Source organism: Salvelinus sp. IW2-2015, linkage group LG3, assembly GCF_002910315.2.
Source record: "Salvelinus sp. IW2-2015 linkage group LG3, ASM291031v2, whole genome shotgun sequence".
Taxonomy (NCBI): Eukaryota; Metazoa; Chordata; class Actinopteri; order Salmoniformes; family Salmonidae; genus Salvelinus; species Salvelinus sp. IW2-2015.
The window spans coordinates 11,022,514-11,166,692 of NC_036840.1; the positions used below are offsets into that span (position 1 = coordinate 11,022,514).

Below are 144,179 nucleotides of genomic sequence, written 5' to 3' on the forward strand. Positions count from 1 at the left end.
TGCATCACTATGCAGCAGTGAGATCAACCCCAGCTATTTTAGAGCATGGAACAGTGGGCATTGTGTGTGTGTGGATAGTGCCCGGTGTGTGTATGGGTGGGAGGGTTTTGTGAGTGCTGCATACCTGTGTGCATGTGTGGGTGTGTATATCACACCACACATTTCTCTGTGTCATATGCCAAGAAATGGCCTGTCCCTGCACCCTCTGATTTTCTCACGTGTGCTGGACGCCACTAACTTGACTCAGATCTCTAAATAGAGAGATACAGTAGTTACCTAGAGAGTACCATCCTTCCTACCACCAGGCCCAAGACTACACTACACTGGAGTAAGTGGCGCAGTTGGCCATTACATTACCCAGAGTAATATCCACCTGTAATTAGGCCTGCACTACTGAGCTCAATGTGTTCTCATTTACAAGCCAGAGCCCCTGGCTGCATGGCTCCACTGAATCATAGTGTCAGACAGCTCCATAAAATGCTCAGTTAAACAATTATGTGCTTTTATAGCTGCCGCACCTGACCATGAGAATATCATAAGGCTTTGTTGTCTTTGAAACTGGTCTTGGGAGTATTATACACATTGTAAAAAATTATTTTGATTTTATCAACTGAAAAAAAACACGTTCTTTCAACACTCAACCGACTTTTCTGCTTTGGTTAAACGTAATAAATAACATAAATACAAACTAAATTATACTGTATATACAACAAATATTTTTCCATGTTGTACCAAGTAGATTTTTCACTTTGGAATGACTTAATCAAGATATTAAGTTGGTTCCATAAAATAAAATAATGACTCATAAAGACTTTCGTCACATAAAACTTCCACATTAGCTGGTTACAATACAGTAACCAAATGGTGATCTCATCAATGGATGGCTTTAGTATCACAGTACGTACAGTTGAAGTCGGAAGTTTCCATACACTTAGGTTGGAGTCATTAAAGCTCGTTTTTCAACCACTCCACTAATTTCTTGAAGACAAACTATAGTTTTGGCAAGTCGGTTAGGACATCTACTTTGTGCATGACACAAGTAATTTTTCCAACAATTGTTTACAGACAGATTATTTCACTTATAATTCACTATGTCACAATTCCAGTGGGTCAGAAGTTTACATACACTAAGTTGAGTGTGCCTTTATTAAACAGCTTGGAAAATTCCAGAAAATGATGTCATGGCTTTAGAAGCTTCTGATAGGCTAATTGACATCATTTGAGTCAATTGGAGGTGTACCTGTGGATGTATTTCAAGGCCTACCTTCAATCTCAGTTCCTCTTTGCTTGACATCATGGGAAAATCAAAAGAAATCAGCCAAGACCTCAGAAAAAAATTGTAGACCTCCACAAGTCTGGTTCATCCTTGGGAGCAATTTCCAAATGCCTGAAGGTACCACGTCCATCTGTACAAACAATAGTATGCAAGTATAAACACCATGGGACCACACATCCGTCATAACGCTCAGGAAGGAGATGCGTTCTGTCTCCTAGAGATGAACGCACTTTGGTGCGAAAAGTGTAAATCAATCCCAGAACAACAGCAAAGGACCTTGTGAAGATGCTGGAGGAAACATGTACAAAAGTATCTATATCCACAGTAAAATGAGTCCTATATTCGACATAACCTGATAGGCCGCTCAGCAAGGAAGAAGCAACTGCTCCAAAACCGCCATAAAAAGCCAAACTACGGTTTGCAACTGCACATGGGGACAAAGATTGTACTTTTTGGAGGAATGTCCTCTGGTCTGATAAAACAAAGGGCATTTGGCAGACCAGGTTGAACAGCACCTTCAATACTGGAGCACACTCTGGTCTGATGGCCATGATGACCATCATTATGTTTGGAGGAAAAGGGGGGAGGCTTGCAAGCCGAAGAACACCATCCCAACCATGAAGCACAGGGGTGGCAGCATCATGTTGTGGGGGTGCTTTGCTGCAGGAGGGACTGGTGCACTTCACAAACTAGATGGCATCATGACGAAGGGAAATTATGTGGATATATTGAAGCAACATCTCAAGACATCAGTCAGGAACTTAAAGCTTGGTCGCAAATGGGTCTTCCAAATGGACAATGACCCAAAGCATACTTCCAAAGTTGTGGCAAAATGCCGTAAGGACAACAAAGTCAAGGTATTGGAGTGGCCATCACAAAGGCCTGACCTCAATCCTATAGAATATTTGTTTGCAGAACTGAAAAGGCGTGCGCGAGCAAGGAGGCCTATAAACCTCACTCAGTTACACCAGCTCTGTCAGGAGGAATGCACCAAAATTCACCCAACTTATTTTGGGAAGCTTGTGGAAGGCTACCCAAAACGTTTGATCCAAGTTAAACAATTTAAAGGCAATGCTACCAAATACAAATTGAGTATTTGACCCACTGGGAATGTAATGAAAGAAATAAAAGCTGAAATAAATCATTCTCTCTACTATTATTCTGACATTTCGTGTTCTTAAAATAAAGTGTTGATCCTAACTGACTTAAGACAGGAAATTTTGACTAGGATAAAATTTCAGGAATTGTGAAAAACTGAGTTTAAATATATTTGGCTAAGGTGTATGTAAACTTCCGACTTCAACTGTACATCGATTAGACGCCGATGTCATTTAAGAATCAGTGCTGGTACAGAACATTCAATCATCAAAATTAGAAAAAATAGAACAGAACAGAACACATAGGATGAAATTCACTCTCACGGGTGGCCAAAAAGAACAATAAGAAAGCCACGCCCCCAACTATTCTGATAGACTTCTGTCGCTACGTTCCACCCAACGCTATGTAATGTGTGTGTAATCTTTATTTAACTAGGCAAGTCAGTTAAAACAAATTCTTATTTACAATGACGGCCTGCCCCGGGACTGTAGTGACACCTCTTGCACTGAGATGCAGTGTCTTAGACCGCTGTGCCACTCGGGAGCCCACATGTGAATGCATACAATGTTTAAAAGCTTTAATTTTTTTTTTGTATTTCTCCAGTATCTTTCCTGAAGGAGAAAGCCTCCACTTCTATGTAAAACATAATCAAATGAAAAGTAAATACTACAATATAGTACAGTCCTGAGTAACACAACAGTAAAAACTACAGTATAGTACAATCCTCATTAAAAATTTGTTCCAGACATTATTATGAGCCGTCCTCATATAAGTCTTCTACATATCAAAGTAAAGTGCCATTGTGCCACTTTATGTCTATATCAGGGCAGTGATTCAAGGGTTGAGGACACGGAAGGGCAGGGTCCACACGCACACACACACACACACACACACACATGATGATCATAATGTAGCCAATGTGTGTTAGGGAGGCGTATTAAGGGGCCCTATTTTAGAGAGCCATTCACATGAGGCAGCAGAAGCCATAAATCAATCATTCAAAATAAATCATAAACCGCTTTTTCCTGCACAACATCACTGCCACACGTTCACTCTCTGATTGGCTTCTCTTTTAAAGGTAAGTTATCCGATCGTCTCGGCTCAGTCTATGAAGGCAAATAATATTCTGAGAAATATGTGAGAGCAATTAAAGCAGATAGGTCTTTTGAATGTTTCAAGTATGTGTTATTTTTTGGTTAAGACCGTTGTCGATAGCAATCTGCCATGTAAAGTAGAATTTGGGTTGACATTGTTCAAATAGGAAATGTGTTCGCTTTCAGGGATTATTTCCTGTAAATTAACGATACAAATAGATTAAGTGTCAGTAGTTGCCAGCAGTGTGTATGGTTTGTGTTTACCTCATTGGGGCTAGTGTGTTAACGCTTAACCAGTCACACCTCATATCTTTGCGCATACTTACAATGAGTAATTCTTGTTATAAAATTGTATTTTAATGGTGTTTGACCTGCTTGGTTGTAAAATGGGGCATTGATTTTGAGTCCCCTCCCACCGTTACTCAGTGGCAGGAGAGGGCAATCTGAGACGTGTGTGTGTGAGCCTGGGTCCGTTCACACGCGTGTCTCTACTTTAGTGTAAGGAGCCAAGAGGGTTTATTTTAACACGCGGGGCTAATAAGGCTTCTCTACCAGTAGAACAGCATGTCACCGGAAAGGTCACAAGTTTGATCTTTCCTTGTAATGTCACAATGGTGACATTAAAGCAGACAGCCTTTTTACTCAATGGACCTCAGTTATTTGGTGGCCCGGTGCAGTATATACTGCAACAATGCCCTTGGTCGGTCAAAATGTCCCCTTGCACAGTAGCTCATGCTAGCACCAAAGGTGATAATGGCTCAAGGGTATAGCACCACACACTTGAGGGGAGAGGAGAAATCCTGAGAAAATGTAAGGAGAAAAAAAAAAAAAAAGGATCTTGAGTATTTAAACCTTTTTCTCCTTCATCGTTTTCTATCATCGGACAATTCCATCCAAGGACCCTGTTAACCCTGACAGTCAACCCCTGTTCTCTGGGTAATAAGAGAGCCAAGGTCAGCCTCTTTTATCTAAGTCAGGACATGAGGACCTTGTGGGGGACCTTGATTATCACCCAGATAATCACAACTGTTTTTTCCAATAACTTCTATGATAAGAGTGATTTTTTTTTTTTTTTTTTACTGTAGCCCATACTAATCACAAGTCTAATACATGTGTGATGTAACCTATTACGGTACATTATTTTCATAAGTGATAATTGTTCCTAGTACGACACATTGACTCTTACATCTCTGATACTTTCCATATGATGTCTAGTGTTGGGAATGTTCTGCCAATAAACCTCTGACCACAACTATGTTGGCTCCCCAGCAGTACTCATAAACCAGAACAGCCATGTCTGAGGGGTGAGTCTGTAACTGTCACACTCTGTGTCTTTCAATCAATCACCCAACTATGGCAATGTTGTCAATATGGGACAGAAAATAATGCCTTCTTTCGATTTGTTTGTTTGTTTGTTTGGTTTGCAATATGTTGAAACAGACCGGTAAGTCAGTTTTGGACATATTTTCCCCCCCCTCATACCCTTTGTTGTACCTCATATCTTAGAAATGCCCTTTTGTTCATTACTTTGCTTTGTTTTGCACAATCAAACCTTTGTAATGGTCATTTTGGTACTGTATACATATGCTATGCAGGCAGTTAGCATGTCATGCTTATGAATAGCCACACTGACATCTTGGCAACAGCTTGTGGGACTTAACATGTTAGACGTTATAATCTATCAGCAATTACTGAGTAAGTGTCGTGTCGCAAGGCCATTTGTCTCGGGCTAACTGATAATCATCCAAATGATCCCAAGACCACCGTCGCAGTATCAACACGGAAGGATTCATTTGGTATCAATAACGAGCCACATACACAGTAGAAATGAGCCCATTGCTCTCTAAGACTGTGCTTCAATGAAGTCTGGTGATTTGGTGGCGGAGCATTACATTCTATTACATTAGGAACCACAGCTCATCCTAATCAATAGAGACAGGCGGTTGTATGCTCTGTGGCTCCGCTGTAATAGAGACCACATATGACTATAGGCTAACATCATCAGTGACTGTAATGAATAAGCCTACCTACATATGAAGATGTGCTAACATGATTAGTGACTGTAATGAGCCTATAATATACCTGGTATGTCTCATCTCTCTTTCAGAAAAAGACAAAGTACTCAGCAACCCGCAGGTTACTGCTGAAGGTAGGTCGGTCTGGTGGGAGTTTCTTTCTGTATGGAAGTGAACAAGAAAATGTATTCATAGTACTGATAGCATACTGTATGTATGTTTAGCAGGCTGCATATGACTAGTACACATGTTCAGATGTAGGATCTTAATTTGACCTACAGTATATTGTCACAGTAAACAATCTGGATCCGGCCCACAAAGATGTCCAAACCGGCCTGCGAGCGGTTTGAGTACAAAAAAATATACGCTACCGTTCAAAAGTTTGGGTTCACTTAGAAATGTCCTTGTTTTTGAAAGAAAAGCTACTTGTTTGTCCATCAAAATAACATCAAATTGATCTGAAATACATTGTAGACATTGTTAATGTTGTAAATGACTATTGTAGCTGGAAATGGCTGATTTTTAATGGAATATCTACATAGGCGTACAGAGGCCCATTATCAGCAACCACCACTTCTGTGTTCCATTGGCACGTTGTGTTAGCTAATCCAGATGGATCATTTTAAAAGGCTCATTGATCATTAGAAAAGCCTATTGCAATTATGTTGGCACAGCTAAAAACTGTTGTTCTGATTAAAGAAGCAATAAAACTGGCCTTCTTTAGACTAGTTGAGTATCTGGCGCGTCAGCATTTGTGGGTTTGATTACAGGCTCAAAAAAAGATGCCTTTTCCAGCTACAATAGCCATTTACAACATTAACAATGTCTACACTGTATTTCTGATCAATTTGATGTTATTTTAATGGACAAAAACATGTGCTTTTCTTTCAAAAATAAGAACATTTCCAGGTGACCCCAAACTTTTGAACGGTAGTGTATATTATATATACTGAGCATACAAAAAAGAACAGCCTCAACTCATCGGGGCATGGACTCCACAAGGTGTCAAAAGCGTTCCACAAGGATGCTGGCCCATGTTAACTCCAATGCTTCCCACAGTTGGCTGGATGTCCTTTGGGTGGTGGACCGTTATTTATACACACAAGAAACTGTTGAGCGTGAAAAACCCTGCAGCGTTGCATTTCTTGACACACTCAAACCTGGCACCTACTACCATACCCCATTCAAAGGCACTTAAATATTTGTCTTGCCCATTCACCCTCTGAATGACACACAATCCATGTCTCAAGTGTCTCAAGGCTTAAATATCCTTATTTAACCTGTCTTCTCCCCTTCATCTACACTGATTGAAGTGACATCAATAAGGGATCATAGCTTTATTCTGGATTCACCTGGTCAGTCTATGTCATGGAAATATGTTTTTTTTGGGGGGGGGGTGGACAAATCCAATACAAAAACTATGGATAGAGGACAATTTTTTTTCACATTTTGACGGTGTGAAAATATAACACATTTTCAGTGAGGCCGCCCCGGACCTCATTGGAGACTGAATACGGGCAAAATTTGTTTGACACCCCTGCTTTAGTCCATAATGTTGCTTGATAGGTGGTTAGGCTATTACCTTGCCAAAAGTAGGCTAGATGAAAAGTGCAATACTGTTAATTTAATATAACTGTGCGCTAGAGTGGGTTTTCAGTGAATTTATGTAAATCACAAAATTCTCAGCACCAAAGAATTATCAAATGAAGATCCTACAACTGTACACACACAACAACAACAACAACAACATACAAGTGCCTAGAAAATCATGTTTGCCTAAACTAATTGCAATAATAAATACAAGTTCAAAAACACTTGAAAAAATACTATTTTGTACATCATTTAAACTATGAATTGTATTGTGTTATCATTAAGTTGTTCAGTCATGTTTCCTTACAGCAAAAACTACTGAAGAAAGCTGGGGTCTTGCTGGTCCAGGAGCAAAGCAACAAGGTGACAGAGAGGGAGAGCACCTTGAACGAGAGAGTACCACCGCTGAAACTCTCCGGCCTATCTGTGCAAGAGCTTCAGGTACGCTTACATAACGCTAAGGCCCAACGTTCAAGTACCTATATAGTGCACTTCTATTGTCCAGGGTGTATCTGGACACAGATGAGCAGTATTTCTGTTACATGTTTTTGAAATATGTATTTCAATTTGTATTTCACTGGCCTGAACTACAACTCAATGTATTTTGTAACAAGATACAGTACTTTTGAGATCTGTATTTTTATTTTGTAAAATACAAAATACTTTTCGATACCATTTTTTTTATAGTGGTTCACAATTTGTCGGCCCCCTTTCACCCTGCATTGGTATCAGAAGTCTGATGGCACTATGGTGTGATAAAAGTGTCTGGTAAATGACCAATATGTAAATGTAAAAATGAACACTTGCAGGGAGTTATTCTAATGATCTCCTCACCATGAAACAAGGCCAAAACGAATACCCAGTGTGCTTTGCAATTGTTTCTTTTTACATAAACATTTACATTTTGTTCATTTAGCAGACACTCTTCTCCAGAGTAACTTACAGTCAGTGCATTCAACTAAGGTAAATAAACAACCAAATATCAAATCAAAGTTTATTTGTCACGTGCGCCGAATACAACAGGTGTAGTAGACCTTACAGTGAAATGCTTACTTACAGGCTCTAACCAATAGTGCAAAAAGGGTATTAGGTGAACAATAGGTAAGTAAAGAAATAAAACAACAGTAAAAAGACAGGCTATATGCAGTAGCGAGGCTATAAAAGTAGCGAGGCTACATACAGACACTGGTTAGTCAGGCTGATTGAGGTAGTATGTACAGTATATGTAGATATGGTTAAAGTGACTATGCATATATGATGAACAGAGAGTAGCAGTAGCGTAAAAGAGGGGTTGGCGGGTGGTGGGTGGTGGGTGGCGGGTGGCGGGACACAATGCAGGTAGCCCAGTTAGCCAATGTGCGGGAGCAGTGGTTGGTCGGACCAAATATTGTACTTGCAAATGAATTTAGAAAATACCTAAAATAACTGTATTTTGATTAAATACAATACTTTGCAGAAGTATTTGCTCTTTTATTTTGATACATTGGTCTTTAGAGTATTTTTTAATTGTAGCAAGATAGTATATCTGCCCATCTCTGGCTCTGGTCAAAGGTAGTAGGAAATAAGGTGCTATTTGGGGCGCAGATAGTAGCCATCCAAGCTTACGTTGTCAGGATTTATTCCCTGGCGCGCTGTTGGTAAAGAACACCATCTCCTTTTTTGTTTAGACGTGTCAAAATAAATACAAATTGTAGCGCCCTTCTACCTGTCTCATTGATGAGTGAATGGAATTTTAAAGAGGTGGCTTTTGTAGTCTGTTTGATGCATCCTCCCACAGTACTTTTTCAACAGTCCTTGGTGGCTTATAGATGATTGAGTCTTTTTTCTTCACAGGAGCTCTGTAAGGAACTGCACAAGAAATGTGACACAGTGGACGAGGCACGATACGATATCGAAGCCAAAGTACTCAAGAATGAGAAAGAGGTCTGCTTTTTGTAATGTAAATGAAATGAGTTTACACTGTCAGACTCAGGACAGTTACCTGAAGTTACCTGACATCTATGAAAGTGCCTCAAAGTGTATTTCGTCGAAGATAACTATTTTTATACTGACTTCTATTGGTGACTTCAATATTCTGGAAGTTCCAAAAGTGCCACAAAATGCATTCTTTTTCAAATAAAAGCATTTTGATTTTCATTGAAATGCCAAGACCATAAATGGCAACATGCTTAGCTGATAAGGGTACAGGAGAGTGAACCTTTTTTCTGTATCTCAGCTCGCGGACCTGAATGCAAAGATCACCGAGCTGAAGGGGGGGAAGCGACCTAACCTCAAGAGGGTCAAGAAGTCTGCCGATGCTATGCTGGGGGCTCTGACTGAGGCCAAACTCAGCTCCAAGTCAGACTTTAAGTCCAACCTGAAGACAGTCAAGAAGGACAAGAAGGAAGAGGAGGTAAGACTAGGAAGTTTAGAATAAAAAACTCATGCAATGGCGTCAGGTAATGTTATAGTTTACAGGGCAGTTTCAGCTGGTATTGTATTTCCTTGGTACTTAGTACACAAACATGTGGTACCAATGGGTACTTAGTCCAAATAATTCAACACATTTGGTAAAGGTTTGATTCAAATGATACTGATCAAGATACAGAGTTCACTGGTCTTGTTGCCGTGTCCGAGTCGTGGTACTGTATGTGACCATGGTAACCAGGCCGTCATTGTAAATAAGATGTTTTTCTTAATTGACCTTCCCGGTAAAATAAAGGTTACTGTACATTCTCTTTGCAGAAAGCAGACCCGGGTGACTGGCGTAAGAATGTGGAGTCCATGTCTGGAATGGAGGGCAGGAAGAAGCTTTTCAATAGCTGAAACAGTTGAAATACACTGGCTCTGTAGAGATCTGTGGCTGCATTACCTGATTGTTTACTAATTCATATTTAGGATTTTCATGAAAATATATTTTTGCAGTGAGATTGTGTGTTTTCGGAGAAAAGTATGAAGTGTGATGGTATTTTACACTAAAGACTATGGGAACTATTTCGACTGTGGGAACTAATCAATATTTTTATTAAAAACGATTTAGTGTTGGCTACTTTGGATAATTATTTTTCAACGTCATGTTTGATTTAGATTCCTATAAAGAGAAAATAGTACAATGTGGAACAACGTAATATACTCATCATATTAGTTCATTTTGTAAATATTAAATTCCAGTTTGTTATTAAAACATCAATGATTCTGTTTTGGTTTAATATCTGTGTGTCTGCCAATATTGCTGATTAAAAAAAAATATGATGAAGTTAGTTGTCTTTCATGTTGTTTACCTTTGTCATATTGCAATATGCAAATATTAAAAACACATACAGCGTAGATGCTGTTTATAACATGGATAAGCCACTCAATGTGTAGTTTTGGCTTTTCAAGAGCAGTTCTCCTTTCAGCCTGTGGGTGACGCTATAGACAAGCAGTTGGACTGTTTAACCAAGGTTGCCCTTTTCAGTTCATTCCTATCACCACTAGGGTGTGTTAAAACATTACCCTTTCATTTAAAAGTTGACCTGTGGCTGGTTTGTGCTTACAAATGATACCTGGGAGGTATCACTCACTCTCTCTGGCCTTTGGTTATCAATGCCAAAGTCAACAATTAGCATGATGATCACAGTCTTCCCTGGGCCAAAGACTCCTTGCAAAGTAAGGAGACGTTTGAGTAGTTGTGTAGTTCAGGTGAATTACACCTTGAAGTCATTAAAGCGACCGAAACTGGTTGAATTCAGCAGACATAAACATAAGAGCTTTCTAAAATGGGTGCCATACTGCGACCAATATGCTGCTATAAATGACCTATAAAACCAGTCATAAGAGTGTCTAAGTCCATAGTACTGCATTGGAGAGGGGAGGCAATGTTTTGGCAGAGAAAGAGGTGGCTAGAGGAAGGGAAGGGCAGTATGGAACAACGCATCCTCTCTGCAGATCATACAGATGGTACAGAGGCACATATAGGTGTGTGACCTGCCATAGGGGCACAAAGGGTGGAGGAAGTCAAGCAGCATGCTTCAGCAAATATGCATTCATTTTTATATGGCAGTGACGGGCTGTTATTGTTTTTCTGTGATAAAGGACATAACCCTTTCCACAGCTCTCTTTGGCGTGAGACACGTTTGCCAGTGCTGATAGGAAAATGGTCAAGGCAAATGTGATCGGGGTAAACATTTGCAGTGTCTGACAGAGGCTCTAAAACGATCGACATGCTGTATGCAATGTGTTGTGGGAAACGGAGGCACTACATCAATTTTGTTTATATTTACAATACAGTACAATGTGATTCTTCAGGTAGCAGATACTCCTCTAATAAAGTTGTTTTTACGTTTTATGATTAGCAGATGGCCCAGTTTTGAACGAAAGCAGATGCGGGCCCCGTAGTAATATTAAACATCCCACACGATGTTATACGTGACCTTGCTGTGACTGGACTGCAGGAATGATTTCAATGGTTTGTTGTCTGTTGCTTTCCTGTATGTCACTGTTATTTACACTGAAACAATCAAGGAACAAGGCTTAAGATCCACTTTGAGTACATGTAAAGGGTTGGTATTAAAATCAGTTGCTCAACATGCAGTGGCCTGCAAAGCTTTGATTGGCTCATATAGCATCAGTAGGCAGCTTGGCCAGGCTTGTGAGATACAATAATTGGCTAGGCTACATTGAAGTGTGGGAAATCAACTTTGCTATAAAAGAAGTATGTTGTTCATTGCTCTCTCTTCCATGTCTGGCAATCGTTGACAGTGTAATATTTCCTTTCAGCAGTCGCCCTGTAAAATGCATGCATTCTATATCAGACTAGTGACATTTCCTTAAATGACAATAAACAAGGGTTACCCACTAGGGAGGTTGTTGAAGTCATTCTTTCAGAACTAACCAATGAAAGTACCCAGTCTTCCATTTATGGGCATCAGTCGGCATGGCAAGATCACTGGAGGGCCGTGGGGGAGATGCTCTTTAAGGCCCATTGAAAGTAGTGACCTGAACCACATGCTGAGGGAGAACAAACTCAGCAGATGTGTGGAGGAGTGGTCCACCTCCTGCCTTAGTGGGATGTTTTATTAGGCTTCCTATGGAGCATAGGCTGTTGGGCACGTGCCAGGGCCCATCACACTTGACAGTGTCTTTATGCTATGGGATTTAAGAATGCAGTGTTAGACGTCTCTGAAGCCTCCGCCTTGTCATGGTGATGGTTTCCCCACCTGCTCAGAATGGAGATGGCTCAGTTACTGTAAGGGGCTGTGCTGCTTAAAATGTGCAGCAAATTATGTACGCCATTTCATCACGAGTTAAGTAAGGGTGTTTTCACACTTGTTCCCTTTCAGTCAGTTTTTGTGAACTCAGTTCGCAACAAAAAAATGTGCAGTGTGAACACTCCAAAGGGACTTAGACCCAATAAAAAGAGCCCCGAAGCGAACCGAACTTGAGACTATCTCGAGAGGTGGTCTGAGTTCGGTTCGCTTGAATTCCGAGGTCCGGTTACTTTTTTTAGGACAATGTGAACGCAAAGCTCCCCCAGTTCGCGTTTCATTATTCCCTCACCACACGCTAGACTACTGCAACACCGTTTCCCCTGCCATAAACCCTTACATTGGTACCACAAAAGAGAGATGATGATGTGCAGGTTCGCGGAAAAAAACGTGTGCTGTTTGTGGATATTGATTAGCGATCGTCAAGGACGCACAGATATTCCAAAATTAGTTTTTGGTTCAGATTATTTGTTTGCAAAATATGTGATCTATAGGCTAAGAGAGATTCATAAATTGTTTATTGATTGTGGGGTTTGAATAGCGTGAGAAGACAATATTTGGTGAGAGTCACAACATAGCGTACAAAATCTATTCTAGCTCTTAAAGTACCCTACCTTGGCTGTACAACAGTATTATTTATTCTGCAGTTATTGTATTGCTTTTCTTCTGTTACCAATCACATTTACATGTTAATAATATCTTCTGATTGCAATTAGTAGGTCTCATATTTGAACTAAATGCAATCTATTAGCGTCCAAAATGTAAGTAGGTATATCTAGCTGTCCATAGCACATTCTGATTGGATAGCTTGTCCTGCACTTTGTAAAAACCCAGAGTGCATGTTTTTAAAAAGATCTTAGTTCCCTTCTAAACATAGCAATATGAATGCAAAGAGGACTCGGCCCACAAAATAGGTGAAGTGAACTGGCAAAAGAGTTGAGTACTCACTCAAACAGGGAGGAAAGTAGCCTTGTGGTTAGTGTTGGACTAGTAACCGAACGGTTGCAAGATCAAATCCCTGAGCTGACAAGGTAAAAATCTGTTGTTCTACCCCTGAACAAGGCAGTTAACCCACTGTTCCTAGGCCATCATAGAAAAGAAGAATTTGTTCTTAACTGGCTTGCCTAAAATAAGATGTATAAAAATGCAAGGGTAGTGTGTATACGAAGAAAACTGAGTTATTTTGCTTTTCTTTACCCCAGAATTCACTTTAAAGAAGACTGAGATTGGTTCTTTTAAAGTGGACTAAATGAAAACACCCTAATTTATTGGCAATTGAGGCATAATTTTTCAGTTTCATTATTAAACTCCACTGTAGCTTATGGGAACAAGTAACATTATTCAACCACGTTCCATGTTCAACGTTTTATATTCTCTGCCACGATTTGTCCAATTCGGCATGAAGGCTCAAGTTTACATTAGGTATAGAGCTGAAGATGTAAGTAAGATAGATTCTCTGTATGTGCTTTAGCCTTATAGCTGGGGATGACGGTGTCCCCCAGGGATGTGTTCTGGTGCACCTTGACATGTAGAAGAGGTGGAACCTGAGCCAGGTGGGTCACAGCTAGGCCTTCTAATCTCTCTGTGGGCCCGTAACACGCTACATGTAATTGATCATAATAAATCATTTGGCATAATGCAGAGTGGAAATTGGCCATGGAAGGAGGTCATTGGGGGATGGAGCAGGGATATGTTCAGTCCCATATACGAATTCATCATGCAGCTTAAAAAACGAGTATCCACAGAAGGGGCTTGGGTTTCACGAGACCTGTGGGGGATTTGGGAGATTAAGCACATGTATGGATGTTATGTTACCGTCATGCGTTCGTCAGTTTCATTTCGAATTTCGGGTTCAATAACAGTGTTCATTCATGAATGAAAATGTGACACATTTTTTCTCTCACATTTTTCAAGTACAGAGTGTTTCTGGTTCATCTACTATGCTGTCACTTGCCGTGCTTGTGTTGAGGCCAAGCACACCAAATCCACTACAACTTCGTAACAACCTTTCCATGATGTTTCATTAGTGTCAAACAGCTTTACAGCAGCGTATTTACAACAACATTGTGTTTTTACTAGGATTCACTTGCCACAATTCACTAAAACTGGGATCGCTGCTCTGGAGACAGATTTGTGAAGCTGACGTTCTCAGACTAATCTTTTCTTTGCCCATGGTCCGAGGAAGATCAAAGGTCAATTTTTTATTTGTTTTATTTAACCTTTATTTAACTAGGCAAGTCAGTTAAGAACAAATTCTTATTTTCAATGACGGCCTAGGAACAGTGGGTTAACTGCCTGTTCAATGTTGAGTCAACCATGAGATCAGAAGCTCTGGGAGTGTAGCCTTGATTGTGGCTACTGCTGGGCATCCATCCTCAGGTTGATCAAACACAGGGAGGAGAAAGCACAGCGTTAATCCACCCTGTCTTTGATGTCGGCCGTGGTGTTGGACGTTGTTTTTCTGCCGCGGTGCTGAAGGTCAACACAGCTGCTGATTGAGGCTGAATGCTTCTGATAGAGCAGCAGAGAGGGTTTGTAGCCAGCTTCAGCAAGGGTAACATTTTAACACTCACACTTGGTTATACTGTATATGGGTGTGTTTGTTTGTTCCGTAACACCTAGCGATCATGAGAGTGCTCAGGGAACTCCCTGATTGTTTTTTTTTTACCTGTCTAATAGACTGACACACAATTAAAATCAAATCAAATGGAACTGCATTGGTCGAGTACACGTATTTTTTGCGAAATGCTCATGTTCCTTGCTCCAACAGCGCAGTAATACCTAACAATACAAAACAATACACGGAAGTACCCAAAAATGTAAAGAAATGAATTAAGAAATATAGAAATATTAAAACGAGTGGTGTCAGAGTCTGGAATATAAATATATATGTACAGTGCCATCAGAAAGTATTCACACCCCTTGACTTTTTCCACATTTTGTTGTGTTACAAACTGGGATTAAAATATATTTGTCATTTTTTGTAAACGATCTAAACAAAGTATTCTGTAATGTCAAAGTAGAAGAAAAATTCTAACATTTGTAAAAATAAAAATAAAAAATGAAAAAATTGAAAAAATAAAACACAATTAAAAAATATAGTTTTTTATTTAACTAGGCAAGTCAGTTAAGAACAAATTCTTATTTATAATGACCGCCTATCAGGGAACAGTGTGTTAACTGCCTTGCTCAGGGGCAGAACAACAGATTGTTACCTTGTCAGACTCAGGGATTCAATCCGGCAACCTTTCGGATACTGGCCCAATGCTCTAACCACTAGGCTACCTGCCACCCCTAATATAACTTGAATAGATAAGAGTTCAACCCCCTGAGTCAATGCACATTAGAATCACTTTTGGCAGTGATTACAGCTACCATGCTGTGTTGTCATGTGTTGCTGCCTTGCTATGTTGTTGTCTTAGGTCTCTCTTTATGTAGTGTTGTGTTGTCCCTCTTGTTGTGATGTGTGTTTTGTCCTATATTTATATTGTATATATTTATTTATTGTAATCCCAGGCCCCTGTTCCCACAGGAGGCCTTTTGCGTTTTGGTAAACCGTCATTGTAAATAAGAATTTGTTCTTAACTGGCTTGACTAGGTAAATTAAATTAAATGTAAAAAGCTGTGTGTCTTTCTGGGTAAGTCTTTAAGAGCTTTGTTCACCTGTGTTGTATAATATTTGCACATTTTTTTTTTTTTTTAATTCTTCAAGCTGGTTATTGATCATTGCTAGACAGCCATGTTCAAGTCTTGCCATAGATTTTCAAGCCGATTTAAGTCAAAACTGTAACTAGGCCACTCAGGAACATTCAATGTCATCTTGGTAAGCAACTCCAGTGTATATTTGCCCTTGTGTTTTTGGTTATTGTCCTGCTGACAGGTGAATTTGTCTCCCAGTGTCTGTTGGAAAGCAGACTGAACCAGGTTTTCTGCTAGGATTTTGCCTGTGATTAGCTCTATTCCGTTTCTTTTTATCATATAAATATCCCTCGTTGGTGCCGATGACAAGCATACCCATAACATGATGCAGCCACCACCATGCTTGAAAATATAAAGATTGGTACTCAGTGATGCTCCAAACATAACGGTTTGTATTCAGGACATGAAGTTCTATTCTATGACAAATTTTTTTCAGTTTTACTTTAGTGCCTTATTGCAAACAGGACGCATGTTTTGGAATATTTTTATTCTGTACAAGCTTCCTTCTTCTCACTCTGTCAATTAGTTTGTATTGTGGAGTAACTACAATGTTGTTGATCCATCCTCAGTTTTCTCCTATCACAGCCATTAAGCTCTGTAACTGTTTTAACGCCCCATTAGCCTCATGGTGAATTCCCTGAGCGTTTTCCTTCCCCTCCGGCAACTGAGTTAGGAGGGACACCTGTGTCTTTGTAGTGACTGGGTGTATTGATACACCATCCAAAGTGTAATTAATAACTTCACCATGCTCAAAGGGATATTCAATCTCTGCTTGTTTTTATTTTTACCCATCTACCAATAGGAGCCCTTCTTTGAGGCATTGGAAATCCTCCCTGGTCTTTGTGGTTGAATCTGTGTTTGAAACTTACTTGACTTGTTAAGCAAATGTTTACTCCTGAACTTATTTAGGCTTGCCTTAACAAAGGGGTTGAATTCTTATTGACTCAAGACATTTATTTTTTTCATTTTTAATTAATTTGTAAAGATTTCTAAAAACATAATTCCACTTTGATATTATGGGGTATTGTGTTTAGGCCAGTGACAACATCTCAATTTAATCCATTTTAAATGCAGGCTGTGACACAACAAAATGTGGAAAAAGTCAAGGGGTGTAAATACTTTCTGAAGGCATTGTATCCTCCCTGGTCCCTCCCTGGTTCCTCTCTAGGTTTCTTCCTAGGTTTTGTCCTTTCTAGGGAGTTTTTCCTAGCCACTGTGCTTCTAAACCTGCATTGCTTCCTGTTTTGGGTTTTAGGCTGCGTTTCTGTACAGCACTTTGAGATATCAGCTGATGTACGAAGGGCTATATAAATAAATTTGATTTGTATGATGGTGTGTACAGACAGTTTGGACAGTATATGAATAGGAAAGGTGTGTACAGCAGTACTGTAGTTGTATAGGATGAGCCTTGACTAAAATACAGTATTTACATATATAGTGGGGAAAACAGTATGTAGACATTATTAAAGTGACCAGTGTTCAATTACTATGTACATAGGGCAGCAGTCTCTAAGGTGCAGGGTAGAGTAACCGTGTGGGAGGCCGGCTAGTGGTGACTATTTAACAGTCTAAAAGTCTGATATTTAACAGTCTCCCACCTCCTCATTGGTTTTTAGGAGCATATACCCACATGGGTGATTGAAAGATGAACAAGGTCCACACTCCAATCCAGCTGATTGCTGTAATGCATCTTAAAGTTCTTTGCCAACGCCATATAAAATCCACAGAAGAAGAAGACTGAACTAGGAGAAATTACTAGAAACTAACTAGGTTTCCACTTTTATCTGTGGATACATTTTTGGAGTAGAGAACACACGATTTTGTGTGACTCAAAATGGGTCGATATTCTACAAAGATCCAGCAACAACAAAAAAACTTTGACATTTCAGGTAAAATAACAACCCAATGTTTATATCTCAGGACAAATTAGCCAGCAACAGCAAGCTAGCTAGCTAAATGTCCATGTTTCATGTGTTTCGACCTGTCCCCAAATTAATATATTTGGTTCAGAGTTCGTTTTCATATTTCAACCTGCATGTCCTGAACGCGTCTGGTGTGGATGGACAAAAACAACATGCGCGCGTGTCACGTCACCTTATTTCCTTTATTTTGTCTTTGTTTAGTATGGTCAGGACGTGAGCTGGGTGGGCATTCTATGTTATGTGTTTCTATGTTGGGTTCTTTTCAATTAGCCTGATATGGTTCTCAATCAGGGTCAGGTGTTTTACGTTTCCTCTGATTGAGAACCATATTAAGGTAGGCTGTTCACACTGTTTGTTTGTGGGTGATTGTTCCTGTGTTAGTGTTTATGCCACACGGGACTGTTTCGTTTGTGAGTTTGTTCCTGTTCGTGCGTTCTTCGTTGTCTGTAAGTTCTCATGTTCAGGTCTGTTTACGTCGTTTATTGTTTTGTAGTTTGTTAAGAGTTTTTCGTGTTCGTCTTTCTTTAAATAAATCATGTCTTCATACCTCGCTGCATATTGGTCCGATCCTTGCTCCTCCTCTAACGTTTATTACGTTACAGCGCGATAGCGCACGCGGACACACTCGCGTGCCCGGTGTAGACACCATGTCAGGGGCCAAGCCAAATTTCTTCAGCCTCTTGAGGTTGAAGAGGGCTGTTGCGCCTTCTTCACTACACTGTCTGTCTGAATGGACCATTTCAGGTTGTCAGTGATGTGCACGCCAAGGAACTTGAAGCTTTTTACCATCTCCACCAGATTGTTGTTGACTTCTCTACTAATTGGGAAGCTGCCATTGGATATCTATTTCCTAGAAAGGAAGGGGTATATTTCACTGGGACCGAGCTCCTGCCATCAGGACCTCTGTACCAGGCGGTGTCAGGGGAAGGCCCTAAACTCCAGCCACATAGACTGTTCTCTCTGCTACCGCACTGCAAATGGTACGGATGCACCGCTTGCCGGGAACCAACAGGACCCTGAACGGCTTCTACACCCAAGTCATAAGACTGCTAAATGGTTAGTTAAAGAGTTAAAGAAATAGCTACCCAGACTATTTGCATTGACCCTTTTTGCGCAAACTTTTTTGAATCATCACATAGGCTGCTGCTACTGTTTATTATCTGTCACTTTATTCCTAGTCATATGTACATATCTACCTCAATTACCTCGTACCCCTGCACATCGACTTGGTACTGGTACCCCTTTTATATAGCCACGTTATCGTTACTCATTACTTTTATTATTGTGTTTTTACTTTTCGATTATTTCCCTATTTTCTTTCTCTCTGCATTGTTGGGAAAGGCCCGTAAGCATTTCACTTTTAGTCTACACCTGTTGTTTACGAAGAATGTGACGAATAAAATGTAATTTGATTAGATTTGGCCTAGCATAAACCACAGTGTATTGCTGAGGTAAACACCTGAGATCATGATGTAATTATGGAGTGAACATCAACAGTCTGCAGAGCTCCAGGTTATTATAACAACTATAAATATACCTTCGCTACATGATATTTTAAGCAATCAAATTATGCATGAGAGTGGTTTTGCATGAGAAGAGTGAAGGTTGGCGATTTGTGGGGCTGGGGATTTGTGAGTAAAGGAGAAGGGGAAATGTGCCGGTCTGAATTGTCTACCTTGACATTAAATACCTGGGACTTTATCTCGATTTACGCACAGAGCAAACAGACATTTCATATTTTGTGTTTGCTGGATTTATCTGATATGAGCAAGGTTGATTGGAATTCTGTTTATGCAGAACATGACAAAATATAACAAACACTTTGTCACACACACAAAGTGGCACTCACTCACACACACACACACTCACAACGTATTGCTTATACCATAAGTGTACGGATTATGACTTAACATGTGCAATAGAGAATTACTATGCATGTGTATTCTTCTGGTTCAATGGCCTCATTTGCTTAAATGCAGCCTTTGTCTATAATATCATTGTTTTAAGAGGAGAACAAAAGAGCAGAGATGCCCTTCTGCTATTTCCTAGTAATCTGCAGAACACTGGCTCTATTGTTTTATTATGGGGTGGCGGCTCCTTACCAATCCACTAACATTTAGACCAGGGTTGGAGAGACGTTTAATATTAGTTCAGATTGCGATCTGAGCCCGTAGTTATCAAGCGTCTCAGAGTAGGAAATGGCCCCAAAATGTGGTTCTACAGTACTTTTACGCATAGGAGTAAGAGCATGTTATCTACATTCCTGTGACAAAAGTACTCATATCTCAGGGTGTATTTATGAGAGCTTGAGAGGTGTCCTAACCGGCTAGGAGTTGCCAGAAGATGGATGCCTTGAGATGACCGCAAGCGCACACATTTAGGGAGAGGAGGGATGTTTTAAAAACGTTTAATAATGGCAATTTAATCAAAAGATACTGGTTAGATAGGGATGGTATACTTTGTGACTGACCTTGTCGATGATGCCATTTCTCCACCTACTGGACGATCGTGTGCTCTCACCGCAGAGATCAAAGTAATTGGCAATTAACACTTCTATGGCAACAGGAAAAATGCAACAGTGTAACAGCGATGATTTGCGTCCATCACAGACTACAGAGCAATCCGTCAAACCCTGATGGCACTTACGGCACCTTAAATCAATCGAAGGTTCATTGATTTTCCCACCACTCAACGCCAGATTATTCAAAAACAAGCTGCTTTCATGCAAATCGCTGGTTTTCCCGGAGTTGTTGAAGTCATTGACTGTACCCACATCAAAATCATTGCCCCACACATGGATGAGGACACGTTCATCAATGGAAAGCGGTACCACAGTATTAACACCCAAGCGGTTATTAATGCAGTCTATATGGTGCTTGATGTTGTAGCCAACTTTCCTGCGTCTACACATGACTCCAGAGTGCTCAATGAGTGGCCTCAATGTGCTGTTTGAGCACAATGTTGTTCCCCCTGGATGTCACCTGCTTGTTGACAAGGGGTACCCCCAGAGTAGATGGCTGCTGACCCCTTTCATACGACCTCTTCCCGGTGCTCAGCTCAAATTATATACATTTGTTGTAATGGACTTTAGGCCAAAACTTTTTTTTATTGGACTTTATCTGAGCATATTAAAAATATGAATCTACAGTTGAAGTCGGAAGTTTACATACACCTTAGCCAAATACGTTTAAACTCAGTTTTTCACAATTCCTGACATTTAATCCTAGTAAAAATTCCCAGTCTTAGGTCAGTTAGGATCACCCCTTTTAGTTAAGAATGTGAAATGTCAAAATAATTGTAGAGAGATTGATTTATTTCAGCTTTTATTTCTTTCATCACATTCCCAGTGGGTCAGAAGTTTACATACACTCAATTAGTATTTAGTAGCATTGCCTTTAAATTGTTTAACTTGGGTCAAACGTTTCGGGTAGCCTTCCACAAGATATTGGGAGAATTTTGGCCCATTCTTCCTGACAGAGCTGGTGTAACTGAGTCAGGTTTGTAGGCCTCCTTGCTCACACACGCTTTTTCAGTTCTGCCCACAAATTTTCTATAGGATGGAAGTCAGGGCTTTGTGATGGCCACTTCAATACCTTGACTTTGTTGTCCTTAAGCCATTTTGCCACAACTTTGGAAGTATGCTTGGGGTCATTGTCCATTTGGAAGACCCATTTGCGACCAACATTTAACTTCCTGACTGATGTCTTGAGATGTTGCTTCATTATATCCACATAATTTTCCACCCTCATGATGCCATCTATTTTGTAAAGTGCACAAGTCCCTCCTGCAGCAAAGCACCCCCACAACATGATGCTGCCACCCCCATGTTTCAAGGTTGGGATGGTGTTCTTCGGCTTGCAAGCCTCCCCCTTTTTCCTCCAAACATAACGATGGTCATTATGGCCAAACAGTTCTATTTTTGTTTCATCAGACCAGAGGACATTTCTCCAAAAAGTACGATCTTTGTCCCCATGTGCAGTTGCAAACAGTAGTCTGTCTTTTTTATGGCGGTTTTGGAGCAGTGGCTTCTTCCTTGCTGAGCGGCCTTACGGGTTATGTCGATATAGGACTCGTTTTACTGTGGATATAGATACTTTTGCACCTGTTTCGTCGAGCATCTTCACAAGGTCCTTTGTTGTTGTTCTGGGATTGATTTGCACTTTTCGCACCAAAGAACGTTCATCTCTAGGAGATAGAAAGCCTCTCCTTCCTGAGCGGTATGGTCCCATGGTGTTTATACTTGCGTACTATTGTTTGTACAGATGAACGTGGTACCTTCAGGCATTTGGAAATTGCTCCCAAGGATGAACCAGACTTGTGGAGGTCTACAATGTCTTTCTGGGGTCTTGGCTGATTTCTTTTGATTTTCCCATGATGTCAAGCAAAGAGGAACTGAGTTTGAAGGTAGGCCTTGAAATACATCCACAGGTATACCTCCAATTGACTCAAATTATGTCAATTAACCTATCAGAAGCTTCTAAAGCCATGACATCATTTTCTGGAATTTTCCAAGCTGTTTAAAGGCACAGTCAACTTAGTGTGTCACGTCCTGACCATAGTGCTTATGTGTTTTGCTTGTTTTAGTGTTGGTCAGGACGTGAGCTGGGTGGGCATTCTATGTTGTGTATCTAGTTTGTCTGTTTCTGTGTTCAGCCTAATATGGTTCTCAATCAGAGGTAGCTGTCAATCGTTGTCCCTGATTGAGAATCATATATAGGTGGCTTGTTTTGTGTTGGGATTTTGTGGGTGGTTGTTTTCTGTGTCAGTGTTTGTGCCACACGGGACTGTGACGGTTATTTTGTAATTGTATATTGTTTTCATGTTATTAAATCATGGAAACTTACCACGCTGTACATTGGTCCTCCGATCCTTCTCGCCTCTCCTCGTCTGATGAGGAGGACGAAATAGACTGCCATTACATAGTGAATGTAAACTTCTGACCCACTGGAAATGTGATACAGTGAATTAAAAATGAAATAATCTGTCTGTAAACAATTGTTGGAAAAATTACTTGTGTCATGCACAAAGTAGATGTCCTAACCGACTTGCCAAAACCATAGTTTGTTAACAAGAAATTGGTGGAGTGGTTTAAAAACGAGTTTTAATGACTGTATGTAAACTTCCAACTTCAACTGTATATAAAATTACAAGTAAATATGTTTTTATCAGAAGAGGAGGTGTGTCACAGCTCAAGGATGGTCTGCCGCATAATAATGGCTTGTGCAATAGACTGGTTGGTTGTTTAGCAGTAAAACAGACAACCCCATGTTGACAACATGTGAACATGTTCCTCTTCAATGTTTATTGAAAACATAAATACATTTGTACAATGAGCACTTGTTTCTCAAATACATGGTTACAGTTGTTGGTTAGCTAGCTAGCGAATTTTAACCATATTAGCATTGACATAAAATCTGTCAAAACACCTCAAAACAAGACATGGTATCAAGTACAAGATGAAACAAGTCACTTACGATTCCCCACAGTAAATTAGGTCACAGTCATACTTTTATCTCAATAACCTAGGAGTAATTCTGAGACGCTTGATTACTAAGGGCCCTGATCCGCACTGACCAAATGTGTACGTGTTTGGAGGCGGAACTCATCACAATAATTCCCAGCATGCTTGCAATTGTTTGTTTTTACATTTACATTTTGGTCAGTCAGCAGACGCTCTTATCCAGACCGACTTAGTCAGTGCATTCAACTAAGGTAAATAAACAACATATCACAGTCATAGCAAGAAAAAATAACATTCTGTAACCGTTACTGATGATGTTATTGTAAAATGGCGCCAACAGAGAGGGCCACCTGCTTCTAGTCCTCAGGAAACTTTGCAGTATTTTGTTTTTATATGTATTATTTATTACATTGTTAGCCCAGAAAATCTTAAGTGTTATTACATACAGCCGGGAAGAACTATCAGAGCGATGTCAATTTACCAGGAATACGACTTACCCGAGGCGGATCCTTTGTCCGAACCACCCAGGGCATTGGAGCTGAATCCAGAGGTTGACCCAAAACAACGTTGCCACAGAAGAGGTAGACGGAACGGCCTTCTGGTCAGACTTCGGAGGCGCACACACCACCCACCGCTTCCGAGTATATTACTCGCTAATGTCCAGTCTCTAGATAACAAGGTAGGCGAAATTAGGGCAAGAGTTGCTTTCCAGAGAGACATCAGGGATTGTAACATACTCTGTTTTACGGACACATGGCTCTCTCGGGATATGCTGTCAGAATCAGTACAGCCACCGTGATTCTTTGTGCGTCGCATCGACAGAAATAAACATCTCTCCGGGAAGAAGAAGGGCGGGGATGTATGTTTCATGATTAACGACTCATGGTGCAATTGTAACAACATATAGGAACTCAAGTCCTGTTTTTCACCTGACCTAAAATTCCTCACAATCAAATGCCGACCTTATTATCTCCCAAGAGAATTCTCGTCGGTTATTGTCACAGCCATGTATGTCCCCCCTCAAGCCGATACAACAACGGCCCTCAAGGAACTTCACTGGACTATGCTAACTGGAAACCATATATCCTGAGACGGCATTTATTGTAGCTGGGGATTTTAACAAAGCAAATTTGAGAACAAGGCTAAATTCTATCAGCATATTGATTGTAGGACGTGTGCTGGCAAAACTCTGGATCACTGCTACTCTAACCTCCGCGATGCATACAAGGCCCTTCCCCGCCCTCCCTTCGCCAAACCTGACCACGGCTCCATTTTGCTCCTCCCTTCCTATAGACAGAAACTCAAACAGGATGTACCCGTGACAAGGACTATTCAACGCTGGTATGACCTTCAAGATTGTTTTGATCACGCAGACTGGGACATGTTCCGGATGTCTCAGAGAATAATAACGATTTATATGCTGATTCTGTGAGTGTTTATAAGGAATTGCATAGGAGATGTTGTTCCCACTGTGACTATTAAAACCTACCCTAACCAGAAACCGTGGATAGATGGCGGCATTCGCGCAAAACTGAAAGCGCAAACCGCCGCATTTAACCATAGAAAGTTGACTGGGAATATGGCTGAATAGAAACAGTGTAGTTATTTCCTCCGCAAGGCAATCAAACAAGCAAAATGTCAGTTTAGAAACAAAGTGGAGTCGCAATTCAATGGCTCAGACACGAGACATATGTGGCAGGGACTACAGACAGTCACGGACTACAAAAAGAAAACCAGCTATGTCACGGACACCGACGTCTTGCTTCCAGACAAACTAAACATCTTCTTTGCCCGTTTGAGGATAATACAGTGCCACCGACGCGGCCCGCTACCAAGGACTGTGGGCTCTCCTTCTCCGTGGCCAACGTGAGTAAGACATTTAAACGTGTTAACCCTCGCAAGGCTGCCGGCCCAGACGGCATCCCTAGCCACGTCCTCAGAGCATGCGCAGACCAGCTAGCTGGTAAGTTTACGGACATATTAAATCTCTCCCTATCCCAGTCTGCTGTCCCCACATGCTTCAAGATGGCCACCATTGTTCCTGTACCCAAGAAGGCAAAGGTAACTGAACTAAATGACTATTGACTCATAGCACTCACTTCTGTCATCCTGAAATGCTTTGAGAGACTAGTCAAGGATCATAGTACCCTCCAAACTCATCATTAAGCTTGAGGCCCTGGGTCTCAACCCCGCACTGTGCATTTGGGTCCTGGACTTCCTGACGGGCCGCCCTCAGTTGGTGAAGATAGGAAACAACATCTCCACTTCGCTGATCCTCAACACTGGGGCCCCACAAGGGTGCATGCTCAGCCTCCTCCTGTACTTCTTGTTCGCCCATGACTGCATGGCCATGCATGCTTCCAACTCAATCATCAAGTTTGCAGACAACACAACAGTAATAGGCTTGATTACCAACAACGACGAGACAGCCTATACGGAGGCAGTGAGGGCACTCGGAGTGTGGTGTCAGGAAAACAACCTCTCACTCAATGTCAACAAAACAAAGAAGATGATCGTGGACTTCAGGAAACAGCATAGGGAGCACCCCCCTATCCACATCAACGGGAGAGCAGTGGAGAAGGTGGAAAGTTCCTCTGTGTACACATCACGGGCAAACTGAAATGGTTCACCCACACAGACAGTGTGGTGAAGAAGGCGCAACAGCACCTCATCAACCTCAGGAGGCTTAAGAAATGTGTCTTGTTACCTAAAACCCTCACAAACTTTTGCAGATGTACAATTGAGAGCATCCTGTCAGGCTGCATCACCGCCCGTAACCTCAGGGCTTTCCAGAGGGTGGTGCAGTCGGCACAACGCATTACCGGGAGCAAACTACCTGCCCTCCAGGACACCTACAGCTCCCGATTGTCACAGGAAGGCCAAAAATATTATCAAGGACAACAACCACCCGAGCCACTGCCTGTTCACCCCGCTACCATCCAGAAGGCGAGGTCAGTCCAGGTATATCAAAGCTGGGACAGAGACTGAAAGAAGCAATTTATCTCAAGGCCATCAGACTGTTAAACGGCCTTCACTAACACAATGAGGCTGCTGCCTACATTCAGACTTGAAATCATTGGCCACTAATAAATGGATCACTCGTCACTAATAATGGCACTTTAATAACGTTGACATATCTTGCATTTCTCATCTCATATGTATATACTGTATTTTATACCATCTAATGCCTATGTCGCTCGGTCATTGCTCATCCATATATTTATATGTGTATATTCTTATTCCATTCCTTTACTTAGATTGTGTGTATTAGGTAGTTGTTGTGGAATTGTTAGATTACTTGCTGCACTGTCGGAACTAGAAGCACAAGAATTTCGCTACACTCGCAATAACATCTGCTAACCATGTGTATGTGACCAATAAAATTTGATTTGATTTGAAGTGTTCTGTTGGTTTATTTAGTAGGTTATATTATTGTGAAGAGCATCACTGCCAGTTTAATGCTTTTGAAAAGTGAACATAAGTACAGTGCATTTGGAAAGTGATCAGACTACTTGACTTTCTCCACATTTTGTTACAGTACGTTACAGCCTTATTCTAAAAAAAAAAAAAAAAATGTTTTAATCTTCCGCAATCAACGCACAATATTCCAGAATGACAAAGAAAAGCAGGTTTTTATAAATGTTTGCACATTTATTAAAAATTATAAACAGAAATACCTTATTTACATAAGTATTCAGACCCTTTGCTATGTAACTCGAAAATTCAGCTCAGGTGCATCCTGTTTCGATTGATCATCCTTGAGATGTTTCCACAACTTGAGTGTAATCCACCTGTGGTATATTAAATTGATTGGACATGATTTGAAAAGGAACCTGTCTATATAAGGTCCCACTGTTGACAATGCATGTCAGAGCAAAAACCAAGCCATGAGGTCGAAGGAATTGTCCGTAGAGCTCCGAGACAGGATTGTAATTGAGGCACAGATCTGGGGATGGGTACTAAAACATTTCTGCAGCTTTGAAGGTCCCCAAGAACACAGTGGCCTCCATCATTCTTAAATAGAAGAAGTTTGGAACCACCCAGGTTTTTCCTAGAGCTGGCCGCCCTGCCAAACTGAGCAGTTGAGGAGAAGGGCCTTGTTCAGGGGGGTGACCAAGAATCCAATGGTCACTCTGACAGCGCTCCAGAGTTCCTCTGTAGAGATGAAAGAACCTTCCATAAGGACAACCATCTTTGTAGCACTCTACCAATTAGGCCTTTATGGTAGTGTCCAGATCAAAGCCACTCCTCAGTATAAGGCACATGGTCAGAGTGACCATTGGATGCTTGGTCACCCCCCTGAACAAGGCCCTTCTCCCCAACTGCTCAGTTTGGCAGGGCGGCCACTTGGAGTTTGCCAAAAGGCACCTTAAGACTCTCAGACCATGAGAAACAAGATCCTCTGGTCTGATGAAACCAAAATTGAACTCTTTGGCCTGAATGCCAAGCGTCACGTCTGGAGGAAACCTGGCACCATCCCTACGGTGAAGCGTGGTGGTGGCAGCATCATGCTGTGGGGATGTTTTTCAACGGCAGGGGACTAGTTAGGATCGAGGGAAAGATGAACTAAGTACAGAGAGATCCTTGATGAAAACCTGCTCCAGAGCGCTCAGGACCTCATACTGGGGCAAAGGACAACGACTCTAAGCACACAGCCAAGACAACACAGGAGTGGCTTCAGGACAGTGGCCCAGCCAGAACCTGGTCGAACATCTCTGGAGAGACCTGAAAATAGCTGTGCAGTGACACTCCCCATCCAAACTTATTTTTTCCCCCCTTTAATTAACTAGGCAAGTCAGTTAAGAACAAATTCTTATTTTCAATGACAACAGATTTTTACCTTTTCAGCTCGGGGATTTGATCTTGCAACCTTCCGGTTACTAGTCCAACACTTTAACCACTAGGCTACCTGCCGCCACTCAACCTGACTGAGCCTGAGAGGATCTGCAGAGAAGAATGGGAGAAATACAGGTGTGCCAAGCTTATAGCGTCATACCCAAGAAGACTTGCGGCTGTAATCGCTGCCAAAGGTGCTTCAACAAAGTACTGAGTAAAGGGTCTGAATACTTATGTAAATGTGATATTTCCATTTTTTATATATATATAAATTTGCAAACATTTCTAAAAAACTGTTTTTGCTTTGTCATTATGGGTTATTGTGTGTAGATATATGGGGGGACAATTTAATAATTTTCTGCTATAATGTAACAAAATGTGGAAAAAGTCAAGGGGTCTGAACACCGTCTGAATGCACTGTACACGTGACGGATGGGAACAATAATGAACATTATGTTGCAATCTTCAGTTGGCTCCTCTTTCCTATAATAAGAGGTTTGGAAAAGTATTCTTGTGCTTACCCTGAGAACATCTGGAAATGAAGTATTTTCAATGTCCAGAAAATATGTATTTTCACCTTTCATTTAGCACCTAAAATGCACCTGATGTCAACATCTGGAAAATACGCTTTTCAACTTAATTTTGCTCAAAATTTGTTGACAAAAAAAGGTCACAATGGACCAGAATGATAAGAATGACATCTCAACCAAATTAATCACACAAAAATGTAGGCTATTACATAACTGAATGAGTAAAAACGTTGTCTATACATTTTTAAAGGTGCACTGCAATACACGAATGTGTAAAAAATCGCACTTTATTACCTGGTTAATCCCAGCATGTATAAGAAGAATGGGGGATATTTTGAGTCCTTTCTAAATAGGTTTTACGCTAGTCTCTAAGTGTTTGTTTGAGCAAACGGCCCCCTTTTTCGCCAAGATTAACATTTCATATGATCTTTCCTGACAGAGGATTTTCTTTCAGAGGCCCCTTGAAGGATAACCAAAAAAAGGGTATTCTGCAAGTGAGTTTTGGCTGCTTCGATTTTTGGTGCTATTACTTTCAATGTCGGCATTTATTTCTTCCTTTTTTTACGAAGTGATGGACTGAGTTTTTGACTTTTGACATCGTGTATTTTTTTTCACTGACAAGTTTGGCCAGAGTGAATTTTGAAATACATAGGTTTGGTAGCTCTTGGACCAGACTACGGACAATGCATAGGGCTCTCCAGCTGTAAACATTATGAGAGATGTGTGCGATTATGTTTTGAAGGGAGGGGCTTACGCTTTGTAGTAGCCTATTATTGAATACTGTGGAGCAGACCGATCCGAAGGCCGATTCTATCTCTCTACATTGACTGGCCTGCTTCGTGGTTGTTTGCTAACCAGGTGAATCAACAATAGTTTACTTTGTGAACTCAATAGGTAAGTTTCGCGCCTCCGAAATTGTTTGTGTTGTTTATCCAACTTGGTGAAATGTGTGTAGCGCGCACGAACGTAGTGCTTATGTTGACAACTTGTGCAATGCTCTTTTGGGGCTATGCAATGCTGCAATTTATTATGTAATTTTAAAATGATCGATTTTTACAGCAAACTGCACAACCAGCAGATTCCTAATTACTTTTTCAAAAACGAAATTGAAACTATAAAGAATTAAAGAGTTCATGTAGATTATTTGTGCATGGCAATGAAATGTGGTTGTTATCGAGTATAATATGTTTTATTATATGGAAAATCACTTTACAAAACCTATTACCGATCTGGATGTGAATTCTGGAATGTCCCCTCAGTCCCTACCCGCCCCATGCCATAGATTCTTATCAGACAAATATGAGGCAGTCTCCAAACTCATGGAGAGGGATGGAAGCCAGATCTCTCTCCATTATAATAGACAATACATAGGCTGCATATTAATTGACAATTTCAGGTAATGTGGCATGTGATGATTTAATTATGCTTTTGATTGGTATTTGCCAGTGGGCTAACTTATATAAATAATTACGTTATGAATGCATTAGTTTTAACTTGATAATGCCTCAATGAAAAACAAACAAAACAACATCCTCCTTTACACAAAATAAAGAATTTTCCACTTAAAAGCATTTTCCTTTCATTTTCTGTCTACCCAAAATATATCCCAAAATATTTGTGGGGAGCCTTTGCCAGCACTGGACATTCTCCAACAGTAAACTATGGCCTTTGCGCTGTGGTGTGGGATGTTACTGTCTCTTGTAGATGAATACTAGCTGTCTTCAATTGCCTGAGCCAAGGGATGTCATGAAAGCAAAGGATCCGTCAGGTCCTCTCCACTGGAGGTCTAAATGACAGCCTTGGCCCACATCAGAGGTAGGCTTAACCATCTGCATTGGGTTGGCTAGAATCCTTATCCCTATGTAGATCTAGCTGATGCTACACAGCACCAGTTGAGCCCAGTTAAACCATGATTCATCTGAGTAATCAACTTGATATCTAAGTTTATCAAAGCAACAGGAAACGCTGATGTTATAACTGGCTCTCTCTCATCGGAGCGCGTTGTGGTACAGTAAACCATTGCAGTGAGATGCAATAACTCCAAATGAATCCACCCAACTAGTTTGAAGGAATCATGTCCTGTGCAATCCCACCATCACTTGAATCCCACCATCACTTGAATCCCACCATCACTTGGGCCAACCAGCCAACCACCTCTTTTTATTTCAACGTAGTTTATCTCAGCCTTCCGTTTGATCTCCGGTTGATTACAAAGCAGTTACTGTGAAGTGAGTGAACGGTAGAGAAGGGGGTTAGGGGGCTATGGAGCTGTAGAATTCTCCAAGCTAGACAGCACAGTAATTGTCCATGAAGCTGTATCTGATAACACTGCGGTGTTTGGAAAATATGAGGGGAATGCCTTATAAGGAACAGATTGAACCTGCTGACAGACGATTGGAATAGCCTTTGGAATGCATAACAGCCAGGCTTAGTTTTTTCGTCTCTTTCTGCCTCTTTCGTCTTCTTTTCTTTAGCGTATAAAGAGCCTGGGTAATGCGCTGTGCTGTGCGGAGAGAGAGAGGGAAGGGGGGTCTGAAGGTAATTCTGCACAGTGATAACAAGGGTTTGGCATGGGCTAGGGCCCGGGCAGGATGTAGGGAACACTGCCCTGGGTTTCCGGAGCCTGGTGTGCCCTGTGTAGTACAGGCTGTAGTTCCTCTGCTCTCTCTGCCCTTCATTTACAGACTGTTTCAGGATCAGTTCTTCCATAACCTTAATCATGACTCAAAAAGACATAAAGATGGCTTCAGACCAGTGGTGAAGGGAGGAGAATACACCCTCAAGGACCAGAGAAGGGAGTTTAGGCCTAGTTGGCCGAAGGTTGGACCTTTGGGATGGGACTTGGACATAGACTTGAGGCTTGACCCTGGAGCATGCGATAGATTGTGGCCAAGGGCAGGGCTTAAATGCAGCCTTTGGATTCACAAACAATATAGTAGATCCCCCTTAACTGTACTAGATAACTTTTCATTGCTCTCTGACTGAGCTGAGCTACTCGTGTTCAAGGTCCCCGCAGGTGTGAAAACACACATTCTACTCTGGAATCAATACCACTGTCTTCAGGGTTGAGAAGCTGATGAAGTTATTGAGGACGATGTGAATCCAGGCCCTCTCTCTTTCAAGGAGTGCCTGGAGACACTGTGGTTATGAGAAGAGGCTATTTGTTAGATGCAGTTAGTATTTGAGAGAAGGCTAGTTGAAGCATAATGTCTTTTAAAGGTGGCGTCCTCTTAGGACTCATGAGAAATAGCGCCGTTTTTTTTCTGTGTGTCTCTCTGGCTGCGTTTACAAAGGCAGCACAATTTTGACCAATCACATCAAATCTTTTCATATCAGATATTTTCAGAGCTGATCTGATTGGCCAAAAGACCAATTAGAGAAAAAAATATCAAAATTGGGTTGCCTGTGTAAATGCAGACCTAGAGTCCTGCAGTGCCTCTGTGATGCGAGGCAGAGGTTTAATCCACTGCAGTATTCAGTTCCAGAAGTTCTTAATATCTCTGCTGCAGCCTGCAAGCCTACAGTTACTATTACCACGACTGAGAGAAGCTGCCAACTAAACTGAAGTACGAAAAAGAGAACTCGCATCGGAAATTGTGTAACACAAACTATTCGTTTGTTCGTTTTTCCTCTTACCATTGTAATATATTCAATTTATGTTTGTCAAATGTTCTGCAAGGAGTTGAAAATTATTACATGTTGACATGTAAATCAAATCATACACAGTGTTCTTAGAGTTCGCCAGAGCCTATTTTCTGGTTTGTCTTATTATGGACAACTTAAAGTATGTCAAGCATGTTTTGCCTAGTTCAGTTTATTGCCACTTGGGTTGATTTTATGCAGATTTGCCGCCTCAAGATATATTTGTGGGATCGAGGAGCCATCTTTTATATGCTGTCAGTTACACAACAAAGATGTCTCTTCTTCATTTTTTGATCAAAAGAGTCAACATCATCAATGTCTCCAAGGGAGAAATCGAATTGGAGCACAAAGCTCAAATTTGTGTCCTCTCGACAACTGTTCCCGTGGAGTGTTCAGTTCATTTGAAGTGGAGGATGATTGACATGGAACTAAACCTCAAGTGATTCTGCCCTGGACTCTGGCCACAGCATACTCACTGTTATTTATTTTCTGCTTTGATAGCATGTAATTTGAATGCACTGTATCCAGAACCACACAGTAAGTTGTATAATATGGTAAAGTTGGAGCACATTTGGAAAATTTGAGGGGGGAAAAGGAATCTGCTTAACTCTTAACTGGTGACGATCAAAAAATGGGTCAAATGTGGCATTCCTAATTTGTGAAGTAAGAGCGGCCAGCTGAAACTGAAACTCTAGATTTAGTTTATTTAGGACCCAGCAAATATGCAATAAGTGGCTTACAGATGTTTTGTTAGTAATATATAAATCAAAAATTCCTCACTCTCCTTTTTAATCTTTCCTCTCATGGCATGAAATCCTCTCTGTAATTCAACTTTATATTCTGTTTGTTGGTCTTCATTACCCAGCCAGGTTGCAATGGAAAGGTTCTGCATTGCTTTAGAACCCGTGCCAAACCAGGCTCGTATGTCTCCTCAGTCCTTGGTATGGGGAGTCTGGCAGTAGTAGAACTCTTCTGGGGAACGAAGAGTCTGGATTTCTCCCTGGTGACGAAGAAGAACGCTGACACTCGTTCTTTTTTTGCTGTGGCTCAGATTAGAAGGCCTTTTAGATCAAACCTCTCCCACATTTCTTAGACTTTGAAGTGCTATCGTTCAAGGCCAGATTCCCTAATTGGTAGCATGGCAGACTGTGTTGATAATTGGCACATTTACCCATCGAATGCCAGTTGGCAGGCAGCGAGGCCTCCAGAACTCCACCAGCTGTATAAGGATATTTTCACATCCAACTCACTCACAACAAACTCTCTTTTTAGTAGATGGGCGATGGTACAGGATCCCTTGGCTTACTCAACCCAAGTCTTATAAGGTAAAAGTAAAAAATTTCACCCCAAGGTATAAACCTCAAGGCTGGGGGTAATCGTGGGAGCGTGAGTTCAGTTCACTACCCCGAGACTCATACACTACTACTTATGTCATCTTCCAAAGATGTGTTATGTTCAGTTCCCAAAACGACAGTGGGGCTGAAAGTGTGTAACATTGTTGAGCAGGACTTTTGCCCCTGGGCTTCTTTCCTCATCTGATAAAACAAGCACAGGAAATGTCTCTGCGAGCTGATTTGCTCTGTGTTTTCCTTTGGCGTTAGTAATAGGAACAGACATGCCTAGCGCTTCGACCAGTCCACCGGCACTAGTCTCTTCACCCCCCCCCCCCCCCTTTAACGCAGCTCATTCTCCTTCTCTCCTAGCCAAAAACTAAACAAACATAGCTGATCAAGCTGATCGTTCATCACCTTTTTAAACGTCCTATATTGTAGGTTACTGTGGGAATTACAGGTCATATAGGTAATATAGTGAGGTAAATCCCAACAGTGTGTGTGAAAGATGCTATTGAGTGGAGGACCAGTGAGGTCATGTGTTTGGAGATGGAGAGAGAGTCTATGAATAGCGACACAGGTATGCGGGAACAGATGTGTGTGTGTGTGCACTTAAAAAAATAAAACACCCTCAAATCTAGTTGTTTCAACTAATTATTATTAAATAACTGGTTACACAGCCTTTTTTTTGTTTACTCAACTTTTCGGTCAAAGTGTTACCTGAACTTAACATTTTTAGTTGGCCCAACATTAGAAAACATAGGCAAAAGTTCTGTCAACTTAAAATGATGTCTTTGCTCAATTTGTCTCATATACTCTTTCAACAAGAAATTATTATTGTTTTTGTAAATTATTACCTAAAAAAGGCTGATTTTAACTTTACAATGTTTTCAACTTACATATTTGACACACATGATTACGTTATGCACATTCATTTATACAGTAATTAGTATTCAACATGTCCTCACCTGGGACACAGGCGCGCACACACACACACACGTTTGTTCCCTCATGCCCGTGCCGCTATTCATAGACTCTCTCTCCATCTCCAAACACATGACCTCACTGGTTAAGGTTTGGCCCGGGGTAGGCCGTCATTGTAAATAAGAATTTGACTGACTTGCCCTAGTTAAATAAAGGTTAAATAAAAAATGTGAACTCACAATCTCTTGGTTCATGGCAGTACGAGCTTCCTGCTACGCCACCATGTCTGTGTTATCAGTTAATCTGACTATTCTCTCATTATTTGATTTGATTTATTTATTTAAGCCATGTTTGGTTTTTCTGTAAGGTTGTTGGTGGGGCATATTACTCTTGTTTTAATGTTATTCCTTAATCACAATGATAAATAAAATAGTTTTTCTTGAGTGTACTTTTAACAGATCTGAGGTTTACTTTTAAGTCCAATGTGTAGCGATACAGGTGAAATCAGTTATTGACACAGACATGGTGGAGTAGCAGGAAGATCAGAACGCTGTGAACTGTGTCGTTGTGAATTCAAATCCCAGGTGAGGAAATGTTGAATATTAATTACTGTATAAATGAACACGCACAATGTCGGTGTGTGTCGGAAATGTTGTATGTTAAAAGCAGTGTGTGTGTGTGTAACTAACTAGTTCCACAGCCCAAAAAATCATTTCTAGTTGAATGAACATTTTAGCAAACACATTATTTTAAGTTTACTGAATTTTTGCCTACATTTTCTTGTGTTGGAACCAGTTACTTAATAATAATTTGTGTGTGCATGCGTGCGTGTGTGGTACTGTATGGATGGTGGAGGTGGTGAGAGCAAAGGGGAGTGTGGTGATTTCATGATGAATGCTGGCTCTCATGGGACAGAGCAGCTGGAGGAATCAGGCTCTTAGGTAACAAGGGGATTTTACCATTCATATACAGCCATTGGATTTACCTCAGGCTCAGACACACAGAGTGGTACCTTTTTTTAATTTGAGAAACTGGAGGATTTGCATCGAGTTCTCCGATTGACATCAATGGATGATTTGTGTGTCTGTGAAACCTCGAGTTATGCAGGCGTAGGGTTCTGGAGGCAGGATGCTGCACTTTCTTGCTGACTCTCCGTACTGTGGGAGCACACGAGAGATGAGGATATTACTCATCTGTGTGTCACACAAGTCTAGGCTCTGGCTGGTATGACGCAGGATGCTGATGTGCTGCGCTAGTTGTAACACTACTCTACTTTGAGTAACACTTTATTGGGAGATCATCTAAGTCCGTATGTAGTTTACTCTTTWAAAAAAAATGGTGTAACAAACTTTGTCGCTTCATTATGTTGATTGGGCTGCTTCAGTTCAAAAGATGTGACTTTTGGAACTACGGTATCAATACAGTTAGACTGAGTTGGATCCTTCTGACCTGTCTGGATCAGGGCTACAGCTTTGGACAACGCTCCCTTGCACAGCACAGCAGCAATCCCGAAGCGATGACGGCTGCCATTTTTTCCTGTTGGAGCCAAATGTTATGTTTTAAAGGTGCAGACCTTCAAATTGTCTCCAGTAATGTTATCCACCTGAATTAGCCAGCCCGGTCTGTGTTCTGGCTGGTATTAGGAGCAGTAGTAATTGTTTTAAGAGTGTATTTATTGAGTGTACTCTCTCCCTTGTAATCAGAAGCATATTCCGGCATTGACATATAAGCCTCCCAGGGTTGCTCAGGAATGTATTACAAGCAACGAGAGGAGCGGAGCAGCGAGCAGATCTCCCCTTCCATTTCTTTTCCACTTCACATGTCATTGCTCCATACAGAGGAAGGCAATGAAATCTGATTAAAGCTGGAGATCAAATCATCGAAAATGGCTGACATGGAGGATCCATCCCCAATATAGCAGTTATTTTGTGTGTGTATGTGTGTGTGCGCATTACTGTGTGTGCGAGCATTACTGTGTGTTGTTTTTCTCTCTCTCTCTCTCTTTCTCCTGGCATCTAATAATGCCAAAGACTTATCCCCCACTTCAGAGAAAGGGGAATGTAAGTATCCCCCTCATCCATATACAGTACTGTGCGAGACCCGAGCCCAGCTTGAATTTGTTAGTTTTGGAATCATTTCAGTATCGGGTAATTCATAAATTCACTTCACTGTTGGGTAACATGAAGCTGGCAGGTGGACTAACTCAGTCCTAAATGGTGCCCTATTCCCTTAATAGTGCACTACTTTGGACCAGGGCCCCATAGGGCTCTGATCAAAAGTAGCGCACTATAGAGGAAATGGGGTGCCACTTGGGACGTAGCCACTGCCTTTTGAAAGGGGTTTTAATCAGAGCTCCTCTGCAGGCAGAGAGGCTGGAAAACGAGAATGTCTGACCTCATGAGAGACCTGCTCAAGGTGATTGGGAGAAACCATCAGTCATGTTATTGTTAAACAGCCCAGGTCTAGGGCAATGGGTCTGGTGCTAATGGCTGTTGAGGTGCTAGCCGGATTCATGCTGGGTTTCAACTCTCCTGCGTACACTTGTAGGAAGATAGCTGATGCATTGATTCAAGTATAGTGAAGTAGTTTTATTACTATTGAAAATCAACCCTTCTACCTAACAGGTCGGCCATCTTGAGTTAAAGATAAATTGATGAGTGGGCCTAATTATTTAATGGAACAAGACCCAATCTGTAGCATCAATAGTCTGACAGACCGAGAAAACCGGCTAACAAATTGAAATGCAAAAAGCAGTGGCAGTCAGTCAATTCCACACATGCCAAGATGAGGACACTATGTCAACAAAACAACAACTCTTAACAAGCAACTCGCTAACAAGTGTGATGCTAGGCTACCCAAAGACAATGGAGCAAATCTGCTAGGCTCCGCTGCTTATTTACGCAATGCACGGTTAGGCTAAACGAAGTGCTCATTAATGGAGCGTGAGCGCTTCTTAATTACAGGCCCGTTAGCGCTAATGGCTCTCCTCTCATCAGATAAATGCAGACGGGTCTTCACGAGGAGGAGCGTTCTGCTAGCTAGCTAAGACGAGACAAGGCTAACTCTGTCTGAGTGAGACGGGTCGAATAGATTGAACACATGCGATTGGGTGGGGTGGAGGTTCCGGGAGAGGAGTGTGGTGGTGGCGATGGAAGGGGTGTGGGCGTTGGGTGAGATGGGAGTAGATTAAAGGGTTGGTTTGGTGGATGGGTGTGAGGTAGTTGAGTAGGGTAGAGGGTTTGGATGAGGAGGGTAGAAGGGGGTGTGGTTGATGGGGTTGGAGATTTGGGATGGGTAGGGTTGGGTACTAGGGGTGAGGGTTAGAAGAGAGAGGGGGGCTGGGGGTGACAAGCTGGCAGGCCTCATTTAAGCCCTGCTTTAATGAACCCAGCAGCTGAGTAACAAAACACAGGAAAAAGTAGAACAATGATGGCTTTTTAGGGGGGAGGCCTGTGTCTATGTCTGCCCCGGGTTGGCAGGTTCTCTAGGACAGAGGAGAGGATGTCTGACTGGTCTGGGCCCTGAAGCTCTGTGCCACCCGTTTACTATGACAGACATGCGTGGGACCGCCTTGGATAATAAGCAGCCATTAGTTCAGGTTAAAGTTAATGACCAGTAATAGTACACCACCTCTGCCTGGCCCAGGGTTTGAGCCCATCCGAAATGAAATACCAGTCACTCAGGTTCAATACATAAACAGAGGGAAGAGACTGGAAGTGAATAAGGTGTGTGTGTGTGTGTGGCACAGGTGGATGGGTGTCATGTGAAAAGGAGATGGGTTTTCCTTCAGATCAGATTACTAGCAGAAAAGAAACCGGGGGAGTGTTTCGGATTTGTTCCCATTATACTTAAGTTTACAGAGTAATCTCATTTCCAGTTTTGCCATTAGCTAAAACTGAACGAACCCCTATAAAGTGAACCTGAGCACTCTCCTGAACTGACTACTTAATTATTTACAACTTCGTGGTTGTCTGAGATGTGTTATTCTAATAGATTTAGGAATTAGACGGTTTAAATAGCATGCATTAACCTATAAAGCTGAATTTTATCCTTCGTTTGGCAGTAAATGTCACCTCATGTTGAAGAGAGGAGTAGTGTTCTTACCTAGAGTTGTCAGTGATGTAACATTAGTAGTCACGTAAAACTACTTTATAGTCTGAAATTGTATAACTGAGGCAACGAGCCATTATACAAAAATACTTAAGGCACTCACGAGAAGACTAACCATGAGGCTTCCAAGACTGGACGAGACAGAGAAAAAAGAGTAGTGGGAGAGAGCGAGAGGAGACAGTGTTGCGAGAGAAACAGAGAGACGGGGCAGATGGGGAAAGAAAGATAGAAGGGAGAGAGAGAGAGAGACTGGGATAGAAAGAGTGAAGGAGGAAGAGAAAGAGACAGAGCGAGTGCTTTGTTATGTCTCCTAGAGCTCTAGTGTTTCCTGGAATGCCTGGCAGCAGAGTCAGAAGTCAGAGCCACGGGGAGAAGAAGAGAAGGAACGGCCTTCTGTCCTGACAGACAAGCACCGCTGAGTTGACATAATTTAGCAAACTGCCAACGCTCAAGAAGTTTCACTGACAAAAATGGCTATGCTACTGAGATCTATTGAGATTTTGTTTTGTTTGCGTGTGGAGGTTGCATGCGGATGGGGCCTATTGACAGACAGGACTAGGAGAAGATATATATATATATATATACCTGTGATTTATGGAGATCAATGGCTTCTGGCCCCCACTATCGCCTCGGGGGGGGCACACAGAGTTACAACCCCTCCCAGACAGACCGCTGGCCCTCTGCGACGCTAATAATAGCATCCAGCAGAAATATGCACAGAAACGAGATCTCCTATGGTGTAGCCTAGCCTCCTGGATAGGAGAACACTGAGGCACAAGAAGGGTTGTCTCCTCTCTCCTCTCTCCACTCAGACAGGAATGTATGGTCTTGAGGAGCTGAACCTCCACTATCGATTCCAATTATATCACACTCTCCTTACACTGAGCTAGCTGCAGGCTCCGAGTCTGAAGGAGCGCAATATTTACACTAGAGGCAAACGCACTGTGTAGGCGTTCATATGTATTACACACAGACAGACCTAGACATTGCGTCGTAAGCAAGGCATCTCTAGAACACCAAGAGGGTTGGAATAGGAGACTCCTGGTTTCTGTCTAAGATGGTGGTGTTGTTGATATGGCTCTTAAAAATGAAGTGGATGGTTTAGAATGGTCCAGTTCACTCGCGGATATATCGCAGAGGGATTTGGTTGTGGTGGTGGGAAGTAGACTTGACCAGAGGACAGCTTCGTTACATCCGTCACATCGCAGTTAAGACCATGGTTTTAGCAGTGCAATGAGAACCTCAACAGATAGGAGTTTACGGAAGAGAGGAGCTTGACTGATAAATTAGCCCTTGTCTCTGGTCACGGTTTCCACTCCCATTCCTATTCATCAGTCTGTACTGCTACTGAACACATCTCTTCGTGTTACACCTTGCCTTTAGCCCCAATGCAGTGACCCCCCCCCCCCCCSCCCMYMMAGATGTGCTCAGGCCTGCTGAGTGACGCTTGGATGCAAAGAGCAACAGACCTTGTCCTCTATCTCTTCCTCGTATTTCAAAAACAACAACAGCGCCGGCAGCCATCACAGCTAAAAGCTCCAAACTCCGTCACAACGAGCTCCATTATAATCAGTTATCTTGACAGTTTTTTTTTTTTTAAGTATTTGTTCACTAAACAAACCAAAATGTTTTCCCAAGGGGGTCTCGAAGTAGCCTAAATGCTGGACCTCTCCACCTTTCCCGTCCACTCAGAGTAATAGCCCTCGGGTGAGGTCATCGAGCTAGAATCTTAATCTTCTCTCTCTCTATCTCCCACCCCTCTCTCGCTCTCTCTCTCTCTTTCTCCTATCTCTTCCCAGGAATGCAACAGGCCCCTTATTTTGAAAGATCTCTTGTCACATAATAGCCTTGAATATCCTTGCGCAACGCTTCAGAAAGCACATTCCGCAGCCTGATTTACAGATTTGCGCGTGGCTAAAGGATCGGATTGATGAAAATGTATGCTCTGAGGCCGTGGTCATGGTACCAATTTTCTGTGGGGCAACACGGCCCCCTGGGTATACACAGACAGAAAAAAAGGCGATACACAAACATCTGTCAGTGTCTGTGTCATGTTCTGAGCAGGCCTCACAAGCTTCTCCTGGTGTGTAAGCGGTTGCGCCATGGCTTCGTTGCGGCTCGTGCTGCTTGTATGTTTCCATGTAAGGCATGACAGGAAGGCATTTCTCCAACTGTGATACAGACCAGGCACATAAATCAGTCAGATGTTTTCATTCATCTTTTTTTCCAGTAATTTTTTCTCTCGAAAGTATAGCCACATTTTTTTCCCTCTGGCAATCGAAGGGTCTCTCAATCTCCGCAAAACATAATTACGTTTTTTTAGGGGAAACTTGTCAGAAATGTTTTGGTGTACGATACTTGTTTTTTTTCTTTACAAGACACATCAGGAACTTCTCAGGGCTTTATGAGAAATACATTTGTATGTTCCAGAACATGTGTTCCAGGTGCCGTGACAGATACGGTGTCTGTCTGAGTCCATTCCCCACTGCTCTGGGTCATAATAATTATGTGGAGAAAATTGGGCAGCTCAGCCCAGATCCCCAGGGACCCTTAAAGAGGCTGTGTTTTAAATGCCTTGTTCTTGTCAAATCAAGAGGGGATTACAGCAGGAACACTGGTCTGTAGGCCTGGTGGCTAAGTGCCTGTCCTGTCTAGCTATATGATTCACTATGTGATTCACTATGTATGTACCATATGGGAGATTGAATATGAATAGGGGCCCAAACTATAATAAGCTGCTTACCAGGGGACATTCTAGCCTCTGTGGCTATGACGTTGCCATGCTATACATGTACTGTATAGGCCTGTGGTCCCCAAACTTTTCTGAGTCAAGATCACTTTCTGAGTCATAATGAAGACCGAGATCTACGCCTCAGAATTCTTTTAAAAATTTGACTTAAAAAACGTAGGCCTTAAAAAACGTGCAACGTTACAAACAGTTCTGTAGCAACGAGGTCTGTGCAGTAGGCTATAGGCCCAATACGTTATCAGTGCATGTAGGCTACGCTTGAATTGCCCCGCCAATGTTGTTCTTCTCAGACAATTTTCAAAGTATATTTCAAAACCCGAGGTATATGATCTTGTTGTATTACTTGAGGCACAGCTCAGTGGGTATAAATCATGTGCTTTCTTTATTTTACTGGACTGATTGTGTCTGGTTTTGTGGGTCAGTCTCAGCGGAGGGAGAGCATCTCAGTCGGACCGTCCCTCAGCTAAGACGGACCAAAAAGGGGCGACCGTATTCCAGCTGGCGGCGAAACTCGAGTCACACTGCATTATTTCTGCACCAATTCATGTTGTTACTCCTATGACCAGAGAAAGTGAAATATTCCTTGATTTTAAAAAAGACACAAGCTGCTAATAATAATAATAATATTAACAACAACGCAAGCCTATAGATACACTTTGCTACTCATTCATTGAAGCTGCATTGCTGGTTGCAGCGCAAGTGCGCATTTTATGGCATATAGCAGTGTTTTTATAAAAAAGTGTTGACAGTGCTGCTGAGTATGAACTTAAACATGAACTCACTCATAAAAACGAAAGCTCTTTGCTGTATTCGTTGACAGTCTCTCTCTAGTCATGGTTTTCGATGTTTTGAAATCACAGTATCAACTTACTTTGCTGTACGCTCAAGGAAGCTGCAGACAGACACGTGATCTGAGCAATCCGATTGGCTAGCGGTAGGCCTATAGGTGCGCTTGATTTGCTCTCTGGGCACGCGGAGTAAGCGGAGTTTGTACCTTCAGACACATTAAATGGTAAAGATGGGAACACTTCGCCTACCCGGCATGCAGGGCAGCTGAGACAAGTCCACCTACTGCCAACAGCGCGAGACAGAAAAATGTAGGAATGATTGGCTTTATCGTTATTTTTTTCTAGAAATGTTTGGCGATCGACTAGGAATGCCTCGGATCGACGGTTTGGTGGGGACTGTTACTCACTATGTTATCATGCGCCATACATGAGTAAGGGCCCCTACTATGGGGCCTCTAGTGACACACAGGTATATTTTGGTACAGGATGTGCTACCGTCCCGAGTGACCCCCAAACTGCAGACAGAGAGCAATACCAGAGTAGCAGATCCAGACCTTTTGGTTGTGCTGGCATCAGTAGTGCTTTGCTTTGAGTAAAACACATCATGTAGGTGTCAACACCCCAGCCCTGCTACTCTCCCTGGTCAGTGCACCTCAGATGAATGATCTGTTGAGGAGTGGTTCAGGGCCCGTTCGGAGGGCGTTTCTACTAAAAGACGGCAGGTGTCAAGATGGCGGGTTGTCACGAACGGGACGTGTCCCATAATGGCGCCCTATTCCCTACATAGCGCACTACTTTGGAAGAAGGTGCACTATATAGGTAATAGGGTGACATTTGGGACGCAGGCAGGATGACGGAAGAGGAAGCCTTTCTCCTGAAAAGGTGGGGTGAGAGAGTCATTCGTCAAAGTCTCCGGTCGTGAGTGAGTGTGTTTTCACTGAGTGAGTTTCCTGTCCACTAAATAGGATTCATTCAGTACCCCCCCCAACCCCTTCTGTCAAACTGCTGCAGAGTGGTTTCATACCCACGTCGGTATAGAAAGAATATGGAGACAGTGTACTGTATGTCCTAGTGGAATTACACGAGACAAAGGCTGTTGATATCCTGTGTGAAGAGCGCAGGTTGACATTTATTGTCATGAATCTTGTCCTGGAGACAGAACTGTGCGATTTCCGCTAGATAGGCCAGCTGCAAAGTCAAAATTGGCTATATTGTAAAAATTCTGGATTTATATTATTTTATTTTTGGTCTTAATTCAAGGATAGCAGTGTGGTTATGGTTAGGTTTCAGATCAGATGGTATGACTTTGTGGCTGTGCCAGCTAGTGACCACTCTACAGAGCTGCCTCCAGAACAATATTCATGATGAAAAACGCTAACCTGCGTCAAGAGCGGAGGCAGATATTTGTTGACGTTCTGGATATCTGGACTAGGGTCTTGATGTATAATTTCAAAGGTTACATGCTGAAAGTTAAAACCACTCCATGTTGACTAAATACGAGAGAAAAAAAGCTAAGTGAGCTTCCTTATTGCTTTGTTCTACTGTGGAGTTGAGTGTTTTTCCTCTTGGCCAGTCGTTTGGTTATCTTCTTTGATTGACAATAGTGGCAGGCATTTGTCAGAGACCAAATAGTCTGGGGGCTGATAAACAAACGGTTTCTAACTGCAGCGCAGGGCTGAGACCCCTCGGATTGAGACTGTTTAGGCAAGAGGAATGTAACCTACGGTACAACCCTTCCGGCTTTAGAGTGCAGAATGCAAGCACTTTCGTGAAAGAGGAAAATGTATATTTTTCTAAAAATGAACAAAGAAAGGTTAGGTATTTTCAACTCCCTACTGGCTTAAAATGGAGTCAGCCTTTACCACAGGTTCACACACGCTTGTACCATAGAGATCCAGCCAGACAAAAATAAAGAGTTGCACACAATGTGGTCCTTCTTGTCCTAGGGCAAGCCAGGCTAATACTATTCTGGGTTTACTTTGCACTGTCCCAGAGATGCCACCAGAGAGACGGCATCATCCGTCATGTTGCTTAGAGATACAGCCAGCCCTAACCAAACCTGGGTTCAAATAGTATTTTAAATCTTTCAAATAGTTTTAACTGTGCTTGATTGAGCTTGCCCGGGGCAGTGGAACCACTGTGGACTACCCCCAAAAGTGCAAACCACACCCCATCTGGCATACCAGGCAGACTTCAAGCAAACACTCAACGTACTTCAACAATTCCCAATACTATTTGAACCCTGGCCCTTTTTAACCCCGCTCTTTTGTGGTCAGTATGTTATGAGTGTGAGAGCTGCCTGTATCTCACTGCACAGCATGTTAGCTAGAAACATTTTTCTCTCTCCCAGTTATGTTACGGGAAAGGGAGCTTTTTTTTCTTCCATATTTGGTCATATGGAGTACAGCCAGTGAGCAGTAGCCTTTTGATGGTGTACAAAAAAACATCCCTATTTTGTGTGGGATTTGTTCTCCTTGGGCCGTGCTGCTCTGATACGGGCTGATTGTGAATCTGACGTTGAAAATGCACCATTAAGGCACAGCACAAGCCGTTTAAAACACAACGAGGACAGGGGAAAAGGCCTCATCTCATGTACTGAAGTTGCTCGTCGTTCTGAACCCAGCTGCGTCTTCACAATGTCATTTAGGGTTCACTGTATAAACTAATCCTAATGCAAATGACTCTCTTAAAACAGTGTTTATAGCAAGATAATGTTTTACTGACATCCTCCTTTGTCCACTCTTCTCAGCTGTTGGCAGTTATCTCATTTGGACTGAGTCTTGGGCTAGGGTTGACGGTTCAACCCATGATGATGGGAATTAACTATGGCGTGATGGGTGTATTGTCTTTGCTGACATAGGAAGGCCTCTCTGGGGGGGGGGGAGATGTGTGTGGGACCAGAACCATGTGTGGGACCAAACCGGAAGGGTAAAAATAGATTATTGCAATGACTGTTCTATTTAAAAACACCAGTAGAACATGCCATGCCGAAAACACCCGAGTTAATCACACTGGCATTGGGACATGTATCAAGGGGCAGAACTTGTCATCTCTTATCAGAATGATGAAATGTAAGGCATTCGGAGGCTTTTTTCCTTTCCAAAATGTGACTGTGAGTAATTTGACGAAAATGTTACATCACACACTACGTTTAGGAACTGAGATGTCAAGCGTATCAGGGAAAGAACCTTGTCTAGCACCACACTGATTGGACAGCAACATCCAGTAATACGTTGGATCAGTTTGTGCCTGTGATGATTACAGTGTGTCTCAGTGGTGGATTCTCAGCTGTGAGCTGTTCCAGATAACCTTAGGCTATAGCTAGCAGTCAGTCAGAATATGAATCACTGGGCAAGGAGATGTGTCAGGAATTGTGAACCATTGTCTGGGAATGCATGCAGGAGTCTCCTTTTCCATCCCCAAGTGGAGACTCAAAGTCTTAGACCTCTTATTTTTTTTTGCCCCAATACTTTCCCCTCACTCCTCTCAATCTTACAGCCAAAGTCAGCACAATAGCAATCTGTGGTGATTTGGGAGGGATCGTGTGTGATCATCAGACTAAGTCACTAATGATGGTGTGTCTTAAGAATTCAAGGATGCATGGCAGGCAGATTCTTACCCAGTCACTCACCCAGTTTAGTCAGTCCTTATACTGTCATTTCCAATGGGCTCTCAGCTCTCCACTATTCCATGAATAGTGCTTTAATTTGACGAATTCTTCCGTATTAGAGCTAACCGAAACCTCTCGCGGAATGAATTTCTTTTGGAGCGGAGAGAGCCCTAACATATGAAGCAGATGGTATTGAGATCGAGCCGAACAAATCTGAGCTCAGACGCTTTTGGCCACCTCATATCCTGCCCAAAGAAAGATGTGTCCCAGCTAAAGTCTTCTACTCTGACACCACGAGATCTGTCCTCAGGTCAGCTGAGTTGGCTGACATTCCCTTGGCATCAGTATGTAGGGGAGGAAGTATGTGCAGTCACACACACATGCACACAGCCATTACACTCCTCCTCCTCCTCACATTCTCCCAGTGTTCACGATGAGCACGTAGTCAGCAGCTGGTCTGATCATGCCTTTGTGGTCCAACAGCAGTGTCTGTACCATGACAGACGAGGAGAAGGGGGAAAGAGAGAGAGAGAGGGGGATAGGGAGAGAGAGGCAATGAGAAAGAGAGTCAGAAATTATGGCCTCCCCCATGCCAAAAACTCCAGTGAATTTATGTGGCCACATCCTGGCGTGGTTCACAGCCTGGGCTGGGCCAGAGGCAGTAAATGTGTTAATGGACCCGAGGCGGGGCCAGGGGCCCGACGTGTGAGAAGAGAGGCAGATCACGCTGAACGGGACCAAGGGAGGACAACCTCTTCCAAACACATCATTACAGGTGGCGATGGACAGGACACACGCACGTTGGCTGGCCGCACAGAGACACGCACAGACCAAGACAGACACGTACACACACACTCCCAGATGTTCTCAGAGATGGAACATTTCTCTGCCCTCTGCATTGCTATCCACATTTGGATACATACCCATACCCCTACAGGTATCCTTTTGGCGTTTGGTCAAACTCAAACTGCCCCTTGAGCACCTGCAAAGCATTAGTCAGTCAGTCAGTCAGTCTGCAGTCAGTCAGCATATAAAAGACCATGATATCAACTACAGTTAAACTCTGCTCTGTTTCTCTACTCTGTGTATGAGTAGACAGAGCGCAGACTGTGAGACAGTCCTGATGGCTCCTGTATAAACACTGCTGGGTGGGAATGGGGAATCCTGGCCTGTCACCTGACTGACAAGGATTGACTGTTACACTGTGCAGAGCTTAGTTTAGCTCCGGAGGGGACGATGTACAGTCTCATTACTGTACAGGCCATTAGCTGGTCTACTGCACCGTAACACAGACACAGACAGTCAACACACATACAAGTAGACACAGACCTGAACTAAGACCCGAGTCCACCATAAAACATCACACCAATAGGTTCTACTCCAGCAGGTCTGAGATCAGTGTAATATGATTTTGGCTCACCACCTAAATGACACTACACCGGGATCAGGAGGTGACACACCTACAGCGTTGACAGAGCCCTGACTCCGAGTCAGCCAGTCAGACGGAGTTGAGGTGCTCGGTTGGGGTGACCTAACCCAGGTGAATGTCAAAGTCATAGTCTAGAATGGTAGATTTCACTGTCTTGGCTCTCGCACCACACTCACTGACAGAACTGGGCCTCGAAACAGAAACAGCCCTTTGATCACTAGGTTTCATTGGAACTCATTAAGTGAATAGCACCCTGTGAGGGGAATGGCATGGAATGAAGTATTAATAGCTTTCTCCTTTTTCCACACAGATTTAAGACCCCCCTCCTCCTCAACGTGGAACAGGCCGAGGCTGGAGTGACCGACAGACTGACTGGTGCTCAGATTCTCTCTCTCTCTCTCCAGGTGAGAGTGCGCCTCCCGTTTCCTCCCTCGGGCAGCTTCTCGCTCACCCTTTCCCCCCCTTCCTCCCTCCCTCCCCATCCCTGTCTGTCAGTGCCAGAGCCAGACATGATTCATGTCTCCAACCGTAGGACAGGGAATCAGGGATAGTGTTGTTGCTGCCTGAATCTGTCGCTCAGACCATGCATGCCATTGTCAGGAATTTAATGGATTGGTTAGATTATATTACAATATGATGATGAAGAGGAGGATGGTGAACTCAAGATGGTGATGATCAAGCTGATGAGGAGGATTTATAATGGCAACGATTGTGATGAAGACCTTTATTGTACATGGCCATGCCAGGCTCTTACAGTAGCCTATGGATAGACTGACAGTGAGTAAGAGTGACAGCAGCCTACCTCTCCACCCCACCTGAGAGGCCCAGACAGGGGCCAGAGCAAAGAGCACATAGCTCACATTCCTCCAGCATCTCCTAATGAGTAAGCCCCAGCGAGGGAGAGGAGGTGAAGGATGGCCCTGGCCCTAGCCTCTCTCTCGCTCCCCTCCCCTCTCTGCTCCTGCCACACAATCCCTGGGTCTTGTGCCAGCCCAGCACTGACATGGCAGATACCTGGGATACCTCTATCTCCCAGCTCCCTCTCTCCAACCACACCTGGCCAACCCTCACACCTGGGTCACCATGGCAATGTGCACACTGCCTGCTCTTTACCTGCAGGTACAGGCAGAGCCAGGGAGCTGGGAGGGTGGGAGCCGGCCCACAATCCCCTTCTCTTCTTTTCTTCTCTTAAAGGGAAACAGGGAACAGAGCATTCCTTGGGATGCCAAAAGTAGAAGCCTTAGCCAGAGTCCCATAGCATGACCATGTTTACTTTCATGTCCCCGCTACAGTAAACTGTGCATGTTGGTGCTGTTTAAGGATATATTGGAATATATTCTAAGTAGACCAAGTTTGTGTAGGCATCAATATTTTCTTCATTCGTTCTGTCTTGTCTTTCTTTCGTTCTGCCTCTTTTTCTCGGGAGTTCATTTTAGTCCCATGCTCAAGTCGGTGGGTGGCAGTCCAAATATTGTGTTTTTTAATCAGTTTTGGACTCAGGCAATCTTTGGATAACATGGACTTAAAGCTGCTGTCGTATCCCCGTAGAACTCCCTCTCCCCTCCCGCTCTCGTTTTCTTCTGTTTATCTGGCGAAGAAGTGTCAGGGGGTGTAAGTTATCTGCTGACAGGCCTGCCAATGTTACATTTGACAACTTTTTTTTTCTTCTCAACAACTCAAAGTGCTTCGTCCTCTGGAAGAATCTTCTGGAGTTGTTTTTAAAATGGCATGTGAATGAGTAACTTAAAGCTCCTTTCAAGACGCTAAGCTAACATCGGAATGTAAAATGCTGCATTCCTCAAATAGTTTCCGAGGCATACTCTTGAGATGAACGTGTTTGTGCTAACGTGGTGAAGACAAAGTTATTCGGTTGTGTGTCACAGTAATGACTCATGGGAAAAAAAGAGGCCTCTATGTTCTATGGACTCACAGAGCAAAACAGTGCATCAACATTTCACTGCATATTAACATTGCAATGCCACTAAGAATGAAATGGTGCCACATTTTTTTCCAGCTCTCTCCTTGTGAATAGAGGACACATTGTTTGGGTGGTGTTAACACAAACCTGTCCTAAAATGATAGGGGGAAATAAAGCTAGCGTTGTCTGGATAACATCAACATGGCTTTTAATATAATGTTCCTTAAGCGCTGGGTAGTGTCAGCCAGAGAGTTGCGGCAGAGCATTAATTTGACTGGTAAATGTTTCATTATTGCCATTGTAGCTCTCAGGAGCTGGCAGACAGAGAGGGAACGAGAGAAAAAGTAATCGGTTTACAGTGGGGAGAGAGAGAGAGAGAGTTTACAGTGGGCGAGAGAGTAGAGTGAGCGTGGAAGAGAGAGAGAGAGACCATAGTTCAGAGGGAGAGAGAGAGCCCTTAATTTACAGTTGATAGAGAGGGACCGGAGAGAGAGCTAGTGAGTGGAGAGAGAGACCATAGTTTACAGTGAACAGGGAGAGGCAGGCTAAAATCGGTTCTGTTATGAAACACTCAGAGGGAAAGTCAGAAAGATGTAATTCCAGGAAGCTCCCTCTCTCTCTCTCTCTCCATTCTTCTGCTCTGCTCCGTGTATGTTAGCTTTGACGGAATATGGGTGGTCCCCTCAAGGAATAGGTACGACACTGACATCTCTCACAGGCAAACTCAAAATCCTGTTGAATATAATATCAAATTATTATCATTATTCTTAAATATTCCCCAAATCATAGTCATACTAATAGTGCGCTCTCAGCCCCAGTGCTGCTTTTAGGAAGTATGTGATTAAACTAACGCTGGGGATGGCTTTAGTGTTTTTGTTATTGCTCTCATTTTGTCTAATTACAGTTGTACGAATTGCCGAAATCCAAGTGCCAATTTTCTTCCTCCTGCTAATGGCGTAAGTGTATTTAAACATAGAGAGCAAATTATTGCTGTGTTGGAAATTATCTGTCCCGAAAACACACGGGCATCGTAGTTTGACTCTGATAGTCCTCTAGTTAAAATGAGAAGGAGGTGGGGTCTGTGAGAGGAGAGAGAGAGAAAGAGAGGGAAAGAAAGGGACAGAGGGACTAGCCCTTGGAGTGATGGGTTTTGTTTAAAGCATACCTCCCGTGTCCCTGTGTTTCCTGTAAGGGTATGTATGCGTGTTGGAGACCCTTTTTGGTCCTCTCACTATGTGAGGCTGCAGAGGGGCACAAAGCAGGGAGGCTACAGCATGATCTACAGCACAACTCAGGAAGCAAGCCTGAAGAACCCACCCTGCCTCTCTAAAACTGATCCCAGATCTGATCCTAGCCAACCACTGACAGCTCTACAAACAAAACAGGAAAAGTAGTAGAGATTTGGGAAGGAGAGAACAAGGGGTGGTGTGTGTGGGAGGGGAGACGTAGAGTTAAAGAAGGGAAAGACAGGGAGAAGGAGGAAGGGAGGGAGAGTGGGAGGGAGGGGAGGAGTAGAAGGGCGAAAGGAAGAGGTGTTTGCCTTTTCTGTTGACTGCTGAAGCCGGTGAAAGATTGTGCAGCAGCAGGAACTCTTTGTGTTGTAGCCGTGCTGGGATAAAGCAGTGGGAGAGAGGCTGGGAATGGTTTAAGAGGGAATACAGTATATTTAAAAGTCTTATCGTCACAACTGCTAAGGTACAGTACTGTAGCCTTTCACTCAATGCACTTTACTGGTAGCTGTAGCAGTAGGCTAGATTGTGGTTGTGTACAGTTGTGTTATTGTAAGAGAAGAGCGTAGGTTGATGATGACAGGCTAAGGATCTTCTGGGTGGTCCCGCTCCTCTCCTCGGTCACGTACCCAGGGTATTTTTTTAGTGAATAGCGTTAACGACATCCTGCGCGAAACATCTCTTCCTCCTCACACACTTTCTTCTCCTTTCTCCTCCTCCTTCATTCCTTCACTTTTCTCCTTTTTGTTTTTTGTTTTCATCGTGAAATGTGACTGTGTGTTTGGCTTGGAGAGATAGCAACGTTTTCGTAGTGCTGTACGGCTAGTATTGCTAGTGAATATCGTAGTAGGCACACAAACGTGCATCCCTGTATCGAGGTCGAGAGCAGGAAGGCATCGGGGTCGTATTCACTACGCATCAAGCAGAAGAAAACAAAATGAAACAGGGAGGGAGGGACTACCTACCAATAAGAAACGCCTATTTTAGTTTTTCTGTTGCGTGCCCTAATGAATATAACCCAGCATAGGATACAGAGGTTGGTGATAAGTGAACAGTTTATAAATAAACAAAGTTTATTTGTCACGTGCGCCGAATACAACAGGTGTAGACCTTACAGCGAAATGCTTACTTACAAGCCCTAACCAACAGTGCAATTTTTAAGTAAAAAATAGGTTTTTAGGTAAACAATAGATAAGTAAAGAAATTTAAAAAACTAAACTGACAGTGGAAATAACAGTAGCGAGGCTACAGTATATACAGGTGGTGCCAGTACAGAGTCAATGTGCGGAGGCACCGGTTAGTCGGGCTAATTGAGGTAATATGTACATGTAGGTATAGTTAAAGTGACTATGCTTAGATGATAAACAGAGTAGCAGCAGTGTAAAAGAGGGGTTGGCGGGTGGGGGGTGGCGGGACACAATTAAAATAGTCCGGGTAGCCAATGTGTGGGGGCACCGGGCTACTTGAGGTAATATGCACATGAATGTATAGTTAAAGTGACTATGCATAGATGATAGAGAGTAGCAGCAGCAGCGTAAAAGAGGGGTTGGGGGTGGGGGGTGGCGGGTGGCGGGATACAATGCAAATAGTCCTTGTAGCCATTTGATTACCTGTTCAGGAGTCTTATGGCTTGGGGGTAAAAGCTGTTGAGAAGCCTTTTGGTCCTAGACTTGGCTTTCCGGTACCACTTGCCATGCGGTAGCAGAGAGAACAGTCTATGAATGGGGTGGCTGGGGTCTTTGACAATTTTTAGGGTCTTCCTCTGACACCGCCTGGTGTAGAGGTCCTGGGTGGCAGGCAGCTTAGCCCCAGTGATGTACTGAGCCGTACGCACTACCCTCTGCAGTGCCTTGCGGTCAGAGGCCGAGGAATTACCGTACCAGGCAGTGATGCAACCAGTCAGGATGCTCTCGATGGTGCAGCTGTATATCTTTTTGTGGATCTGAGGACCCATGCCAAATCTTTTCAGTCTCTTGAGGGGGAATAGGTTTTGTCGTGCCCTCTTCACAACTGTCTTGGTGTGTTTGGACCATGATAGTTTGTTGGTGATGTGGACACCAAGGAACTTGAAGCTCTCAACCTGCCCCACCACAGCCCCGTTGATGAGAATGGCGGCATGCTCGGTCCTCCTTTTCCTGTAGTCCACAATCATCTCCTTTGTCTTGATTACGTTGAGGGAGTGGTTGTTATTCTGGCACCACCCGGCCAGGTCTCTGACCTCCTCCCTATAGGCTGTCTTGTCGGTGATCAGGCCTACCACTGTTGTGTCGTCTGCAAACTTAATGATGGTGTTGGAGTCGTGCCTGGCCATGCAGTCGTGGGTGAACAGGGAGTACAGGAGGGGACAAGGCACGCACCCCTGAGGGGCTCCAGTGTCGAGGATCAGCGTGGCAGATGTGTTGCTACCTACCCTCACCACCTGGGGGCGGCCTGTTAGGAAGTCCAGGATCCAGTTGCAGAGGGAGGTGTTTAGTCCCAGGATCCTTAGCTTAGTGATGAGCTTTGAGGGCACTATGGTGTTGAACGCTGAGCTGTAGTCAATGAATAGCATTCTCACGTAGGTGTTTCTTTTGTCCTGGTGGAAAAGGGCAGTGTGGAGTGCAATAGAGATTGCATCATCTGTGGATCTGTGGTATGCAAATTGGAGTGGGTCTAGGGTTTCTGGGATAATGGTGTTAATGTGAGCCATGACCAGCCTTTCAAAGCACTTCATGGCTACGGACGTGAGGGCTACGGGTCGGTAGTCATTTAGGCAGGTTACCTTAGTGTTCTTGGGCACAGAGACTATGGTGGTCTGCTATGTAAACTACAACACTGTTGATGATGATGTCATCCTGCAGGGCGTAACCATGGATGACGACTTTGACCGGCGCCGAGAGCTCAGGAGGCAGAAGAGGGAGGAGATGCGCCTGGAGGCTGAGCGGTAAGACTGGCCTGCTCGTCTTCCTCTTGTTCCCGTCTCCTCTCGTTACTTTTCCTCCTCTTCGTCTTCCTCCTGCTCCTCTCTCGTCTCCAACCTTTACTCCCGCTCTTCTTCCCTCTCCTCCTACATCCCTTCTTCCTCCTCCTCTTCCTACTCATCCTCCTCTGAACCTCAGACCTCTTCCATGTCCATCAACAACTACACACACACTTACATATTTACGATATTGTTGTCTTATCTCATTGGAGTTTATCAGTATAAACTGGGTGGTTCAAGCCCTGATTGCTGATTGGCGGACAGCCATGGTATATCAGACCGTATACTATGGGTATGACAAAACATTTTATTTTTACTGTTCTGATTACGTTGGTAACCAGTTTATAATAGCAATATGGCACCTCGGGGGTTTGTGATATATGGCCAATATTCCACGGCTAAGGGCTGTGTCCAGTAAGAACAGCCATAAGCTGTGGTATATTAGCCATATACCACACCTCCTTGGGCCTTATTGCTTAAACATACCACTCTGAACATGACGTCATAACGGTAAGTGTGCAGCCAGAGGGAGTCACAGGTACACGTGTTGTCCAGCGGGGGTGTTGATGACACAGCGAGTGCTGTGATCATATGACCTCAGTGCTCTTCAGAGCCCAGTTGAAGTCAGTTAAAGGGCTTTGAGCTGGGCTCAGGTTGTTACAGGTCCCTGTGATCTCCATGCCAAGTTGGAACCAGAGAGCCAACCCTTAAATAGTTTGGACTCTCCTCAGGGCTTTAAAAACATCACTCAGCAAATATTGGCTTCCTCCTCCTCATGCAGGCAGTAATCTACCACTGATCTGATGACCTGTGTTGTGTTCTCTCTCTCTGACTCAATAAGTTCTGCTTTGTCTCTCATCGTGTCAGTGGTAGAATGTACTGTTGACCTCATATAAAAAGCCTCTGTGCATCCTCAAGTCAAATGAGTTACATACTGTAACAAGCCCAGACATTTCAAATGAGCTCATCTCAAATGGATCACCTCAACCATGTCTCATTTTACGGAGCAAGGATACAGGATACCAGGTTGAAAAGCTGAATCATGTTGGTTACAACTGGGGTTGGAGTGAAAACCTACAGGAGGGTAGCTCTCCAGGAACAGGGTTGGAGAACCCTGCAGTAGGCTACTTAACTCCAGGAGCTTAGTTTGCCCAGCCTGTCTGGGTAACTTCATCACTTATCCCAATTATACTTACAAACAACAGTCATTTAACCTGGCCACACACATCATAAAACATGAAAATGCATCATGGGCAATAGGATATGCAAATGTGTATCTCTGGAGGTCCAATCCCTTACTGAGCGATATGGCAGTGACATTTACTGAAGATATGATAAGAGCTCTCTGCAGACCGGAGCTACTGAACAAGTCTGTAAGGCCACACACTATGTTAGTGTATGTTTGGCAAGATACAAAAATGTCAGTGCTCACCCTTAAAATGTGTTGACAATACAACAGAACAGATTAACCGGAATGACATTTACTTTCACGGGTGGCCAAACAGAACTATCTAAAAGTTACGCCCCTACTAAGCCACACCTCAAGTCTTCTGATCTGACCTGGTGGATCATAGTTCGTAAACCCAACTGGCTGGGCAAAAAATAACCCAACGTGTGTTCTGTCCACTATTTAACCTAGCATTTTCTTTTCTTTTTCTTTTTTTTTTAAAGAAAAACTTTATCTATGACACTGTCCTCTTGAATTGTAAATACTGTAATGTGGCTAGAAACAGAAAATACTTCTTCCCAGTCAACTGAATCAGTGAATATAATCATCTCATACATTTAATTGTGATGTGTGATTATGTTGTACAACAAATGTAAACCTCTGTAGCAATGTTGGCATCTATTGTTGTACCTTTAGGCGTGTACCTACGCCTCATTGCTCCAGCTCTACACCAGTTGATTGAACGATAACTTAATGCGGTCGTTATATATCTCACAACAGGTCATAAAACCCGTGTTTTATATTATTTATATTATCCCACAGTGTTTATATTATATGGAGAATATGGAATTTGGTCGAAAATACAGACCGTATGAGAGAGTAAGAGTAGTAAGCTATAGGCATGGTGGGAGTTTGTTCATGTCTGTTTATTTAGTTGGAGTCGTTTCAGTTGGCGGGACCATGCACGATTTTCAACCCACTCATGTTATTGATAAAAGATTCAATCGCTATATTTTGCAAATATGCTGTAACAATCAATATTTCCATGTCTCTCCTTATCTAACAAGTCAAAAACACATGTTCTCTTGTTGGACCAATCCAGTCAACCGTCACCAAATATGATGTAAAAAGAAAACAGATATGCGCACACACTCACACACACACACACACACACAGAGGACTGAGAGCACTCCAGTCTATACAATAAGATCTGCAGTCAGGGCTGCCAAACACTTTTACATTATAAGTGTTTACTAGTAGAGATCACAAGGAGCTGTTTCCTAGTCGCTAGGCCCTGGAGGAGGACTACATGGCTGGGCTAATGTGTGTGTGTGTGTGTGTGCGCATCACAGAAGGTTGGTGGCACCTTAATTGGTGAGGACCGGCTCGTGGTAATGACTGGAGTAGAATGGTATCCAACACATGGTCTCCAGGTGTTTTGATGAAATTCCATTTGCTCCGTTCCAGCCATTATTATGAGCCGTCCTCCCCTCAGCAGCCTCCACTGGTATGCATGCATGCTTGGGTTACTGTATAGCCCGTGTACATGCAATCTGGAGGTCTGAAAGTCCTGGAGGGGTTCAGCCAGATTGGACCGTCATCAGGTGGTGAAGGCTTGACAAGCTCCATTCGCCTCCTTTAGCCCAGTGAGCCAAGATTCTTGTCTGCTCTGTGTGCCTGTGTGTGTGTGTGTGCGTAGAGAGAGAGAGAGGCCTAGGAGTTCCCCAGCACTCGGGGCTCTGCATTGTGTCAGATCCAGTCTAGAACAAAACAATCTGTCTTGTTGACAGAGAGGTGAAGCTCCAGCCCTAATCACCAGCAGGCCAGATACTACCAGGCCAAGGTGAACTCCGCTTCACTATCTACTGTGTAGTTCTCCTGGGTGTGTTTATTACTCTGTACATACTGGAATGAAAGTTTGATGGAATTAGTCAATCAAATGAATGTAAAGGCATCCACACTGCTCCCCTAAAGAATGTGGTATAGAAACCAGTGTTTGTGTTTCTGGTCACTGTGTCCCCAGGGTTTGCCTGACTGGGCCTTTTGTATTGCGCTCTGTGACAAATGACATACAATGATACAGCTGGGATCTCAAGCTGTCTGGTTGGTGGCCTGCACAGTGGAGTTCACATACTGCCCTCTGCCCTCTGTGACTGACCAGGGCTTTGCTATGACAATGTAACGCAGACACACACACTGGAATGTTTTGAGTGCTGTTTTTATTTGTCCCCTTTAAAAAATTATATTTTGTTGGAATGTTCCCAAACCTTAAAACTTATGGCTGCAATCCCACTACCGGGGTCGATATGACAACAGCCAGTGATAATGCAGGGCGCCAAATTCAAACAACAGAAATCTCATAATTAAAATTCCTCAGACATTCATGTGTCTTATATCATTTTAAAGGTAATCTTGTTGTTAATCCCACCAAAGTGTCCGATTTTCAAATATGCTTTTCAGCGAAAGCACTACAAACGATTATGTTAGGTCACCACAAAACCACAATAAGCACACCCATTTTTCCAGCGAAAGATAGCTTTCACAAAAAAACTGAAATAGAGATAAAATTAATCACTAACCTTTGATTATCTTCATCAGATGACACTCATAGGACTTCATGTTACACAATACATGCATGTTTTGTTTGATAAAGTTCATATTTATATAAAAAAATCTGAGTTTACATTGGCACGTTAGATTCACTAGTTGCAAAAACATCAAGTGATTTTGCATAGCCACATCGTTTCAACAGAAATACTCATCATAAATGTAGATGATAATACAAGTTATACACATGGAATTATAGATATACCTCTCCTTAATGCAACCGCTGTGTCAGATTTCAAAAAAACTTTACGGAAAAATAAACCATGCAATATTCTGAGACGGAGCTCAGAACAATAGCCAAATTAGCCGCCATGTTGGACTCGACAGAAACCAGAAAATACATGATAAATGTTTCCTTACCTTTGATGAACTTCATCAGAATGCAGTCCTAGGAATCCCAGGTCCACAATAAATGCTTGATGTTCGTTATTTATGTCCAATTAGCTACTTTCAAATTGTTTACCAAACGCCCTAACCAAAGTCTCAAAGCGCGTCCACTATAACGTGACGAAGTGTCCAAAAGTTACGTTACAGTCAGTAGAAACATGTCAAACGATGTACTGAATCAATCTTTAGAATGTTGTTAACATACATCTTGAATAACGTTCCAACCGGAGAATTACATCGACTTCAATTGAGCGATGGAACGGAGCTCCCTCTCACATGAGAGAGAGAGATAGAGAGATTGAAAGAGAGAGAGAGCGCACAGGGAAAGGGGGGGCCAGTTCAATGCGTGGGCACCTCATGGAAGTGATTACTCATTCCTGTCTCCTTTGGCCCCCCTTCACATTAGAGTCATCAGACAAAGTTCTATTGACTGTTGACATCTAGTGGAAGCCGTAGGAAGTGAAAACCCATCCATATCTCTCTGTATTTTCAATGAGAGCTTGGTTGAAAATTTGGCACCCCCAGAAAATATCCAAACAGGAAGTGGAGCTTCTCAGGTTTTTGCCTGCCATATGAGTTCTGTTATACTCACAGACATAATTCAAACCGTTTTAGAAACTTCAGAGTGTTTTCTATCCAATACTACTAATAATATGCATATATTAGCAACTATGACATAGGAGCAGGCCGTTTACTCTGGGCACCTCTGTGCCCCTTTCATCCAAGCTACTCAATACTGCCCCTTCAGCCATAAGAAGTTAGTGTTCTGTCATGTCACATGCCTTTTTTTTCTGGTGACAGAGCCCAATGCAGTTTACTTCATTTATATCACATTTCATAGCCTAGGCAACATGCAAAACAGTTCTGTGCAGGCCAGTGTTTGTCAGTCTGCTGCCCTTTGAGAAGCGAAGCTACCATTTTGCCCCCATCTCCTCCACATCTGTGTGTAGGCCAGATCTCCAGGGAGGCCAGGAAGAAGCCAGGAAATAACACCCATCCTCAGTGAATGGACCGTTCCAAACATGCCCTCCCCAACCGGCAGCCTGCACCATAAACTCTCACTGGGCCTGCTTGTGTCTGTATCTGTTAGGGCCTCTGTCCAGCTCCGAATGTTTGGGGTGGACTACAGTACAGTAGGAGCAGTCTGGTTCCCTCTCATTTTGGTGCTCCTGTGACCCACCCACTCCATTTTTGGGAGAGTTTTTTGTTGTTGTTGCCCCACAATGTATATAAACCGAACGAATGTGTCTAGACATGAGCCATAATGTCAAGCTGTAACTCAAAAGGAACCCACGCCCCAAGCGGGAATCTCACCATGGGAGGCACTGTACTTGTCCTTACTCAGGTGATCAGAAATAGGGGCAGCAGCTATAGAGGTGGGTGATGAGCAGGTTAAAAGGTATGTAGGTCTAGCACTGATAACAAGATAGAGGTCTCTAGAATGTCTGTAGACTTCAGGATAGGGGCTATGGCGTTGCTGTCTCTCGCTCTCTCTCTCTCTGGGCCTAGAGGAGAAAGTGAAGGACGGGGCGAAGCGTGGGAATGGGCCAGCCGTTCTGGCAGGAAATCACGCCCCCCCCCCCTTCCCTGTGTGCTCTCTCTCTCTTTCAATCTCTCTATCTCTATCTCACTCTCTCCGTTTTAGTCCAGTAGAGGTGAAGAAGTATTTTCTCATGGGCTTTCCGAAGTTGTTTTCACGGACATTGCTGAGATATTTTGCCGTAAAGAAAATATTTGGAAATATTTTCCCCTAATGTGTTTGGTGACTGAACCTAGTGTGACTGGACATTTTCTACTTACTCAAGTAGTCAGGAACTGAATGCAACATTAGGCTTAAATCAACTTTATTGTACACATTGTAAAAACGGACAACAGCAACAAATTCTGTTAGGATTTAAAACAAATGCAGAAGTGTTTACTGTTAAATTCCACACACTTGCAGTAAAACGATTCCCTTCATCCTCCAGCTGCAGAATTTACTCCACAAGGACAACATGTTCATGTAATGGCCGACATAAGTTATACATGTCATTGCAAGGGAAGCTGGCTAGCCAAAGTTTGCAATGCACTTTATTAACTGTCAGTCAACGTAGTTGTACTGTAAATACTCCTCGAGTAAGGCCACCCTTTAATAATGGCTCGAGAGAGAGCGAGGGAGAGAGAGACCTACCTGAATGTGATTGCTGTGGCTGGACTCTCAGGCTCCTACTGTATAGGACGATGTATTATCTTGAACATAGGATAAGACCTCTCCCTATATTCTCTATCTGATGGCAGGAGAGGCCGTACTAAAGTGGTAGGTGGTCTATAAGGAATTAGGATATTGCATTGGGGCCTTCATTGGCGCAACAGTCTAGAGCCAAGAACGCCAAGCGTTTGATTGACAAGAATGCTAACGAAGCTGTTTGTTGGATTTTCATAAGGCATCGTCTACCCTGAGATCCTGTGATTCTAACTGCGCTGTGCCACTAAGGACTGGTCGGATCCATTTTTAGACGCTGTTGTCTCAGTTTCCCATGACATTTAGGCTGTTTCTGGGACTATACTATTCTCCAGAGGTTAAGTCAGTCTTTGCTACTCTGTTTTCTACAAACTGCACTTGGTAATATAGCCAGTCATCTATGTGCATAATGTTAAGGGTGACGAGCGATATAGACTGTTAGAATAGAGATTCTAGTGAAAGAGAGAGTGTGTGTGTGTGTGTTTCTCAATATACATACTTCCGTGCTCCAAGTCCGCAAATTGGAGCAGTCTGAGTATGAGCGCGGAGGGCAGTTCTCAGATGCGTACTTTGTTTGTACACGTTTTGAAGCATGCGTCGATGCGAGCTTCAGCCAAAATATTCCCAGGATTGTTGATGTAAGATGACACAACCAGGTAAAAAACGAAGACACATTTCTTGGAAACAATGGCGGATTGGGTTATAAACTGAAGTGAGAGAAAATGATTACATTTTTTGGGAGTAACACCCACGCTCTCTCTCTCTCTCTCTCCTTCGGTCCCTCTCACTTACAGTGCATGGGAGTGTATGTAAGTTTGAGTGCCAGGGAGAGTATGCTAATGGTATGCACCTCTCTACAATTTGATACACATTTACAATCCCATCAGACTAGAATCTCTATTCTAACAGTCTATATCGCTCTTCATCCTTCACATTATGCACATAGATGACTGGCTATATCCCCAAGTGCAGTTTTGTAAAACAGCGTAGCAAAGAGTGACTCAACAACCCACTGTGGAGCCAGGACCAGCCAATCAGAATGAGTTTTCCCCTGCAAAGGGCCTTTATTACAGATTGTGTTGTGTGACAAAAGTGCACATTTTAGAGTGGCCTTTTATTGTCCGCAGCACAAGTGGCACCTGTGTAATGATCATGCTATTTAATCAGCTTCTTGATATGCCACACCTGTCAGGTGGATGGATTATCTTGACAAATTGTATCTTGTTTTTTCTGTATTGGTCAAAGGTAATGCAGTATTAGGGGAGTGCACAGCGCTTCTCAAAATTACATTATCGTTGGTTACGTTATCGTTGGTGAACGAACTCGGAGCATGAAGCATGGTAGTATGCATATTGAGAAACACCCTGTGTGTGTGTGTGTGTGTGTGTGTGTATATATATATGTATATATATATGAGATGGAGAGAGAGAGAATACAGTATCATGATGTCACTGTCCCCCCAGGTTTAGCTTGGGCGTGAGCAGAGTTCTGTGTTCAATTATAACAACATTCCTCAGTCAGTTGACCCAGCAGGAGAGCTTGCTGTTCGCAAGCTGTAAAGTCTCCCATAAAACCACTCTGCTTAACATGTTAACTGCACATGCTTCAGTAACATGCAATACGCACTGCCAAACGGCCATATGGTGTTTGCTTAGCTTAGCCGATGCCTGACACGGACTTTGAAGATCACACAGAGGCAGACAGACTGGAGCTCTTCTCACAAACAAAACAGAGGCGGGAGAAGATAAGAAGTTGGTTCAGTCCTTTAGGGGAGAGGCTTTCCCAATGTTTTATGAAGTTGAAGAGGAATCTAAATAGAATGGACTGGTACCTATCTGTGGGCTAGAGACTTTCCTGTCAGACTGTCAAACTGCAGGGCGTTGAGATCAGTGATCTGGCCTTAGTATAGTTCTCGGCTGGCCAGCATAGTACAGGCAAAACGCACTCACACACAAACACTATACACACTACGGCCCTTCACACACTACAGCTCCCCACCACTCCACCCCTCCACTGGGCCGAGCCGGGGCTGAGGCAGGCGTAGGCCAGCGGCCATGTTACTGTCGGGGTCCTCTCATCGCTGGCCAAGCCACATCTCCAGACACTGTTTTCATCAGGCTGTGAAAAGTGAAACCTCAGCAGCAGCACCAGTGGCCTGAGCTCAGCAGAGCAGAGCAGAGCAGAGCAGAACAGAACAGGGTAGAATGTGAGTCAAGTAAAAGACACTGTGAGTCTTTTGTATTGCACAGTAAATAACTGGAGAATTATCTGGAGAACAATGACTTACTTGGCTCTCTCTCTCCTCTCTCTTTCTCCCTGCCTCAGGATGGCCTTCCAGGGTAGTAATGAGGATGAGGAGGAGGCTGCGAGGGAGCGTAGACGCAGGGCGCGTCAGGAGAGGATGAGAGGGATGGGAGGCGAGGAGCCCGGTGACAGCGTGGTGATGACCAACAGCCATAGGTAAGACCTGAAGACTTGTGTTAGCTCCCAAACATAATGTCTAGGCTTTAGCTCAGGGGCTAACAGTATTGTGGTGCGTAGGAGATTGTGGTTTGAACCCAGTTTAATGGATGTGTGTGTAACACGGTTGTTATAGTAAACTGAAACGAAAACTAATCATCAAAAAACTATTAAGTAAACTGAAATAAAATAATTAACAAATCTGTTTGAAAAACTATACTGAATAACGGAAACTATTATCTTTGACTCCAAAACTAATCGAATCAAATCAAAAGTTCAGTTTGCCAAGAGCAGCACAGCAGATATTTGGCGCGTTTGACTGGTAAGGCTAAAGCGACAGTAGACGAAAGTCAAGGAGGGAAGCCGGGGGGAGTTGCATCTGCGACAGCCGAAAGTCGGACACTGACGTGGTTTTCTAACAGCAAGGCTCAGATCAACATGGCAGTGTTGCCATTGTTTACAAAAGGCTTTCTTTACAATGCCGAAATGAACATGTACAGTGAGGGGAAAAAGTATTTGATCCCCTGCTGATTTTGTACGTTTGCCCACTGACAAATAAATTATCAGTCTATAATTTTAATGGTAGGTTTATTTGAACAGTGAGAGACAGAATAACAACAAAAATAATCCAGAAAAACGCATGTCAAAAATGTTATAAATTGATTTGCATTTTAATGAGGGAAATAAGTATTTGACCCCTCTCAATCAGAAAGATTTCTGGCTCCCAGGTGTCTTTCATACAGGTAACGAGCTGAGATTAGAGCACACTCTTAAAGGGATGCTCCTAATCTCAGTTTCTTACCTGTATAAAAGACACCTGTCCACAGAAGCAGTCAATCAATCAGATTCCAAACTCTCCACCATGGCCAAGACCAAAAGGCTCTCCAAGGATGTCAGGGACAAGATTGTAGATCTACACAAGGCTGGAATGGGCTACAAGACCATTGCCAAGCAGCTGGTGAGAAGGTGACAACAGTTGGTGCGATTATTCGCAAATGGAAGAAACACAAAAGAACTGTCAATCTCCCTCGGCCTGGGGCTCCATGCAAGATCTCACCTAGTGGAGTTGCAATGATCATGAGAATGGTGAGGAATCACCCAGAACTACACAGGAGGATCTTGTCAATGATCTCAAGGCAGCTGGGACCATAGCCACCAAGAAACAATTGGTAACACACTACGCCGTGAAGGACTGAAATCCTGCAGCGCCCGCAAGGTCCCCCTGCTCAAGAAAGCACATATACATGCCCGTCTGAAGTTTGCCAATGAACATCTGAATGATTCAGAGGACAACTGGGTGAACGTGTTGTGGTCAGATGAGACCAAAATGGAGCTCTTTGGCATCAACTCAACTTGCCGTGTTTGGAGGAGGAGGAATGCTGCCTATGACCCCAAGAAACCATCCCCACCGTCAAACATGGAGGTGGAAACGTTATGCTTTGGGGTGTTTTTCTGCTAAGGGGACAGGACAACTTCACCGCATCAAAGGGACGATGGACGGGGCCATGTACCGTCAAATCTTGGGTGAAAACCTCCTTCCTCAGCCAGGGTATTGAAAATGGGTCGTGGATGGGTATTCCAGCATGACAATGACCCAAAACACACGGCCAAGGCAACAAAGGAGTGGCTCAAGAAAAAGCACATTAAGGTCCTGGAGTGGCCTAGCCAGTCTCCAGACCTAATCCCATAGAAAATCTGTGGAGGGAGCTGAAGGTTCGAGTTGCCAAACGTCAGTCTCGAAACATTAATGACTTGAGAAGATCTGCAAAGAGGAGTGGGACAAAATCCCTCCTGAGATGTGTGCAAACCTGGTGGCCAACTACAAGACATCTGACCTCTGTGATTGCAAAACATGACTTAGTACTTGGTGGCAAAACCCTTGTTGGCAGAGGGGTCAAATACTTATTTCCCTCATTAAAATGCAAATCAATTTATAACATTTTGACATGCGTTTTTCTGGTTTTTTTGTTGATATTCTGTCTCTCACTGTTCAAATAAACCTACACATTAAAATATACAGACTGATCATTTCTTTGTCAGTGGGCAAACGTACAAAATCAGCAGGGGATCAAATACTTTTTCCCCTCACTGTACCTAACCCAATATCACACACCAAACGAATAAAATCCTAATATAATATGTGTGTACACGTAGCACAGTCAATAATGGAGAGAGACCCTGAAATATCACATGTATTGTATATATCAACTGTGCATAAATCACGGCAAATTGGTTCCTGTTTCAGTCATGTTTGCGTGGGTCAAACAGAAACACCCTAATGATTGGTTGACAATAGAGCCTCCAACGATGCAGACGATGGCCGCAGGACGAAGTCGATGAGGAGCAACTGCAGAAACATCATGCAAACACGCGTTGAAAGATTTGACAAAAGTCATCTGCTCGAGCGCGTCATTTGAGACGACACGATGCAAGACTTTGCTCTCATACGGTCACACAGAGTAATCTGCACATGTGCATGGGTACGGCTTCACGTTGCTTCAACGTGGTAGCTACGGGACCAGAATCTTGCACTTCAAAGTTCCTGGTTGTGGGGAAATTGACCCACTACTACTGTTTACTTTGTACATCTACGTCATCTCGCTGAGTCTACCTTTTTAAATCTAACCTATGACCTGACCCATCACCTTATGCATTATTGCACCACAGTGGCAAGAAATGACGTCCCAAAAAAACACACACTAAACACATAAATGGCTCCTAGCCTCCCACAAATAGGCTTCTTTCTGTCCCTTTAAACTAAAACTGAAAATAAATGACATGAAAAAAGAAAAGAAAAAGTAAAATCAAACTTGAACTAAATAAAAACTAGTAGTGGATCTGAAAACTTACTGAAAACAACTGAATTTCAAATAAAAATCTTAAATCTAATAACAAAACTATAACAACCTTGGTGTGTAGCCCTGATCTAGGAATGCAGCTCCGGCCATCCTGGAGGAAGGCCACGGAAGCTCCAGGTTTCCTGTCAGCTGTCCTATCCTTTCCTATCCTCTTCTGTTCTTTTTTCATAGTATACTCTCTCAATGGAATAGGTGCACTGTGGGTCCCTATCATACTGTAGGCTCGTACCCTTTCTAAAGTGTTGAAGAAGCACAAGTCTTACAGTAGAGTATCGCAGACATAGACTTACATAGTTTAACAGAGACCCTCTTCTTTTGTCTACCAATCAGTCATAAATAGCTCACCCTGCTGTCCGCCCCCATACCATGTCCAGTTGAGGTCAGTACAGCAGTGACACTGGAAGTAGTGGGCTGTTCTGCTCTCCACCAGTACAGAAGCACTGTTGTAGTGGAGAATGGTTTCTCTCTGTGAGATCACAGCCATATCCTGTGGTTATTGAACAAGTCCGGGATTGTCTCGACCTGTGATCGGACGTAACCCGACCCGTTGTTGATTGTGTTTGGTTCTGTCTAACATTTGCCAAGCGGTGTCGTCAGCCTGTATTCAACTCTGTCGGTATGTGTGAGGTGGTTGGAGGGTTGGATGCAGACCCACGTACGGTATTGTTGGATGCCCTGTCAGCTTTCTATGAGGCTGGGCAAAGGAGGTAGCTAGTCGCTAGTGCAACGTGGACTGGATACGTTTCTGGGAGAGAAAAGCCGCCATGAACTTTCGTGTAGGCCTAAGTTACGCTGTTGGACCTAACCTGTGGATAAAAGAACAACCTCAAGCAAGGAAGCCAGAAGACTCTGTTGAGGTAAACTGATTAGACGTGTGAACTGGAATGGAGCTGAAATGCTATTTCCCCTGTCGTTGATGTCCATGTGAGCCGAGTAGAAATCCATATTCGTGGTGTCCAGATATTGGGGAATGTCCAGCAGAGTGGTGGTAGTTTAACTTCAGAAGCAGTGACCACATAGCGAACTCAGTGGTTAACTGTTTTTGTCCCTCTGTGTGGTAGTGATTGCTGTGTAATTGACTGTGGCATGTCTCTCTCTCTCTCTCTCTCTCGCAGTGTGACAGAGACTGTGTCTGTGTCCTCCTCCTCTATGACCTCCTCGGTGGAGGAGACGATGATGAGCAGGCCCTGCTGGAGCGCATGGCCAAACGAGAGGAGCGCAGCAGAAAAGATTGATGGAAGCTCTGGAGCGAAGGAAGGATCAGAACCCCGGCAATGACGGTAACCACGGCAGCGGGGAAAATACTGTGGAGAGAGGTCCGTCGGCCGCAGGGCCGTTACCAGGACAACGAAGAAGAGGTGGAAGAGCGGAACTGCCGAAAGGAGGAGGAGGGGAGGCTGCTCCGGAGGAGGAAGAACCTGAGCAGGGAGAAGAAGAAGCGGAGGAAGAGAAGAAACCGAGACGGTCCTATATGAGAGAACAGGTCAGTCTATTCTTCTTTTAGGACATTTCTTGTCCATTTTCATTTTATTTTCCATCGGCATGTTTTCATTCATAAAATGTACCTTATTTATCCATAGGAATCCATTGACGAAAAAACTCGAAACGAGGTATGATCATGGATATATTGATTGGGATGGTGGCTGGAGTTTGCTGATTACTTATCTGATTTTGATAAAACATGACACTCCCATTCCTTCTCATAGGAAGATGCAGAAGAGCAAGCAGTGGTTTTTAAATGAGGTGAGGAATCAGAGGCAGAGGTTGAAGAAAATGCTGAATTAAGTGGATAACGTAGAGGAAGAGGTAGAGAACCAGCATCAGTTAGAGGTAGAGGGCAGGACAGTGACACTGAACAATGAGACTGAGGAAGACTGTGGGATGTCAACCATCCAGAACGGCTTGGATGTGGTAAGACTTTAACATAGAGGTGTGAAATGGGAGCATGAACATCTCTGAATAACTCAAATGTCTCCGAAATAATTCTCAGAAATCGTAGCGTATAGTAACTCTAAAGACCACGCATAGTGTCTTTGTCAATCAAGCAGAGTAGCGGTGTAGCCTAAATTAATATTTCCCAGACATTGAAGTTCTCCAGACGCTAAGTGTGGTCTTGCATCCACGGTAATAGAGCTACATCTCATAAGGTGTGGTTGAGGTCACGGTCATGTGGTTATCTTTAACGTGGTTTAATGCCATGCCATCCACGGAGTGGTCACAATACGGTCACTGTGTGTTCAGCTGCATGTTTGCCTCTGTGGGGAAGAGGTTGTGTGTGAAACCTGTGTTTTGCATCTGTTGTCATGTCTACTCACTTTCCGCCACCCCCTGTTTTGCTTTCAGATGTGTGTCCCCAAATGACACCCTATTCCCTATATAGTGCACTACTTTGAAGACTTGTGCCAAAAGTAGTCCAGTGGGGAATAGGGTGTCATTTTGGACAAAGCCAGGGTCACAGAGTGGAGTCACTGGTCTGGTTGGAATGGTGTGATGTCACATAGAAGCACCCACGCACAGACACAAGCATTCCTTCATTCCCAGAGTTCAGTGTGCTCAGCGTGTGTTCTGTGCCTGCAGGTGAATGAAAAGCAGAATGGAGGTCTGCACGAGGAGACTCCTCAAAAACACAAAAAAACTGAAAGGACCCTGAGGTAGGAGCCAGAGACTTATGTGCGCTAATGGTATAATGCTACACGCAACACATGCATGTGTACACACACATACAAACACACACGCATTCTGTGGTCTTAGCATTCGGGCTCCTGAGTGGCTCAGCGGTCTGTATCTCAGTGCTAGAGGCGTCACTACAGACACCCTGGTTCAAATCCAGGCTGTATCACAACCGGCCGTGATTGGGAGTCCCATAGGGCGGTGCACATACAGTGGGGCAAAAAAGTATTTCGTCAGCCACCAATTGTGCAAATTCTCCCACTTAAAAAGATGAGAGAGGCCTGTAATTTTCATCATAGGTACACTTCAACTATGACAGACAAAATGAGAAGACAAAAATCCAGAAAATCACATTGTAGGATTTTTAATGAATTTATTTGCAAATTATGATGGAAAATAAGTATTTGGTCACCTACAAACAAGCAAGATTTCTGGCTCTCACAGACCTGTAACTTCTTCTTTAAGAGGCTCCTCTGTCCTCCACTCTTTACCTGTATTAATGGCACCTGTTTGAACTTGTTATCAGTATAAAAGACACCTGTCCACAACCTCAAACAGTCACACTCCAAACTCCACTATGGCCAAGACCAAAGAGAACTTGCACAATTGGTGGCTGACTAAATACTTTTTTGCCCCACTGTACGTCCCAGCTTCGTCCGGATTTGGCCGGTGTAGGCCGTCATTGTAAATAAGAATTTGTTCTTAACTGACTTGCCTAGTTAAAAAATAATAATAATTCATTGATTCAAAACCTAGGGGGAGGAGAGAGGTGGGAGAGTATTGCCCAAGGTGTCTGTAATGTAATTGAAAGGCATATTTATCCCAGCGCACACAAACACACTGTTGTTTAGCCTGATTGGTTTCTAGAGCAGAACTGCTGTATTTGACACGGGTCATGTAATCCTAGCTCCCCAGAGGGAAGCACTGGAGTGAAACCTTAGACACACTATTACCTTAGACCTTAGACAGCGCCAGAGTGTCTGTGTAGGCTTGTGTGTGTGGCTGTCTTTCTACCTGTGTGACGACATTAACCTGTCTTCCTGTGCGTGTCCCATAGCCGCGGCAGCGTGCGTTCCCCGGAGGCGGGGGCGGAGGAGCAGGACGACACGGCGCGCCTGGAGGCGGAGCTTAAGCTGGAGGAGCTGAAGCGCCGCCGTGACGATGCGGAGAGCGAGGAGTTCGAGAGGATGAGACAGAAGCAGCAGGAGGCTGAGCAGGAGCTGGAGGAGCTGAAGAAGAAGAGGGAGGAGAGGAGGAAGATCATAGAAGAGGAGGAGAGACAGAAGAAACAGGAGGAGGCCGAGAAGAAGGCCAGAGAGGAGGTAGGGGTTCTCTCTGTCTCTCTGTCTCTCTGTCTCTGTCTGTGTCTCTGTGTCTCTGTGTCTCTGTCTGTCTCTCTGCCTCTCTGCCTCTCTGCCTCTCTCTCTCTCTCTCTCTCTCTCTCGCTCTCTGCCTCTCTCCTTCACTCTTCTGCACTCTCTCACTCTCTGCCTCTCTCCTTCACTCTTCTGCACTCTCTCCTTCACTCTTCTGCACTCTCTCCTTCACTCTTCTGCACTCTCTCTCTCACTCTCTCTCTCTCCCTTCCTCTCTCTCTCTCCCTTCCTTCTTCTCCTCATCTCAAGACTGTACACTTGATTTAGTCATCACACCTGTTGAAGATAACAGCTATACGTCATATTCCTGCCTGCTTCACCATGACATGATCTTACTATACTGCATCCTTATCGGCGCACTCCTATTTGAATCCCAATAATAATTCCTTTACAGGCCATCATTCTTCTTCCCCTGCTATATGACCTCACCTTCACATATCTAAGCTATGATAGTCAGTCCATAATTTGCGTGTACATACTTGCACTTGACACCGCGCCATTCGCCGTCCAATCACCTAGTCTATTGTACTCTACTCTGTCTTATGCTGACAGGGTTTCTCTGGTCCCATCTGAAATGGCACCGTATGAAGTGGACTCATTTTGTTCAGGGCTCTGCGGATATGGCTCTGGTCCAAAGTAGTGCACTATATAGGGAATAGGATGACGTTTCAGACACAACTTCTGTCATTTCCCGACAGGTCTCTGTGCTGTGCTTGGCTTTGAACGTGGGGTCGTCTCATGTTGTGGTGCATAAGAGACTGTTTTGTGTCAGGGTGGGAGAAGCCTGGATATAGGTGAACATCAAATAGAAGCCTGGATATAGGTGGATGTCAAATAGAAGCCTGGATATAGGTGAACATCAAATAGAAGCCTGGATATAGGTGGATGTCAAATAGAAGCCTGGATATAGGTGAACATCAAATAGAAGCCGGGATATAGGTGGATATCAAATAGAAGCCTGGATATAGGTGAACATCAAATAGAAGCCTGGATATAGGTGGACATCAAATAGAAGCCTGGACATCAATATAAATAGTGTTACCTACTGCACCTACTGTACAGTACCAATAAGAACAGACTGTAATATAGTAAAATAAACTGTTAAGTATTTTCACTAGAGAAGTGGTGCGTTCAAGTTAGAGGAGTATACCCGCGCTTAGTTATTGTTTGCGTGCGTACATGCGTGTGTGACCGTTTAATAACTGAGAGTTCTGCTGTGTTCCGCATCTCTCAGGAGGAGAAGAGGAGGATGAAGGAGGAGATAGAGAGGAGGAGGGCGGAGGCGGCCGAGAAGAGACAGCAGATGGGGGTGGAGACCGTCGACGCAGAGGCCAAACCCTTCAAATGCTTCAGTCCCAGAGGATCCTCCCTCAAGGTCAGTCGACAACTTTTGACCTTTGACCTCTCAGTCACCTCCATCTATGATGTCTGTCTATGACCAGGTTCGAAAACTATCACATAGCTTTAACCTATTCAGCCCTTTCATAAATCTAGCAAGTACACTGCAGGGATCCAAAAGCTACAACAGATGTAACAGTTGCCTCCCATATAGTAGCGTGTACTTCTTAGTCTTTTTCGTGGCATAATCTCTACCTTATCCTAATTCACCTCATTGTAGGTGACAGGACCGTTTTACTGGGAACGTTATGGCGTCATTGTTGTTGACAATAAGTGTCTCTGTTCTGTTGTCTTCTGTCTGTGTGGGTTTGTCTGTTGTCTTGCTACTGCGTTAAAGGCATGGAAACTGGAAACGCCCCAACTTATCACTTTAAAGATAGTATTTGTCATGGAGTAGTGTGTTCTATCAATTTATGTGAATAAACGCTCCAGTGTTGCTGAAATAAACTCCCATGCAGTGAGTGTCCATGGGGGTTTTCACTTTTCTGCCAGTGGAGAAAATCTAATTACTCCAAGTTTAGCAAATATCCATCTCACTGAAACCTGCCCTGAAATAGTCTTACTTTGTGTGTTAGTGGTTTAATTTTTTTTTTTTTTTTTAAGGTAATCTAATTCCATTTGTTGTTGTTTGTGGTCTGGTCTGTTGGCAAATGTTAACATCCTTCCATTCCCCTCCGCAGCTTTACTTTGTCATCATGTTCACCGTAGGTACAGCTGATGGTAGAAGTTGCCCGTAGGTCACAGATCTAGGATCAGATTACCCTTCCCCATATCTAAACCTGAACCATTAGGAGGGAGGACCGTAAACCCAGACCCTAGATCAGTGTCTATGGGCAAACGTTGTTCTACTCATAGCGAATGCGTGTGCACTGCGTTATTGTGAGGTTATACTCATTCCAGTGTCTGTGCTAATGTTATTGTTTTGCATTGGAGTGAGTTGTGTACCTGTTTGATTCAGACTTACACACTAGCCGTTTTAACAGTAGTTGTATTTATTTCCGTTGATTCCTCCAGTGTGTTGTTCCTGTAGTTCAAGTCACAGTACTGTAATTGGGCCAAAATGACCTGTAGTTCCAGTGTATCGGGAACACATGAGTAGACACTCGGATCCTCTTGCACTAGTCCAGAGTAGTTACGTTAGGATACAACGTTCCGGAAGCTGCAAATGGTAGTCAACACAGTTAGCTAGATAAAGAGAGCTGCTCCCTTCAAAAACTCTGAGGATGCAGGAAACCGATTAGGTTAATAGGATTAGTGTACCCGCGTTGGAATGGTGCTGCTGCAGCCGGAGAATGGGTTATTTCCTGTCGAGAGGAGTATTTTAGGAACACCCACATTTCGGTAGCAGAGCCGAGCTAGAGACCAAGCAGGTTCCTTTTTTATTTAATTATTTTAGAGGGAGCGGGGATGGATGGTTGCTTTTTTTTCTTTTCAGGATCGCACCCCCCCCCCCCCCCCCCCCTCTTAGCCCTGTTGTCGTATATCATAAACAGCAGTCAGAGCGAGGTTCCCACAGCGCAGGGCCTGAAAAAGGGCTGCGCTGCTCTGCTCTCTGCTTTTCCTGGCTGGGTGACAGTAGCTGTAGCTAGTGCTATGGAGAACAGAACAGTCAGTCACATTGTGTCTCGCTGGGCTAGGAAAAGCCCAGTCTAAACAGGGATGTAATGGGTCTGCTAAAAAAGGGAAAGGTAGAACAGGAGAAAGGGGGAGAGGGTGCTGTTGGGTTTGGATGGTGCGTGTGATGTGGGAGTGCTGTGTGTATTTGGTAGGGGTTGTTTTTGTGTGTGTGTGGCTACTGCCTAATAAATGTTTGATGCAAAGTTCACTGATCTTTCAACAGATTGGTGAAAGGGCAGAGTTTCTGAGCAAGTCGGCACAGAAAAGGTGAACAGTCGTTTCCATTCATTGTTTGACTCACATCTGGTGCTTTCGGTGTGAAGTCATACAGTTCAGTAATACAATGACCCTTTGGCTAATTCTGTTGTTGTTATATGTTCTGAGCAGCACGGTGAAGACGACTCACTCTCCTGTCGTCTCTAAGATTGGCAACAGACTGGAGCAGTACACCTCTGTTGCCCAGGTCAGAGGTTACACATCAACACAAATCACCTGACTAGTACTGTTACTAATGAGCCCTATGAGAACAAAATGTCGAAAAGATGTACGAAAATGATATTTTTTTTGTTGAAAAAACTTTGAAAAGACATCTTGTGTTGACTGGGATTATATAACTGTTACCATTGTTGATGATCATATCTAGAACATACAGTATATTTCAATACTACTCTGAATCTAAAAGCTACAGTACATGCTTTAGATAATGGTAATGATACTATACTACATTAATTTTGATTTATAAGCCAAGAGAGTTATCATCTATATTCTTGGTAGCTGTCTATTTACCACCACAAACCGATGCTGGCACTAAGACCGCACTCAATGAGCTGTATACGGCCATAAGCAAACAGGAAACGCTCATCCAGAGTTGGCGCTCCTAGTGGCCAGGGACATTAATGCAGGGAAACGTAAATCAATTTTACCTAATTTCTACCAGCATGTTAAATGTGCAACCAGAGGGGAAAAAACTCGAGACCACCTTTACTCCATACACAGAGATGCGTACAAAGCTCTCCCTCGCCCTCCATTTGGCAAATTTGACCATAATTCTATCCTCCCGATTCCTGCTTACAAGCAAATACTAAAGCAGGAAGCACCTGTGACTCGGTCAATAAGAAAGTGGTCAGATGAAGCAGATGCTAAGCTACAGGACTGTTTTGCTAACACAAACTGGAATATGTTCCGCGATTCTTCCGATGGCATTGAGGAGTACACCACAACAGTCATTGGCTTCATCAATAAGTGCATCGAGGACGTCATCCCAACAGTGATTGTACGTACATACCCCAACCAGAAGCTATGGATTACAGGCAACATCCGCACTGAGCTAAAGGTTAGAGCTGCCACTTTCAAGGAACGGGACTCTAACCCGGAAGCTTATAAGAAATCCCGCTATGCCCTCCGACAAACCATCAAACAGGCAAAGCGTCAATATGGGACTAAGATCGAATCGTACTACACCGGCTCTGACGCTCATCGGATGTGGCAGGGCTTGCAAACTATTACAGATTACAAAGGGAAGCACAGCCGCATGCTGCCCAGTGACACGAGCCTACCAGACAAGCTAAATTACTTCTATGCTCGCTTCAAGGCAAGTAAGACTGAAACATGCATGAGAGAATCAGTGTGATCACGGTCTCCATAGCCGATGTGAGTAAGACCTTTAAACAGGTCAACATTCATAAGGCCGCAGGGCCAGAAGGATTACCAGGGCGTGTACCGCGAGTATGCGCTGACCAACTGGCAAGTGTCTTCACTGACATTTTCAACCTCTCCCTGTCTGAGTCTGTAATACCAACATGTTTCAAGCAGACCACCATAGTCCCTGTGCCCAAGAACACTAAGGTAACCTGCCTAAATGACTACCGACCCGTAGCACTCACGTCCGTAGCCATGAAGTGCTTTGAAAGGCTGGTAAATGGCTCACATCAACACCATTATCCCAGAAACCCTAGACCCACTCCAATTTGCAAACCGCCCCAACAGATCCACAGATGACGCAATCTCTATTGCACTCCACACTGCCCTTTCCAACCTAGACAAAAGGAACACCTATGTGAGAATGCTATTCATTGACTACAGCTCAGCGTTCAACACCATAGAGCCCTCAAGGCTCATCACTAAGCGAAGGACCCTGGGAATAAACACCTCCCTCTGCAACTGGATCCTGGACTTCCTGACAGGCCGCCCCGAGTTGGTAAGGGTAGATAATAACACATCTGCCACGCTGATCCTCAACACGGAGCCCCTCAGGGGTGCATACTCAGCCCCCTCCTGTACTCCCTGTTTACTCATGACTGCATGGCTAGGCACGACTCCAACACCATCATTAAGTTTGCCGATGACACAACAGTGGTAGGCCTGATCACCGACAACGATGAGACAGCCTATAGGGAGGAGGTCAGAGACCTGGCCGTGTGGTGCCAGAATAACAACCAGTCCCTCAACGTGATCAACACAAAGGAGATGATTGTGGACTACAGGAAAAGGAGGACCGAGCACGCCCCCATTCTCATCGACGGGGCTGTAGTGGGGCAGGTTGAGAGCTTCAAGTTCCTTGGTGTCCACATCACCAACAAACTATCATGGCGCAAACACACCAAGACAGTTGTGAAGAGGGCACACAAAGCCTATTCCCCCTCAGGGGACTGAAAAGATTTGGAATGGGTCCTCAGATCCACAAAAAGTTATACAGCTGCACCATCGAGAGTATCCTGACTGGTTGCATCACTGCCTGGTATGGCAGCTGCTCAGCTTCCGACAGCAAGACACTACAGAGATAAGTGCGTACGGCCCAGTACGTCACTGGGGCCAAGCTTCCTGCCATCCAGGACCTCTATACGAGGCGGTGTCAGAGGAAGGCCCTAAAAATTGTCAAAGACTCCAGCCACGCCAGTCATAGACTGTTTTTTCTGCTACCGCACGGCAAGCGGTACCGGAGTGCCAAGTCTAGGTCCAAAAGGCTTCTTAGCAACTTCTACCCACAAAGCCATAAGACTCCTGAACAGCTAATCAAATGGCTACCCAGACTATTTGCATTCCCCCCCCCCCCCCCCCACTCTTTTACTCTGCTGCTACTCTCTGTTTATTTTTACCTCTATTACCTCGACTAACCTTCGCCCCCTCACATTGATTGATTCTGTACCGGTACCCCCTGTATACAGCCTTGCTACTGTTATTTACTGCTGCCTTTAATTATTTTGTATCTTTATTTCCTATTTTTTACTTAACACTTATTTTTTCTTAAACGGCATTGTTGGTTAGGGCTTGTAAGTATACAATTTGATTTGATTTGTATGGCTTCTTCCTCACGGCCATTTTAAACAAAGTCACAAAAAGAAATCCAGATATAAAAACACAAGACATTTCTCTTCTCTCCTTTGCCAACACCGATCATTCCCACTCTGAATCCAACACTAACATCGTCCCTCATTCCCTTCTCCCTATACAGAACAGGATATGCGGTCCCCACGCTCCGGTGCCGTGGACCTGCCCATGGTGACAGATGGGATACGCAACATAAGAGCATGTGGGAGAAAGGCAGCGTGTTCAACTCGCCCGGGGGCGGTGGGGGCACGTACAAGGTGGGACCGGGAAACACACCGGGAATCTGGAACTCCATTTGGAGCGGTTTGGGAGGAAGTAGGGAGCAAAGGAAGGAGGGTCGTTTCACTGCCACTTCTTGTCTCATCCTCCGATGACGACCAGCCCAGGGCGTTCTGCTGGAGTTGAACTTTGCCCATGTCTTTTTTTTCTGTTCCCCCTCTCCACACAGGAAGCAGCTGGGATGAAGATAGGTGTGGCGGGCCGCATCAACGACTGGCTGAATAAAACCCCCGAGAGCAAGACGCCGGGAGGAAGGCCCGCGGTAGGTCGTCTCCACGACAACCACTTACTGTACAGTGTGTCTGTCCTCTTTGCACCTCTTTATCTAATCCTATATTTATCCTTTATTGAGATGAACAACGTCTTTGTCAAGGGAGACAGCGAACAGACACTCATTATGAAACATACTATATGTGCGGCCCCAACTCAGTGTTGCTCCTGCACTTGAGCTGTAGTGTAAGCAAACATTCATCAGACCAGAGACTTAAGCTCATTTAATGATGATGGATAGGGCTTTCCGTGAACTAGCCTGAGTGTAAAAAAAAATTAAGGACGCCTGCTCTTTCCATGACATAGACTAACCAGGTGAATCCAGGTGGAAGATACAATCCCTTATTGATGTCACTTGTTAAATCTACTTCAATCAGATTTTAAGCCTTGAGACAATTGAGACGTGGATTGTGTGTGTGTGCCATTCAGGTGAATGGGAAAGACGGGTGAATGGGAAAGACAAAAGATTGAAGTGCCTTTGAACGGGGTATGGTAGTAGGTAGGTGCCAGGCGCACTGGTTTGAATGTGTCAAGAACTGCAACGATGCTGGGTTTTTCACCATCAACAGTTTCCTCTGTGTCTCAAGAATGGTCCAACACTCAAAGGACATCCAGCCAACTTGACAGATAGTACGGGCCAGCATCCATGTGGAACGCATTCGAAACCTTGTAGAGTCCATGCCCCAATGAATGTGCCCTTTATGTTTTGTACACTCAGTGTATACAGTATTTTCTAATAGTTTTGAGAAGTGCTGTTAGCTACCATGTATTTTTTGTACTTGTATTAATAATTTCCTGCAAATAATGGAGCGGAGTAAGATGATGTGCCCTGTTGGGAGAAATAGTCCAGCGTCACCTAGTGAATTTGAAATATAAATCATATTAAAATAAAAATTAGCAAAGTGGATGAGCTGTTGAGTTATAACCATGAAGTCATGAAGGGGAAAAACACATAGCACATAACCGCAGTCATTTATTTGTGTTGTAAAAAGTACATATCACATATTATCGGAGTATGTATTAGCTTAATATGAAATGTGGCATGGTTCCTACCATGGATCACATGCTGGTTATCAGAAGGACTTAGGGCTTTGGTCGGACAGGCTGCTTCCTATGCTGGGCTGCATGGATGCATTCCAACATACCAGTGCTTCATCTCAAATGGCACCCTATTCCCTATGTAGTGCACTACTTTTGACCAGGGCCCATATGCCGTATTTATCCCAGTATTTTACCCAAAAGGCTCCGACTTTTCTGTTTCCATCTACGCGGGCCGGCCCCCGCGTCTCACTGAGCCATGGCTATGGGGGACCTGCTCTAATTTGGAGCCAAGGCCCTCGGTACTTTTCAGCTGGCATTTATATAACAATTGTTAACTGTGAACTTTTTAACACCATCTCACAAAGCAAAAGTCTTAAATGATGCAGAGGTCGTTGATTCTGCCCGTCACAAGTCACAAGTCTTTAGGCGGCAGGTAGCCTAGTGGTTAACAGCATTGGACCAGTAACCAAAATGTTGCTGGTTTGAATCTCTGAGCTGACTTGGTGAAAAAAATCTGTTGATGTTGCCTTGAACAAGGCACTTAAACCTAACTGTTCCTATAAGTTGCTCTGGATAAGAGTGTCTGCTAAATGACTGAAATGTCGTGTCACACAATAATGCAAGAGCTGACATTACCATAAAACTTCAAAACTCTGGGGCTCCCGAGTGGCGCAGCGGTCTAAGGCACTGCATCTCAGTGCTAGAGGCATCACTACAGACCCTGGTTTGATCCCGGGCTGTATCACAACTGGCCGTGATCGGGAGTCCCGTAGGGCGGCGCACAATTGTCCCAGCGCCGTCCGGGTTAGGGGAGGGTTTGGCCGGGGTAGGCCGTCATTGTAAAATAAAAATGTGTTCCTAACTGACTTGCCTAGTTAATGGAAAGCACTTATAGAGTAGTCCATAGGGCTCTGTTCAAAAGTAGTGCATGGAATAGGGGTGCCATTTTGGACGCACCCCAGTCCTTTAATCTCTGTAGTCCACTCCTGGACCATGTTTAAACTTCAGACCGTGTTTATTTTAAGACGTTCATGCTGCACCCAGACCTGTTTTCAAATAGGCGCAAAGTGTGAGGGCAACACTAGAACGCAAACTTACATACAGTAGCCACTGCCATATCCTCAGTCGGAGTCATAGATCACGGTGGCGTAGTGATACACCATGAGGGCCGTTGCCATGGTGACGTGGTGTTGAGAAGAAGTAGTGCAGAAGGTCAGGGCATTGTGAGTGGCTTGATGTGGCTGGTTATACGGTCGGTAACATGATACCTACTGCCAACCTTTGATGTGTAGCTTTTTAACCAGCAAAGAACCCCTGTGAGTTTTGCACGGACATTAAAAGTGACTTTCACTTAAATAATTGACATAAAAGACTTGCTTGATGAATCATGATCGCTCTCTGATATAGATTCTGATATGGCTGAATTACTTGCTCTTTGGGGATGTTTGGTCTGGTCTGCCTCTCTGACCTGCGGACAAATGATGTCTTGAAATGACTGCAACATCTCTGTGTCTCCCTCTTGTGGTTAAATGGATCATAACAGAATTGCATTTCTGAAATATTCTTTACTGACTGTCGCTCTTTCTTCTGTCTTCTTTCCTTTAGAAGCTTCTTCCATTCTTCAATCTGAAGTGACTGTTTCTCCTTTCCTCTCCTAGCTCAGCACCTCTCTGAGGTAGTCCTTCTCTCTGTCATCCTTTCTTCTTCCTGCTGGACTTCTCTTTCTGCCTCTTCTCCCATCCCTTTTCTCAGCACCTCAGGTATTACAACCCAATTGTTGACGTACTTCTGTTTCCTCAACTAAAATACTGCAGCCATTGTTGGAATTGTGTGTCTTGAATGTGAGTTGACGAGGACTACAGACACTGATGGAAGGCCCCCCCTCTCTCTCTCTCTCCTTTTTTCCATCCCTCCTTTCTCTCTCTGTAGGACCTAAAGCCAGGAGATGTGACCAACAAGAGAAGTCTGTGGGAAAACAAGGGCTCCTCCCCAGCCAAGGTAACCTGAACCACCTGAACTCTTCATAGTACACACACACACATAGTACCTTTTTTTCTAAGAGTGTATCTAGAACCTAAAAGGTTCCCATAGGTCCCCATAGGATAACCCTTTGAAGAACCCTTTTTGATTCCAGGGAGAACCTATTTGGTTCCAGATAGAACCTTTTTGGGTTCCATGTAGAACCCTTTTCACAAAGGGTTTCCTATGGGGACAGCCAAAGAACTCTTTTGGAACCCTTTGTTCATATACATAAACACACACACCTGAGTTTAGACCATGGCTAATGCCATGAAGAATGTACACTGAACAAAAATATAAACGCAACATGTAAAGTGTTGGTCCCATGTTTCATGAGCTGAAATAAAAGATCCCAGAAATCTTCCATAGCAACAAAAAGCTAATTTCTCTCAAATTTTGTGCACAAATTTGTTTGCATCCCTGCTAGCGAGCATTTCTCCTTTGCCGAGATAATCGATCCACCTGACAGATGTGGTATATCAAGAAGCTGATTAAACAGCATTATCATTACACAGGTGCCCCTTGTGCTGGGGACAATAAAAGGCCACTCTAAAATGTGCAGTTTTGTAACACAACACAATGCCACAGATGTCTTACGTTTTGAGAGAGGGTGCATTTGGCATCCTGACTGCAGGAATGCCCACCAGAGCTGTTACTAGATAATTTAATGTTCATTTCTCTACCATAAGCCGCCACCAATGTCATTTTAGAGAATTTGGCAGTACTTCCAACCGGCATCACAACCGCAGACCACATGTATGGCATCGTGGCATTGCTGATGTCAACGTTGTGAACAGAGTTCCCATGGTGGCGGGGGGGTTATGGTATGGGCAGGAAAAAGCTACGGACGACGAACACTACTGCATTTTATGAATGGGAATTTGAATGCACAGAAATACCGTGACGAGATCCTGAGGTATCTGTGACCAACAGATGCATATCTGTATTCCCAGTCATGTGAAATCCATAGATTAGAGCCTAATGAATTTATTTCAATTCACTGATTTCCTCATATGAAGTGTAACTCTGTAAAATATTTGAAATTCTTGCATGTTGCGTTTATATTTTTGTTCAGTATAGTTACAGAAATGTCAAAACTTAGCAAAAATCCCCCAAATTACTGGAATTTGTACCGCCATCCTTTATCACACATCTGTGTCCCAAGTGGTACCCTACTCCCTACACAGAGCACTTATTTTTTAATATAATTTTTTTACTACAGCCTTATGGGCCTTGGTCTAAAGTAGCGCGTTACGTAGGGAGTAGGGTTTCAATTAGGACACATACACACTAAATTCACATGTCACACAACAGCAGTACACTTAAAAGTATACCTGGGGAATGTTTTGAGGCCCTGTAGTATTCGTCTGTTAGTTAATAATATCATATGATGTACATTTTCCAGCTAGGGGGATAACAACGGCTTGTTGCTTTGTCTTGTTTTTGTTTGAAGAGCTCTGAAGAAGAGCTCTCTTAGCTAGTTGACTTCACCGTTAACTAGTCTGGAAACCCTGGAGAGGTAAAGATGTTTTAAAGATGTCAACTTCACTGCACTAATATTATCACTGGAATGACCTCAGTCTGCTATGATGTCAGGTCTTCTTCTCTTTTATTGGTAATAATTCGCCCTGGCCTGGTCCCAGATCTGTTTGTAGCAATGACCATAGGCGTTGGAAAGGCAGCACAAGAAGATCTGGAACCAGGAAAGCTGCACTGTAAATAGAAGTCAATGTTAAGAGCCATGTATTGAGCTATTGAAATATATAAACTTGGTGGTTTGAGCCCTGAATGCTGATTGGATGACAGCCGTGGTATATCAAGGGTATACACGGGTATGACAAAACATTTATTTTTACTGCTCTAATTATGTTGGTAACCAGTTTATAATAGCAGTAAGGCAACTCGGGGGTTGGTGGTATATGGACAATATGGACAATATACCACGGCTAAGGGCTGTGTCCAGGCACTCCGCGTTGTGTCGTGCTTAAGAACAGCCCTTAGCCATGGTGTATTGGCCATATACCACACCCCCTCGTGCCTTATTGCTTAAATATACTATACTATGGGTAATTAGTGCCTTTCACAAAATGGCTGTTCTATATTGTTTTCCATCCTCTCATTTCTATGCCCCTCTTGACACAGCAGCACCCACGCTTCCTGTATAGTCCTTTCTACTCTACTGTATATTTCAGTTCATGTTGTTGTAGAGACACATAATATAACCAATCCTTGCTACTGTATGTGTGGTTCCTTTTAACCACATCCTGAACAGGCAGTTGAAAGGACAGCTATTTCCAACCTCTACTGTGACCCTCACAATACAGGACCCCATGGCGCTCCAACGACCACAGTGTTGGCCACAACCCCATCAAGTGGCCTCCGTTATTTACTAGGATGATATTTCACCGATAAAAGACACAATAATGATATTTATTTATGGAATGGCTCTAAATGTGGCCCCGGGAGCAGAGAGGCTTGTGAAATAGGCCCTGGCATGCCTTGCTCTGCTGTCTCCCTATAGCGGAACACACAGACAGAGTACAGCAGCCTGCCAGCAGTGCAGTCCAATGCTGTGGCGAGCCACATAGAGCTGGAGGGGCACTAGACTGCTGGTTAGTGCTGACGTAAACCAGGCGTGGCACAGGGGAAGGTAGCGGGCTAGCGGTTATGAGCTGTGTTATTAACTAACCACAAATTGTGGTGATGTCAGGGGAGCTGTATGAGGGGATAGGGGACGTAGGAGCCTGATGGGATTGGGATGAGTTCATGGGAGTGGGCGGGATATTAGTGGCAACCTATTCCCTAATATAGTGCACTCCTTTTAAGGCTCTGGTCAAAAGTATTGCACCATATAGGGAATAGGATGCCATTTTGGACAGGATGCCATTTTGGACACAGTCAGGACAGTGTTACCACAGGGAACTATGGGAGACGTCGTCCATGAACCACCGCGACCGGGCTTTACTGGATAGGCTTAGTGTGGCTGTGTGTTTGTGGATGTGGATGCAGGGGTTTGGATGTGTTGGGCAGGATGTGAACCCTGTTCATGTTGTTTCCCAAATCCCCCGTTTGGCTGGAATAAGCTTCTTGGTTCATTACTGTGGCATTTGCACTCTGTCTCAAACCTCTCAACCGAAGGCCCTAAAAAGAATGGAAATCATACTCAAATGAACATCAACCCTTCCTTATTAATGTAGAAGAGGTACATTTGGTCGAACCACGGCCTGAGATTGAAAGATTCCAGTGCACACAGCATCTCTCAGGATATGGCAGCATTGACTAAATGGACTGTTGAAGTGACTGCTACCTCAGATGACTTTCTCTCTTGACTTATTTCTCCACCTATCTTCTCTCAGGTGACTGGCAGAGGGGAGAATAAATCTGTCGCCAACGGTGAGTCCATTCTGTTACCATTACCAACATAGTTTTAAGCCTTAGGCTGTGTGTGTATCTGTGCCCATCTAGTTTGGACCTATGCATGTCTTTGTATCTACGTTCTTCATAAGTCTGTGCTCTACTGACAATACACACCCAGAGTCAGTGAGGTTAAAGGGTTCTGCTCCATCTGAAAAAGGACAGGGAAAGGAGCCTGTTGTAATTCACCGACGGCCATGTGGCCCAGCAGCACCCATAACTCCCTCCCTTCCTTCCCCAGCTCCCATAACTCCTTCCCTCCCACCCTGTAACACCATTGCCCCTGGGACCTGGTGTCAGCTGTAAATCATCTCTGTGTGCTGTTTGGCTTTCTGGCGATGGCGTTTTCAGATGCCACTTTCGCATTGTGTTCTATTTCCAAAGTGGCCCGCGCGCCACAACTCTTTTGTCCCGGTGGAGAGAACTGTTTGACCTTCAGGGATGCCGGACGTGTCTGTGTAATGTGTCGTTTCTCCAACCCCCCCCCCCGCCCCCCCATCCTCAACTCCCCTGCATCAACCCCCCTCACCCATTCGCTCCTCACCCCGACCTCGATTCTATTGTCGGGGTCGGGCCTTTCCAGGCTGTGAACAAATGAACAGCTGTTGGGTTGACACATTACTAGCTCGTGTGGTGGAAGATTATCACGCGATACACCTCATTTTGTCAGGGGCTAGCAGAGCAGAGGCAAACTCAATATAACAAGCTCACTTCACAATTCAGGCAAGGTGTGGCTCCATAGTTGGTGCATTCTGAAAATCTCGACCCAAGACAATCTGTCTCTCTACTTTAATCCTAAATGTGTTTAAAGTAGAGAGAGACACTTGAAATAGCTGCAGACATCCAACGTTTCTCGACACACACACACACATTGTATTCACCCCCCCCCCTCTTTGTTGTCACTGAGAGAAGGGCAAATGACAACATGACAGGCGTCAGTTATATAAATGTCAGCAGAGACAGGTAGGCAGGCAGGGACCTCACAGGCATCTGACACCACATTGAGCAGCATGCAACAACCCCAGTCTCATGCAGATAGGCCTGCTTAACTGTTCTTACTGAAGGCTCTAGTCATACTGCAAAGACTTAACACCAGATCAAGATTGCAACCAAGACAGAGGTCTCTTTAGCTGGCTAAATTTGACTGACTGTGGGTAAAGGCATAATGGTTTTGTCCTTAGGTGAGACATCCTAAATCTGGATGTGTGGGTTTAACCCATCATACATATAGTACCAGTTAAAAGTTTGAACACACCTACTCATTCAACTATAAAATAGCACATATGGAATCCTGTAGTAACCAAAAAAGTATTTTATATTTGAGATTCTTCAAAGTAGCCACCCTTTGCCTTGATGACAGCTTTGCACACGCTTGGCATTCTCTCAACCAGTTTCACCTGGAATGATTTTCCAACAGTCTTGAAGGATTTCCCATATATGCTGAGCACTTGTTGGCTGCTTTTCCTTCACTCTGTGGTCCAACTCATCCCAAACCATCTCAATTGGGTTGGGGTCGGGTGATTGTGGAGGCCAGGTCATCTGATGCAGCACTCCATCACTCTCCCTCTTGGTCAAATAGCCCTTACACAGCCTGGAGGTGTGTTGGGTCATTGTCCTGTTGAAAAACAAATGATAGTCCCACTAAGAGCAAACCAGATGGGATGGCTTATCGCTGCAGAATTATGTGGTAGCCATGCTGGTTAAGTGTGCCTTGAATTCTAAATAAATCACTGAGTGTCACCAGCAAAGCACCCCCACACCATCACACCTCCTCCTCCGTGCTTAACGGTGGGAACCACACATGCAGAGATAATCTGTTCACCTACTCTACGTCTCACAAAGATACGGAGGTTGGAACCAAAAATCTCAAATTTGGATTCATCAGACCAAAGGACAGATTTCCACCAGTCTAATGTCCATTGCTTGTGTTTCTTGGCCCAAGCAAGTCTCTTCTTCTTCTTATTGGTGTCCTTTAGTAGTGGTTTCTTTGCAGCAATTCGACTGTGAAGGCCTGATTCTCCTCTGAACAGTTAATGTTGAGATGTGTCTGTTACTTGAACTCTGTGAAGCATTTATTTGGGCTGCAATCTGAGGTGCAGTTAACTCTGAATTAACTTATCCTCTGCAGCAGAGGTAACTCTGGGTCTTCCTTTCCTGTGGTGGTCCTCATGAGAGCCAGTTTCATCATAGCGCTTGATGGTTTTTGCAACTGCACTTGAAGCAACTTTTCCATATTGACTGACTTTCATGTCTTAAAGTAATGGACTGTTGTTTTTCTTTGCTTATTTGAGCTGTTCTTACCATAATATGGACTTGGTCTTTTACCAAATAGGGCTGTCTTCTGTATACCCCCCTACCTTGTCACAACACAACTGATTGGCTCAAACGCATTAAGAAGGAAATAAATTCCACAAATGTACTTTTAATTGAAATGCATTCCAGGTAACTACCTCATGAACCTGGTTGAGGGAATGCCAAGAGTGTGCAAAGCTGTCAGGGCAAAGGGTGGCTACTTTGAAGAATCTCAAATATAAAATATATTTTGATTTGTTTAACACTTTTTTGCTTACTACATGATTCCATATGTGTTATTTCATAGTTTTGATGTCTTCACTATTATTCTACAATGTAGAAAATAGTAAAAAAATAAAGAAAAATCCTGGAATGAGTAGGTGTGTCCAAACTTTTGACTGGTACTGTAGGTTAGTGTATTCAACCCTTAGATTTTGACTGTAGCTCTTATCGAGTTGTCTCTGTCCCTCAGCAGGTATGGGACACGAATGATACAAAGAGCTTCTTCTGATGGCTGGTGGGGACCAAGACAATCCAAGACTCTTCCTTTTCTATGTGTATTATACCAAAAGAATATGACCACCACACTGAGGGACCCCAAGGAATGGAGAGAAACAGGAGATTCTATTTAATAAGCACTGTACTGAAACGAACAGCCACCATCTCGTACCATGACAGTGTAGTGCCTTTGCACAACGATTTACTATGACTTACTTTCACAACAAACAAACAAAAGAATATGCTGTGAAATTTGGAGGTTTTATGATATGGTCATTTTGTTTTATATGTTATAAGCAAAAATTTACAGAAGAAAAAAAAAACTTAATTGAAATTAGATATATTTCCCATACGCTCTTCAGTACATGTGTAGTTTTGATATAGTAGAGAAATGTTTTTATATGAGGTTTCCAGTTCCACAATCATATCCGTGTTCCAAAGAGAGACATCTCCCACCAATGCTCTGTCCATGTCGTCCATCTCACTTTTTTTATTTATATTTAAAGCAAAGCTTCACACATAGCTTTTTTATTCATGTTCACCAGTTCAGGAGAGAGATTATACGGACTCCGTAGATTTGGCTTATTTCACTTTTTTTGTCTTACCAATAGTGCAACAATGGCCTGAGTTAATATATGTTAGCACATAAGTACATGTCGTTATGAATATTATACTGTATCTTCTATTACAGCTTTATACTCAAGATTTGTTTCGCTTTTGTACTCTAAAATTGAGTGACTACCAACCGACAAGAGGCAATGAAAGGCAGTGCAAGCAACTAAAGGAAAGTTGTATATTAAGACGGCTATTATAACGTTTATTATGCTAGTTTCAATTTATTTATGTTTTTTTATGTGTTTTGTCATTGGCTGTCTTTGTAGCTTTTGTACCTGCTGTTTGAATCTCTAATTCACTTTGTTAAACTTTCAAACAACCCACAATGCAGCAGGTGTACTTAAGAGTTACATCCTCATCTTAGAGACTCTCTGATCCACAACATTCCACACCACTAAGCACGCGAACGCCGCCGGGCTTATTCACGTACATGCTCCAATGGCTTCTATTTAGGAGGTAAAGGACCTCAGCTTTGTCAGTGAGTTTGTCTGAATATGGCATGCCAGATACACATTTATACACTATGCCTGTACCTTGAGACGGCATCGGTTTAAGCCGTATGTCGCCTTGCCATTTAAGCCCAAATCCGATGTACTAACTATAGGACTCTGAAAGAACGGAAAGTGCACATTTCGATATTGACGATGATAGAGGATTGAGTCAGTCAAAAGAAGACAGATTTTTGACTCCAGCCAACAATTGCGCTTGACGCTTGTTCTGGGTTTGAGTTTTCCTAAAAGTTCCATAGTGGTATGTAAGATCGTGTTTACAGCATAAATCCTTTACATACAACGGTCTCAAGGCCTTGTTTTTGCGTGTAATAAACTGTACCTTACACCTTGCCAACTCAGTTTGACTTCAGCTGTTTCCTTCTTTTTTTTTTTACCGTTTCATTATTGATGTTCTATGTTTCACATTTCGTTCATTCATTTTGCATGACATGCTTTGATAATATGGGTATTAAATAAAGGTTAGCAGGGGCATTGTAAGATTGTTCTGTGTAAACCTTGACAATCACATTCCATGACTCCTTAGAACGACAAGCAATGGAGTCTGACCAAAATATCTTAACATTATTTTACATTGCTGTTATTTCATATTTTGGTCATTAGCTTTTTTTTGTCCATTTTGAAATTGTATTTTTATTTCAAACACCCTCATTTATTGTGTAGAGTTAACTATGCAAGGCACTCTATCTGTCATTTCAGATACAACTTTGTTATAGTAGTGGGTAGTTTCCTACAGAATGAATGTTATGAAATATTTGTACCGTTGACTCAACAACAGCAATAAAGAGATATAAATTGTTCCAATTTGTCAAATTTATTTTCTCTTTCTTTCTAACACGGAACTCACTATATCATTGACTGCTTAGACAGCTTTACCTCTACCTATCTTGGAACTCAGAAACAAATGAATGTTAACAGCCTGTGTGAGTATGACATGACATGACTATAGCTCGATTAGATGAGCCACGGTTAAGTCCTTGTTCCTGCTTTTAATGGTTGAGATATATATCAGGCTTCCTTTATCTCTAACAATAGACTTCACTGCCCTAACCAATCAGATATAAGAGGTGGTCACATGGGTGGCAGGGCTGCATTATGTGAGCATTAGAGTCTCATTTGAAGTTGTCTGTTTCTGGATCTGAAAGAATAAGACCGGTCCATTTCTCTTTCCCGTGGGGTTTGGAGGTAAGGCTATTGACTGTGACCCCTGACTTGACTGTAACAATGACACTTTGCTGGGATGCATGTGTGAATGAATGCCTGCTCTGAGGCTAGACTCCTGTTTTATAATCCATGTCAATCTGGGCACTGGGGATGTGGAATAAATGAATTCTGGGCAAGAAGGACCATATCATATTTTTTTGCATTAAGAAATGCTGAACTAATACATTTCAGGCAATGCCAGAGAGAAAAGTTTATGGATTCTGTTTCTTTGCGTCTGTTTGATTTGCTTCTCATGGCCCAGACTGGACAGAGGCAGACAGTCAGTGGGCACTAAGCTCGTCTTCTGTAGGGGGAACTGGGTGTTAGCATGCTTTGGGCTTTGACTTAATGCTGGTTAATGCTGAAAGCGGCACCCGCAACATTCCTGCCACTGTCAAACCATTTTATTCCAGCGCTCAAGCCAGGGCCCAATGCTGACCGTGCACATTAAAGCGAAACGCATTTAATTCCACGGGGAAACAAGTCTCATCGCCTGTGAATTCTTGGTGGATTTGAGTTAATACGTTTTGAGACACAGCTCTTTAAACAGATGGTGTATATTCTACTTCACATCTCTCTTAGCTAGAGTTCTCTGTTGTAGCCATTCGGAGGTCGGACTGGGACACTATGTCCTCAACTGAGTTTAAGTCTGTTTTGAAGAAATGCACTCTAGGCTAGTTACTTCCGTCCAAATGTATGTTATGTATAGGAGTGTGTCCCGAATACACTTCACTTGTCATGAACTGGCATGTAAGGTCAGAGGATGGGCGGAGGGAAGGAGGGATGGGTGAGGTGAGGAGTACTGGTTTTCTAATCCAGCCCTCTAGGTTTGCTTCAGTTTTATCCTTCATGGCAAATATGGTCAATGTTAAGATTGACTCCCATCTCCTCTGATAGATAGTTTCATAATGGGATCATCTTGGGAATGTAACGCATGTTGTTAAAAGCTGTGGAGTTGATGGGTGCTGTATGTACAGCTCTAGATGGTTGGCCAACCCGTTGTCCAAAATAGCTGGCCTTGACTGGCATGTTATTCATTGATTTAATGTGTGTGTGTGTGTGTGTGTGTGTGTGTGTGTGTGTGTGTGTGTGTGTGTGTGTGTGTGTGTGTGAGTACAAGCATGTAGGCGCTCAATAAGCTCAGCCAACTTCATTGTCTAGAATAGCACCTAACACCTGCTGGTGAACTGTGCTTTATTATTGTTAAAAATAACCCCTCCCGTATATCAACGGAGTGACTCTAGTTTTATGATCTGATGATTTATCCTTCAACGGAAAGTTCCTCCACACGATAGCATTCTTACATTTGTTAGTTAAATATAGAACTATATGACCTCATGAATCTGTTCCTGTCTGTAAAGTAATGATAGCCTTCAGGTTGTCCCTAAAATGCACCGTATCTGGTATGACAAGGCCATCGGCTTGAAATAATACGTTGGAGTTTAATTAATGCCCGTACATATTTGGGAGATATGTGCTATTCCTTAGCACCTGTGCAAAGTGTTCACCTGCTATTTCTAGAAGAGTGTAAACACATTTATAGTACACTGATTTACGATTGGGATGGCAGGGCAGTGGTTGTAAAAAATAAAATAAAAAAGTTTAATTTACTGTTATCCGTTTGTCTTGAACTGGAAATCTATAAATAAAGTATTGGAAAGTAACAGTGCCTTTTAGTGCCTGGTGCAAAAATACTAAAATGTGGCCCTCAAAGTGTCCATTGCTGTCCCAGTCCCAGTGGAATGGTTAGTGTGTTATCCAGACATCAGGTTATCCTGCCCATAGAGCAGAGAGGAGAAGCCCTCCATGCCAAGAGGAAATGGCTGAGGATTAGTCTTGGAGCTGTTTAGAGCTGAGGGCCTCAGGGCAGTGGTGAAAGAACACCACATACAGACACTCGACTCAAACACATCAGATATCACTGTACTGTGTATCTCTATGTGCCGCAGATGAAAACGTCAGTAGGCCTGGGTGCGTTTAAAATGGTCCCTATTCCTTATCTAGTGCACTAGAGCCCTGGTTAAAAGTAGTGCACTATATCAGGAATAGGGTGCCATTTTAGACCCAGCTTTGTGTGGGTAGGGAAGATTCAAAAGTTTCAATCGTTATCTCGTGTTTTTGCATATTCCTTCTCCTCGTGCTTATTTGTGTGAAACAGAAAACATCAGTAGTCTTGTCTCTCATGTCCAGGTAATCCGATCTAAACATGGCAGATGAAGAAAATGAGTAAGTATGGTATATTTATCTTTGTCGTCTCAGAAACTATAGGCTACACTACAGTGTATTTAGTAACGAAAATGTTTTTCAAAACAATGTCTTCCAACAAAATGTCTCATGTTTTTTTGTTTGTTTTCTTTTCAGGGAGGAAGGTACAGTAAGACTTTGAGAATTGATTATTACTTTTTTGGCTAAACGAAATACGCTTCAAGCCACTTTAAGCTGAGTGTACAAAACATTAGGAACACCTGCTCTTTCCATGTCATAGACTGACCCAGGTGAATCTAGGTGAAACCTATGTTCCCTTATTGATGTCATCTGTTAAATCCTCTTCAATCAGTGAAGATGAAGGGGAGAAGACAGGTTAAAGACGGATTTTTAAGCCTTGGGACAATTGAGAAATATATTGTGTGTGTGCCATTCAGAGGATGAATGGGCAAGACAAAAGATTTAAGTGCCTTTAAGAGCCAGGCGCACCAGTTTGTGTGTGTCAAGAACTGCAATACTGCTGGGTTTTCACGCTCAACAGTTTCCCATGTGTATCAAAAATGGTCCACCACCCAAAGGACATCCAGCCAACTTGACACAACTGTGGGAGGCATTGGAGTCGACATGGGCCAGCATCCCTGTGGAACGCTTTTGACACCTTGTAGAGTCCATGCCCTGACGAATTGAGGCTGTTCTGAGAGCAAAAGGAGGTGCAGCTCATTATTAGGATGGTGTTCCTAATGTTTTGTACACTCAATTGCACATATATTGCTAAGATTGACTATATTAGCTGTATTGCAAATATATTGCTGAGCTGACTTAACCCATGTCTGCGCAGTTGCAGAAACCCCCACAGAGGAAGGTAAAAGCTGTGTATGGCTTCGTGCGTTACTTAGACGTTGTTTGATTGAGTGCATGCTAGATATACTGTAGCAAGTCCTTCTTGTGTCATTGTCAAAGCCTGTTATAGGCCATTCTTTACTGTTTAAACAAAAATTATTCATGTTTTTTTTTTAAAGCATGCTTCGTGTACCTGATCAAAATATACGTTAAATTATAAATTTCAAATGCTATGTCTACATTTGTCTGTCAAGATAAACATTTGGAATTTGCATATCATTTGTATACTGGTTTCCTACCCATCTGTCTTTGTGGTGTGTGCTTACATGGATATCCAAGGTGTATGAGACTTATACCCTTTTCATGTGTCCGACTCCATATTCCATCCAATAGCTAAACAGATGTTACACCATGCACTCTCCATTCCATAAACAGAATGTGTTGTTCACTCTAGAATGGTTTTCAATGTTCTGACAAAGGTTGCATGAAATGTTTGTATGTACTGTATGGAAATCATACTGATACTGAATCAGATTCAAACAATTTGATCCAATCTGATCACTATGTATGAAAATGTGTTTCATACCAGTTTGATGGCCCTGACTACAGATCTAGGATCAGATCACCATACACCAATTCTAAACCATAATCATTATTGTCCTTAAACAATATCTGACCCTAGGTCAGTGGTTAGGGCTTCTACCAACTCATTGCCTTGTATTGAACCACTAATTCATCTTCTGTCCACTCATCAGTCGAGGTTGAAGTCCCAGCAGAGGAAGGTAAAGTGTCCCATGTGCTGTGAACTGCATGTATACAGTTCCATAAATAATAATATTATCAAGATATGCATATTTTACAGCTAGAGATGCAGTTTTCTTCAGTGTTGAAATACTCTATATTCCTATGTCATACATACTAGTTTCATAGAATGCACTGTAACATTTTTTGCTCTAGTCACTGGTATCTTAATTTCAGATGGCATACAGTATTCCTGTAGTTAATGCTGCATTAATGATTTTGGCTGTATTAATTATGAACAAAACAATGCACTTTAAGCTTTATTCAGATGTCTGATGTCCTTACAATAGATGCTGCTCCTGCAGAGGAAGGTAATGCTTTTCAACGCTTCATATGTACAGATTCTGCATGCTAATATACATGTAATGTACCCCACATACAAGTTATATACTGTGCAACAACAAAAAAATGTGGTATGAGCAGTGTTTTTGTAGTCAATGAAGTTGAAAGCAATTGTCCCGCAGATATTCTGTCACGTATAACGTACATAATATCTCTCCTCGCGGAGCTGCAAAATAATATTTGCTTCATAATCAGACCAAAGGCTGTATTTCTCTCTGCCTTATTGACTCTGCCTTAGCATAACAGTGGCTGACACTAAACAATCCTATGCTTTTAGCTATAACAGAACCTGCCCCAGAACCTGTAGAAGGTACATATATATTATTATTATTATTATTATTATTGGCTTAGTACCAAAAAAGTAATCATCTTTATCAAAGTGATAGTTAAGCGATTTATCTACTGTAGGTCTAAATGTGTAGAATTGCTGAACTATCCCTTTTTAAGTTATTTGCTTCACTCATTGCAAATTCACTAATCAACGATATGACTTTACCACAGAACCTGCCCCGTGCAGTCGTAGGTAAACCGTGTCATGGCTTGATATGCTTCTTGTTTTTGCACATTATTATTATTAGTGAATAATAATCATTCATCCACTTACTAATCATTCCCTACCGTTACCGTAGAGCCCACGCCAGACGTAGAACCAGGTAATGCTTTCTTGCGTTTAACATTAAATGTCATTGCTGCATATTAAGATGTACCCTAGCTACAGTATCATTATTAGACTTAAGTGTTGAGAGCAAAAGTATACCGGTGTTATTATTTTACCCCACAGTAGTTTGGCGTTATGTCGTGGAACATGTTTGTTTTGGTTCTGTCTTCTTTGCTTCAAGCTTTATTCGCATACTAACATTGTATCTTCACCGTAGAACCAGAACCAGAGCCAGAGCCAGACGTAGAAGGTAAAGACCTGTTTTTGCTTTACCATGGTCTTTAGTTTCTAGTATAGATGTGTATTTGTGCTAATAGTACACGTTCCTTAATGCCAGTGAAGTAATCTAAGACACATACGCAATCGGCATTATATTAATGCAACATACAGTGCATGCTTATTTTCACAACACTGACTGAGTTATTTTTATTATTATATCAATTATAATATATATTACTTTTTCTTTACCTCATATTTTTACACTCAACTGATCCACTCCTCATTTTTTTATCCTTACAAAAGAGCCCACTGCAGTAGAAGGTAATTTTGATCTTTTACCTCTACATCACAAAGTTTTCCCCTGCATGGATTATACTGTAGCCTTCTATCTGCAATAGTAACATAATGTATTAACTAGGCACGACAACAGCTTGCAGCTAATCTGGCCCACAGGTGCTGTCAAAGCCGCAACAAAAATATTTTTGCACATTCATTTTCATAATTATTTGCTTCCTGCTTTATTGATTCCTTCATGTGTCCTCGCAACAGAGCCCCCCACCTGTTGTAGAAGCTAAAGCTTTTTTTTGGCTTCATCTTACAAATACGTACAGTGCATCATCTCATATTCTATTGTTCGCTTCATGCTTTCCTATCTTTGCTAATCAGTCTGATGATGCTTTTATAACAGACCCGCCCCCCCCCCCCGTAGTAGTAGAAAGTAAAGCTTTTCTTGGCTTCGAATTCACTTAGTTTCACCTGCATTTGATATCCCAGATGCATGTATGTTATAAGCTGTATTATAAACTGGGTGGTTCCGAGCCCTGAATGCTGATTGGCTAACAGCCGTGGTATGTCAGACCGTATACCACGGATATGACAAAACTTTTATTTTTACTGCTCTAATTATGTTGGTAACCAGTTTATAATAGCAATAAGGCACCTCGGGGGTTTGTGGAATATTGCCAATATACCACGGCTAAGGGCTGTGTCCAGGCACAGAACAGTCCTTAGCTGTGGTATATTGGCAATATACCACACCCCCTCGACCCTTATTGCTTAAATAGCACACCTTTCACTGGTACCATTTGGGCCACTTTAGCATACCCAGCTAACAAACGTATCATATTGATAACCCCCATTACTGATTCATATGTACTGATTAAATATCAATAGACCTTTACAGCATGTGTTTTTACAACGTCATATTCTCACACATTTCAGTCTGTCGACTACTAAACGAATTCTTCTCATGTCCCTCACATAGAAACGCCTGCAGAAGAAGGTACCTGTTATACGTTGTTGTCTTGTACAGAATGCATGAAGTGTAGACCTATAACTATAGACTGTGGCGGTCTGCTGTGAATGTTCTTTTGTATTCCTTAGTATCTAATACTTTGTGTTTCATACCATTCCGCTGCCTGTCAGAATATTGAGCCATCACTGTGTGATAATGCATTGGTTTTGGTTGCGTAATACACACTTTCATACAGTAGGTTTCAATAGATAAGGCCTATCACTGAAATATCCTGTCGTAATAATCCAATGTGTTACCATAGAGTACTGTAAATGTGTGAATATTCTGTTGAAAGCTCTGTGTGTAATCATCCCTTCTTTTTCTATGTTTTTCACCAACAGCCGGTGGAGAGACTCAAGGTGAGTGTTGTCTAGTTCTTTGTAACTATAGTTCTAGGTCTAGTCTTGTTCTATGTAACTAGTTCTAGGTCTAGTCTTGTTCTATGTAACTAGTTCTAGGTCTAGTCTTGTTCTATGTAACTAGTTCTAGGTCTAGTATTTTGAAACATTTTCAAAGCTATTTATGTTATAAAATACTTTTCAAACCTTTGGTTAAGAGACATTTCAAAACATTTAGATTTTACTAATCAGATTTATATTGATTTTGATCACTTCTTATTTCTACTTTGAATGAATTATAATTTAATATAATATATAATATAATATAATGTAATATAATAGCCTTTTCTGTTGTGACTTACAGATTCCAAAGCCAAACCAAAGTAAGTGTTTGATTCTATTTTGGCCAACAACTTTCTCTGTGTCACTGAATCAAAGTAATTGAATGGAGAGTATTTGATAGAATCATCTCTAATGTTTTTCAGAAGTTTTATGCCAAATGTTGCCCCTCCAAAGCTACCAGAGGGAGATGGTAAAGTCGATTTTGACGTGAGTGATGCAATCCTACCAGCTAGATTATCTGAATATAGCAATAAGAGTGCCACACTCACTAATTCACTAATTACTCTGTGTGTGTGTGTGTGTGTGTGTGTTTTACAGGACCTGCACAGGAAGCGTCAAGAGAAGGACATGGCTGAGCTGACCTCTCTGATTGAGTCTCACTTTGTCCAGAGGAAGAAAGATGAAGATGAGCTCATCAGTCTCGTCAACAGGATCGTAAGTCCTCTACTGTAGCACTGCTGGAGCTCACACACACACACACTGCTGGGACACTACGTGGGCGTGTTGGTGAACTGCACACGTAATGAGTGACATTGCAGACCTGACATTCTGGTTGGCTCCCATAGCTTAAGCCCAGGCTCAGTGTGCCAACATAGTCTTGAGGTACCCAGAGGAATCAGGTTGGATACCTTATCTGTCACGGACTGTAACTGTGTGTGCGTGTGTGTGTGTGTGTGTGTGCGCAGGAGAAGCGTCGTACCGAGAGGGCAGAGCAGCAGAGGATTCGCACTGAGCAAGAGAAAGAGAGGCAGGCCCGTCTAGCCGTGAGTCTCTCATTGTGTAATGTTTCAATTGTGATGTCAAGGCCAACTGCGGCCCAAGTTGTTTTCTCCTCTTCTTTAACCTTCTGTTGCTCACTCCCCGACGCAGGAAGAGAAAGAGAGGAGGGAGCAAGATGAACAGCGYAGGAAGCACGATGATGACGCCAAGAAGAAGAAGGCCCTCACTACCATGACTCACACGTACGGTGGCATCCAACAGAAGGTCAGCGCTAGCTCCKCACKCACTCGCTCTCKCTCATGATCACRACATTYGCATCAGAKTTGCTGCCCCCTCGTGGTTATCTTGACACTTACATGCCCTCTCGCTGCGCTGCGGTGATGTCCTTCCACAGCAAGAGGGCAAGAAGGGAGCCAAGAAGCAGACTGAGAGAGAAAAGAAGAAGAAGATCCTGGCTGACAGAAGGAAGGCTCTGATCATCGACCATCTCAACGAGGACAAACTTAAGTATGACATATTTAATTACCCCGAAATATTCACAGGTCTTTGACTGAGTCTCAAATGGCACCTTGGCTCTGGTCAAAAGTTATGCACTTTTTAGGGAATAGGATATCGTCACAGACACACACTGAAAGCTCTATTTCATTGTTGAAATGATCTATTGTACAGGTTTACACATCGAAGAAAACATGAGATGCAGATAAATACACATAGTTGCTTAGAAAGTCTCCTGTGAAGGAGAGACCAAAAGTAGAACCTCATGCGCTGGCTGAACGCTGGCTTCCCGTTGGTTGTCGTCCTGCAGGGAGAAGGCCAATGAGCTGTGGCAGTGGATGATGGAGCTGGAGGCGGAGAAGTTCGACCTCAGCGAGAGACTGAAGAAGCAGAAATACGACGTAAGTGTTCTCACGCCGGTCCAAGCTATGGTGACAAAACCCATGGCTCTACTGTGCATAGTGATCCACAGGGTAAAAACAAGATCACTGGTCGTGCCAATGACATGACAGTATAATACAGTGATGATTACAAGATTGTGATGTTTTACTTCAAATGGGTCTTTTTCATGTGTCCTGACCTCCATATCATCTCCTCTGAACTCCTTATCATCTCCTCTGTCATCCAATGACTGCATACCACAAGGGGCTGGTGAGGGGAGGACGGCTCGTAATAAATGACGGGAGTGAATTGAGGAAAAATGTACTTACTACAACTGTGATCGGGTTGTCTCACCTATCTTAAAATTAATGCACTAACTGTTTACGTCTCTCTGGATAAGAGGGTCTGCTAAATGACTAAAATGTTCATGTAAAAGGAATGGAATCCAACATGGAAACCATGTGTTTGATACCATTCCATTTATTCCGTTCCAGCCATTCCTATGTGCCTGTCCTCCCCAATTAAGCTGCCACCAGCCGCCTGTGCTCTATACCAAAGCATTACATGTGTCCTTTTACATGCTGTGAATGCAGTCTATTTCACAGAGAGTAACTTACACTCATGAAATACAAAGCAGTTTAAACATATACATGCATAACAAGCCACATCCCCCTACTCTGAAACTGGTAGTGTTAATCCTACTGCCTAAGAGGACTTCCTACGAGGGGCGCAGCTGTCTAAAACTCTGACTTGCTTCCAGATGAATGTTCTCCAGACCCGAATCAATGAGCAGCAGAAGTTGTGAGTAATCGGCTGTGGGGGCGTCAACCTCACTGTTGTGTAGTCCGCTGTCAGTCGTTGTTGTCAGAGTGAGCGTTTTTTATTTGACACTCGGGGCTCAGGGAAGCGCAACCGGGTGACCGGGTCAGGTCAGGTGGTGGACCACAGGTGAATGCTTTCGACCACAGGTGAACCACACACTCCACACACTCAGACAGGTGGTGGTGCAGCCAGGCCGTGGCTCCAAACTGCAGGATCCCAGGTTTCCCTACAGGTTTCAGTCAGTGTGTTGTCTCAGTGCTTAGGCAGCCTCCACTGTGTGTCCCTTCACAGATCAATCAGCTTCTGGCCCGTGTCCAGGACCACCAGAGGTAAGTACCCAGAGCCACACTGGTCAGTTTCTCCTCTATTTAAAAGAGCCTGGGGGGCCTAAAACAACCAACAAATGATAATTAATGCTCCTCATTAAAAGAAAACATTAAATAAAGCCAAGTTTTGGAATACTATCAAGACATTTGCWGTTGGGAACATTCAATGGAGTGTGTCTCAAAAGTCTAAAGTGGCTTCCTCTCTTCGTCTCCTCTCATTAATCGGTATTGATCTGAAGACACAGAGTATGTGAAAGCAACCTTTCCTGCTTTTTTTCATCAGTGCAGATGAAGGAAAGGAGACAAGGAGAAGGAGCTACTTTAGACTATTGAGATACACCCATTGTCCCTCATCCATTCACTGTTCACGGTCTTAACCCCAAGGCCTTTTAAAGTCACATGATCCTGCTTGAAGAGAACTAGCTCGGAGCATATGATCCAACCTGGGAGAAAACATTAGGATCGTAGTGCTGCATCCTAAGTTGACCAGTCTTTAGAGTGGCTCCTTCCATTCCATCCATCCCTCTCCATTCATCTAGAATAGACCCCAATAGTCTGGGAAGATCGTGATCCTAATCAACAGCCTACTATTGGCCCCAGAACAGTGTCATCATCAAAACTGACAGTACATTATAGTCTTTGTAGGTTAAGGAACTTCGTTAAGTCGTATGTATTGCAGTTCATTCAGTATATGTACTGCAATGCCTCTAAAAAATGACCTCTGGGAAAATGGGTTGACTCCTGTCCACTAGTTTCTGATGGTAAGTTGAATTTTACATACAGGTATTGGCTGGCTATAGCTTTCTAACTCATCTGTCAGGCTTGAGGAATGATAGATTGATAGCCTATAATAAATTCTACATTTAAATGGTGCATTATGGGTGAAATTCTAACTTTCAATTCAGTCAAATGTCCACTTAGTTTCCCATTGACATCAGTGCATGACTAAGAGAAAATGGGAGTTAGGATTTGGCCCTAAGAGAACATCACGGTAAGACCGCTGAAGATAGGACACGATCGCCATGTCATTCATTCATCCTCGTCCTTTACTAACCCTCGGTCCTGTGTGTGAAAGTTCTGTGTTCCCTTTCATCCTGCGATGCATGCCAACTCTCACAGAACTGTCTCTGTTTCCATTCCCATCCCCCACTCCCCYCTCTTTCATACATCAATCTATCTATCTCTAACTCATTCTTTCAAAACTACTCTTCCTCTTTGGTGCTGTAAACATCATAGAAAATGTTTAGGATAGATTTGTTGAAGATGTTCCTGGTAGAACCTTTGAATATACATGTACTCGATATTTAAAATATTTTGTTGGTCTTATGTATTCACTGACATTAGTATAGTAATCGCTTATASAATTCCTTTTAGGTCCTTGAGGAGCTTATGTCTTTCAGCTCTTAGTATAACTACGTGTATTGTTCCTAAGTATACCAATATAATAGCGCCACCTACTGGTCAGATAGAAAGAGTGACAGAGGTGTTTGACTGGTCTGTCTACGCTGTGTGGTTTCACAGTGCCAAAGGCAGAGGCAAGGCCAAGGCAGTCAGGAGATAATGAGACCTGGCAGGATGAAGTCTTCAGGACTGAGACGCCAGACGATGACGGAGGATTGTTTTGTTGTTGTTCTTGTTATCAGTGTACATGCAAATTACTATGGAAATGTACTGTTATCACGGTCACTGTTTGCATGAAGCTAGAAACAATAAAGAGATGTTTGCTTTTGATTCAGTGTTTGGTTAGATTTTAATGAAAAATCTGAAAAGTTTTAATGAAAAGTCTGAGGCTGAAAAAATGTACAAGACTGGTGCTACCCATTTGAAAATGCACGGACGACTGTTATAAGTCGCTTTGGATAAAAGCGTCTGCCAATTGGCATATATTATTATTACATAATGTACAATACTGTGGCTCCAGTAGTGCTAAAGCTTTCGTCTCAATTCCCTGAGGTCGTGAATTCAAATCTAGCTTCCTTCTCTCCCTCCATCTCTGGCTCATAACTTAAAGCGTAAAGCGTTTTGAGCATCTGGAAAAAGCGTTATATAAATCCAATCAATTATTATTAGACAAAGCAACAAGTTATTGAAATAAATGTATTTATTAACCACACATATAATACTACAGTACGACATAACACATAATATTGCCTGCACAGTGCAATCCCTTACAGAAAAACCACATGATTTCACATGTAGAAAATCACGATGTCGCATAAGAAATTTCACTTGACAACATGCTTTTGGAACACTTCACATGTGATGTTTCACATGTGACATCGTGTTTTTGGAACACTACACATGTGAAAACAAAAATTAGTTATGATACACACAGCGCTTTTAACGTAGTGTATTCAACTTACATATTTGACACACATGATTACATTGTATATGGTTATTTATACAGTAATTATTATTGTGTCCTTACCTGGGATTTGAACAGCATTCCGATCTTCCTGCTACTCCACCATGTCTGTGTCAATATCTGATTTCACCTGTATTCCTACACTTTGGGACTTAAAAGTAAATCTCAGCTTTGTTAATAAATACACAAGAAAAACTATTATATTTATCATAGTGATTCAGGAGTAACATTAAAGCAGAATAATATACCACACCAACATTAGATATCTATACAGAAAACCCTCAAATGTTTGAAATGYGTCAATTAAATCAATGATGTGAAAATACTCTGATTAACTGATAACTAAAATAGCAGTGCACATGGCACTCTTTTGCTAAGTGCATAGGTAATGAATATGTAGGGRAATACTACAGACTTTGTGGCGCAGCAGAAATATCATCMCACCTCAAATCCCGGGTCATATTTTAGCTGAACAGCGAACCACTTACTTTAAAACCGCCATACCTTTTCATGACTTTACTTATAAATAGTTTGGGATGGTTTGGGACCATCACGAGATTTCCTGACGACTGGTAAAACAAATGTCTTGAGAACATCTTACAAACATCCTAATATGGTCCTCACCCTTATGGAAAAAMCACATGAATTTCACGAGATCACATGTGATCTTATGTGAAGTTAATGTGATAATGTGACAACATGTAAAACAATATGTGATAACATGAAACTACAAATGACAACATGCAAGCACATCTGAAAACATGATCTCATGTGATGTTCCAAAAATACGTTTGCAAATTGTTTCAAATGTGAAATTTCACTTGCACATGATGTTCCAAAAACACGTTTTAACATGTGAAATGTCATGTGAATACATATGAAGTGTTCCAAAAACACGTGTTCACATATGAAATGTCATGAGAAGTGTTCCAAAAACAGGCTTTCACCTGATATTTCACACATGAAATCATGTGGGATTTCCGTAAGGGGGATACCAGCAACCTGAATTTCCTGGTCTGTGGCCATGACAGAAATCAACCACTGATTTATTGGCAAGAATACATTTCTGCACTGTAAAAAGTTGCACAGAATCAAGTCAATAATTGTGCGATTATCTGACAACACCAACAAAAAAGTAGCATAGCTCAGGGACACAACATTAAGTGGGCATAAAAGCTCTTGGGCTTGTACTTGCTAACTTTTGGTCTGCAGTGCTTTGTAACTTATTTGTTATCTAGAACATATATCTACACACTCAAAAATAAGAATACGGTTACGGTACAATGTTGTTCCCTGGTTTACAAAAGGTCAAAGGTACACTTAAGGTACCTTCAGAGGTATACATGGTACTGGTCGGTACCTTTTAGAGTACATGTGTGGATAATCTAGTAAAATGTATATATATATATTTTTTTAAATGTACCCAATATATTYAATAATTACTGCAGTTTTAAATGTAGGTGATGCAATATGCTGRCAGGGGCTCATTAGCATATTTGGGGACAGTTGTTGTATTTGTGCCAACCGTCAGTGGAAATGTTGTACCAGTTTAACTGGTTCATCGTGGTTTTTCGTTATGTTGATGAAGGTTGAGCCCCTCTTTTGACACGGTCAGTGCTGCAGTCTTTGTAAGAACAGCTGACAGTCAAGAGTTGCACTGTTAAGAGGTTACTGYGCCTTTCCAGTAGCATAATGGCAGCTAGTTCATAGAAAGTTTMATTTTCAATAATTTACTGTCAACGAGCTGTAAGTGGGTTATTGTAAGATTCACAGTAACTTACTGTAGCTAATCTGTCACACTCACTGACCTGACGGTCTGGTAGGAAAGTGAGTATTACAATGACATGGTGACTAGCTATGATTGAAATATTGTATGGCTCTTTGACATCACATGCACTTATGTTAGCCATTAATAAGACTGGATAACCAACAGCGTACAAGCTTAGTGTTTATGAACAGAACACAACAGACCACATTAACTGGGACGACATTGCTTCTCATGGGAGACCAAAAAGAGCAAGTTGAAAGCCATGCCTGCAATATTCTGACAGGCTGCTGTTACAGTATGCTGCCAATCAGCAAGTGATGTGCATGTTGTCAACAGAAGATTCAGTGAAGACACAATAGGTTACTAGCATGTATTGCTAGTGGMAGCAAGTTGCCTGTAGGTTACTGACAATGTTTTGCCAGTTAGTTATTGTGAATCTTACAATAAYTTACTGACAAATGGTTTTCAGTTAAGAAATGACAAATTCACAGCAACAAGCTGCCATTTAAGTTACTGGAAAATACACACTACCCTCTTTACAGTSCAGCTCATTACCAACACATCCTCTTACAAAGTTTGCAATGTCAAAGGAGGTGCTCAACTTCCATTGGCAAAACCATCAAACGTTTAAACTTCTACTGATGGTTGCCACRAATACACATATATTTGACCATGCCCCMAAATATGCAAATGAGCCCCACAATGAATTCTACCTTCTATTCAAAATATTGGGTGGGAAAATGTCCCATTATACCTACAAGGTACCGAACTGTACCATGTGAGGTCATATGTGTACCTGTGAAGTTTACGTTTGAGTTTTTTGTACCCCAGGTAACAACACTGTACCCTAACCATACCCTTATTCTTCGAGAGTGTGTGTAAATATTCCTGCCTAGAAGCCCAGCATCCCGGCGTCACCTCTTCACTGTTGATGTTGAGACTGGTGTTTTGCRGGTACTATTTAATGAAGCTGCCAGTTGAGGACTTGTGAGGCGTCTGTTTCTCAAACTAGACACTCTAAAGTACTTGTCCTCTCGCTCAGTTGTGCACCGGGGCCTCCCACACTTTCTATTCTGGTTAGAGCCAGTTTGCGCTGTTCTGTGAAGGGAGTAGTACACAGCGTAGTACGAGATCTTCAGTTTCTTGGCAATTTCTCRCATGGAATAGCCATCATTTCTCAGAACAAGAATAGACTGACGAGTTTCAGAAGAAAGGTCTTTGTTTCTGGCCATTTTGAGCCTGTAATCGAACCCACAAATGCTGATGTTCCAGATACTCAACTAGCCTAAAAGTCCAGTTTTATTGCTTCTTTAAATCAGGACAACAGTTTTCAACTGTGCTAAAATGGTTTTCTAATGATCAATTAGCCTTTTAAAATGATAAACTTGGATTAGCTAACACAACGTGCCATTGGAACACAGGAGTGATGGTTGCTGATAATGGGCCTCTGTACACCTATGTAGATATTCCATAGAAAAAAATCTGCCGTTTCCAGCTACAATAGTAATTTACAACATTAACAATGTCTACACTGTATTTCTGATCAATTTGATGTTATTATAATGGACAACAAATGTGCTTTTCTTTCAAAAACAAGATCATTTCTAAGTGACCCCAAAGGATAGTGTGTATATATATATATAAAAAAATAACAGAATACTGTCATTTTATAGAAATAACACCTTCAAGTTGCTCGATATACTTTAGGCAAAGTGCAAGAAATTGTTTKTGCCAATATACACTGAGTACACAAAACATTATGAACACCTGCTCTTTCCATGATATAGACTGATCAGGTGAATCCAGGTGAAAGCTATGATCCCTTATTGATGTCACTTGTTAAATCCACTTCAATCAGTGTATATGAAGGGGAGGAGACAGGTAAAAKAAGGATTTTTAAGCCTTAAGACAATTGAAACATGGATTGTGTATGTGTGCCATTCAGAGGGTGAATGGGCAAGAGGAAATATTTAAGTGCCTTTGAACAGTGTGATAGTAGGGGCCARGCGGACAGGTTTGTGTCAAGARCTGCAMCMCTGYTGGGTTTTTCCACACTCAACCGYTTCCCRCATGTATCAAGAATGGTCCACCACCCAAAGGACATCCAGCCAACTTGACGCAACTGTGGGAAGCATTGGCGTCAACATGGGCCAGCATCACTGTGGAACGCTTGACAACTTGTAGATTTCATGTCCCGATGAATTGAGGCTGTTCTGAGGGCAACAAGGCAAACTCCAACTCAATATTAGGAAGGTGTTCCGAATGTTTAGTATACTCAGTGTATGTATAATCAATCTCCCTTAGGTCCACAGACCTGGTGGTGCAGCACAAACTTCRGGTAATTATCAACCAAGAAGCTGTGAGTTCAAATCCCAAGTGAGGTTGATTCCCAAGTAATCAGAAATAGAGCAGTATACTGTCCTTTAATGTTAACGCCTTCACTTAGCTGTAAAAATACAGTAACTTCAACAAAGAAAACACAATAACGTTCTTGGCGGACGTCTCCGGAACAAACCGGAACTGTTTAATTTGAATGTCAATTATGCCTTTTTTTAAGGCMAAAATATTCTCAATGACATTTGACACTTTCACATGCAAAAATGTTCATGGTATCAAGTTAACATTTTGCATCCCCATGTCACATTTATTTAACACGTTTTCACATATGGTCATGTGTAGCTTCATGTTTTCACGTTGCTTCATATGTTGTCACGTTATCACAWTAACTTCACATAAAAATCACACGAGATCACGTGAAATGCATGTGTTTTTTTCCGTAAGGGATGCACCACATATTGCCTACACATTGTAAACATAAAATGACATAGAAAGCGGCACCAGTGTTTTTGACATTGTAACTTAAATACATTTAATAAATAAAGATCTTTAGGGTTACGGTATATTTCGAAGTGTTATACATTTTCATAAACAATGTGGGATGGCAGTATCAAATGTATGTGAACCGGAGAATATTTACACAGATAAATATTCTCCAGTTGAAGGCTAGGGTGTGAAGCTGAGGTTAGAGTTYCAGCTTTGATTTAGGCTAGAGAAAGAACAATCCAGCAATCTCTCCCTGTTGTGTTACACTCAGACRGCTGACGATAGGACAGGTTTGGCCTTCAAACAGTGCAAGAGGCGTCACTGCAGTACCTGGTTCGAATCCAGGATGCATCACATCCGGCCGTGATTGGGAGTCCCATAGGGCGGCACACAATTGGCCCAGCGTTGTCCGGGTCTGGCCGGGGTAGGCCTCCATTGTAAATAAGAATTTGTTCTTAACTGACTTGCCTAGTTAAATAAAAGTTTAAATTAAAAAAATAATAATAATAATAATATTATCTTGGTTATAACTACACAGTACAGATATGCCTTAATGAGGTATCAGTTTCTTATACAGGTGAGCGAAGATATGTATATAGCCTTAACATAGCTGTGAACCAGTACCATGTTTCAATCAACACACTTACATGAACCACAACAGTGCATTTTCACATTGGCAAATCCCAAGTCTTCCGGACATGATAAGTAGATACACACCTTCTGTCTTCCAGACATGATTAGTAGATTACAGATTGACTTCAGTGGAGTTCTCCTCCTTACCACAGATGAGTCTCTCTGATCTCAGCAATGACCTGACTGGCCTTCTGCAGAGCCTGTAGACACACAATGAGATACACTTGACTATGAAGCTTGTGAATAATATAATATTGAAGTGCTACCTTTAGTTGTTGCTTTTTTGATCTACTTCCTGTACCAATGTTTGGGTGTATGTCAAACCTCTCTGTTCATGGTTAAGGTACCAACCTCTAGCATGTCTGCAGCCTCCTTGCGTCTCTGGGCCATGTCCTCAGACTCAGTGAGCAGGTCGTTGAGAAGACCAGACTTATAGAGCTGACCCACCAGCTCACTCTGCAGACTGTCCTTCACATGGTTCACCAGGAAGTGCATCACTGCCTTGGGCACGCTACAGGACAGAGGAAGGGAGAAAGAGAGAAGAGGGAGAAATCTGAGCTTCTGGCCTAATGAGAGCAAATACCTCTAGAYTTCAACACTGCGCAGAAATACAGCGGGCGGCAGGCAGCCTAGCGGTTAAGAGCATTGGGCCAGTAACCGAAAGGTCGCTGGTTTGAATCCCCGAGCTGGCAAGGTGAAAAAAAATCTGCCGCTCTGCCCTTGAGCAAGCCAGTTAACCCCAAACAACAACTGCTCCCCGGGCACTGTAGATGTCAATTAAGGCAGCCCCCTCTCTGGGGTGGGGTTAAATGCAGAAGACACATTTTGTTTCAATGCATTCAGTTGTGCAACTGACTAGGTATCCTCTTTCCCAAAAAGAGAGGGACAGTGTCAGAAAACACATGCACCTGTCTTGGATGTTTTTCCGGACGATGAGAAAGTAGGACTTGATGAGTCTCTCGATGACCTCACAGTCACGCTGCTCCCGAGAAGACAACTTCCTGGCAACGGGAACGGGCTGCGGGAGGAGCATCAGCCAATCACTGAAGGTCACCACACAGCATTTTGAAATTGAATAACTTTATTATTCGCTCACCACATCCAGCAGGTTGACGGCAAGGCCCTTATGGGGGCTGGCGGGGCCAGAGCCGTTGGCCCCCTCGTCCCCTTTCTTCAGCATGCCTCTCCAGTTCCCTGTCYCCTCCTGGTCCCCCTGGKKCCCTGCTCCGGGAGGCTGAGGTTACACACAACACAAACAATCAGATGTAAAGCCATTTTTACAGCAACTTGTRCCACAAGTTGCAGAACCACAACGCAAACCAATCTATTTAAGTCAGAGCCAAGCTCAAACGCACAGAGAGGGAGAAGGCAGAGAGGACATTGTTAAGAGAGGRCATGAGTGCTGGGGAGCAGACTAAGTACACAGAGCAGAGCAGAGCACAGCAGGAAGCACKGAGCATGCCCACACCCATGCCCCACCTTGGCACCCTCCACGTCCACAGAGGCAGGGGGCTCGGTAGGATTGGGAGGCTGGCCGACTGGACCATTAACTACTGACTAAGAGGAAGAGAGGAGAGGAGGAATGGAGAAGGGACTTGTGAAGTCAGGAGAGGTAAAGACCAGGGACAATTGGCATTATATTGCGATTAAAGAGAGGTGGAGAGATTGCGCATGGGATYCATTTTGTTTAGAGTATTATAGAAGTGATTTAAAGTACGGTGGATAGTTAGTTACCTTATCCCTGGGGACTGCAGCGGGCAGTTCTCTCATTCTGTTTCTCCTCGACTCCTACAGGACATAGACAGCAAGGAGGAAAGTTACATCACTTTTACAACACACAATGTCCTCTGTTGGTCAGTTGATTCCCGGTACCACCCATATGTAAAATGTATGCACGCATGACTGTAAGTCGCTTTGGCTAAAAGCGTCTACTAAATGACACTACCCGTCAAAAGTTTTAGAACACCTACTCCTTCAAGGGTTTTCTTTATTTTTACATTGTAGAATAAAAGTGAAGACATCAAAACTATGAAATAGCACATATGGAATCATGTAGTAACCAAAAAAGGGTTAAACAAATCAAAATATATTTTATATTTGAGATTCTTCAAAGTAACCACCCATTGCCTTGATGACACTTTGCACACTCTTGGCATTCTCTCAACCAGCTTAACAGGGAATGCTTTTCCAACAGTCTTGAAGGCGTTCCCACATATGCTGAGCACTTGTTGGCTACACCTCCTCCTCCATGCTTCACGGTGGGAACCACACCACGTCTCACAAAGACATGGCGGTTGGAACCAAAAATCGCAAAGTTGGATTCCTGACCAAAGGACAGATTTCCACCGGTCTAATGTCCATTGCTCGTGTTTCTTGGCCCAAGCAAGTCTCTTCTTCTTATTGGTGTCCTTTAGTAGTCGTTTCTTTGCAGCAATTCGACCATGGCCTGATTCACGCAGTCTCCTCTGAACAGTTGATGTTGAGATGTGTCTGTTACTTGAACTCTGTGAAGCATTTATTTGGGCTGCAATTTTTGAGGCTGGTAACTCTAAATGAACTTATCCTCTGCAGCAGAGGTAACTCTGCGTCTTCCATTCCTGTGGCGTTCCTCATGAGAGCCAGTTTCATCATAGCGCTTGATGGTTTTTGCAACTGCACTTTAAGAAACTTTCATGTCTTAAAGTAATGGACTGTCATTTCTGTTTGCTTATTTGTGCTGTCCTTGCCATAATATGGACATAATATGGATAATATGGATCTTTTACCAAATAGGGCTATCTTCTGTATTCCCCCCCTACCTTGTCACAACACAACTGATTGGCTCAAACGCATTAAGAAAGAAAGAAATTCCACAAATTAACAAGGCACACCTGTTAATTGAAATGCATTCCAGGTGACTACATCATGAAGCTGGTTRAGTGTGCCAAGAGTGTGCAAAGCTGTCATCAAGGCAAAGGGTGGCTATTTGAAGAATCTCAAATATATTTTGATTTGTTTAACACTTTTTTGATTACTACATGATTCCATATGTGTTATTTCATAGTTTTGATGTCTTCACTATTATTCTACAGTGTAGAAAATAGTAAAAATAAAGAAAAACCCTTGAATGAGTAGGTATTCTAAAACTTTTGACCAGTAGTGTATATTATCATATTATTATTACATCACACAACTATTATTATGCAGAATTCATGTCAAGAGAAAAGGTAATGAGCTGTCACCTCTATGTTGTTGTTCATGACCCCACAGGCATCAGCAAAGTCAGGGTGTTTGGTGTTGACGTAGGCCAGCTCTATGGCCACCAGATTATGCACCTGGAGTAAGAAAGTTGTATGTGATGTGATACAATAACCTGATGCAATTGGCATACAAATAACCCACGTGCACATTAAACCGTTTGAACCTAAATTTACCATCTCATTGGTGATAGGCAGCCTTTTCCTGAGCAGAGAGGTGACCACTTCTACTATGGCATCATGGAGCTTTGGAAATCTCAACAACTCCTATGGAAAACACAGGTATCAGGTGTGTGTGTGTGTGTGTGTGTGTGTGTGTGTGTGTGTGTGTGTGCGGGGATATGTTTAGAAGTCCCCACAAGTATAGTAAGCAAACAAAAAGTTGACCAACTGCGGACATTTTGTTGGTCCCCACAAGGTTAAATGCTATTTATATGGGGGTTAAGGTGAGAATTAAGTTTAGGGTTAGGAGCTAGGCTAAGTTTAAGGTTATGGTTAGATTAAGGGAAAAAAATATTTTGAATAGGACTGAATTGTGTGTTCCCACAAGGTTAGTTATACAAGACCGTGTGTGTCTGTGTGTGTCTGTGCGCGCACAGTGTCTACCTGTGTGCTGTAGTTGCTGCAGTGCTGGATGATCCTCTGCAGCTCCTCRTGGACCAGCTCCACACAGCGCAGGCTGGGCTCCTCCAGTCTCTTCACCTGCTTCTTCACCAGCAGCTCAAACGACACCTCGGGCACAAACAGAGACGGACGAGGGCCCTTGAGAGAGAATGAAAGAGGGAGAGARCGAGAGAGAAATCAGAGTAGAGACAGACATGTACCCTGTGTTGTTCARACAAAGTAGCATTGATCGAAAGACACCGATTACTATTTATTCATTCCCCAGTTCGAAGGTATGCCCACTCTTTGGCCAATACTGTTGTTATAAGGAGAGAAGAAGAAGGTCTCAGAACTTCCACTCACAGTGGCGTTCCTGATGGCAGTCAGGATGTCTATGGTGTTGAGTCCTCCTAGGGGATCCACTGACTCTAATGTTCGCCCAAAAGTCTCGTGAAATATGTAACAGATTCTGGCACCACCGCATCTGCGAAACAAGAGGATAGATAAAGTTGACATGTTGTGACAAACATGATGTGCTACTATGAATCAAATTAATAGTACCAACACTCAAACTCATCTCAAGCATTTCATAATACAGGTACTACTACATGAAGTGTAGGGGAGGCAGGTAGCCTAGTGGTTAGAGCGTTGGACTAGTAACCGAAAGGTTGCAAGATCGAATCCCTGAGCTGACAAGGTAAAAATCTATCGTTCTGCCCCTGAAAAAGGCTGTTAACCCACTGTTCCTAGGCCATCATTGAAAATAAGAATGTGTTCTTAACTGACTTGCCTAGATAAAAAAGTGCATCTGGGTTTTCACAGGCATTTTGCCCAGACATCGGCACCACCTTGTGGAATAGAGACGGTACTACTACTCACAGCTCAGCCGTCTCAATGTACTTGGCGGTGCCCTCGATAGTGTGGCAGTACTCTGCAGCGAATTTGGTTATGAGCTGCAGAAGGGTGGCATTCTGGTCCTCWACGGGCTGGCCGTAGCTGCTCAACAGAGACTGGTACTGGGCCGCCAGCACGTTGATACGTGTCTTCAGCTCCGGTAGACAGTCTCGGATGTGGTGCATCAGTAACCTAGCAGGGACAGGAGAAATAGAATCATTTGATTTGAATGGCACTTCAATGGGTATTCCAATCTAATATTTCTAATTCTATGGGCACAGTATCTGAGACCTTGAGGATTCATTAGACACAGTAGGTTACTGTAATGAGAATATTTAAGATGAATATAGTTCATGTTCAGTTAAGTGTGACATTTACCTTTCTGTATTACACATGATTTCCAGTGTTCCGTTTGTGACACTCGGGTTGATGGTCACTAGACTGGATGCTGTATGTTACGGATTAAACTCATATCTGTTGATAGTGATTGACGCTAGACTGGAGGTACAAGGACCGAGGACACAGTGATTATTATTGTATACTGTGTGATTCTGTAGTAGCTGACAAAGTCACTGGCCTTTTGTTTTGATTTCCTACAAGTCTTCTGGGCTGCTGTACAGAACAGTTGTCAGCTGATTTGGATATACAGTGCATTCGGGAAGTATTCAGACTCCTTTACTTTTTCCACATTTTGTCCATTACAGCCTTGTTCTAAAATGTATGGGGGAAAAAAAATCTTCATCAATCTAGACACAATTACCCATAATGACAAAGCAAAATAAGGTTTTTAGACATTTGCTAATTTATTAAACATAAAAAACAGAAATACCTTATTTACTTAAGTATTCAGACCCTTTGCTATGTAACTTGAAATTGAGCTCAGTGCATCCTGTTTCCATTGATCATCCTTGAGATGTTTCTACAACTGAGTCCACCTGTGGAAAATTCTATTGATTGGACATGATTTGGAAAAGCACACACTTGTCTATATAAGGTCCCACAGTTGACAATGCATGTCAGAGCAAAACCAAGCCATGTTTTGTAATTGTCCATAGAGCTCAGAGACAGCATTGTGTTGAGGCACAGATCTGGGGAAGGGTACCAAAAAATGTCTGCAGCATTGAAGGTCCCTAAGAACACAGTGGCCTCAATCATTCTTAAATGGAAGAAGTTTGGAACCACCAAGACTCTTCCTAGAGCTGGCCGCCCCGGCCAAACTGGAGCAATCTGGGAGAAGTACCTTGGTCAGGGAGTGAACAAGAACCCTATGATCACTCTGACAGAGCTCCAGAGTTCCTCTGTGGAGATGGGAGAACCTTTCAGAAAGACAACCACTCTTTGCAGCACTCCACCCAATCAGGCCTTTATGGTAGTGGCCAGACGAAAGCCACTCCTCAGTAAAAGGCCACATGACAGCATGCTTGGAGTTTGCCAAAGGCACCTAATGGACTCTCAGACAATGAGAAACAAGATTCTCTGGTCTGATGAAACCAAGATTGAACTCTTTGGCCTGAATGCAAAGCGTCAAGTCTGGAGGAAACCTGGCACCATTCCTACGGTGAAAGCATGTGTGGCAGCATCTTGCTGTGGGAGTTTTTCAGCGGCAGGGACTGGGAGACTAGTCAGGATCGAGGGAAAGATGAACGGAGCAAAGTACAGAGAGATCCTTTGATGAAAACCTGCTCCAGAGGCTCAGGGACCCTCAGAACTGGGCGAAGGTGTTCCATCTCCAACTGGACAACGACCTTAAGCACACAGCCAAGAAAATGCAGGAGTGGCTTCGGGACAATTCTCTGAATGTCCTTCACTGGCCAGCCCAGAGCCCGGGACTTGAACCCGCTCGAACATCTCTTGGAGAGACCTGAAAATAGCTGTGCAGCGACGCTCCCCATTCAACCTGACAGAGGTTGAGAGGATCAGCAGAGAAGAAATGGGAGAAACTTCCCAAATACATGTGTGTACCAAGCTTGTAGTGTCATACCCAAAAGACCAGAGGCTGTAATCGCTGCCAAGGTGCTTCAACAAAGTACTGAGTAAAGGGTCTGAATACCTACTGTATGTAAATGTGATCTGTTTTCATAAATTAGCAAAAACAATTGTCATTATGGGTATTGTGTGTAGATTGATGAGGGAAAAACAATTTAATCAATTTTAGAATAAGGCTGTAACGTAACAAAAATGTGGAAAAAGTCAAAGTTTCAGAATATTTCTGAATGTACTGTAAGGGCCTTAGTGATGACCAGTTAGACATTTTATCTGCTTCTGTGCTGGAGGAGTCTTCCTGCCGCAACTTGTAATAAAAATCGGATMGATTTTTGATTGCCTTTATTTGAAAATCCTATTACAGAATTCCATTTTAGTAGTGGTAATTCTATGGGCACCATATCTGAGATCTCAAAGTTCMATTAGATAAAGTAGTTTGCACTTTGTGATTTATTGGCTGATCAGAGTKAAGAACCTTTACTGGCAAGTGTTGTTAGACGTCACTACTGTCGTTGCTACTACCATTTCTGATGTGCTTATGTAATACTTATACTAAACTGCAGTATGGAGGGAACAATAATATTCTCACCTGTTAAGAGTCCTGGCCAGATACTTGGTTCCATTTCGATTAGCGAGAGAGGGATACTTCTTCTGCAAGAAAGCATCTTCATCTCGGATGGCATCGCTCACTGACTTCTTATTGTTGATGTCCAACTGGCTCCTGCATGAAACAGACAGAGACATGTCGGCTTCACAATAGCACCAGGCAGATTTCAGCTACTGTTCATTTTTATGTAAGGTAGAGTAGAGGTTACTATTGGGAGGGAGTGTAACGTGCTACAGTAGAGTATAAAGCCAGACCTGTTGACCACTCCGATGAGGCCCAGTTTGACAGGGATGACCCGGCCCAGCAGGACGTCCATAGCATCAGTACCAGCGTCCATCAAGTCCAGCTTGGTCACCACCGCCAGTGTCCTCCTGCCTGTGCACAACAACAGACTAGAGAAATGAGTCTAACACAACATACTGTACACACCATACACTTTTACCAGTCGCAGAGAGAGATAAGTGGCTGCCCAAACATTGTGGATGAAAATGAGCATTATAGCCCTTTTACATTGATGTGAAAACTGAAATGCGGGTCAAAACCCTGACATCCAAACTGTTACCATCAACTAAATAAGCGGGGGGAAAACTCAAACCCAGTACTGACCGTCGGGATCGACCTCACGGGCCACTTTGAGGGCCTCTGAGGTGGCCATGTCTGTGTTGGCAGCGGTCACAGCCAGGATGATGGAGTTGGGGTTGGAGATGTGCTTCAGGATCAGCTCTCTGATCTGCACCTCTATGTCTTGGGGCTGGTCGCCCACTGGGACCTGTATGGGGGGGAGCACAAACACTAAGGAGTAACTGACGACGGAGTCTTTCTAGTGTATCAAGCTCCAGCCAAGGTTTCGGTTGTCCTGCATGTCTGCTAGGCTTCTAGGTTCTCCTATGCAGAGCAGACACTTAGTACAGTCCATCTCCAGTCACTGTTACCTTGGTGATGCCGGGTAGATCCACCAGAGTGAGGTTCACCACATTAGGAGAGAAAATCTTCAAGTGAATAGGCTCATCGCTGATCCCCTATAGGAAATACAATGACAAACAATGACTRGCTTTGTTGAAATTGTTAGGGATGTATGTATGTGAAGGAGATCAATTTACGAWGTGCTAAATAATTACACTGCGATTGTCTTACCTTGTTAATACCGGAAATTCTTTCCGTTTCATTTTCGATTTCCTGCCTGATTTCACTGAAGTCTGGGTAGATCTGAAAAGACCAGCTTTGTTAATGTAGATTTTCTTCAAATCAACAACACAGAAAACAGAATATCATGAGTAGCAACACGTATCAATGTTTGAGATAAGTCACACCTTGTTTTTGGTGTGTAAGAACTTGCCCCATTCATCTCCTTCCACGCCTGTGGAATACAATAACACACGGTTTAGATGCACATTTTCACCTAACCAAAATAAGGTAATGGAATACGGGAGAGGTATCGATAATATAATGTATCATACATGCCATTTAGCAGACACTTTTATCCAAAGCAGCTTACAGTCATGCGTGCATACATTTGACATATGGGCAGCCCCAGCGGGAATCGAACCCACAACTCTTTGCTTTTTTTAAGTACAACGCTCTTCCAACTGAGCCACACAGGATCACAATCATAGATTAGAATACTATATTWATAAGATCTCTACRATCCCAATCGTCTCAGGAATAACCCTAGATAGACTACATGTTCAGGTGTGGACGGTCTGTTCTACAGGTCCCTAATAACTKTCAACGGAGGCAGGTATGCATTGTKACGYGTTTGTCCACGTTGTGRGGTCTGCAGTCAGAGACAGAGGAAGTTTCAGCTCCTATTGTCAACAATGTGGTTGTTGCAAAAACAGCTCCCTCTGGGTTTAACATGATACAGTAGCAAGCGTGTGATCKGAGTTTCACGGCTTGCTGAAGTATGAAATGGTACAAAACGCTGAGTCAGAAACAACAACATGAGTGGCAGGTCAGAAACAATGACACAAAGGTGGTCTGAACATACAGAATGGGGAATCTCTCTCTCTCTCACACACACACACGGTTAGTGGTCAGTCAGTGTGGTCACATATGGTGGTGTACCATCCCAGGTAGGCCTACGTACCATTCTCATCTCTCATTTTCCTGCCATCTCCAGGATCCACATGGACTAGCTGTAGGATGAGTGGCCGGCGGGTCACTACACCTGTCCCACGGGGCAGCATGTCCTTGCCAACCAGGCTCTCCAACACAGAGCTCTTCCCACTGCTCTGGAGACAGGCATCACAGTATGTCACATCATGGAGTTGGGTTAACAGCTATCTCATAAGGACGGATSTGAGAACAGCAGTGTTACAAAATAATATGGCACATAAGGTGGTGATGACCTGACTTTAGGGGAACTGATAATGAAGATGATCTAAAAATTGTCCTACAGTAATTGACAGATGTTCTTCATAATGGCTGCTGCCATAAAGCAGGCTTTGCCCGGGTCAAATGGAACATTCCAGCTGTCTGTTAACACATGCACACCARTAATAGCCACACAACTGACTCGTGCACAAGCAGAATAGAAAGAGGTGTATTTTTAACTGCACCACGCTCCAGTTCAATGGCTCATTTTCAGCAAAACTGATGTTTTGCCTGAACATAATGAAAWCCTCGAACACAAAATAGCTGGATAGATAGCAATGCATGTAGCTAGCCATGTAGCTATCTTTCAGGGTCATGTGAAGAGCCTAGTAGTATAGCCCTATTTTGACAGCTAAGTGGAAGKATTTTACCTGGGTTCCAACGACTGCTATCTGCGGCAGCTGTATTATGTCTGCTCCCACCGTATTGAAGACATCTTGAAGCTTGTTTATAACGGGGATTAGAGCCTCCATGTTCAAGCTAAATTGACACCTTTCTAGAGAGATAAATTAATGGAGCAGCTATCCACCAGCTCTGKTAAAAGTCATTCAATGTCCCACAGACACCATTGAAATAAGCCATTCCCACCAGTCTGCGACTGCGTTATGTATTGTTGGGACTTGTAGTCTTCCAGATGCCAAACGCTGCTAGAATTTTACAAATARGACTGCATTTCCCAGAATAGGCCTGCTGCTCAAAAACGTTTGTTTTTCCATGGACGTGTAAGATTAAGATCACTTTACTGGTCATTTGCACACAAGCTCCAACCGAAATTTGACTTGAGCTTTTAACCCAACCCCTCCAAAAGACACACTGGGCACCCAGGGAGCTCCTGTGGGGGCTTAAGTGCCTTGCTCAAGGGCACAACGGCAGGCAATCGTATATATGATTTGATACCATCAACACCCCAGTCGCCAGCTCACTTCAAGACAGATTTTTCCCGTCAGACCCGGAGTCAAACTGGCAACCCTCTGGTTGCTGGCTCACCTCTCAAATCACTAGGCTAAAAATAGTAGCTACATTATAGTGGCAGGCGAAAATAATGTTTTGTAAATCGATTCTGAGATTTACACAAATTGATCAAATGTCAGAGCATGAATAGAATAGACACACATTTAGAAGATACTACAGTAATCTAAACCCCTGGATTTAGAGAATAGAATGTGATATAGAACATGACAGCATAGAATGATAGAAATTGTAGAAATACATTTTAGTCTGCAGGGACCTTAGAGTAAATATATTTTTAATTCCAAACAAATACCACTCCTCGTTCTTTCAATATTTAAAAATAGATCATCCTTGGGATTAACAAAGTGCAGACAGCATTCAATAACTGAACATTGGTTTCACACAAAATGATAAATCAGGCAGCAAAGTCAAAGAAAGAGACAACAGAACAAAAAAAGGTGCCAACTGCAAATATTGCACATAACAAAATGGCAAAAGAGGCACACTTTGCAGAAAAAAAACTAGAGGTAACAGTTGATAATGGTGTATAGCCTTGTTAAATACACATTTATAGCTAGGTTCTCTTCAACTTCACRATGAGATTCAACTCGTGCTCTATTCACAACTGGGAAAGGTTTAAGATGGGCCTTGAAGTAAGTGACAGCAACTTAACACACAGGGGGCAGGATGCCATAATAAGTCCCCAATCAAATGCAACAGCTCTAAAATTACAAGGCATAAGCCATATAAAACGCACTATAACACTGACTTTCTTTCACGATATTGGAAGGACTCTTTCTGAAAACTTTGGTTTTGCTTAGCCATTTTAATGTTCCAGAATGAAAATAAAAGAAAGCGTGATATTTTTTTTCTCCCAACTCAATACATTTGCTACTCTCAAAAGATGGAAGCCAAGAGAGAACCTGAGAAATGGGAGAGTCGGAGTTTGTCATAACACGATGTAAACAAAAGTAAATTTAAATCTGAATGGAGGCATCGTAACATGCAATGATATCCATAAGAACCTAATACATAAGCCCAGCTAAATTATATCCTAAATGAATGAAAGGTATTGCTTGAGAACAGTTTGTTTTATGGCCCATAGGCATCAACACAGTTATAGCACACTTTCTTTCTTTCCAAAACCATGTTCCACAAAGTGCTAAATTTAAAGTTATTACAAAATAACCACAATAACTAAACCCATACCCAGTGAGTAGTGGGATGCATTTCTGGTAGTGATAAATCAAGAACAGTCTGTGTATGTGGTGACCATGTTCCCTCTGCGCTGTGTCACTGTCCTGCAGTGTTGTTTTGCTGAGCCCTGGAACCGGCTGTCCGCCCCGCCTGTGTGTCCATTAAACGAGAACATCTTCTCCATGTCCTCAAACACGTCATCAAAGAGTTCTCCACCAAAGGCGCCCTGGAAGTGTCTCTTGTGCCTGTTCTGGGCCTCCTGATGGGCCTCCTGATGGGCCTGGAAGTGGCTGTTGAAGGCCCTCTTGTGATGGGAGTGCTGGTTATGACCGAACAGGTCAGAGTCTCTGAACAGGTCATCAAAGTTGAAGTTAAAGTTCTGGTGGAAGTGCTGTCYACTCCTCCCACCTCCTGTGCCTGGCTCACCAGGGGAGGGGCCATGTCCAAACTGGTCATACTCCAGTCTCCTCTTATCGTCTGATAGTGTCTCGTACGCTGGCAAAGGAAAGGAAACATAAGTCTCTTGGTGGTGTCCACAGACATAAGAAAAACAGCAAATGCTTTAACATTTAAAAACTTAATAACTGACTGTAATGGGAATATTAAGATCAATAAAATTCATATTCAGTTTAGAGTGATTCACTCAATGTTAAGCATCTTTATGCGTCTTCCCTTTCTGTATTACACATGATTTCCAGTGTTCTGTTTGTGACACTCAGGTTGATGGTCACTAGATTCGATGCTGAATGTTATGGATTAAACTCATATCTGTGTATAGTGATTGATGCCAGACTAGACGTACAAGGACTGAGGACACAGTGATTATTATTGTATTGTCTGTGAACACTGCAATTCTGTAGCAGCTGACAAAGTCACTGGCCTTTTGTTTTGACTTCCTACAAGCCTCTCGGGCTGTTGTTCGCAGTACATTTAGTGTTGCTAATTAGACTATTGGGCCTTTCGGTGAAGGCCAGTAAGACATTCTCTGCTCCTGTGCGGGATATTGTTATCCCTGTTTGCAAACTTGTAATTAAACCRGATAGATTTTTTTATTGATATTATCAATGACTGCTCTCCTTGTTCACCWKAAAATGTCTATTACGCTGACAATATCAAAAGATAGAAAAACATCTATTACTTGTTGAAATGTTTACAAAAAGTATTAATACAGTTACAGGATGAATAACTAACACCCCATCCAATACATTTGATGTGGACTTGATGTAAGGAGCCCTGATGTAACAGACAAGGGGAGTGCGCAGAAGTTGACAGGACTCACCCTCAGCTATTTCCCTGAACTTTGCCTCTGAGTCAGGACTCTTGTTTCGGTCAGGGTGGTACTTCATGGCTARYTTATGGAAGGCCTTCTTGATCTGGCGCTCGGAGGCATCTTTTGGCACACCTAGGATGTCATAGTAGTCCCTCTGTGCCAGTATGAACTCAGTTATCATGAGAATACATACTGCTAACATTAAGACTGACTGTGCTGTGGCCATATTGGTGGTTAGCACTTGCCTCCCTGCACAGGAAAGAGAGATGTTTGACAGTTTACAGTTTGCTACTTACACAAGCAAATTATAAATGTAAAATTGACAAAAGTATAACTATGTAAGCATGTTTTAACCTGTACTGTAGAAAGGAAGCACGACAAATCTGTAAAACTTGCTGTGTGACATAGGCTTTTCTTTTTAAAATCCCACTTTAGCTAGGGACATGATCTACAAATGTATTTATCCTAGTGAATAGATGGTTGAATCAGCCACAGAATGATCCAACCATTTACATTGTGTTTAAAGCAATTGGTAAATCGGTTTAAACCATTGGAAGGTGGATGGGGGAGAAAAAGAGTGTCAGAACAACAAGCACATAGAGCCTGTGAAAACTATGAAACACATCTGTTCTGTATGCTAATTCTAAGCAACAAAAAAAAAAAACACAATAAAAGAGAGAACTTACCTTGAAAAGCACTAACAACAACGGCTCTTCTATCAGACGATAATCGCACAGCTGATCCGTAGGTGACAAACGATAGCAGGTTGCATTCCCGAGCTGTAACACCACGACTCGCAATCTTATTGGTTAATTCCTTCACCTACTGACTCGAAACACCACGATTGGCTGAAACTAGGGGCATGTGGATCTGTGTTGCATGCTTTCACTTCCGGTACACTCCAGCCCTGTTGGTGGCAGTAGGAAACGTGAAACCAGAGCAGAAGAAAACAAAAAGAAACCGTTTGATACATTGTACAATAGCAGACTGGACTGTAAACAGATGATCTCAAGCTAGCGTCGCTGTTTAGGTGAATTAAAAAGGTAAGTCCTTATCCGTTTGACTTCAATCTTGATTACATATTTRCATTTCCATATAGTGTTATCCAATGCCAAATGTATATTTAGTGAAAGAGAAGTATCAAGCTAGTGTATTCCATATGCATTACCTATCACCAGAGTGAGTCACTTGAATTAAGTGCTGCACTGCTGGCCAGCAACAGAGGCAGACAGAAGACAGCTCCCATGGCTATTTATTGCAAACCAATAGCTATATTCTTCCTATCTAGAATCAGTACATGGAAAAAGTAGGCAAGGAAATCTCAATATTTTTTTGTATGTTGCTGCCTTTATTGGCAGAGTGTGCTTCAGAGGGTGTTTACACCAGATAAAGGGTTCAGACCAGATTCCAAGGTTTGTTGGCTGTATAACTAACATTAAGGTCCCATGATGAGAAGTAGGTTCATGGTAACAAGCTTTGTGGTTTTATTCTTTGGAAGAGGCTAACCAAGACCTTTGGTCACCTGTTTGTGGCTTTATATCCTATACCTTTTACCTACGTTTACTATGGTAAAAAAATATCCACTTGGTCTCATAGGACTTTAAATCCCAGTTCTCTCTTTTCAGGCAAAGCTGTGTTTCTGACTTAGAGTTGTGTTTCCTGCTGTCCTGTGATCTAGGCTGTACTGCTGGATAAGCTAGTGTGGTGCTGTTCCCTCGCTGAACCCCCTCCCACTCCTGCCTCCTACTGCTGTTCCCTTGAAGGCCTCCACCCCCTCCTATCCCTCCTGGTGACCCCTGTGATGTCGTCCCCGTGCTGTGGCTTCCTGGCGCAGTACACCCACCATCACCTGGTCGCCTTCCTCCTCACCTTCTTTAGGTAAACTCAACTCCTGAACTCCCACCAGCCTTGTAGGGATCTGGTCTAAGACCCTCTGAATGTTCAGAGTTCTCATTCCAGCTCTCTTTGCCCTAAATGCTCTCAACACAAGCACTTAAACCAGAGCATACATACACATTTGATACGCAGGCTCACTTGTGCTCGTATAGGCCTACATCCTCCTTAAGTAAATACAGTTCTAAGCCAGAGGCCCCAACACGTGCTAATGCCTGGACCGGAGCTACAGTACTCACAGTCTTATACAGGTCTCCACTGTAATTACACTGTAATTACACTGGTTGTTATCAGAGTAGGAGAACGTGAACGTATCAGACAGTTGAGCAGTAAGAATCAGATTCATGCTGAATCGGTGCTTCTCACATTCCCTATCCTGACCTCTGAACCCTGACCTTTGACCCCACTCAGCTGTGCCAAAGATTTTGTGGCTGTGCTTTCCAGGCCCTGTCATCAGGAAGTGACGTATAGCCTAGAGTTCTTATTGCATGTTATAGTCTTGAGGAATGTATAGTAGTTGTAAATGAGTACTGCACACCAGCTGCTTTAAACAGCTCAACACAGCATCGGAAGGCCCTGGATGTTTCTGGTCCCTTGTTGTGCTAGGAATATAACAGGGCTTTATTAAGTCTCCCCTCCCTCTCTCTCCAGCTATGTCCTCCTGCACGCCTCGAGGAAGACCTTCAGTAATGTGAAAGTGAGCATCTCAGCCCAGTGGACTCCCTCTGTGCAGAATGCCAGCTCTCCTGCCTTCTCACCCGGGGAGGTACGTACTCGGGAGGATGTCGATTCACTTCCTTGAATTATCCCTCCTTTTCGCCTCCCCTGAATGATGACCTCTGATATAATGACTTAACTCCTGGATGTCTGCTGTTTTGCCTCAGTTTGCACCACTGAGTTTGTTTAGTTATCTCTTCACGTGCAATCCTCAATATTTACTTTGTGTGTAGTGGATGGGGAAGTGTTATCAGGTGTGGAGCTACTGACGAGTGCTCTGCATGTGATCATATGTTGAAACAGACCATGAAGTACAGCTAATACTAATGGTCAAATGGTTAAATAAATCCCTTTATTCAGTTACTCTGACAACGTTTTTGTGTTAAATGATATAAAGTTTATTTATTGTGTTACTGTATGTATCTTTGATTGTCTATTCTGTATCTTCTTCCAGACATGGGAGGAGCATAACCTGTTTGCCGACTCCGATGGAGCCACCTTGTTCCTGGGTGTCCTCGACACCATCTTCCTGTTTTCCTACGCCGTGGTGAGTGTCGGGGTCATCTGGGGTCATGGGGGGGGAGGGGGGGGGCTACTGGTTGGTAGTCTAGCAACAGTAACTCAATGTAACCTAATCAGTCAGATCAGATTTACTTCTGTCTCCTGCCACATGCTAATATGCACATTAAACTAATGAATGCTAATTAATTCATGTCATCTTTCATTATCAACATGGAAACAAGCAAAGCACACTGATGCAGTCTTCTCACATTCCCTATTCTGACCTCCCCACTCTGAACCCTGACCCCACTCAGCTGTGCTAAAGATTTTGTGGCTGTGCTTTCCAGGCCCTGTCATGAGGAAGTGACGTATAGCCTAGAGTTCTTATTACGGGTTATAATCTTGAGGGTATATAGTAGTTGTTAACAGGTTGAGTACTGAGCTGCAGTGGAGGGTTTGGCCGGGGTAGGCCGTCATTGTAAAATAAGAATTTGTTCTTTACTTACTTGCCTAGTTAAAGCAGGAGGACAGAGTAAACATGCGTGTGTTGTTCAATATTCATGCAGGGCCTATATATGAGTGGAGTGATCGGAGACCGCATGAACCTCCGGTATGTCCTCTGCTTTGGTCTGTGTGGTTCAGCCATAGTGGTAAGTGGGGCATTGCTTTTTATATTTTATATACATCTACACGGTTGTTACATCAGATTTTTACAATAGGTACTTAGTTAAAACGTAGTTACTACAATAGTCGTGTATACTGCAGATTCTGCATTTTGATCCCATTACATTTCATTCTGGTCTATTGATGACGTAATCCAATATAACCTTCTGTTTTTCCCTCCTTCACTTCCCAGGAGTTTGTGTTTGGTACCCTGACTGAGTGGCTGCAGTTCTATAACATCTACCTGTACTGTGGCCTTTGGGTGCTGAACGGCCTACTGCAGTCTGCTGTCTGGCCCTGTGTGGTGGCAGTCATGGGGAACTGGTTCGGCAAGTCGGGGTGAGTATCTTATCCCTCTCTCTGCCATGACACTAGTATACTCCATCACTGATCATTAGGGCTGGGAATTGCCAGGGACCTTACGATACGATATTATAACGATACGATATTTGTTGCGATTCCCACAATTCTATATGTATTGTGATTCGATGTTGTGATTTTATTGCGATTCGATGTTCCAAACATATTGCTCACCATATGTCAGAGAGAGAGCCATGAGAAAACTCGTTTTGGTCAGTCAGGGAAAAAAAAGTGCTGAAAACATATGGGCTCCCTAAAAATAAGATGGAGAACAAGCTATGAAGGAAAAATACTGGAGTTTAGGTGCAGGTACAGAAAACCAGCGGGAAAATAATATTGCAATATTGTCAAAATTATCTGCATTGATCACTACTGATCAATGCCGATCACTCACACAGATTGAGTAAGGCTCCCTGATTGTCAACTATCAGAAGTTGTCTTTACAAACAGTAGCCTTAGGGGATTGCTTTAACTGTCGGGTCGTTCCATAATGTTTTCAATCACTTTCTGACTACACCCCTTTTGATTTGCCAGAAACCTTTCATACATGTTTGCCCATGGTGAAATTGGTCAGAAAGTAACATTTTAGACCTGAATGCCAAAACATTCAGGAGATAGGTGTTCAAAGTTGACCCATTTTGCATACTGTTACGTTCCCCAGCAAGAAAAACGAAAATGTCACGCAAACAGAAGGGGGAACTAACAGAGTCACTGACCAACAACCAAGATGAAACAGGTGGGGTTTCAGGAGAGGTTCTGAAAGACACGGGCGTGTCCACTGAAAGTTGACTAGCAACAACAACTGGAACCTAAAAGACACCAACTAAATTTGCCCAAGAGGCAATCAAAAGAAAAACCCACACCAAACTTAAAAGACAGGAAGCAAAACAAAATCAGATAAGGGATTGTTTGTCTAGAGATCAAAATAGGAAGCGCCAACTAAAGGTGTTAACCCTCCACATCTATCAAGACAACTGAGGCACTGGGCTAGCCGCTCTTAAATAGCACCTGAGCCAGGACAGGTAAAACACGTTCCCCTAACGTGATGGAAATTAGCACAGGTGTAACACATACTGACTAACGAGGTGACACCAATCGGTGCGCCCTACGTGCTAACAAGCTATACGTGCTAAAGTCCAACCTCAAAACATAAATGGAAAAAACAAAACCTGTAACAATACCCCACCCTACCACGAGACGTCCATGTCTTTATCTCTGATAGAAACGTTTGAGTTGAGTTTGATATAATTTAAAAGTTTACAGACGGGCTTGTCAATCTAGTCTATGATTTATTTTTTAAACATTTTTAATAAAGAATACCTTTTTTTAAGCATTAACGCCAATTATCTAAAAACACGTGAACTCAGACTTGACTCATTTTAATGTTGGAGCTTAGACCCTATTTTAAATAATCTAAGATCTTATTTTACATCGAAGGGGTGCGGTCAGAAAGTGATTGAAATCATATGGACAGGAAGTGATGTACTGATTTCTTCTTGGTTCTATTGTATTCTAGAAGAGAAGGTTCTAATTGAGTATTGTGTTGAGTATGTTGTATGTATTGTGCATGTTCTTTAGAGCGTTGTAACTGATGTATGTCTCCTCCTCCCTCCAGGCGAGGTTTTGTGTTTGGCCTGTGGAGTGCCTGTGCCTCTGTTGGGAACATTCTGGGAGCTTTCCTGGCATCCAGTGTTCTCAAGTACGGATATGAGGTGAGTGCAGATGCACACAGATATTCATATTACAGATCTGCTCTGGGATTCACCTTTTTATAAGGTCTAGATATTAAAGGGACATGTTGCATAGACAATACCTAGTATGGTCTAGTCAGTAAGTCGAGAAGAAAAGGTCACTACATTGTAGAGAAAAGTGAATTTATGCGGTATTGTCTTTCTCTCAACCCCTTGCTACATAGTTAGCTATATAGTCCATCTGTGATCCCAGGGAAGAAAACATGAAAGCACAGAGTATGAACAGCACAATTCACGATACAAGGCACCTCGGTGTTATGCTGTGTTTCTGCAGTATGCCTTCCTGGTCACTTCAGTGCTGCAGTTTGCCGGTGGGGTGGTGGTGTTCTTTGGTCTGCTCACCTCCCCTAAAGAAGTGGGTGAGTATTAGGTCCACGCATGCCCAGTTTCCCTCATTGATCTGGTATTGTCGCCCTATCATTGTATCGTACTGTACTCTTTCACTTCAAGTTTCGAGTTCTATTAGTCACGTGTACAGGATCCGCATGGTATACACCGTCCAATGAAATGCTTACTTGCAGGTTCCTTCTCGATAATGCAACAAGAATAAGAAATAATAAAAAGATAAGAATACGAACATAAAGTAAATGGCTCGGTAGAATAGAATAAACATTTAAGCAACTTCAAAGGTCATCTAATTGTTTGTGTCAATTCTGTTGACATGTATCTTTATTGTCCCGTGAGGAAGTAAAACATTTTTTTTTTTTWATATTATTTCTTTTTTGTGAGGAAGTTGTAATACTGTATGTGGAATATGATATAAAGCTCATATAGCTACAATGTACTGTGTGACTCTTTTGATGAAGAGTGTCATTTCTCTGTCCCATCAGGTCTGTGTTTGGAGTCAGAGACAGGTCTGAGTCCAGTGGAGAGAGATGCAGACAGCCACAGGCCTCTGATGAGTGATGAAGAGGATGAGGAAGAGGAGGGGGAAGAGGAGGGATCGGAGGAGGTGTGTGACGGAGGGTATTACACCATCCAGCAGGGGGATGAGGATCCGCGGGAAACACCCAAAGCCATCGGATTCTGCCAGGCCTTCTGCCTGCCCGGGGTGCTGCCTGTGAGTGGGATATTACTAGAGCTCTCTGTGTGTCTCGAATGTCTCCCTCTTTCTCTCTCTGTCTCTTTTTCGTGATCCCTCTAACTCTGGCTGGCTGTCACCCACTCACTCTCTCGCACTCACCCTGCTATCTCCCTCTTTAATTCACCCCTCCCCGTCTATATCCCTTTCTATTTCTATATCTCTATCACCTTATCATCCTCCCTGCCTCTCTGCTATCTGCCCCTCCCTGTTCAAGCGTTTCCATTCTGTCTCTATTCTTTAGCTGACAGTTTTGTTTAGGGGGGTGAAGACGCCACTAGTTGCGTTAGTCTCTTTCTCTCAACCTCTCCTCCCAGGACCTTGCCTGTGCAAATGGACCAATAAAGCAAGTATTGTATTATGGAGCATCTGACGATATGAAGATTTTAGTTCTGGCTTTCTGTGATGACTCTGGTGACTGTCATCCTCTCTCCCCAGTATTCCCTGGCGTACGCTTGCCTGAAGCTGGTCAACTACTCCTTCTTCTTCTGGTTGCCCTTCTACCTGAGCAGGAACTTTGGCTGGAAGGAGGCCCAGGCCGACAGGCTCTCTGTGTGGTACGACGTGGGAGGCATCATCGGTGAGTGTTCCGGCCCAGGCCTAGTTAACACTAGCTGTATTGACTGGTTAATATGAATGACATTGGCATTGGTGTTGTTGACTGCGGTTTAGATGTGGTAACATCGTAGCTAGCTATGCAGAGTCATTTATCTATGCTGTCTAAAAGGGTCTACGTGGTCTACGCAAGCCGACGGAGGTCCGTTTGCGTCGCTCTCTACGTAGTTCCACGTACATTTGTGCGACTGAATTTTTGGAATGCGACGCAAACGGACCTCCGTCTGCTCCGTTTGCGTGGACTGTGTAGAGCCCTTAAGACGGGACCGGAAATTGTGTATTCATCTTCTGCTCTCTGGATCTCTCTCTCACAGGTGGTACGATCCAGGGCCTGATCTCAGACTGCATGGGGAAGAGAGCTCCAGTGTTAGCCGTCAGTCTGCTGCTGGCTATGGGAGCCCTGGTGGGGTACAGTCGTGAGTACTCCTTTTTTCATCCGCCTTCCTCCTTTTTCTAGCCCAAAAGATCTCACTATATTATTCATGCCAACATTCAATTTTAATGTGATCCCATTTATTTAAGAAATAGTATTCCCATTTTTTTATTTTTTATTTTAGGTCAGAGAGAAGAAATGGAAATTGTTCATTATTGTGTTATGTCAATTCTAGACCACCAAGGGGAGCCCTTGATGGGGGGGAAAAGAAAATTAGAACCATATCCCTCCCTGTCTCATACATAATCCACAAAAAACATGTGAATTAACCCTGTGTTGTCCCCCCTCAGACTCCCCTCCGGACCAGGTGGTGAATGCAGCTCTCCTGGCCACCACGGGTTTCTTCATAGGAGGGCCGTCCAACATGATCAGCTCAGCCATCTCTGCAGACTTGGGGCGACAGGAGGCCCTCAGGGGCAGTCAGGAGGCTCTGGCTACCGTCACCGGCATAGTGGACGGGACTGGGAGTATTGGAGCTGCAGCGGGACAGGTAACACACACTAGAGACCAAGACAGTACACACACACACACATGCATACATACATACACACATAAATATGTGCTTTCCAGTGATTTAATGTTGAGTATTTTACCTTGTCTTTCAGTACTTGGTATCGCTGATCGAGAGCAAACTGGGCTGGATGTGTGTGTTCTACTTTTTCATAGTCATGGTAAGATCATGTGTCTAATCCATAATGTGAGACAATGTTCATCTATTCCGTTAATTGGTCACTAATTCTCCTCAGGAGCATCTTACATAAGGTACTGTGTTGTCCCTGTTTGTGACATATTTGGTCCTGTCGTGATTGCCTCACAGACGGGGGGCAGCATAGTCTTCATCTTGCCGCTGATCGTGACTGAGATTCGGGCCATGTGGAGGGACAGACAGGCACGGACACACCAGCTGTGAAGCCTTCCTCACGGCGGCCATGTTGTTTCCTACTCCTTCCCTATAGGGCCTACTAGCTGTCAGTCAATCAGACTATGTCCACTGATCACTACTGTAGTTGTATGTATAACATGTCTATGAATGTGTGTGTCCAATCTATGTATATATTTGGTCTGAAATACGTTTTTTTAAAGATATTACTTCAGCGCCTTTTACGAGTGGGGGCAGGGCCCTCTCAATGTTTGTGGTCCGAGATAGGAAGTTCCAAGCAGCTGTCAATGATTCAAATTCCTTTACCTGTTTACTGGAGAGTATAATGATTACTTGTATAGAATGATTGGATCTGCTCATTTGCTTAGTGGAGATCAGATTTCAAAGACACGCAAAACACACACTCACTGAAGTCCGTCACTCACTCTTAGAATCTCAGTCACACATCCACTTGGTGGATCTTCAGTCATTGCCTGTAGCACATACAGTAGTCAGTGACCACGTTTACATGCACACAGTATTCTGGATAGTAGATCATTCATATGGGTTAAATAGTAACTGAAATATGGTCTATAACCTCTCACATGTAGCATAATATTAACTCCTGCAGAATTATGCATTTTTTTGCAGTAAAATTAGGCAACAAATGTTAATTTTGTCTCGGGAAGTGAGTGGAGAAATAGTATTTCTTTCAGCATCTCTTAAGAAAATTAGTGTGTAATGTGTTATCTTTGATGCTGTTATGCAAGCAGACAGTCTTATCATAAATCTATTTAATCGTTTTCTCAGCTTTTAATTTAATTAAAACCGGTCAAACTGATGACTTTTGGACATTTTGCACAGACCAATCGTTCCATTGTTTTTGGAATCTTTCCACGGTTCTCCCCGGTCGCTAAACGAAACAGACAATTTTACCGGTTTTAGCTAGATTACTACTGCATTCATTCTATCGATGTAAGACATTATTCTGGTGAGCACTACTTTATTTGGTCTTCTGGGACAACAAGTTATGACAGAAGAGAAGCTGCATGTATCTAATAATAGTTGGCAAACAAATGGCCTACCAATTGTCAGTAATTATAAACAGAAAGTGTCTAAATTAAGGGTGAAATTAGCGGGTAGGCTACACGGTCTAATACGAAGCATCAGCAAAACTTTTTCGGGTTATTGTAAACGGGATATGATGTTTACGTGTGTCAACCCACTTGAGTACCCCGAATAATAACGGAATATTGGTGTGCATTTAAACGTGGTCAGTGTAAAAAAGTACGTTTGCAGAAAAAGTTTTTAAGCAGCTTTTTAAAGTTTTAAAGATTTTATTTATTTAAAGAACAGTAAGATTACATCAATGTAAAAAAAAAAGTCTTATCAAAATGAGTTAAAAGTATACTGATTTTATTTACTGTAGGTACATAAATTAAAACGGTACAAGTAGTTCTCCTGGTTGGACTGGGATCAGTTGCTAAATTACTGTAGTGGTTTTAACCAAGGTCACAAGTGCATTTCAGCTGGTCCAGGACCTGCTAAACTTAATGAAATGGATTGTGTATTTAATTGTATCATTATCGAATGTCTTAATCTGTGATGTATGTTAATTTTTGTTCTCCATATGTGCACTTTAAATTCATATTTTAATGAGCCTATGTGATGTTTTCTTTTTTTTCAAGAAAATGAAATTGACTTTTTCAAAACTGTTGACTCCTATATTTTATTCTTCACTAGGGAATTTACGATATATTTTGGGAAACCATCTCAATGAATTTGAACTTCAATGACCTAAACTGTATTCACACAACTGACTTATTTGTAGAAATCTCATAAAGCAATGAAACCAGCATTTAGAAACATTGAATTAATTGTCATATTTGGCAGGATGATTTATTTTCACATATAAAATGGACACAAATTAAGAGGATCTGTTCAGAAGGACTTTCGCGGTAAATTACTAATGGGATAGACACCCTGTAAGGCAGGAGTGGATACATTCTGCTCAGCCTGCTCAATCCTGTTACAGACGTGTTACGTCACTTCAGAACCACCAGGAGGAGCCTTTAAGGCAAAAATAATACCATCAAAATATGTGTCGTATTAGTAGGCCTAATTTTTTATTTAACTAGGCAAGTCAGTTAAGAACAAACTATTATTTACAATTACGGCCTAGGAACAGCGAGTTAATTGCCTTGTTCAGGGGCAGAACGACAGATTTTTACCTCGTCAGCTCGGGGATTCGATCAAGCAATCGTTACTGGCCCAACGCTCTAACCACTAGGCTACCTGTCACCCCTAATATAATTAGGTTTAATATAATTAGTAGACTTAATATGTGTAGAATTAGTAGGCCTACTAGATTTTCCAGGTGTTGACACTGAAGATCATATTAATGTACAAGGAGGTAGTAAATTATGAATGAAGACGAGTCTAAACAAACAATACTTTTTGGTATATTTATATCATTTATTTACATCTTTAATAATCTGAAACATACTGTAACAAATTAACATCAAAGTCAACAGTGCACCAAAAACCRGTCATTGAATCCTCCACAAAAACGTTCACAATTTTGAAATGTGTCATTTTATTTTCAAACTATTACCAAACCAAATCAAAGCTAATAGTCTGTTCCCATGTAATTACATTGTAATATACTTTGCATACATTAACCATTATCTTATCAAAAACATATATGAGGATATTATCCATTCATGCATATAAGGCATGCAATACTATGTTTTGATATACCTGCGATAGACAGGTTAATTAGATTTAGATCAAAGTTTATTTTGCCACTGTGGGACATACTATGGGCCAGGGAGGATGCAGGATTGAGCAGCCCAGTAGCTGTGTACAGATCGATGATCATTAACTTATCACAGTTCGCTTGCCAAGGGAATTCTGGGAAACCAGTACAGTCAGTAATATTACGGCTGAGTATTACCTTGTTTTAACACTGTTTAATACCAAGAAAGCACCTACTATCTATTTATCATTTTGTGTCCGACCCAAACTATGATAGCCCATAGTCTGTGTCCCAGTTCAGCAGTGAAGGTTTTGTTTTTTATAAACACTTCCCCTTCCATGAGAGTAGCTCTATAAAATCAGAAATATAGAATTATCTTGTCAGTAATGTTTTAGTGCAAAGACAGTTCAACAATACACATAAGCAATTCGTTTTACCGAAAGGGTATTTAGAATTATTTCCCTACAAAAACAAAATATATAGTTAAAAATAAGTTAACAGACTTTTAAAGATTTGTTTTGAACACGTTGAAAGACAGGCGCATATATACCTGAATGCACATATAGACTCCAGTCCAACCACACACACAAAACAACAAAAACACCATAAAATATTATTAAATAAAAATGGATAATCGATTCCATTTGTGAGGTGAAGTGTGTAAACGGAAATCAAGACGTTCTGTTGACATGTCTCTCTACGTTGGCAAGTCAAGAGGGCGGTGTAATAAGGACCTCTTTGGATCCAGACAAAAGCCCTCTAGAACACAGGCCACTTGTCTCGCTATAGAACCACTTTGATTCAGGGTCTCGGACATCATTCTGTTGCTGTCTATTAATAAAGTCCCTGCCCCCTATCCTCCATTCTGTCTAGTTCTGGGAAACCAGTCAAAGCAAAGCAWGCCAGAGAGCTAGAGATAACAAAGCTCAGGACTCCCAGAGGACTTGAGTTTCCGAAGTCCTGCTTTGAGCTGGAATGGGCCTATCACGCTGACACACTGACTATTTTACCTGATGTGTAACTAAAGCCTATGGTCTGAACCCGCTTTCCCACTGAACCAGCTATGAACAGTAATACAAAATTATCTCCTGTAGTTTCCAACAAATAGGTTGTAATTATTTGACCATTTTTATTTTGTATATCTTTTTTCTATTATTTTCACTTTTTATGTCAATCGTTCAATGAGGTAGGTAATCCAGATTATGGCTATTTGTTCAAACATGACACATTTAGGGAAAGGCACTCCCTGTAGGATTGCTATTTTTGCCACTATTATTTACAGTATTGCGATGTGACTCTGGCTATGGAGAATGAATGGTATAAAGTTTGGAATGTAATGCCAATGGATAAATCTGTGATACTGTATGTTAATCACAGGTATATCTGAGATGTATTTGGAGATGCGTAAGGCATGTGGATTTCTATGGCTATGTCCCTTGTCTCAAGACAACGCTTACAGATGTCTCACAAATCATATATGTTTTCATTTTTTTGGTCAACTGCCTCAGGTGTCACAACAGTCTAGTATTTAGCACAGCAATGGAAATGTGTTACAGCTCAGCTCCTCATAAAAATAATAATTTACTGACAGAACTTGGAATGTTCTGTATGCATTAAGGATCAATGTACTTTTGTGAACTACAACACCAATATAACTTCAACTCCAAATAATGTCACAGCTACATTACCTTCATACAGAAAAGAGTCGTGTTCAAAACCTAGAGGCTGTCTTTATACAAAGACAAGAGTAGAAAGGGATATATTGTAAAAAGGATTTAGCCAACAAAAGCCAACATACAAGGCATATTCAGTTTTGTTACCAAACAGTTTCCAAGAATATGTTTTAATACCTTAATAAGATAAATGGGGCAAAATTAAGCGGGCTAAATAGATAATGGAAAGATAAAGGGGGCTAAATAAAAACATTTGACAATTTTATTCAGTTTTGTACTGAAGTTTTTGATGAATTTTACAGAGACGGTGGTGCCAACGAGGAAGTGTATGTCTGCCATAATAACAATGTTTGAGAATGAATTTAAGCTAATTTAATCTTGTTGCCTACTGACACCTTATATCACTCTGTAATACTACTCAAACCAAAAAGCTGATATGACGCTTTAGTATCTTGTTAAGAATAAAACAATTACCGTAATAAAATACATATATTGAGAAGCATTATTACTCAATAAGATGTATCATTATCATAAAAGTCCCTACCGATGCAGCCATCGCCTGATAGCCTAAGTGCTGCAACTTCACCGTTGACCTTTGTACCCTAGGCTAATCATGGTCACGTTGCCAATTTGACCTGAGGTGACCCCGGGGCCTCTTACTCGAGTGGCTGATACTTTCACAGCCGTGGTGAAACTGAAGACGACAAGTGGAGTGAGGTCAGGAGTAGGTGAACTCCTCTTATCAAAACTCAGAGAGGCTGTTAGAGAGTGGGCTGAGGTGGTTAGAGGTTAAGAAATACTATACCAAGGTTACTGTTGGAAGAAGTCTCTTACAACAGAGCCGTTTAGGTTTTTTCCTGATGAGTGTATTTGAACTATTTCACAGTATAATCTAAAGCTTAAGACAATCATACAAGCTTAGGAAATATAGATGAAATACAGCTATATAAATATATATACAAACATATCCATCATTTCCACTCAGAGATGTTTCACTCTGAGAGGACGTTAGTTAGCTTCCTTGCGAGGAAATCAACAGAGTTTGTCAGGAGTTTTTAAGACATTTTGTATAGCTATGAGCTTTTTGACAGTCAGAGTCGCTACAGAAAGCTGCAGAGATTATAAATGCATCTTAATGAGTTGATTTCCAAACGAAGCATGCCCACTGAATGGTGCTCTTTCTTGGGATGCGTCTACTGCAGGGAGGACCGTTTGTGGTGCATGGCCCTCCTCTTCTTCACAACAAAGAATTCTGTGGATGACCAGCAGAGAGAGAGAACAGGTGTTAGTTCCCAGTCCCAGTAATGTAAGGGAAATAATATTTGCCTCCCAAATGGCACCCTGTTCCCTGTATAGTGCACTAATTTTGACCAGGGCCCATAGGGTTAAAAGTAGTGCACTAGATATAGAGGAGAGGGTGGAATATGGGACACACACAACAGGCTTTGTAACTGGGAAACTGTTTGGGAAAATGGCATAGGTAACACAGTGTTGTTGTAAGGCCTGAAATACAGTGCTTTTGCAAGCACACTGAGGTATTCACTGCTGTCACTCAAGGGTTATTAACAGGTTAATAACAGGTTCATATGAAGTTCAAAACAACCTATAAACTTCTATTATCTCTCCTTAAATGAAGACCTCATGGCTTGTGGGTGTAATAATAATAATAAAAAATATACAAATGTATTTATTATTAATTTATTATCATTATAATGATAGTCAAGTTAACCTTTGGACTAACTCTCTATTGCCTTTTTTCGTATGGTTTTTGTACCAAGCCCAATAGAAGGAAAAAAATAGGGGGAAAAGTGCAGCACCTCTCCCGTTCATTGACACTGACCTGTTATGGCGGCTTGTCTCCGTTTGACTGCTCCTGCCTTCTGGCTGGCCACCATGTTCTCCGGCCTCTGGATCCTATAGCTCTCCCTGGTGGTCACCTCCAGGTACTCCTCTCCATAGCTGGACGACCCTGGATACGATGCCGGCGCCAGCTTGACATTCTCGCTCTCTGCCCTCCGCCCGGCGATGCCAATCACCGGCTTCTTTACCACACAGCTGTGGTAGAACGCCGGCACATCCTGGCACTTCATCTCCTCCCACTCCACGCGGGCGCCGTTGGTGGCCGGCCGGCCGGAGTTGAAGTCAAAGTCCCAGCGCTTGTTGGCCGACTCCACGCTCATACATAGGTGCCTCTGGAAGTCCTGTTGCAGCTGCTCGTGGTCCACAGGCCCAAACAGGTTCCTCCTCACCGGGCCCTGGGCCCTCCGCTTCAGCGCCTCCATACTCCCACAGACCAGCATGGCCCCATGAGATGATAATGATGATGCCATCTCAATGTCCCTGAGAGAAAGGGAGAGGGTTAAAGGTGAGGTCTCTGTTTTTCTATGAGGTGTGGCCCAGGTCACTACTGGTGTGGCCTAGGTTTAGACACACACACACACTMATACCAACACACACTAAACACACAGAACACCTGTTCTGTTCAGCGTTTGCCCTTTCGGGGCATCGTTGAATTTTATGTGATCAAACACACATGCCCTACCTCCCTCAAACTCAACTCTGGACCTTAAAGCCAGTTCCACTGCATTTTTCCCCTCTAATCAGGGATTGATATAGACCTGGGACACCAGGTGTGTGCAATTAATTATCAGGTAGAACAGAAAACCAGCAGGCTCCGGACCTTGTAGGCTAAGAGTTGAGTACCCTTGCCCCACCTAACCCACTTGGTCTCTTAGCATATGGTTAATTACTCACACACCAAATAAATCTCCAACATCCATAGAATCAGAATAGAAGAACACCTGAAGTATGTAAAAMCTGAACCTGCTCCACCTGCTCTGGTCTCTGCTCTGGCTGCCAGAGGTGAGAGGTCAGGAGGAAAGGTCACATGGTGCGGCTCGGGAAACGTATGGAGAATGTTTCACCTCATGTGAGAATGTTTTATGTGCTCTTCTAGTCACCCCATGTAATTACAGGGATACATTCGGATCTTCAGGAATGTTACACGTTTTTGTCATTTACGAGTTACAACTGTCCAATACTAGTGTTTTAAATGAACACGTTCTTATTTTTTGTGACACGCAAACATTCTACACACCAAGGAAACCTAGACTTCTCAAGAGTAGGAGTGCTGATCTAGGATCAGTTTTGCCTTTTAGATCATAATGAATATGATTATATGGACAGGTCCTAGATCAGCACTCATACTCTGAGACTCTTTGTGAATGCAGGCCCTGATCAGCTTTTTTATTTTTTATTAATAGGTTCAAAATCACATAATTCCCCACAGCAATTCAATAAAAAAAWTTATAGCAAGTAAACCATTATACAGCATAGGCCTACATTACAACTTCCAAAGTCTAGAAAATATTCATTCATATCCAATAGATCACATGTAACAGTCTGAATTGTTTAAATAAATACCTGTTAGGTTGGTCAGATTTGCCTTGCTGAGTCTATCCCTGGTCTATAATGAGAACTTCCCTTCCCTGGCCTTTCTTATCAAAGTTAGAAACATCTAGATCTTTTTTTCTTATTATTTTGCCTCCTTGAAATACAGTTTTACCCGCCAGAGTGTATCAGTCAGTTACCCACTATCAGCATCAGTGAATGGGAAGGAAGCACACTAAAAAAGGTGTGCCACAGGCAGTGAATCATTTCTGCGCCTTTGCTTATCTAAAAAATCGTTACTCGGTGGGATTGAGCAAACTTTACAGCGTCTGGGATGCAACTACGTCTGCATTAAAATGCCAGCCCCCTCATACAAAGAAACACGCTTGTGTAACAGAAACCATTATTCCACATTGTGAACATGAGGTTTTATGCATCAGATGGACAACCTTTTCAGACGTTCATCTATGAAGAAAACGCAAAGAAACAGCCAAATTGAAAATAAAACGCATACAAAAAAATGTATAATAAATGTATGAATCAAACGGGTAAAATAAGATTTTTTAGGATGTTGTACTTTGAGAGATGCATACACTATGCTGGGTTGCTTGGATGACTCAACTGCTGGGTTGCTTGGATGACTCAACTGCTGGGTTGCTTGAATGACTCAACTGCTGGGTTGCTTGGATGACTCAACTGCTGGGTTGCAGTTGTTTTCTTTAAAAATATCAAGGTTGGGTTGTTGATGCTGGGTTATTGATGCTGGGTTATTGATGCCGAGTTAAGACCGAGCGGGTTAGATCAGAAGACTGGAAGCATAGCTTTAGTAGGGACCTAGATTTCAGACACTTGGTGACCCGTGAGAGTAAATGTCATTCCGGTCCATCTGTTCTGTTGTATCGTTATTAGGAGTGTGAACGTTAACATGTTTAAATGAAATTGGGATCTTTAACGTTAAGAAAAATCCCTAAATGAAAAACAAAGAATTCAGCATGTGTTCTGTTCAATATTTACCTAGTGCTGGGTTACCAAATAACACAACTTGGGTTGTTTTTAACCCAGCATTTWTTTGAGTGTAAGAATCTTAAGGAGAACAGGGGCGAGAGCCAGGGAATTGATGAGGTGGAGGTCGACTCAATTGAGCATTGCGCAATGGCCTGTCAACTGTTTTAAAACAAATGTACAGACTTAAACTGGGAGTTTTTACATTATATTCGTTGCTCTCTAGCTATAGATATTGAATATATTATACAGTAGGACTAGTAGGATATAGGTTAGGCCTACTATGCCAAAGATGCCTATTCTCTACATTGCGTTCATGACGCAGTTTGATAAAATTCTTAGCCTGTTCCATGAAGAAGAAAAAAAGTTACGTAAAATCCTTTGATTAAAATAAGTATTCTTTCCAATAACATATTTTCATGAAAATAAAAACATTATTCTAAACGAATATAAACTGCCATTCCCTCAACAGCAACAGCTCAACTCCTTGGAGTGAAAGTTGTTTGCGACGAAAAAGTGGGCGCGGTACCTAGATCATTTACAACTCTCTGGAATCCCCAGACCCACACAAACATTCTCAATCTCCGATCATAATTGTGCCCAACTTCTCCAAATAGGCGATAAGAGGAGAAAAACGTTGAAACTCTACCACAATTTAAGATTACAGCACTCGATATCATTGCCAGATGTTAAAATAGATTCAAAGTAGCCTTATTTTGAACATAACACAGAAGAAGTATAAATCACAGATGACGCAGTTACATTCGCATACTACATGAGATGTTGGTCAATGAGATGCAACAGAAAAAAATACACATTGACAATAAAAACCCGAACAGCACAGATTTGCCTATGTTTTTACTCTGCAAAGTCTGAATAAGAATAATGCAAAACTTCTCAAATGTTGCCAATGTGACTTATCTTACCATCAGTGTCCAATGATGCACTCAAATCTGAAATAATGTTGCGAATTCCTGACGTTGTGGGTCAAAATTGACGCGCCTCACCGAAGTATAGACTGATGCTCTTCACTGTCCACGATAAACTAATATCACACTAATATCACCCAGTTATTGCGCTCTCTTGTCCCCTTATGTGACTTGTTTGTTCCTAGAAGGCAATGGGACGTCCTACCGCCACAGAAGATTTAATCACGTGATAATCACCGCTGAAGACTTAATCACGTCATAATCATCATAACAATCGGGTTTTTGGAGCTGGACCATTGAGCTGGACAATGCCCAAGGAAAACACCTTTATATAAATCAGTGATTCAATCAATTTCATCCAATGACACAAAGAGTTGGTATAAGTGCGCATTCTGGCATTGCATTCTTAATTAAATACACTCTTTCAAAAAAAGGTGCTATCTAAACCCGAAAAGGGTTCTTCGATGGTCCCCATATGAGAACCCTTTGAATAACCCTTTCGGGTTCCAGGTAGAACCCTCTGTGGAAAGGGTTCTACATGGAACCCAAAAGGGTTCTTTCTACCCGGAACCCAAAAGGGTTATCCTATGGGTCCAGCCAACGAACCGTTATGGAACACTTTTTTCAAGACTGTAGGCTAATGTAAAATCTGGCATGCAATAAAAATCATCTTGGTATAGACTACTTTTTTTTAAATCAACCAACACATTTTCTATGAGTTTTTCAATATATTTCCTACCTCGTTTGCATTATAAGAACGTTTTGATGTTCGGTTGTAAGATTCGAACTGCGCGCAAAGATTTGTTGCACTGTGCCAGAGTTCTCCTCTCTAGGTAAAATATCTTGGACCCATTTACCCAGCTCTTTTGAATGTGACACATTCTTATGTTGGCATTGCGTCACGTTCTGCCTTGGCTCCGTTCCAAGACCACAGGTCACGTTGAATTTCAACGTGAGCTAGTCAACCCTCTACTCCATTTTGTATTTTTTTCTCCCGCAGTTTAGCCTACGTTTCATTTAGGTACAGTCATCTCCCGCTCAAAAAGTTCTCAATGGGACTGACAAGGCACACAATGTTTTTTTGTTGCTTTGTGCCATTTTCAAAAAGTTTGACACATAGTTGATATTACTATTTAGGACAGGTTACATATCAAGCATAAGGTCCATGTTGGTCTATTATGTTAGTCAAGTTAGTCTATTTTAATCTATTGCGCTATCTGTTAGTATTAGTCTGAATTAACATGAATTAACATTAATTACAATGTTAGTGTAAATAAACAAAAATTCCATGAAAATGAATYAAAACATGTGAAAAGCTTTATTAATACACTATTATAGTAGGCTGCGTTTACACAGGCAGACAATTCTAATCTATTTTTCACCAACCGGTCTTTTGACCAATCAAATCACCTCTGAAAAAGAGCTGATGTGAAAAGAGCTGAAGTGATTGGTAAAAAGACCAATCACATCAGCTCTTTTCACATCAGCTCTTTTTCAGAGGTGATTTGATTGGTCAAAAGACCAATGAGTGAAAAAAATTAATGGAAAAATATCAGATTTGGGCTGCCTGTGTAAACTGCAGCCAAAGTGTCATGTTATTATTGATGATTTATGTCTTGTTATACCTTTAATTTATGTGTTTAGTCTCCTGGTCTTACACTCTCACATAGAGATACATTATGTCAATAAGAGATGTTTGCTTAGGCTATACAAAATTGTTAAACATTTCCAGTGAATGACTGAGTGAGGTGTCTGTTTTTCAAACTAGATACTCTAATGTACTTGTCCACTTGCTCAGTTGCGCACCGGGGCCTCCCACTCCTCTTTCTATTCTGGTTAGAGACAGTTTTCACTGTTCTGTGAAGGGAGTAGTACACAGCGTTGTACGAGATCTTCAGTTTCTTGGCAATTTCTCGCATGGAATAGCCTTCGTGTCTCAGATCAAGAATAGACTGACGAGTTTCAGAAAAAGTTATTTGTTTCTGGACATCTTGAGCCTGTAATTGAACCCACAAATGCTGATGCTCCAGATACTCAACTTGTCTATAGAAGGCCTGTTTTATTGCTTCTTTAATCAGGACAACTGTTTTCATCTGTTCAAGAGTTTTCTAATGATCAATTTGCCTTTTAATATGATAAACTTGGATTAGCTAACACAACGTGCCATTGGAACGCAAGAGTGGTGGTTGCTGATAATGGGCCTCTGTACGCCTATGTAGATATTCCATAAAAAATCTGCCGTTTCCAGCTACAATAGTCATTTACAACATCAACAATATCTACACTGTATTTCTGATCAATCTGATGTTATTTTAACGGACAMAAAATTTGCTTTTCAAGGAACAGTCTAAGCGACCCCAAACTTTTAAATGGTAGTGTATATGGTATCACTATTAAAGTAATATCTCCTTCCTTGTATCTTTATTACATACCAGTGTATCCCCTTCCTCATAGGTCCTTTCTCCTCTTTCAGTTATTACATAGGTTCTGTCATACTTGCATGGCTGTGGGGTGACATCATAGGGACTGTTTGTTCAGGGGCCAACACCCAACACCACTCCTCAGTCTGAGCTGAGGTTGTTCCAGGTTTCCAGACCAACGGCTATTGCTATTTATACATCAGCTGATGTAAAGACATACAGCATCACGTTCCCACTGAATTGGATATTGGCGACCCAAACATGGCAACTAGAGGTCACTTTTGAACATTTGACTCTGAAGTTGATTGCACTGCATTGTACTCTGCTTAACTTAACGTGGGCCTACTATACGTTCTGGAGCTTTGATGCCGACTTTTCTGGTGGTAGTATTATCATAACACATAGCTGGCCGACCAGGCCTTCTCCCCTCTTCACCTATCTCTCCACCCCCCCCCCCCCCAGAGATGAGTTTAAAACACAGACAAGTATGATCTGTAGAGCTGGCAAGGATGTTTTTGTGATATAGTTTTTGTTTAGAGTGCATTTTGTTAGTTGCACATTATCGAATAAGGGTTAGGCAGGATTCTTCCAGAAGGGAATAACTGGGCGTCTCCATTTGATTCCAACTCAGTCATGGTGACGATTGTCTAATGAGAGAGTAATGGGTTGACTCACTCACTGACTGTTCCCACTCTTGAGAACATGCCCATGACAGTGTCCACGACTCTCTGAATTCAGCTGGTACCCTTAAGAACAAATCAGTCTTTGTGCATGGCAGGGTTGGGCTCAATTAGAATTAAAGGCAGTCAATTCAGGAAACTGAAATGAAAATTAAATAATTGAAAAAGGGGCATCTATTTTTAATGGCTTCTTAACTAACTGAAAAGGTGAAGCTATTCATGTCAAAAGTTTTATCACTTTGAATTCAAATTCAATTTGAATTGAGCCCAACCCTGGTGCATAGCAGTTTGATTACATTGTAATGTTTGGATTATCATCAGCAGACAATGAAGCTCCTCGGTGTTTGTGGGAAATGTGTCCCTCCATTGTTTTCCCTTGACCCTGTCCTTATTTACTGTCTATCTATTGTTCTCCAGGCCAGTCTTTAATCCTCCTGTCTGTCTACAATAGAATTTAACCTTAATGTTTGTTGATTCTTCTGTTCACAACACAGTATTGCTAAGGACAGCACATTTGTCTATTAGCACATTGACCCATGTTGTCTACAGAGTACAGGCCCTTTAGAAACACACACTTAGCACAACAGCCAATACCCTAACTGGCACAAAGTACATTGTATTATATGGTTGAGTAGGCCCTATTATGTATTGTGTTGGATCATAATCATATAATCTAAAAATAGCTATCATTGGTTTGACATGTAAAATGTTTCAGAATAATCATATAAATATGTATTGGTGTTGTAAAAACACTACAGAAATCAGTAACTTTTTCGCTATCATTACAATAATATCCCACACTGAATACTATTTGTCAAACTCAGGATGTGGAACAATTTCCTTAAAGGAAAAAAAATGGAGAAATCTTGTCAATGAGCTTCTGGGTGTGAGGAAGCTCTGAAATGAAATACTTGCAGGCTTATATGCCCCAAGATGGTAAATGTGCACATGTATCGTAGGAGGCACTGCAGAGGACACAGTTCACAGTTTCATTTCTACAGGAAGTCTATAGTARGAGGAAGCGGAGAACCACAGGGAGGAGGACCTCAGTTCACACGTGTAGGCGGTTTCATATGCCCTTCTGACAGAATTAACCAAGGCTCACAGATACTACAGAAAGTATACATTTATACGCTCATGGAGACCATACAGTATGTCCCACATGCTAGTATAAGAAGCACATGGGGTTTCATTTGATGGTTGTCAGAAATGCAGGACACCCCATAATATTAAAATGGAAATTCTCAAGATTATCCTATAAATTAGGACCTTCACTGCCTTTGCTGGCTCTTGTGTGGTTCTGATAGTGATACCACATCATCAGACTTTGGCTGCAGGGAAAGAAGGGAGGCAGGCTGTAGATTCCAATAGTGACATGCCTGCTGCTACCGTCGATTAATCGAAAATATAAGAGTACTACTACCACTCATTTTCTGTCTCCCCAAGGCTCAATATCATACTCCCTCAACATGCAGCCACGTAGGATATATTGCAACCCAAGCTGTGCAGAGCAATAATGGCACGGCAATAACAAGCAGCAAACCATGACGGACCCCCCCATACCTCCAACCTCCCCCATGCTCAAGTAAAGGAGGTGAAAGGAGGTGCCAGTAGGGTAGTAGTAGTCCTCCAGCTGTAGGAGTTACAGGTGGGTGAGGAGGGGAGAGGGGGACTGGGTTCAATTTCATGGGGGGTGAGTGGGGATCGGTGGGGGTGCAGGGGGGTAGGTTGGAGAGGGAGAGAGTGCAGCAGCTGGATATTGTCAGGGGGTGCACTGGGGGAGTAACATTTCAGGGTAAGCTGGTTTAAGATGAACTGTGCCTGGAAAGGCCAGGCATGGTGCTTATTTTTGGGGGGCTAGCAGGACTGTTTTTGGGGGGGCTAGGAGGTTCTGTGGTGTAGAGCGCAGACTTTCAATTTCACTCTCTTCCTTTGGAGTGAGCTACAGCATGTGCTTTTGTGCGTGTATGTGTGTGTGTGCATGCTCATGTGTGTATAGATACAGTATAGACATTTCTAGATACAGTATACAGTGGATTCGGAAAGTATTCAGACCCCTTGACTTTTTCCACATTTTGTGACATTACAGCCTTGTTCTAAAATGTATGGGGGAAAAAAATCTTCATCAATCTAGACACAATACCCCATAATGACAAAGCAAAATAAGGTTTTTAGACATTTTTGCTAATTTATTAAACATAAAAAACATAAATACCTTATTTACTTAAGTATTCAGACCCTTTGCTATAAGACTCGAAATTGAGCTCAGTGCATCCTGTTTCCATTGATCATCCTTGAGATGTTTCTACAACTTGATTGGAGTCCACCTGTGGTAAATTCAATTGATTGGACATGATTTGAAAAAGGCATACACCTGTCTTTATAAGGTCCCACTGTTGACAGTGCATGTCAGAGCAAAACCAAGCCATGAGGTTGAAGGAATTGTCCATAGAGCTCCGAGACATGATTTGTATCGAGGCACAGATCTGGGGAAGGGTACCAAAAACTTTTTGCAGCATTGAAGTGTACTCAAGAATGCAGTGGCCTCCATCATTCTTAAATGGAAGAAGTTTGGAACACCAACCATTTCCTAGAGCTGGCCACCCGGCCAAACTGAGCAATCGGGGGAGAACGGCCTTGGTCAGGCAGGTGACCAAGAACCCGTGGTCATTATGACATGGCTTCAGAGTTCCTCTGTGGAGATGGGAGAATATTCCAGAAGGACAACCATCTCTGCAGCACTCCACAATTAGGCCTTTATGGTAGAGTGGCCAGATGGAAGCCACTCCTCAGTAAAAGGCACATGACAGCTCACTTGGAGTTTGCCAAAAACCACCTAAAGACTCTCAGACATGAGAAACAAGATTCTCTGGTCTGATGAACCCAAGATTGAACTCTTTGGCCTGAATGCCAAGCTTCACATCTGGAGGAAACCTGGCACCATACTACAGTGAAGCACGGTGGTGGCAGCATCATGCTGTGGGGATTTTTTCAGCGGCAGGGACTGGAAAGACTCAAGTCTGTAATCACTGCCAAAGGTGCTTTAACAAAGTACTGAGTAAAGGGTCTGAATACTTAGGTAAATGTTATATTTAATATTTTTGGTTTTATACATTTGTTAAAGTGTCTAAAAACCTGCTTTTGCTTTGTCATTATGGGGTATTGTGTGTAGATTGATGAGGGGGGGGGGGGGGGGGACGATTTAATCCAGTTTAGAATAAGTCTGTAACGTAACAAAATGTTGGAAAAAGTCAAGGGGTCTGAATACTTTCCGAATGCACTGTATACAGGTGTGTGTGTGTGTCTGTATTTAGGGTACCGAGTCGTCTGTTATTTTCAGTGTGTCTGTGGTTTAAGGTGATGAGGTCCCTACTCTTTGAAAGGTGTTTTTCAGTAAATGTATTTGTGTCGGTGGGCCAAGGAGATAACTCTATCCTTTGTTTTCTTCCCAACGTGTGTGTATGATGGGAAGTGACTCTCTAGCCCACTCTTAATGACACCCTAAACCAATAGCCCATTTTCTACTTTACCTATGTAATCCAACATACTTAAGGTAAAGTTTTGGGCGAAATGCTCTCACGCATACTATCCTTGAATAGCATGTCTGTTCATTGTCTTTTGGAGGTAAGGTGAAATGCTGTTATGATTCCTATGGTGTGTTTTTATCCTTATCTTCATCTGGACCCCGTCTGGTTTACATCTGGTCACAGTGTATAGGGCCCAGGCCTGCGTGTGAATGTGTAAGCGTGTGAGCATACGTGAGTGAGGTTGTGCGTGCAACTAGCAAGGACACTCTCTCCTCCACCTGGATGGAGTTTGCTTGAACTGCTGGACAGCAGTGATGATGAGGCTTTATGGGTTAAAGCATGTGTCAAACTCATCCCACGGAGGGCCGGGTGTCGGCAGGTTTTCGCTCCTCCCATGTACTTGATTGATTCATTAAGATCACTAATTAGTAAAGAACTCTCCTGGTTGTCCAGGTCTTAATTGAAAGGGAAACCCAAAGAACCAACAGACACTAGGCCCGACTCCATGGAATGAGTTTGACACCCCTGTGTTAAAGTAAGAGAGAATACGTCCAKATAACTGAGTGTCTCCTGTAAGGGGAAACATTAGGGAGGGGGGCAGAGAGACTGTGCTGGGGTCCGCTCAATTGTTAAGGGAGGTAGGGTGTTGATGGTGACTGGGTCAAGTGGGCTCATCTCCATTCAAATTGATCTGGTCTGGAGTGAGTCTGATCTTATGAACCTGACTGAAAGAGAGAGAGGGAGAGACAAAGCGAGAGAGAGAAGAGAGAAAGGGAA

The 144,179-nt window shown here is 42.6% G+C and overlaps 6 protein-coding genes and 1 pseudogene across 17 annotated transcripts; 4 read left to right on the forward strand and 3 right to left on the reverse strand.

Annotated features, from left to right (window-relative positions):
• The first annotated feature begins 3,331 nt into the window (after positions 1-3,331).
• LOC111950374 (troponin I, slow skeletal muscle) lies at positions 3,332-10,097 on the forward strand. Its single transcript, XM_070434456.1, is given in 7 exon segments — positions 3,332-3,452; positions 4,738-4,776; positions 5,576-5,617; positions 7,383-7,514; positions 8,907-8,996; positions 9,289-9,465; positions 9,798-10,097. Coding segments are annotated over 6 exon segments (537 nt in total). The 5' UTR covers positions 3,332-3,452; positions 4,738-4,761; the 3' UTR covers positions 9,879-10,097.
• Positions 10,098-29,445: 19,348 nt separating this feature from the next.
• LOC111950393 (non-muscle caldesmon-like) lies at positions 29,446-85,773 on the forward strand (annotated as a pseudogene).
• A 4,936-nt stretch (positions 85,774-90,709) lies between these two features.
• Positions 90,710-99,178, forward strand: LOC111950401 (troponin T, cardiac muscle-like). Of its 7 annotated transcripts, XM_023968051.2 has the most exons (15): positions 91,470-91,491; positions 91,801-91,821; positions 92,482-92,505; positions 92,734-92,760; positions 93,033-93,050; positions 94,365-94,382; positions 94,726-94,744; positions 94,847-94,910; positions 95,022-95,138; positions 95,390-95,467; positions 95,574-95,687; positions 95,818-95,930; positions 96,229-96,319; positions 97,060-97,100; positions 98,969-99,178. In XM_023968051.2, exons 8-15 carry the CDS (start codon positions 94,854-94,856, stop codon positions 99,006-99,008), a joined length of 651 nt encoding a protein of 216 aa, XP_023823819.2. In that variant the 5' UTR covers positions 91,470-91,491; positions 91,801-91,821; positions 92,482-92,505; positions 92,734-92,760; positions 93,033-93,050; positions 94,365-94,382; positions 94,726-94,744; positions 94,847-94,853; the 3' UTR covers positions 99,009-99,178. The 7 variants fall into 7 exon arrangements, with proteins under 7 accessions (XP_023823912.2, XP_070290565.1, XP_023823868.2 ...); XM_070434464.1 differs by lacking the exon at positions 92,482-92,505 and having other exon boundaries at positions 91,465-91,491; positions 92,728-92,760; XM_023968100.2 differs by lacking the exon at positions 92,482-92,505 and having other exon boundaries at positions 91,465-91,491.
• A 4,806-nt stretch (positions 99,179-103,984) lies between these two features.
• Positions 103,985-115,317, reverse strand: LOC111950528 (dynamin-1-like protein). 4 transcript variants are annotated; one of them, XR_002875502.2, is made up of 20 exons: positions 115,104-115,317; positions 114,446-114,590; positions 113,670-113,716; positions 113,494-113,565; positions 113,292-113,378; positions 112,966-113,128; positions 112,614-112,734; positions 112,342-112,473; positions 109,755-109,961; positions 109,239-109,359; positions 108,879-109,034; positions 108,450-108,539; positions 108,258-108,350; positions 106,771-106,824; positions 106,516-106,593; positions 106,133-106,270; positions 105,945-106,054; positions 105,388-105,547; positions 105,121-105,236; positions 103,985-104,871 (listed from the first exon to the last, which is right to left on the reverse strand). XR_002875502.2 is itself a non-coding variant. In XM_023968167.2 (19 exons), exons 1-19 carry the CDS (start codon positions 115,203-115,205, stop codon positions 105,180-105,182), a joined length of 2,133 nt encoding a protein of 710 aa, XP_023823935.1. In that variant the 5' UTR covers positions 115,206-115,317; the 3' UTR covers positions 103,985-105,179. The 4 variants fall into 4 exon arrangements, 3 of the variants coding, with proteins under 3 accessions (XP_023823935.1, XP_023823942.1, XP_023823948.1); XM_023968167.2 differs by having other exon boundaries at positions 103,985-105,236; XM_023968174.2 differs by lacking the exon at positions 106,516-106,593 and having other exon boundaries at positions 103,985-105,236.
• A 959-nt stretch (positions 115,318-116,276) lies between these two features.
• On the reverse strand, positions 116,277-118,922 carry LOC111950561 (dnaJ homolog subfamily B member 9). Its single transcript, XM_023968214.2, has 3 exons — positions 118,837-118,922; positions 118,160-118,399; positions 116,277-117,375 (listed from the first exon to the last, which is right to left on the reverse strand). The coding sequence occupies exons 2-3, from the start codon at positions 118,374-118,376 to the stop codon at positions 116,930-116,932; spliced, it is 663 nt and encodes a 220-aa protein (XP_023823982.1). The 5' UTR covers positions 118,377-118,399; positions 118,837-118,922; the 3' UTR covers positions 116,277-116,929.
• A 181-nt stretch (positions 118,923-119,103) lies between these two features.
• On the forward strand, positions 119,104-127,613 carry LOC111950549 (sugar phosphate exchanger 3). 2 transcript variants are annotated; one of them, XM_023968191.2, is made up of 14 exons: positions 119,104-119,193; positions 119,829-120,028; positions 120,695-120,809; positions 121,215-121,307; positions 121,828-121,911; positions 122,118-122,263; positions 123,900-123,996; positions 124,310-124,394; positions 124,866-125,095; positions 125,555-125,696; positions 126,046-126,147; positions 126,455-126,654; positions 126,770-126,835; positions 126,982-127,613. In XM_023968191.2, the coding sequence occupies exons 2-14, from the start codon at positions 119,952-119,954 to the stop codon at positions 127,072-127,074; spliced, it is 1,530 nt and encodes a 509-aa protein (XP_023823959.1). In that variant the 5' UTR covers positions 119,104-119,193; positions 119,829-119,951; the 3' UTR covers positions 127,075-127,613. The 2 variants fall into 2 exon arrangements, with proteins under 2 accessions (XP_023823959.1, XP_023823967.1); XM_023968199.2 differs by having other exon boundaries at positions 119,107-119,193; positions 119,914-120,028.
• A 4,612-nt stretch (positions 127,614-132,225) lies between these two features.
• LOC111950565 (cyclin-dependent kinase inhibitor 1B) lies at positions 132,226-137,619 on the reverse strand. 2 transcript variants are annotated; one of them, XM_023968228.2, is made up of 3 exons: positions 137,515-137,619; positions 133,295-133,794; positions 132,226-132,706 (listed from the first exon to the last, which is right to left on the reverse strand). In XM_023968228.2, the coding sequence occupies exons 1-3, from the start codon at positions 137,523-137,525 to the stop codon at positions 132,648-132,650; spliced, it is 570 nt and encodes a 189-aa protein (XP_023823996.1). In that variant the 5' UTR covers positions 137,526-137,619; the 3' UTR covers positions 132,226-132,647. The 2 variants fall into 2 exon arrangements, with proteins under 2 accessions (XP_023823996.1, XP_023824005.1); XM_023968237.2 differs by lacking the exon at positions 137,515-137,619 and adding an exon at positions 136,773-136,977.
• Positions 137,620-144,179: the final 6,560 nt, after the last annotated feature.

Coding starts and splice junctions, on each gene's coding strand:
- LOC111950549 (XM_023968191.2), top strand. CDS start 119,952: ATGTCGTCCCCGTGCTGTGGCTTCCTGGCGCAGTACACCCACCATCAC. Junction 120,029..120,694: donor TTCCTCCTCACCTTCTTTAG/GTAAACTCAACT, acceptor CTCTCTCTCCAG/CTATGTCCTCCTGCACGCCT. Junction 124,395..124,865: donor CACCTCCCCTAAAGAAGTGG/GTGAGTATTAGG, acceptor CTGTCCCATCAG/GTCTGTGTTTGGAGTCAGAG.
- LOC111950565 (XM_023968228.2), bottom strand. Junction 132,707..133,294: donor GAGACAAGCCGCCATAACAG/GTCAGTGTCAAT, acceptor GGTCATCCACAG/AATTCTTTGTTGTGAAGAAG.